This window comes from Nerophis ophidion, linkage group LG09 (genome assembly GCF_033978795.1).
Source record: "Nerophis ophidion isolate RoL-2023_Sa linkage group LG09, RoL_Noph_v1.0, whole genome shotgun sequence".
Lineage (NCBI taxonomy): Eukaryota > Metazoa > Chordata > Actinopteri > Syngnathiformes > Syngnathidae > Nerophis > Nerophis ophidion.
The window spans coordinates 3,751,325-3,875,869 of NC_084619.1; the positions used below are offsets into that span (position 1 = coordinate 3,751,325).

The 124,545-nt window shown below is 40.9% G+C and overlaps 2 protein-coding genes across 4 annotated transcripts in view; both read left to right on the forward strand.

The window, feature by feature from the left end:
* The first annotated feature begins 1,422 nt into the window (after positions 1 to 1,422).
* On the forward strand, positions 1,423 to 98,859 carry LOC133558913 (apoptosis-stimulating of p53 protein 2-like). Of its 3 annotated transcripts, XR_009808058.1 has the most exons (21): positions 1,423 to 1,532; positions 1,797 to 1,944; positions 33,403 to 33,550; positions 41,722 to 41,835; positions 47,163 to 47,233; positions 50,540 to 50,641; positions 52,762 to 52,936; positions 57,528 to 57,709; positions 57,776 to 57,940; positions 63,182 to 63,229; positions 68,420 to 68,609; positions 77,768 to 77,854; positions 77,952 to 78,073; positions 78,155 to 78,533; positions 82,923 to 83,752; positions 85,747 to 85,884; positions 91,119 to 91,252; positions 95,655 to 95,821; positions 95,909 to 96,108; positions 98,019 to 98,512; positions 98,628 to 98,859. XR_009808058.1 is itself a non-coding variant. In XM_061910074.1 (20 exons), exons 2-20 carry the CDS (start codon positions 1,915 to 1,917, stop codon positions 98,058 to 98,060), a joined length of 3,324 nt encoding a protein of 1,107 aa, XP_061766058.1. In that variant the 5' UTR covers positions 1,423 to 1,532; positions 1,797 to 1,914; the 3' UTR covers positions 98,061 to 98,859. The 3 variants fall into 3 exon arrangements, 2 of the variants coding, with proteins under 2 accessions (XP_061766058.1, XP_061766059.1); XM_061910074.1 differs by having other exon boundaries at positions 98,019 to 98,859; XM_061910075.1 differs by lacking the exon at positions 63,182 to 63,229 and having other exon boundaries at positions 98,019 to 98,859.
* Positions 98,860 to 103,791: 4,932 nt separating this feature from the next.
* LOC133558914 (semaphorin-4G-like) overlaps positions 103,792 to 124,545 on the forward strand; it is a 69,732-nt gene continuing 48,978 nt past the window's right edge. Inside the window, exons 1-2 of the mRNA XM_061910076.1 lie at positions 103,792 to 104,071; positions 119,739 to 119,975. Of these exons, the coding sequence (XP_061766060.1) occupies positions 119,846 to 119,975 (130 nt within the window). The 5' untranslated portion in view covers positions 103,792 to 104,071; positions 119,739 to 119,845. The remainder of the gene's footprint in view (positions 104,072 to 119,738; positions 119,976 to 124,545) is intronic.

Here is a 124,545-nt window from a genome sequence, read left to right on the forward strand (position 1 = left end):
TATTATTCTAATCCATCATTTTTTGTAACACAGTTAACGAATGTAGCGCACATTTCTAGTTGTTTCCCCACATTTCTGCACTATAACTCAGATATGGTAACACTAGCGAGCGGTATAGCTCGGTTGGTAGAGTGGCCGTGCCAGCAACTTGAGGGTTGCAGGTTCGATTCCCGCTTCCGCCATCCTAGTCACTGCCGTTGTGTCCTTGGGCAAGACACTTTACCCACCTGCTCCCAGTGCCACCCACACTGGTTTGAATGTTACTTAGATATTGGGTTTCACTATGTAAAGCGCTTTAAGTTGCTAGAGAAAAGCGCTATATAAATATATACTTCACTACTTCACAGCGCTACATGAGAAGCAAATAATCACTTTTTTAAAATAACATCATATGCATTTGTGCAAAGTAAAATCAGAGAGGTGAGCCTACTGTAGAGAATATAAAGTGATTTTTGGCCCAGGACGTATTTTGTTTTATTCATTATTGAAATATTTTTTGCCACCTTATGTTGTATGTATCGTGAGATCGACAGGCGGATCGGTGCGGCGTCTTCAGTAATGCGGACGTTGTACCGATCCGTTGTGGTGAAGAAGGAGCTGAGCCGGAAGGCAAAGCTCTCAATTTACCGGTCGATCTACGTTCCCATCCTCACCTATGGTCATGAGCTTTGGGTCATGACCGAAAGGATAAGATCACGGGTACAAGCGGCCCAAACTAGTTTCCAGGTCTCTCCCTTAGAGATAGGGTGAGAAGCTCTGCCATCCGGGAGGGACTCAAAGTAAAGCCGCTGCTCCTCCACATGGAGAGGAGCCAGATGAGGTGGTTCGGGCATCTGGTCAGGATGCCACCCGAACGCCTCCCTAGGGAGGCGTTTAAGGCACGTCCAACCGGTAGAAGACCCAGGACACGTTGGGAAGACTATGTCTCCCGGTTGGCCTGGGAACGCCTTGGGATCCCCCGGGAAGAGCTAGACGAAGTGGCTGGGGAGAGGGAAGTCTGGGTTTCCCTGCTTAGGCTGTTGCCCCCGCGACCCGACCTCGGATAAGCGGATGATGATGGATGGATGGATGGATGTTGTATGTTTTGTATATGATATTTCCAGTTCATTTTATCATCTATTAATACTCCCAAAAAATCTGGTTTCTTTTACCCTTTCGATATCTATTCCATCTATTTGTATTCGTGTCTGATGCTCTTTTCTGTTACCAAATAGCATTATTTTAGTTTTACTGAGATTCAAGGATAGCCTGTTTTTGAGTCACTTGAGGAAAAAGCGCTATATAAATATAAGTCACTTCACTAAGTCTGTATTTTTGTTACATATTATGTATGTTTTCAATATGTAGCAATACACATCACCAGTAGAGGGAGCTGTTACGGAGCTGAGAAGGGGGCGGAGCTAGAATTCCACAGTGGCCTCCTCCTCTTCCCGCCCTCCTTCCCTTTACGTCACTCTGGGATCGGCTGCGGGCTAACAAGCATCGCCATCCACCAGCGGAGTTTACGCCTCTTTACCTTCGCCTTCTTTCGGGTAAGCAAATTATAAAACATCCACGCTCTAACCACACATTTTTTTCAGTAACGTGTGGCGTGTTGCTGAATCGAACACACGTTGTTTTTAAAGCGTATTGTTGTTACGGTAACGAATGTGCGCAAACTTGTTAAGCGAGGCGACGTCAAAACTACAGCGGAAACTTTCACAGGCCTTGTTTAGTGTTTGCAACAGGTCCCGCCGCGATGAAGTGTTTTGAATATATTATCCATAACATTTGTTGTGTTTGTGTTTTCATGGTAGGACGAGGGATCGATCCAGCCAGCCAGGAGAAAGTCGCCTTCACGGGCTGTGGGATTAAAGTCGCTCCGCTTTCGTCGAAACTGCCAGTCGTGCGGATTCATGCCAGATTGTTAGCTAAATGCGGTACGAAGCTAAAAAAATGATGCCGGTGAGTTCAAGACTTTAAACTTCACATTTATTCGTAGTATTTGCCTTTTGGGTTATTTAAGCACACCTACAATGTTATTGAATGCATAAGACATGGCGAATCTGCTGACTGTAAACACAGGTTTGAGTTGCCGGCTACTATTGTGCCTATCTACTGTATGTGACGTCATCTATTTGTTTTGTGACGTACTTTTGACATTGCATGTAGGATATATGCACTTGACACAATTACGTAATAGCACACTAAGAGCTGTATCAGAATGTTCTTAGTGTCACTAAATAAGGCAATTTTCCTCTCCTGTATACTTGTCTACCTTATCTGACGTTATGTATTTGTTTTGGTTTTTTGAGCTTTACGGTGGAAGAGGGGTTAGTAGTCAGGGTTCAATCCCGGGCTTGGGATCTTTCTGCGTGGGTTCCCTCCGGGTACTCCGGCTTCCTCCCACTTCCAAAGACATGCACCTGGGGATAGGTTGATTGGCAACACTAAATTGGCCCTAGTGTGTGAATGTGAGTGTGATAGTCGTCTGTTTATCTGTGTTGGCCCTGCGATGAGGTAGCGACTTGTCCAGGGTGTACCCCGCCTTCCGCCCGATTGTAGCTGAGATAGGCGCCAGCGACCCCAAAAGGGAATAAGCGGTAGAAAATGGATGGATGGATGGACGGTGGAAGAGGGGTTAGTGCGTTTGCCTCACAATACGAAGATCCTGAGTAGTCAGGGTTCAATCCCGGGCTTGGGATCTTTCTGCGTGTGTTCCCTCCAGGTACTCCGGCTTCCTCCCACTTCCAAAGACATGCACCTGGGGATAGGCCCCTCCCACCTCCAAAGACATGCACCTGGGGATAGGTTGATTGGCAACACTAAATTGGCCCTAGTGTGTGAATGTGAGTGTGATAGTCGTCTGTCTATCTGTGTTGGCCCTGCGATGAGGTGGCGACTTGTCCAGGACATACCCCGCCTTCCGCTCGATTGTAGCTAAGATAGGCGCCAGCGCCCCCCGCGACCCCAAATGGAATAAGCGGTAAAAAATGGATGGGTGTATTTGTTTTCTGACGTAATGTTGACATTGTCTTCTTGCATGCAGGATATATGCGCCTGACAAAATTACGTAATAACACACCAAGAGCCGTGTCAGAATGTTTTGCCTTTTGTCGTTGCAAAATAAGGCAATTGTACTCCTCTGCAACACACTACCCTAAATCAAACCCCGTTTCCATATGAGTTGAGAAATTGTGTTAGATGTAAATATAAACGGAATACAATGATTTAAATGCACTACAAAGACAAGATATTTGATGTTCAAACTCATAAACGATATTTTTTTGCAAGTAATTAACTTAGAAGTTGATGGCTGCAACATGTGCCAAAGTAGTTGGATCACCTTTTCTTTTATCAACACTAAAACGTTTAGGAACTGAGGAAACTAATTGTTGAAGCTTTGAAAGTGGAATTCTTTCCCATTCTTGTTTTATGTAGAGCTTCAGTCGTTCAACAGTCCGGGGTCATTTTACGCTTCATAATGCGCCACACATTTTCGATGGGAGACAGGTCTGGACTGCAGGCGGGCCAGGAAAGTACCCGCACTCTTTTTTTTACAAAGCCACGCTGTTGTAACACGTGCTGAATGTGGCTAGGCATAGTCTTGCTGAAATAAGCAGGGGCGTCCATGAAAAAGACGGCGCTTCGATGGCAGCATATGTTGTTCCAAAACCTGTATGTACCTTTCAGCATTAATGGTGCTTTCACAGATGTGTAAGTTACCCATGCCTTGGGCACTAATGCACCCCCATACCATCACAGATGCTGGCTTTTGAACTTTGCGTCGATAACAGTCTGGATCGTTTGCTTCACCTTTGGTCCAGATGACACAATGTCCAATATTTCCAAAAATAATTTGAAATCTGGACTCGTCAGAACACTTTTCCACTTTGCATCAGTCCATCTTAGATGATCTCGGGCCCAGAGAAGCCGGCGAAATTTCTGGATGTTGTTAATAAATGGCTTTCGCTTTGCATAGTAGAGCTTTAACTTGCATTTACAGATGTAGCGACAAACTGTATTTAGTGGCAGTGGTTTTCTGAAGTGTTCCTGAGCCCCTGTGGTGATATCCTTCAGAGATTGATGTCAGTTTTTGATACAGTGCCTTCTGAGGGATCAAAGATCACGGTCATTCAATGTTGGTTTCCGGCCATGCTGCTTACGTGGAGTGATTTTTCCAAATTCTCTGAATATTTTGATGATATTATGGACCGTAGATGTTGAAAACCCCCAAAATTTCTTGCAATTGCACTTTGAGAAACATTGTTCTTAAACTGTTTGACTATTTGCTCACACAGTTGTAGACAAAGGGGTGTACCTCGCCCCATCCTTTCTTGTGAAAGACTGAACATTTTTTGGGAAGCTGTTTTTATAGCCAATCATGGCACCCACCTGTTCCCAATTAGCCTGCACACCTGTGGGATGTTCCAAATAAGTGTGTTTGATGAGCATTCTTCAACTTTATCAGTATTTATTGCCACCTTTCCCAACTTCTTTGTCACGTGCTGCTGGCATCAAATTCCGAAGTTTACTATTATTTGCAAAAACAAAAATGTTTATCAGTTTGAACATCAAATATGTTGTCTTTGTAGCATATTCAACTGAATATGGGTTGAAAAGGATTTGCAAATCATTGTATTCCGTTTATATTTACATGGAACACAATTTCCCAACTCATATGGAAACAGGGTTTGTAATAGGTTAGTACTTCTCTCAGAGTGTCAATCAAAACTTCTGTAAAATGTTAATGTTGTATTTAAGTGAATCTGTCAGTGTCTACAGCAGTGTTTTTCAACCTTTTCCGAGCCGAGGCACATTTTTTTTCATTGAAAAAATGTGCATGCACACCACCAGCCGAAAACATAAAAAAATCAAACTCAGCAGCTGATATTGACAGTAAAAAGTCGTTCTCGCAATTGTTGGATATGAATTCAAACCATAACCAACCGTGCATCAATATAGCTCTTGTCTTAAAGTAGGTGTACTGTCACCACCTGTCACATCACGCCATGACTTATTTTGAATTTTTTGCTGTTTTCCTGTGTAGTTTTTTAGTTCTAGTCTTGCACTCCTGTATTGGTGGCTTTTCCTCTTTTGTTGGTATTTTCCTGTAGCAGTTACCTGTCTTCCTTGAACGTTACTCCCCGCATTTGCTTTGTTTTCGCAATCCAAGACAATTTCCTCATTTGTGGGGTCATTGTTGACTGTCATGTAATGTGCGGATGTACTCTGTGGACGCCGTCTGCTCCACACGCTGTAAGTCTTTGCTGTCGTCCAGCATTCTGTTTTCGTTTACTTTGCAGCCAGCTCAGTTTTAGTTTTGTTTTGCATAGCCATCCCCAAGCTTCAATGTCTTTTGTTAGCGGCACTCGCCTTTTGTTTGTTTTTGGTTTAAATGTTAGATATCTTTTTTCCTGCACACTAGAGATGTGCGGTTTGCGGTCTCATCCGCGGAGTCCGCGGGTAAACAGCAGGTCGGGCGGTGGACATGATGAAAAAATAGATTTTAATTAGATTCGGGCGGGTGGCAGTTGAACCATCCAGAGATATTTGATACACATGGTTCTGGTATCGGTATCCTTTGCCATTCAAAGAGCCATTAAAGACCCGTGTCATAAAGCGAAGAAGTCAATAGGAGATGCTATTAATCTCTTGAATGACTGCCGACAGTCACCCAGATAATAAGTATTAGGGCGTGCTATGAAGCCGTTGACTTTGTCGCCTACTACAACATGTACGATCTGCTTGTCAGTCAAGCATCATGTTGTGTGTGGCTTCTGCGGCAACACGCACACGACTGCAAGGCATACTGGGTGACACAGAGTACACTAATGGTTGTGATATGAACAATTTTAACACTCTTAGTAATATGCGCCACGCTTTGAAGCCACACCAATTAAGAACGACAAACACATTTCGGGAGAACATCCTCGCAGTAACATAACATAAACGCAACACAACAAATACCCATAATCCTTTGTATTCATGACACTTCCTGACTATTTTATACACCCTGAACCCCCCCGTGCGTCGGTAAGGTGGGCGCGGGGGTGTAAAATATATTCAGGATGTGTCATGAATACAAAGGATTATGGGTATTAGTTGTGTTGTGTTCATGTTGTGTTACTGTGAGGATGTTCTCCCGAAATGTGTTTGTCAATCCTGTATTGTGTGGCTTGATAGCATGGCGCATATTAGTAAGTGTTAAAGTTGTTTATATCACAACCCTCAGTGTACTTTGTATCAACCAGTGAGCCTTTCAATCTCATACGTGTGATTGCGGAAGCTGCACACAACATGTTGCTGGTTCAACAGTCGGTTCGTACATGTTGTTGAAGGTGTCTAAGGCAATGGCTTCGCCCATATTCTTGTCATCAGGACGAACGCTATTGAAAAGTCGCGAGAACGTTAGCGGCTCCAATTCACTTCATTACTCTGTGAAACAGGTTTAAATAGCTCTGTGAGTGGTAAAGGTGACCAACCTCTAATGTAATTCAGCGGGCGGGTACGGTCCTGATAAAATGATGGTTCGGGTGGATGACGATTTTGATGACGCGGATGATATAATTGCCTATCCGCGCATCTCTACTACACACTGCCTCCCGCATATTGTGATCACAACAACCCATGTTCCCCACATCTACAAAGCAATTAGCTACCTGCTGCCTCCTAGTGATATGGAAGAGTATTACACGGTTACTCTGCCGAGCTCTTGACAGCACAGACACTCAACAACGGCACATTTGCGGATTATAATTACATTTTTCTACCGCCTGTCCCATGGATGGATGGATGGAATTACTGGTTTGCAAAAAATAATTTTAACCCAATTAGGTGAAATTACATAATTTCCCATGGCACACCAGACTGTATCTCACGGCACACTAGTGCACCGTGCCACAGTTGTTGAAAAACACTAGTCTCCAGTGCAATGTCATGCAAAATATAATCCGCTCTATCTTGTTCACAACCTTGCCAGCATTATCATAATCATGAAGGGTCCAGTGCGTTTTGCTGCAGTGTTGTCTTTGCTTTGCTGTTGAGTTCCTTAATATAAATGTCCGTGGGAGATTTGTTGTCAAGGGCTTCTTGCAAGCAAACGAGAGTGTGGATGTAAGGCTTCTTGTGGTTGTTGGATTGATAGTGCAGTAATTTACATTAAATATTCCATATTGATGTTTTGCACCAATGTCATTACACACTGCCTGTGAAAATGTCCTGGGTTTTTGCTCTTCTGTGTTAATGACACTGAATGAGAAGGCCGAAGTAGGCCAGGTAATTTTCCGGCCTCTGAGGTGGTAAGAGGCGAGCCTTCCCCTGTGTAAATTACTGTATTTTCCGGACTATAAGGCGCACTTAAAATCCCTTTTTTATTTTCTCAAAACTCGACAGTGCGCCTTATAATGTACGGAATAATTTTGGTTGTGCTTACCGACCTTGAAGCTTTTTTACTTGGTAGATGGTTAAATAAGTGTGACCAGTAGATGGCAGTCACACATAAGAGATACGTGTAGACTGCAATATAATGGCAATATTCAAGTAAACAACACCAAAATATTATATGTTCCATTGAAGATATACAATTAAATTTATATTTCTCCTTCTAAGATTATATTGCTCCTATGTGTTCTATTTGTGGAAAACATCTTTTTATGGACCTCTAAGATGTAGAAATAAAGTAAACAAAATGTATCAAAGATAATGCTGTGAGAAAAAGCTGAAATGTTGACTGAAATAATGAATGAAGACACAGATTTGTCTTTAAATGTATGGATAATGTTTCTTTAGCCCATGTTATTACACCACAGTGACATCAATGACTCTCACCTATTAGTTGTCTTTTGTAGTTTTTACCCAACAATCTAAATTGTAATCAGAAATGGAGTTATTTAGAAAAAAAAATCCAGAATCTATTTTTGGCCAAATTCGTTTGCAGTGTTTTATGCCTGGCACTTACGTCGTCACACATCTAATTATGTGATTGCAGGATGCCATTTTTGGGATTGGTCTGAAAAGCCGTGCACAGATAGAAACATGTGCATGCACACTGCCTAGTCGACTGCATTGCAATTGTTAGTCCGCTCCACAGATATATCTTACAAAAGCACTTGACTTGAAAGACTGCAAAATCCCCCCCCACAAAGTCAAAATATAATAATTTCACTAGTGCGATTGCCCTTCAGCACAAGGTACATGGAGCAGATGAAAAATACTAAAAATGCAGGTGTGTGTGTATATATATATATATATATATATATATATATATATATATATATATATATATATATATATATATATATATATATACAAACCCTGTTTCCATATGAGTTGGGAAATTGTGTTCGATGTAAATATAAACAGAATACAATGATTTGCAAGTCCTTTTCAACCTATATTCAATTGAATGCACTACAAAGAGAAGATATTTGATGTTCAAACTCATACACCTTATTTTTTTTGCAAATAATAATTAACTTAGAACTTCATGGCTGCAACAAATGCCAAAGTAGTTGGGAAAGGGCATGTTCACCACTGTGTTACATCACTTTTTCCTTTAACAACACTCAATAAACGTTTGGGAACTGACAAAACTAATTGTTGAAGCTTTGAAAGTGGAATTCTTGCCCATTCTTGTTTTATGTAGAGCTTCAGTCGCTCAACCATCCGGAGTCTCCGCTGTCGTATTTTACGCTTCATAATGCGCCACACATTTTCGATGGGAGACAGGTCTGAACTGCAGGCGGGCCAGGAAAGTACCCGCACTCTTTTTTTTACGAAGCCACGCTGTTGTAACACGTGCTGAATGTGGCTTGGCATTGTCTTGTTGAAATAAGCAGGGGCGTCCATGAAAAAGACGGCGCTCAGATGGCAGCATATGTTGTTCCAAAACCTGTATGTACCTTTCAGCATTAATGGTGCCTTCACAGATGTGTAAGTTACCCATGCCATGGGCACTATTACACCCCCATACCATCACACATGCTGCCTTTTACACATTGCGCCTACAACAATCCAGATGGTTCGGTTCCTCTTTAGTCCAGATGACACGATGTTGAATATTTCCAAAAACAGTTTGAAATGTGGACTTGTCGGAACACTTTTACGCTTTGCATCAGTCCATCTTAGATGATATCGGGCGCCGTTTCTGGATGTTGTTGATAAATGGCTTTCGCTTTGCATAGTAGAGCTTTAACTTGCACTTACAGATGTAGCGACAAACTGTATTTAGTGACAGTAGTTTTCTGAAAGGTTCCTGAGCCCACGTGGTGATATCCTTTAGAGATTGATGTCGGTTTTTGATACAGTGCCGTCTAAGGGATCGAAGGTCAATGTTGGTTTCCGGTTTCCAAAAAACAAAATTATGCAAATCCGCTGCTTGTTGAGAAGAGGGATGTTTGCTTTCATATTACCGCATTTTTCGGAGTATAAGTCGCTCCGGAGTATAAGTCGCACCTGCCAAAAATGCATAATAAAGAAGGAAAAAAAACATATAAGTCGCACTGGAGTATAAGTCACATTTTTTGTGGTAAATGTATTTGATAAAACCCAACACCAAGAATAGACATTTGAAAGGCAATTTAAAATGAATAAAGAATAGTGAACAACAGACTGAATAAGTGTACGTTATATGAGGCATAAATAACCAACTGAGAAGGTGCCTGCTATGATAACGTAACATATTTTGGTAAGAGTCATTCAAATAACTATAGAACTATAGAACATGCTATACGTTTACCAAACAATCTGTCACTCCTAATCGCTAAATCCGATTAAATCTTGTACGTCTAGTTGTTACGTGAATGAGCTAAATAATATTATTTGATATTTTACGGTAATGTGTTAATAATTTCACACATATGCCGCTCCTGAGTATAAGTCGCAAACTATGAAAAAAACTGCGACTTATAGTCCGAAAAATACAGTAGTTTCCAATAAAACCAGAGCCATATGTGTATTTTTTACATTAATTTATAGGAAACACTGGATTGTATAAGCAAAGTGTCTTTTAACTCAATTTAGAAAGATACCTGGTAGAAAACCTGAAGTAAACTCACATGCCGTGGATTTGTAAGGATTACATTTTCCACTCAAACTGGAGTTTCCGGCAAAACAGCTCAATCAGAGAAGGGGCAACAAGGTCGTGTTTGCTGGACGACTTCTGCTGGCAAATGACCTGGCCTCCGCTGCGCCTACACATCGTTTGTTATCGCCGAGCGTGCGGCACCGCGTGGACGGCAATAAAGATTGTCACCCTTTCAGAATTGGTTTCATTGCCCGGCATGTTTACCTTGATGCCGTCAGCGTGGAATTTATTTATGTGTGTTTAAATAAGATACAGCCTCTGGTTGCGAGCTGATAAAAAGCGAAATGGCATCTATATGGCCAAGACTGATGTCGTGTATTGTCTGGTAATGACAGCCGTATAACCCATGGTCCTGCTTGTGCAGGCCGAGGGACTGGAGGCTGAAGAGAATGCAGTGCTGTAATTGCTGGCCTGGGATGGCGGTAAATAGGGGGTTGGGGGGGGTTTGGTCGGGGCTGTTAGTGGACACAATGAGCTGCAAAGACTCTTCAGTAATATAGAGAGCAGATTGTATATGGTCTCTGATAAGTAACGTGCACTCTTTACTTTTTACAACAGCGGTTCTCAACCTTTTTTCAGTGATGTACCCCCTGTGAACATGTTTTTAATTCAAGTATCCCTTAATCAGAGCAAAGCATTTTTGGTTGACAAAAAGAGATAAAGAAGTAAAATACAGCACTATGTCATGAGTTTCTGATTTATTAAATTGTTTAACAGTGCAAAACATTGCTCATTTATAGTGGTCTTTCTTGAACTATTTGGAAATAACGGTATAAAAATAACTAAAAACTTGTTGAAAAATAAACAAGTGATTCAATTATAAATAAAGATTTCTACATCATAGAAGTAATCATCAACTTAAAGTGCCCTCTTTGGGGATTGTAATAGAGATCCATCTGGATTCATGAACTTAATTCTAAACATTTCTTCACAAAAAAAGAAATCTTTAACATCCCAAAAAATTTCCCAAAAAATCTAGCTGTCAACACTGAATATTGCATTGTTGTATCTTTCTTACATTTATATTTTCTTGAAGTATTATTCAATACATATATTTATGAAGAATTTTTGAATTTATGCTATTTTTAAGATATTTTTTAAAAATCCCACATACCCCTTGGCATACCTTAAAGTACCCCCAGTGGTACACGTACCCCCATTTGAGGACCACTGCTTTACAACATTACTCATGTGCCTCTGTTTTAATTTCTTGCTCCAATATAAATTGATGTAATAATAATGTAAATATAAATTATAGATAACAAGGTCTAATTGTCACCACCATAAAACCTGTTGTTATTCTTACAGGCCATGTTTTAATGTTCGTAATGGTTATACAAGCGTAAAACACTGACACTAGGGCTGGGGGATATGACCTTCTATTAATATCTCGATTAGGGATGCACCGATTAATCGGTAACCGAATATATTCGGCCGAATATGGCAAAAAAAGCCACATTCGGCCTTCGGTGGAATGAGTTAAAAACAAGGCCGAATAGTGGCGTGTGACGCAATTTTTTGACGCGGTGACGCAATCAACCAACGTGTGGTGACGTTGGGATATGTTGTGTACCTGTATAAGTGTATGAGGTTACAAGCACACACTTATTGAGATTTAGTGGGGCCTCTGTTTACATTATTAGCCTGTTGTGTAGGCTACCTGTATAAGTGTATGAGGTTACAAGCACACACTTAATTGAGATTTACTTAAGCCTTCTGTTTACATTATTAGCATATCTACTGTGGCTAAGCAGACTTTTGCCAAAAGGACAATAATTCATTTGTTGTGGGTTTATCCACTTTAATGCACTTCATTTTTTTTTTGGAATGCATGTTTTGTTTGAAGGCCTAATATAAATGAAAAACTGTGCTTTTTTTGAAAAGCAAAGATTACTGGAATATTAAAATATTCAATAAAAAATTACTTTATTTGAAAAACATGTCTAAATATTTATTCTAGGCTATTTATGCAATATTAAAAAAATTGTGAAAAACTGCATTCATTATTCGGTATTCGGCCTTCGGCCAAGCGTTTAAATTTTATTCGGCTTCGGCCACAAATTTGAATTTCGGTGCATCCCTAATCTCGATATTTTTAGGCCATGTCACGATACACAATACATATCTCGATATTTTGCCTTAGCCTTGAATTAACACTTGATGCATATAATCACAGCAGTATGATGATTCTTGGTGTGTACATTAAAAAAATCTTGTTCATACTGCATTAATATATGCTCATTTTAAACTTTCATGCAAAAAGCGACGTCACAACTAAGTCAATTTACCAAAAACTGGATTTATTAAACAGTTATTAAGCAGTGGCACAAACTAGGGCTGAGCGATATATTGATATACTCCATATATCGTGGGTTTGTCTCTGTGCGATATAGAAAATGACTATATCGTGATATCTCAATATACGTTCTCACGCAGTTGCTTTTAGCTGCTGGTATTACACTACAGGCTCTTCCCACTCCTTGTGTCTCCTTCTCACAGACGCTCCTTCTTACATACGTCACATACTGTCACGTCATACGTCACATACGTATACGCCCTAGCGGAGCAGAGAGGTGGCAGCATGGGTAACGTTAGCTGTGGTGCGAGCGGTAATACGACAGAAAGTAGGTGCCAATCTGGTAACAAATGAAGAATTAATTCCCAAGAAAAACAGCAGGAGATCCATCGTCTGGCGGTGACTTGGCTTCAAGTGGGAATATGTCGAACAGACAACCGTAATTTGTCAAGTGTGGGGCAAAAGCATTGCTACAAAAAGTAGCGTTACTGCTAATATGTAGCATCATTTGAAAAGTCACTTGCAAGAGAATGAAGAGTGCTTACTCCGCATGTCAACATCTCCGTTCGGTGCCACACGCCCACACCATCAAAATGCTGTGGCAAACATTTCCAGATCAACACCGTATGGAAAAAATAGTCAACAGCAAAAGGAGGTAATGTCCGCAGTAACCTACCACATAGCGAAGAACGAACACTATTTGATTTTCTATTATGCAGCTCATTTTCGTTTGACACTTATTGAAATATCTCTTGTGACATCATCCACAAAAGTGCACTTTATTTGTTTTGAACTATTATAGTGGCGTTCTGTACAAAAAGTACACTTTAATTTAGTGTTGTTTCGATACGTCATCTTAGTGACATCATGCACAAAAGTGCACTCATAGCTTGTTTTAAAATGTCTCTGACAATCTTGCACTTTCTGTTTTGAAATGACATGAATGTTTGTGCCACTGCTTAATAACTGTTTAATAAATACAGTTTTGGTCAATTGACTTAGTTGTTGTTTCCCTCTCTGCATGAAAGTTTGAAATGAGCATATATTAATGCAGTATGAACAAGAATGCTTTAATGAAGACACTTAGAATCATCATACTGCTGTGATTATATGCATTCAAGTGTTCATTGAAGGTTAAGGCAAATATCGAGATTAATATCGTGTATCGCGATATGGCCTAAAAATATCGAGATATTAAAAAAAGGCCATATCGCCCAGCCCTAACGGAACACCAAATTGTCTGCGATGTCTGTGTTGTGTGCCATCAGTCATGACAATAGTGCCTCTTTAAACCCTCTTCCGATCATATATTTTAAATTGTGATGAGTACATTTAAAATCAATAGACCATGCAGGTTTTTTTGTAAATTCACCAATCTTTTATCACTTCTTCGTTCCTTCGTCATGAAAACATTTGCTTATCGAGTAGATTCTAAAGTAGATATGCCTCCCTCTCCTTGCACATTTTTGTCCTTTTCTTTTTGCCGTGACACCACGACATATCTCCTCGACTTAGTGACCGTGCGTCATGTCGGTGAGAAAATGAGGCGACTGTGGGAAGCCTGAGTTTGCTATGATTGTGTCAACAGAAACCCGAGCAGGCTTTTTTCTTTGCAGTCTGTGTGGTGTTTGTTATGTCAGCAGGTAGTCATCTGTGTTAGTCAAGAACTCGACACAACCACTTTGTTCAATTTTTTAAAGACAACCACAAGTTGTTCTTCATCAGTCCATTAACATGTTGACTGAGTCAATAGCACCTCTGCTGGTCACTGCCAAGCAGCGCACCAGACCAAACATAAGCACAGCTAGATCTAAGATTGTTTATTTACCGGTCAACTTCTGTGAATGACTGGACTTTTTGGGTTGTGCTTAATGTAGCACTTTAAATAGTGGTATGTCACAGTAGGTGGATCCAGGTTGGAACATGTTCTTATGCAGCTTTACTGTCTCTTAGTCTAACTTTATCCACTCATCAGGGTGGGGTGTAAAATGACTGCATGCCTGTCGATTTTTTAGTGCTGCACGGGGTTCTGGGTATTTGCTCTGTTGTGTTTATGTTATGTCACGGTGCGGATGTGAAATGAAATGAAATGAAATTAATTATATTTAAATAGCGCTTTTCTCAAGTGACTCAAAGCGCTTTACATAGTGACACCCAATATCTAAGTTACATTTAAACCAGTGTGGGTGGCACTGGGAGCAGGTGGGTAAAGTGTCTTGCCCAAGGCCACAACGGCAGTAACTAGGATGGCACAAGCGGGAATCGAACCTGCAACCCTCAAGTTGCTGGCACGGCCACTCTACCAACCAAGCTATGCCGCCCCATGTTCTCCCGAAATGTGTTTGTCATTCTTGTTTGGTGTGAGTTCACAGTGTGGTGCATATTTGTAACAGCGTTAAAGTTGTTTATACGGCCACCCTCTGTGTGACCTGTATGGCTGTTGACCAAGTATGCGTTGCATTCACTTGTGTGTGTAAAAAGCGTAGATATTATGTGATTGGGCCGGAACGCAAAGTCAGTGCCTTTTAAGGTTTATTGGCGCTCTGTATTTCCCATATGTCCGTGTACACAGTGGCATTTTAAAAAGTCATACATTTTACTTTTTAAAACCGGTACTGATAATTTCTGATATTACATTTTGAAGCATTTATCGGCCGATGATATTGGCAGTCCGATATTATCGGATGTTTCTAAATTTTTCATATCATCACATGCCTATACCACACAGACAAGTGCTGTTTTATACAAATCAGGAGAGATAGTGCTAATGTGCAAAAGTTAAATGAAAACATTTCCCTTTTTGTCGCCCTTGACCTTTCTTCCGTTTTACCTTCATTTCTGAATGCTACGTTGTGCGACTCAAACAAGATTGGTGCAGACAAAAAGTACCATTTATGCTTTCCGGCTTTTTTGACGGACTCATGATGATGTGTTGGAACTGTGTCAATTCTTGAAGCAGTGACAGGGGCAGCTGCCATAGCCGCCCGGGGGAAATGATGCTGCAGAAGCATCTCACTGACGTGAAGTAATCACTTTCAGAGGTGACTTTCCTCAGCAAAGGGCCAACTTGATTAATTTGCCTACCTCAGCGAGATTTAGAAGGGAATACAGGCCCACGACTGCAACCTGAAGATTAGCCTCCCGAGGAACCGTCAAGGATGTGACTTTCTCATTGCCCCCTTGTTCCCCCCAGGCTATAGAATGAAGCATGTGTGCAGCAGTTAGCTCGACTTACTGACATTTTGATTTTGTCCGATTCTCTGTTGCTACCGCTTTTACAACAAAGAGCAACCGCCTAAACTACAAAAAAAAAAAAAAGAATAATAATTTAAAAAAATATATATATATTTTTTTTGTCCTGTCCCGCTTCTCAGGTAAATCATATAGTTGATGTAGATGTTCAGAAGTGTAATATACTTCTTTCGTTGCCTTATTTGTATTTGACTTTATTAAATATATTTCTATTATCATTTGGTGCTAAACTAAAGTCTGAACAAGCTGCTGCACTTCGTACTGCCTCTGCCCCTGTCAGTACGTCACTGCAGCACCCAGCATTGTCCCACCCACACAACCATCTGATTGTTTACACCAGAGCGGTAACAGCCAATCAGCCGTGCGTATTCGTATATCGTAAATTCCCATTCAGCATACGGAGCGGAGAAAGCATAAGCAAAAATTGTAGGTTTCTTCATGCGACGAAGCCGGCCTACTTCACCACAGTCTGTAGTCTATTACCCGACACCACCTTAACTAAGAAATATTCTGGGGGAAACACCGTGATAATACCGTAGGATGTAAACTCTACGTATGTAGGCAAAGATCAACTACCAAGGCATCTTATCTAACTTGGACCAGTTTTCAAATGTCAGTTGAAGACAATGAACACCTGACGTTGTTTTTTTTCCTACTACTAACAGTGGGTGACCTTTCGTTTGCTCGTTATCCGGTTTTTGCAGAGTAACTCAATTACAGAACAATCCTCTATGAGCTGTCTATTCCTGCAAATGGGGAAACTGCAGTGTCAGAGAGGTTTAATGACTCTTAACTCAATATGCCACCAATTGCGGACTTGAGAATGCTGAATACGGTGGAATTGACCCTGACGAGGAGAGTGTGGTCTTCAAGGCTTGACAATCGGATTGATGCTATTATTAGGATTGATGTCTGCTCCTTTACACCACCTTTTGGTAAAGCTAACCATTGTAATTGTCTTTCAAACTCCGCTGATTCCGTTACAAAAGTCATCTGCTCATTAATCATCAATCTGCTGCCTGCACTGTACATGTTCACTGCTCTTATGCTCCGCTGCACAATCTGAATAACTAAAGAGAACTACTGCAGTGGTACAGAACATTCTCTCCGGTGATCGGCAGCGGTTGCATTGTTTATATTTAAAACACAGATCATTTCACAGTCAAAACAAGTCAGGAATCCTTCCCTGAGGCGCACAATCGATGGCTTTAGAGCTGCAACTTAATACTATTTTGTTAGTCGACTAGTCATCGATTATGAATTAAAAGAGTGTATTTCGGTCATGTAATCAACCATTTTGTGTGATCAATTTAACAGCACACATTGGACATATTAACAATCATACACATACAAAAGTAAAAAGAATGACCGAACAAGGAATAGGCTGAAGCCAAGGCTTATATTTGCCTATTATATACATTCACAAAAAATTTGATTGTCTGGAACATCATTGTTCAAAAATATCAATGGGATGAAAGTAATTGTTGGCATATTTGATAATTTTCCATTATTTCACCTTTCAAGGCTTACTTAAACCTTAACAAATAACTACATGTCTTCAACTCATCACTGAGCTTGTTCCACCATTACATTTATATTTTGTATTCGTTCTTACTTTACATATTTGAAAAATCAATACCCTCCGTAAATTATAGTTTTCTCCTCATAATTTGAAAAACGAAGAATGCAAGCTGGAAGGCTGTTTTTCTTTACTCGAAATTAATAATAATAATAATAATCCATCCATCCATCCGTTGTCTTTAAAAACACAATATCTGAACATTTTAACACATTAGAAGTTATGAATAATGGGTTGGTAGGTTCATAGCAGGACACTTTGTGTATTATTCTAATTACCCTTTTTTGAAGTCTGTGTTTGTTTTTATAAACATTTCCCCAAACTTCAACACAATATGTTAGATATGGCAAAATGAAAGAATAACATATGCAGACATTTCTTATTCAGCATGTGTCTTACTTTATAAAGAATAGCAACAGATTTGGATATTTTTCCCTTTATATATTCAATCTGCAGTTTCCAACATAATTTATGATCAATTATTATTCCCAAGAACTTAGTTTCATATACTCAATCAATTTCCACTTAATTTCATTTTAATTGTGCATCACATTTTGTCCTTGTACCACTAAACATCATACATTATGTTTTCTTATCATTTAATTATAACTTATTGATATTGATAATTATCGTAATGATTAGTTGACTTATTGGGAGAAATTGGCCATGATACCCTGCCCTACTTAACAAAATGTTTTGAAAAGCCTTAAAAAAACCTAGGAATTGCCTGCCCATTATGCAGTACAGTGAGAGAGTTTGTGTACACTAAATTTAAATTGTTCTAATGTTATACATTTTCACAGGCTGTGATAAATAATCAGACAGTGTGTTTCCAGCAGAGCGTATCAAAAGCACCTTTTTAACCCTTGTGTAATGTTCATATTGTTGTTGCTCAGTGAGCGTTTGTGGGTCTGATGGACCCGTTGCATTTTGTGGCTTTTACTGCCTCACAATCAAACACTTCTATGTTAAAATACTGAACAGATGTTTACATTATTCCAATAAACATCAAAATGCAACCCACAAACGCTGGTTGAGTAACAACAATATGAATATTGCACCAAACATTTCTCTGCCAGTTTCCCACACAAGGTTGCGACATTGTTTGTCAATACCGTCTGCTCTCATTTTCTCGCACATTTGACCCTCTGATGTTTTGTGTACCTACATTCTGTCCTCCTCGTGTCTAGGCCTTCTGTGTGTGTGTGTGTGTGTGCCTGGGGGACAGAACATCAATTTCCACACTTCTATTAGAAAAGTGTAGGGAGGGTGTATGGTGTGTGGTCATTAAATATGTATTCTGAAATATGTTCTTCACAGAAAATGAGCCAAAGTCAGTGAGTCTCAGTTTGAAAAATTTATTAATTGTATCATTTTTCTTTTAATAAAAAAATGAAAATGGGTCCCACAGACCCAAACACCACACACGGGTTAAATGGTTTAAATTCCGGCATTTTGTCCAGCATACTTCCAATACACTGGCGTGGGACCTCTGAGACGTATTAAATATATATATATATATATATATATATATATATATATATATATATATATATATTGTCCAAATCGAATGAGAACTTTTAGTGTGTATATGGAAGGACACTCCTTTCCCATTTTCAGCTCCCTTTTCAACATGCCAAATCAAGTGAGTGCTGCCAGCTGCAGGTGTTTTTTCCCTCTTAGATGTGTTCTTCCAACAGGGTCTTATGGCCTGACGGTTTGATGTTTCAGCCTTTTATCTGGGAGAGACACTTTCCTGTTATTGTTGCGTCTAACAGGGCAATCAATGTACAAGTGAACCGAGTTCTCTCAAGCAAGATGTCGGCTCTCCTATCTATTGATCTTTTTTGGTTGTACATGGTCAATGTTGGTAATCGTTGAAACTACATTGGAATATACTCATGGCATCAGCTGTTGGCGAAGTGCTCATAGCACAATTTAAGCTTACTGTTGTAATACTGAGTCAGTGTCCCAGTGAACGGCTACGTTTTTATAGCTCAGATTAATTTAATCCCAGAGATGTGGTCCCAGTGCCTCAGCTTTATCGCGACCCTACTTTTGAGGATATCTACAGTGACTTTATGACCACATCCCTGCGGCGTAATTGCCAGTTTGTGATTTTTTCAAGCTCTCGAGCCCTGTGAGACACAACTCCACGCCACAGAAGCTCTGGACGAAGTACCACTCTGTCGCTACAGATGGTTACCTAAGGCTTTGGGTGTATTGTCGTAAGTGTTTTAGATAATACGTCCTGTTCGGATGAATGTTGCATAAACACTCAGGTTGTTTGTGCCAAGTCAAAGCTCAGAATGAGACGATTGTTTGCAAACCTTTCCCTCCTAATCAGATAGAAGAGACCGCGGTAGAGTGGGCAAAAACAAACCATGTATTATCAAAGTAAACTGGGGCAATATGGCCTATAAATTCAATCCCCGATGTGTAATGCTGTTATTTTTAGACTAGATATAAATTGTACCTTTTATGGAATCATTTTCAAAAAATGTGATTAAGAGATTCCTTTGGGAAGAAATACTTCTGCTTGAATGGAATACTTTTGTTTTAAAAAAATGTAGTAGAATTGCACATTGCATGCAAATTAACAATCTCAAACATTGAGATCAATAAAGGGCAAGCTTCAAACTTCTTTCTTGAATAACATACTTATGCAAATAAAAATGTTTACATTGTATCCAAATCTATAATTAAGTAAAACCTTGAGTTGATTATAGTTTCTTTAAGTCAGGGGTCACCAACCTTTTTGAAACCAAGAGCTACTTCTTGGGTACTGACTTTTGCGAAGAGCTACCAGTTTGATACACGCTTTAAAAAATTGCCAGAAATAGCCAGTTTGCTCAATTTCCCTTTAACTCTATGTTATTATTAATAATTAATGATATTTATCTTTGTGGAAACACTGATCATCTTAATGATTTCTCACAATAAATATATATTTTCGATGACATGTTTTAAATACGTTGAAATCCAATCTGCACTTTTGTTAGAATATATAACAAATTGGACCAAGCTATATTTCTAACAAAGACAAATCATTATTTCTTCTAGATTTTCCAGAACCAAAATTTTAAAGGAAATTCAAAAGACTTTGAAATAAGATTTCAATTTGATTTTACAGATTTTCTAGATTCGCCAGAATATTTTTTTTAAATTTTAATCATAATACATTTGAAGAAATATTTCACAAATATTCTTCGTCGAAAAAATAGAAGCTAAAATGAATAATTAAATAACAATGTATTTATTATTCTTTAGAATAAACAAAATAAATGTACTTGAACGTTGATTTAAATTGTCAGGAAAGAAGAGGAAGGAATTTAAAAGGTAAAAAGCTATATGTGTTTAAAAATCCTATAATCATTTTAAAGGTTGTATTTGTCTCTCTAAAATTGTCTTTCTAAAAGTTATGACGCAAAGTAAAAAAAATAAATGCTTTTTTTTAAACAAGTGAAGACCAAGTCTTTAAAATATTTTCATGGATTTTCAAATTCTATTTGAGTTTTTTCTCTCTTAGAATTAAAAATGTCGAGCAAAGCGAGACCAGCTTGCTAGTAAAATTAAATTTAAAAAATAGAGGCAGCTCACTGGTAAGTGCTGCTATTTGAGCTATTTTTAGAACAGGCCAGCGGACGACTCATCTGGTCCTTACGGGCTACCTGGTACCCGCGGGCACCACGTTGGTGACCCCTGCTCTAAGTAGATAAAGTAAACCCCAGCTTTTTTTTATTCACATGTCTTGGCGGTATGTAAAGCAACTGCTTTAGCGATCGGAATACGCATCGTGCTTCTTTCTCAACATACAGTACATACCTTGTGTAAATCATTCCACCATTCTAAGGTGATTTTTAACCTGTAGTGTGTTTCTTGTCGTGTCATGTTTGCATTTCCCACACTCGGCTGGTGGCTTCGGTTTCAGATGCTGGAACAAGTTTGTTGTGCTGATGCCTTTTTGAAACTAACTTTGCACCGTGCAGTATGACTTGTTCCACGCCGGTTGCCGCAAAACCAAAGTAATGACAACACTTTTCTTTTCTTTGGAACAAACGTCTGGCTCTCTTTAGCTTTAGCCATGTTTTGCTACGTGTGCTGCTAAGGAAGTAAGGGGACGGCGCAAGCTACAGAAGCTCCTGGGCAACCATTCTCCCGAATTTCTCCCGATTTTCACCCAGACAACAGTATTGGGGGCATGCCTTAAAGGCACCGCCTTTGCGTGCTGGCCCAATCACATAATATACACGGCTTTTCACACACACAAGTGAATGCAAGTCATACTTGGTCAACAGCCATACAGGTCACACTGAGGGTGGCCGCATAAACAACTTTAAAACTGTTAAAAATATGCGCCACTCTGTGAACCCACACCAAACAAGAATGACAAACACTTTTCGGGAGAACATCTGCACATTAACACAACATAAACACAACTGAACAAATACCCAGAACCTCTTGCACCACTACAATATACACCCCACTCTACCCCCCACCCCCCAACCTCCTCATGCTCACTCAGGGAGAGCATGTCCCAAATTCCAAGCTGCTGTTTTGAGGCATGTTAAAAAAAAAATGCACTTTGTGACTTCAATAATAAATATGGCAGTGCCATGTTGGCATGTTTTTCCATAACTTGAGTTGAGTCATTTTGGAAAACCTTGTTACATTGTTTAAAGGGGAACATCATCACCAAACCTATGCAAGCGTCAATATATACCTTGATGTTGCAGAAAAAAGACCATGTATTTTTTAACCCATTTCCGAACTCTAAATGGGTGAATTTTGGCAAATTAAACGCCTTTCTGTTTATCGGTCTTTTAGCGATGACGTCAGAACGTGACGTCACCGAGGTAACACACCCGCCATATTCATTTTCACATTTCAAACACCGGGTCTCAGCTCTGTTATTTTCCGTTTTTTTGACTATTTTTTGGAACCTTGGAGACATCATGCCTCGTGGGTGTGTTGTCGGAGGGTGTAACAACACTAACAGGGAGGGATTCAAGTTGCACCACTGGCAAGAAATCTGCCGCCAGACCCCCATTGAATGTGCCAGAGTGTCTGCCGACGATGCTAAGACAGACATGGCACAGAGATGTATGGATAACCTGCAGATGCATTTGCAAACATTAAGTCAACGAAATCACAAAGGTGAGTTTTGTTGATGTTGTTGACTTATGTGCTAATCAGACATATTTGGTCACGGCATGACTGCCAGCTAATCGATGCTAAAATGCTATTTACGCTAGCTGTATGTACATTTGAAACTAGATACCCACATTTAATGCGAAACAAACGACGGATTTAAGTTGCTCCAGTGTCTCAAGATGCGAAAGTCCTGATTGTTTGGTCCGCACATTTTACCGGCGATGCTAATAAGGCAGCCATGCTATGGGCCACTTCATTAAGTACACCCATGCTATGACCGAATAGCGTCAATAGCTATTCGCTCAATAGCTTCAATTTCTTCTTCAATTTCGTTTTCGCTATCTGCCTCCATACTCCGACCATCTGTTTCAATACATGCGTAATCTGTTGAATCGCTTAAGCCGCTGAAATCTGAGTCTGAATCCGAGCTAATGTCGCTATATCTTGCTGTGGTAACCGCCATGTTGTTTGTATCGGCAGCACTGTATGACGTCACAGGGAAATGGACGGGTGGATATAGCGATGGTGAAAATCAGGCACTTTGAAGCAGTTTTTCGGGATATTCCGGGAGGTGTAAAATTTTGAAAAAAACTTCAAAAAATAAAACAAGCCACTGGGAACTGATTTTTATTGTTTTTAACCCTTTTGAAATTGTGATAATGTTCCTCTTTAATGCATCCAGTGGGGCATCACAACAAAATTAGGGATAATAATGTGTTAATTCCACAACTGTATATATCGATATCGGTTGATATCGGAATCGGTAATTAAGAGTTGGATAATATCGGCAAAAAAATCGGACACCTTTAGTGCTTGTCGTGAAATATTTGCCACCCTAAATTGAGGCAAGTAGATCCGACTTAATACTGTTACGTGGGAAAAAGTCAATAATAGAGCACCAATATTGATATTACGCCTGTCCTTTTTTTTTTTTTTTTTGCATCTTGATTGTTCCCGAAAGCCATATATTTAAATGTGTGGAGGTGTTATTTGACTATGTACATAGTACATGTGCGTGCAATGTGCTAAAATTTTTTTACTTAAGTGGGTCAAACATTCACTCCTACATAACACCAGGAAATGTTTGTCCTTGAATGTTAAGAATTGTCTTTCCAGCAAAGCGCAGCCACCCTTTCCAACCTCTCACCCTTTCCTCCCCCCGCCCCCTCGCTATGTTGTCTGTCCTCCACTATCCAAATATTAACAAGGTTCATTTGAATGCCCTACATTGCTGGGAAGTTTGCATGATGTCAGCTGCTCTGCTGGTTCTGAGCACTGATTAACACGTAACACAGGAAGTCATTCATTGTTGTCAACTATTGGGATTTGCATGGTGTTCTTGTAGCATTCAGTGACACAAGGAGACAAAATGATACAATGAGAGCTGTTTATATTTTCCACCACTAGTTATATTACTCAAGGATGACTCACTGCTGGTTCACACTATCAATGGGGGGCTTTTATGTACAGCCTAAATGTAGCAGAGCAATTGAGTCAGGTTGTGTGTCATAGCCTTCTGTCTTGCATCACTCCATGTGTTGCTAAGAAGAGAAAACATGACGCCTTCCTTGCAGGAAAAAAAAAAAAGCACCTTTTTGAATTTGGTCTTGGCTCTGCATGTTAAACAATGCCAAACCGTAAAATCCTAAATAAGTCATATTGGGATTTTTTTGAAACACATTGTGGTCCACGTCAGTGTTTTTCAATCTTTTTTGAGCCAAGGCACATTTTTTTCATTGAAAAAATCCTGAGGCGCGCCACAAGCAGAAATCATTTAAAAAACGAAACTCTGGAGCCGATATTGACAATAAAAAGTCGTTCTCGCAATTGTTCATCATCATCATCATTTATTTTTATTCCTTTCATGAAAATGCATATTTACAAGCCACGTACAATTGACACTTTCATTGTTTTTTTTTTTGTTTTTTTTTCTTATACATTTCCATGATCAGAAAGGAGCAGATGGAAGAATTATATTCTTATATTTATCTGCCCCTTTTTTAACACAAATTACAGTATTTTAGATGACTTTATAACTGTTCCCTCCACCAACACCCAAACTCCAACATACTTTTCCATTTTCCTTTAAGTACTTTCACAATGACACGTCCATCCATCCATCCATCCATTTTCTACCGCTTATTCCCTTTCGGGGTCGCGGGGGGCGCTGGCGCCTATCTCAGCTACAATCGGGCGGAAGGCAGGGTACACCCTGGACAAGTCGCCACCTCATCGCAGGGCCAACACAGATAGACAGACAACATTCACGCACTAGGGCCCATTTAGTGTTGCCAATCAACCTATCCCCAGGTGCATGTCTTTGGAGGTGGGAGGAAGCCGGAGTACCCGGAGGGAACCCACGCATTCACGGGGAGAACATGCAAACTCCACACAGAAAGATCCTGACCCTGGATTTGAACCCAGGACTGCAGGTTCTATCTAAATCAAAACCCAGTTAATATAATTTCAGTTTTCTCTTTTTATAACTCTTTTTAAATACAAAGATATTCTTACACCTTTTTAGGTCTTTGTTTAGAGAATTCCATGCTTTCACACCAACAACAGACAAGCACATTTGTTCCAAGTTTGTTCGCGCTCTTGGATGTTTAAAATCATACGGCCTTCTGTGGTTCTCATCTTCAGATGTGAACACAAATAACTTTTGTATGTCCTTCGGAAGAACTTTATTTCTCGCTTTGAACATCATTAATAGAGTATTCAATTCTACAATGTCTTTTAGTTTTAGTAATCCTGACCTAATGAAGAGTGGATTTGTGTGGTCTCTATATCCTACTTTAACGATTCGAATTGCTCTTTTCTGTAAAAGAAATAAAGGCATTATGTTGCTATGATAAGTATTTCCCCATATTTCTGCACAATAATTGAAATAAAGTAGAATAATTGAGCAATATAACATTCTCATTGTGTTGTATGGAAAACTATATTTAACCTTGTTCAAAATAAATAAGCTTTGTTGGATATGAACTTAAACCAAAACCAAAACCAAGCATTCATCACTATAGCTCTAGTCTCAAAGAATCAATCAATCAATCAATCAATGTTTACTTATATAACCCTAAATCACGAGTGTCTCAAAGGGCTGCAGAAGCCACAGCGACATCTGTCCAGAGTCGGGACCCAGGATGGACCGCTCATCCAGAGTCGGGACCCAGGATGGACCGCTCGTCCAGAGTCGGGACCCAGGATGGACCGCTCGTCCAGAGTCGGGACCCAGGATGGTCCGCTCGTCCAGAGTCGGGACCCAGGATGGACCGCTCGTCCAGAGTCGGGACCCAGGATGGACCGCTCGTCCAGAGTCGGGACCCAGGATGGACCGCTCGTCCAGAGTCGGGACCCAGGATGGACCGCTCGTCCAGAGTCGGGACCCAGGATGGACCGCTCGTCCAGAGTCGGGACCCAGGATGGACCGCTCGTCCAGAGTCGGGACCCAGGATGGACCGCTCGTCCAGAGTCGGGACCCAGGATGGACCGCTCGTCCAGAGTCGGGACCCAGGATGGACCGCTCGCCTGTGTATCGGTTGGGGACATATCTGCGCTGCTGATCCGCCTCCGCTTGGGATGGTTTCCTGCTGCCTCTACTTTGGACAAGACTCTCGCTACTATATTGAATCCACTTTGGACTGGACTATCACCGTTATGTTAGATCCACTACGGATTGGACTTTCACAATATCATGTTAGACCCGCTCGACATCCATTGCCTTCGGTCCCCTGGGTTTTTTTTTGCCCACATATGCGGTCCTCTCCAAGGTTTTTCTCATAGTCATCATTGTCACTGTCACTGACGTCCCACCTGGGGTGAGTTTTTCTTTGCCCTTATGTGGGCTCTACCGAGGATGTCGTTGTGGTTTGTGCAGCCCTTTGAGACACTTGTGATTTAGGGCTATATAAATAAACATTGATTGATTGATTGATTGATCCTCTGCTCAGATCCCACATCAGGGCAAGGAAAAACTCAACCCAATGGGATAATGAGAAACCTTGGAGGGGACCACAGATTTGGGGACCCCCCATTGGGTGACCGGTGAAATGCACTTCGAGTGGATCTAGCATAATATTGTGAGAGTCCACTCCATAGTGGATCTAACATTATAGTGAGACTCCGGTCCATAGTGGATCTAACACAATCGTGAGACTCTGGTCCACAGTGGATCTAACATAATAGTGAGACTCCGGTCCATAGTGGATACAACACAATAGTGAGACTCTGGTCCATAGTGGATCTAACATAATAGTGAGACTCCGGTCCATAGTGGATCCAACATAATAGTGAGACTGGTCCATAGTGGATCTAACATAATAGTGAGACTCCGGTCCATAGTGGATCTAACATAATAGTGAGACTCTGGTCCATAGTGGATCTAACATAATAGTGAGAGTCCAGTCCATAGTGGAGCTAACATAATAGTGAGACTCTGGTCCATAGTGGATCTAACATAATAGTGAGACTCCGGTCCATAGTGGATCTAACGTATATCATGCAAAAGTGCAGATTCCAACCGTTGAAAGACTTAGTATAGTTTAAGACTTACGGTCATTAGAAAACATCACTGCACGTCATAATTTGCCCGGATCTGATCTAGACCACGTGGAGGAGTTTTAAATGTCGATTAAAATCATCAGAGGTCCCTTTTTAAACACAGTTTCTCTTTTCGACACTGTTTTAAAAGCCAGCCAAGTATGTCTATGAATGTTCTCATTCATCCAGGTCATGGTAATCTCAGCGCCTTCAATTGATCGCAACTGGACTGTTTGGTTTGTCTTGGATGATAATAGCCAGCCAATTACTTTTGTTTCTGGTTAATGGGCTGCTCTGCATACCCACTCCCACAAAGCCTTTGTATTTGTGACCTTGCCGACCTGATATTCCCACCATGGCCCCTCGCGGCAATACACCATGCCAGGAATAGAAACATGTAACACTCTGCGACCTGGTTGTAGAGATTTGAGAACATGAACTTTTCCACTTTTAATGATGTTACTTCTACTGCAACAATCTTGAGGTCACCATCGGTGTGGTGCGGTACAACGCTGCTTTTACTTGAGCCTTATCAAAGCTGTCGCTCCTACCGTGTGATCAGATTACACCCGAGAGCATTTTCCATCCAGTGTTGGCCCAAAAGCCTCTTAAGCATTTAGATTAGACTAGATTAGATTAGATTTGCTTTGTTGGCATTGCACGATACCATTAAAGCCAGTCTGGATGTCTAACCTAGAAATAAATGCACAACGCCATTTTAAAAGTGCACAAATGGTGATGTACATGTATAGTTGAGACAGCACAACAGTGAAGTCCTCGTGCAGTTTGTGTTGATAAATAAAAGCAATACAGTATATGGTAGGGCTGGGCGATATATATCAATAGACTCGATATATCGCAGGTTTGTCTCTGTGCGATATAGAAAATGACTATATCGTGATTTTAGAGTATAAGTTCTCACGCAGTTGCTTTTAGCTGCGGGCATTACACTCAGGGTTTCCCACACATTCATTTATTTGTGGCGGCCCGCCACGAAAGAATTACGGCCGCCACAAAAAAACATTTTTTTTCAGGCTTTTCATTCGCTCGACCGCTCATAAAAGCAATGGGACTCTGCCTGTGAATGGAGCCTGTAGTTATATACTATATAAATATGTAAATATTATATAAATATGTATATAAATATGTGCATAACGTGTTGTAATTATATTCCAACTCCGCTGCCTCTCCGCAAATAGATGCCTGACCTGTGGGAAACACTGACACTACAGGCTTTTCTCACTGTTTGTTGTCTCTCCTTCACACAGAGAGATAAAATACGTATAAGCCCTCGCGGAACAGAGAGGTAGCGGCATAGGTAACGTTAGTTGTGGTGCGAGTGGTAATACGAGAGAAAGAAGGTGCGAATCTGGTAATAAATGCAGGAAGAATACATTCCCAAGAAAAACAGCACAGGTTCCATCGTCTGGCGGTGGTTGGGCTTCAAGCGGGAATATGTCGAACATACAACCTTAATTTGTCAAGTGTAGGGCAAAAGCGTTGCTACAAAAAGTAGCATTACTGCTAATATGTAGCATCATTTGAAAAGTCACCGGCTAGAGCAGGGGTCGGGAACCTTTTTGGCTGAGAGAGCCATGAAAGCCAAATATTTTAAAATGTATTTCCTTGAGAGCCGTATAATATTTTTAACACTGAATGCAACTGTCAAGTTCAAACAATGATGACATCTATTAAACAGACAAGAAGCAAGGAATTAAACAGAGACTGGATTCAATTTAGCTCAATGAGGAGAAACGCGTAGACCTGTACCTTGTACAGTGTCGTCCCACGCTCTGACAAGAGAATTTTACGCTTCCTCTTTTTTTTGGACTTTCCCTAATTACAACAACTAAAGGCGTGCATCTCTTCTTCTTCTTAATAACATTGTAATTCTGAAGGTAACCAATAATAAATCAAATACTTTTTACCATTAATGTGACTTCTTGAACAGGTGGGATGGAAACGGACGGATGGATTAAAATGCATGAGAATGTTTTATATTTTGAACGTTATTTTTAACACTGATTACCAGCGGAATTATTAATTACTTATCGTGTTAAGCAACGTCAGCTAAGATTTATCTGAGAGCCAAATGTGGTCATCAAAAGAGCCACATCTGGCTCTAGAGCCATAGGTTCCCTACCCCTGGGCTAGAGAATAAATGTTTGAAACTCCGCATGTCAACATCTCTGTTCGGTGCCACACCAACAAAATGCCGAGGCAACCATTTCCACAACAACACCGTATGAAAACAATAGTCAACAACAGAAGGAGATAAAGTCTGCAGGAACCTACCACATAGCGAAGGACATACACTATTTGATTTCCTATTATGCAGCTCATTTTTATTTGACAGTTATTGAAATATCTTGTGTGACATCATGCACAAAGGTGCACTTTATTTGTTTTAAACTATTGTAGTTGCGTCCTGTACTTTTATGTTCAAATACTGAACAGATGTTTACCTTATCCCAATAAACATATATTCAGTATTTTAACATAAAAGTGTTTGATTGTGACGCATTAAAAGCCACAAAATGCAACGGGTCCATCAGACCCACAAACACTGGCTGAGTCACAACAATATGAACGTTGCACGGAAAATTTCTCTGCCAGTTTTTGCATCCCATAGGGATTCTTCTTTTGTGTTTCTGCACCTGCGGTTCCCACACAAGGTTGCAACATTGTTTGTCAACACTGTCTGCTCTCATTTTCTCGCACACTTGACCCACTGATGTTCTGTGTACCTACACTCTGTCCTCCTCCTGTCTAGGCCTGGTGTGTGTGTGCATGTGCGTGTGCGTGTGTGTGTGTGTGTGGTACGCAGAACATCAGTTCCCTCACTTCTATTAGCCTCGGGTCCACTGGACCCGCACATCTTATATGTAATAGAAACATGTAGGGGGGGTGTTTGGTGTGTGGTCATTAAATATGAATTCTGATATATGTTCTTCACAGAAAATGAGCCAAAGTCAGTAAGTGTCAATTTTGAAAAATCAATCAATTGTAAAATTTTTCTTTTAATGAAAATGGGTCCCACAGACCTGAACACCGCACAAGGGTTAAAAAAAATAATTAAAGGAGCCCATTAAGGCAGCAAATTAGACCTGAATGATGCATGATATCTGTATTGCCTCACTATACCATAGGGCTGAAACTATCTATTATTTTAGTAATCGAGTAATCCATCAATTAGTTTGTTGGGCTAATTTTGTAATTTTTTGAAACATACTTTATAACCCCATTGCGTATTTTTTGGGAAAATAGTAGCAAAATTGATTTTTCTGTTAACCATATATTGGATCTATTTTCCAATAAATGCTCAAAATCTACATTGACATTGTGCATTAATGAAAGTAATATCAAAATAATATTCCATTATATGCCATATTGTTCACATTGCTGCAGTGTTCCATTTTTTTTTGCTTACCTTCAGTCTCGGTATACCGGTATTAGTATAGTACAACGATACTAATGAATAATATTCGGTACTATACCGCCTCTGTACCGGTTCGCCATTTTCTTAAAAGTATCATCCCTGCGAGGAATAGCTAAACATGCTTCACTCCACACCGTAACTCACCGGCGTCAAAATGTAAACAAACGCCATGGGTGGATCTACACCTAACATCGACTGTAATGATACCAAGTACAGTAGCGTAGATAGTTGATAGCACTATGATTAAGTCAACATTTTTTGGCATCACAACATCTTCTTTCGTTTTTGAAAATGTATATTATGTTTATGAACTCAGGAAATGCGTCCCTGGACAAATGAGGACTTTGAATATGACTAATGTATGATCCTGTAACGACTTGGTATCGTATTGATACCCGAATTTGTGGTATCATCCAAAACTAATGTAAAGTATCGAACAAAAGAATAATAAGTGATTATTACACTTTAACTGTAGGGTAGATAGAACATGTTAAAAGAGAAAGTAAGCAGATGTTAACAGTAAACTAAGAAGTAGATTGATAAATATTTTTTTACTGCTTGTCCTTTATAATTTTGACAAAATAATAAAATGGAAAATGACTTATTTAAAAAAAAAAAAAAAAGATGAAAAAAATAGATTTTTTTTAAAAGAAAAATATAATTTTTTAATTCGTTATTGTTTTTAATCTGTCCTGTCCTGCCGCTATAGATGTTTAGAAGTGTGGGATGGCTCTTTTGTTGCCTTATTTTCATTTGACTTTATTAAATGTTTGGGGGGGCAGTGCGGTGCGCCAGGGGTTGGTGCGTGTGCCTCACAATACAAAGGTCCTGAGTAGTCCTGAGTTCAATCCCGGGCTAGGGATCTTTCTGTGTGGAGTTTGCATGTTCTCCCCGTGACTGCGTGGGTTCCCTCCGGGTATTTTGGCTACCTCCCACTTCCAAAGACATGCACCTGGGGATAGGTTGATTGGCAACACTAAATACATATATAACATATACATATATAACATATAAAATAAAAACTAAATAATTTAAGGCTCAGAATGGTTTCTTAACAAAACTTTTCTACATATAAAGTGCTTTTTTTGATTGATTTATTGAGACTTTTATTAATAGATTGCACAGTTCAGTACATATTCCGTACAATTGACCACTAAATGCTAACACCCCAATATGTTTTTCAACTTGTTTAAGTCGGGGTCCACGTTAATCAACACCGCCCGCCTTTTTTGTGGACATGTTCCATAAATATTGATGTTAAAATGTCTTTTTTTGTGAAGAAATGTTTAGAATGAAGTTGATGAATCCAGATGGATCTCTATTACAATCCCCAAAGAGGGCACTTTAAGTTGATGATTACTTCTATGTGTAGAAATCTTTATTTATAATTGAATCACTTGTTTATTTTTCAACAAGTTTTTAGTTATTTGTATATCTTTCTTTCCAAATAGTTCAAGAAAGACCACTACAAATGAGCAATATTTTGCACTTTTTTACAATTTAATGAATCAAAAACTGATGACATAGTGCTTTATTTTACTTCTTTATCTTTTTTTCAACCATAAATGCTTTGCTGTGATTGGGGGGTACTTGAATTAAAAACATGTTCATAGGGGGTACATCACTGAAAGAAGGTTGAGAACCACTGTGTTATGAGAGTAGCGTGTGTGTGTGTGTGTGTGTGTGTATGTGTGTGTGTGTGTGTGTGTGTGTGTGGCCCTTTATTATGTGACGCATGTGACGCCAGTCAGTGTGTGTGTGAGCGAGCGAGGTGAGGGAGCTTAGCACGAGTGCGGCTGGTGTTTTGTTGGATTGGGTTTGTGTAAGACTTCAATAAAGCCACGATTTGCAACTAATAGCTGGACTCTTCATTTACCCTGGAGTCCGGAGCTGTGGAGACCCACTGCCGGGTAGAGTGAAGGGTTGTGCGCGCAAGGGAGACACTATGGGAGCCGGAAGAAGGAAAAGTGCAACACATGTTTGACGTGTTGTCAGAAGCAGCTGCTGAACAATCTTGGCAAACCTCCGTCCTCCATTGTTGTATCGCCCAGCCAAAGTGTTCCCAAACGGGAGATCTTAACAAGGCAGGATGGTCTTGCAGCTCTGGCTTTTTAACATGTTGTCCTAGCCTGCTAGCTGCTAGCATGTACTTGTTCGGTACACCTCCGAACCGAACCGAAACCCCCGTACCGAAACGGTTCGATACAAATAGACGTACCGTTACACCCCTATAAATTTGTCTAATAACATTTGAATCGCTCCCACTGTATAGTCTTTTTTTTTTCTTGTCCTTCACTCTCACTTTCCTCATCCACAAATCTTTCATCCTCACTCAAATTAATGGGGAAATCGTCGCTTTCTCGGTCCAAATCGCTCTCACTGCTGGTGGCCATGATTGTAAACGATGTTCAGATGTGAGGAGCTCCACAACCCGTGACGTCACGCGCACATCGTCTGCTACTCTCGGTACAGGCCAGGCTTTTTTATTAGCGACCAAAAGTTGCGAACCTAATCGTGGATGTTCTCTACTAAATCCTTTTAGCAAAAATATAGCAATATCGCGAAGTGGTCAAGTATGACACATAGAATGGACCTGCTATCCCCGTTTAAATAAGAACATCTCATTTCAATAGGCCTTTAAAAGGGAGACATTTAGAGTGCAGAGTGGGGGGAAAAAAAACATAACTTGCCAGACGATAAGTTTATTTTGTCACATTCCATTTCTATCAGGGCTGTGGAGGGGAAACGTGGATCACTATCTTCAATTATATAGTTTGGTATACATAGTTTTGTATTTATTGTGTTGAGAAGATCTCAGGGGCGGGTGGATCCAACGCAAGTTAGCAGATACTGTACATGGCAATGGAATTCTGGGAGCTGGCCTCTGATTTCTGTGTTGACTCACAGGAATGCAAGCCCGGCCTACTGATACTATTATCAGTGAAACGCACACACAAGCGCTCGGAAACAGGATGGTAATTACAGGGAATTATCTTGTCCTCTCGGCTCTTCTACATCGAACATTTCTGTTGTTTTTATTATCATCGCTGAACTTGTTTATTGTACTTCCCCTGCAGATGTTCCTGACAGTTTACCTCAGTAACAACGACCAACACTTCACTGAGGTTCCCATCACCCAGGAAACGCTATGCCGAGACGTGGTGGACCTGTGCAAGGAGCCAGGAGAGGCCGACTGCCACCTGTCCGAGATGTGGCGTGGATCTGGTGAGCGCCTCTTGACGCGATCTCGTCCAAAGAAAATGGCTTTTAGAAGTTGATACTGGAGGAACATAGCTTCTCTGAAATGGAGCCCAAATGGAGATTAGCTGTTTTAACTTGCATGGCAATTTATTTTCGAAGGCCTCTTGACGGTCTCAAATGCAAATCGAGTCCGTAATCCCAGTGACAAACTCAAGCACCCAGACCCGTCTGGAAGCGTTCACATTGGGAACTCGAGGAGGGAACGGCGTCTGTTTCCACGGCGACGCTGCCTACTACAGTGAAGAAAAGTACCAATTATTATGTTTGAGTACTCTCACAAGTACCATGAAGGGGCGGTCCTGGGAAGCCTTTTTCACGTCGCAGACTCTCTTTTTAAAGATGTATGGCTCCTAGGACCACTTTTTATGATAATAATCCATTGACGTCTGCTTGACTGCGAACGTGTAAGTCCATTTATATGATGGAGCAGGTTGAATAAATTGTTTCCTGACTATATAAAGCAGGGGTCGGGAACCTTTTTGGCTGAGAGAGCCATGAAAGCCAAATATTTCACAAAGTATTTCCGTAAGAGCCATATAACATTTTTCAACACTGAATACAACTCAATTTGTGCATTTTTAAGTATGACCAACATTTGTAGAGTTTAATAAGTCTTATTCTTTTTAACAACATTGTTATTATAAAAGTGAAGTGAATTATATTTATATAGCGCTTTTCTCTAGTGACTCAAAGCGCTTTACATAGTGAAACCCAATATCTAAGTTACATTTTAAAACCAGTGTGGGTGGCACTGGGAGCTGGTGGGTAAAGTGTCTTGCCCAAGGACACAACGACAGTGACTAAGATGATGCAAGCGGGGATCGAACCTGCAACCCTCAAGTTGCTGGCACAGCCGCTGTACCAACCGAGCTATGCCGCCCCAAAGTTAACCAATAATACGTATAATACTTCTTACCATTAATGTGACATCTTGAACAGGTGCGGTAGAAAAAACGGATGGTTGGATTAAAATGCATGAGAATGTTTTATATTTTGAACCTTATTTTTGAAACTGTGATTACCAGCGGAATTATTCATTACTTATTGTGTTAAGCAATGTCAGCTAAGATTTATCTGAGAGCCAGATGCAGCCATAGGTTCCCTACCGCTGATTTAAGCATTAGACACCTTTTTACCTGCACCCTGCCTCCCGCTGTTTCCCACATCTACAAAGCAATTAGCTTCCGACTTTCACCTACTGATACGGAAGAGTATTACACGGTTACTCGGCAAAGCTCGGTTGGTAGAGTGTCCGTGCTAGCAACCTGAGGGTTCCAGGTTCGATTCCCGCTTCCGCCATCCTAGTCACTGCCGTTGTGTCCTTGGGCAAGACACTTTACACACCTGCCCCCAGTGCCACCCACACTGGTTTAAATGGAACTTAGATATTGGGTGTCACTTTGTAAAGCGCTTTGAGTCACTAGAGAAAAGCGCTATATAAATATAATTATCTGAGAGCCATATATAGTCATCAAAAGAGCCACAGGTTCCCTACCCCTGATATAAAGAGTAGTTTGGCTCTAAATCAGCAAGAATAAGGAGGTCATTCAGATGAAAGTGTACGCTGATTACAGTGTGAGAGAGGTTTACTGGGATCTTTCATCTCCGTAATATTGCTAAAATTCGTTCCATTTTGTCATTATTCATGCATTCGTTACCTCTCGTCTCGATTACTGTAACGTATTATATTCGGGTCTCCCTATGCAGAGGTGGGTAGAGTAGCCAGAAATTGTACTCAAGTAAGAGTACTGTTACTTTAGAGATGTATTACTCAAGTAAAAGTACGGAGTAGTCACCCAAATATTTACCTGAGTAAAAGTGAAAAGTATGTTGTGAAAAAACTACTGAGTAACTGATGAATAACCAGTTCGTTTAATGATGACGGCAACAAGTAATGCACAAAAACATAAAAATAGCAATGAACAAATTCAGAGCCAGGAATATCTCTTAAGCAACTAAAACAATAGTATAACGGTAAACAAAAATTTCGGTTCGGTACGTACCTCGGTTCAGAGGTCACGGTTCGGTTCATTTTCGGTATAGTAAGAAAACAAAAAAATTTGCAATTTTTGATTATTTATTTAAAAAATTTGCTATGTCTTCCACCAAAAATATTTTCTTAGTGGAATATTTGATGTGAAGTAATCGGAACCTTGGCTAGGTCAATAATTCATAATAACATTGATTTTGATTCAATATTATGTTTTGAGCAATGACAGTTTGAAAGAAAAAAAAAACAGCTTTGTTTTATTAGTCAACGTTGCAACTTTTTCTAAATTACATTTAGCCTTTAAGCTTTTTTACTTCACTTTTGTTTGTGTTTTTGTTTATTTAAATAGTATTTTTAGAATGTGCCGTGGGCCTTTAAAACATTAGCTGTGGGCCGCAAATGGCCTCCGGGACACACTTTTGACACTCCTGCTATAGATAATAAAAAATCAAATCTGATAAATCTATGGATAAAAAGCAGAGCCTGGCGACTCTCTCGCTCTCTCTGTCTCTGCCCCTCCCTCACGAATGTTGCTGCGTGCAGCACTTTTTTTTTTTTGTTTTTAACCCCTTCTTAACCCTGAAGGTACATTGAAAATACACGCAACCCTAACTTAAAATGCCGGACATTCGAGGCATTTAAGAAACTCCACCTGGACAGTTCCGCAAAGAGGACATATCCAGTGAAAAGAGGAGGTATGGTCAGTCTATCATAGCCCGGTCGTTGCTAGCACGCCTTGTTGTTTTTTTGATTGATTAAAACTTTTATTAGTAGATTGCACAGTACAGTACATATTCCGTACAATTGACCACTAAATGGTAACACTCTAATACATGTGTGTCAAACTCTGGCCCGCGGGCCAAATTTGGCCCGCCGTGTATTTTCATTTGGCCCTTGAGGCAATATCAAATTAACATTAGAGCTGGCCCGCCAATATTCTACAGTGGCGGTGTCGCTGTAACACCGCATTCACCGCTAATACTCATACTTGCTAACCCTCCCCCCGATTTTCCAAGGAGACTCCCAAATTTCAGTGCCCCACATGAAAATCGCAGGTCGCAAACATTCTCCCAAATTTCTCCCGATTCCCACTTGGACAACAATATTGGGGGCGTGCCTTAAAGGCACTGCCTCAAGCGTCCTCTAAAACCTTCCGTCACATCCGCTTTTCCTACGTAGAAACAGCATGCCGGCCTAGTCACATGATATATGTGGCTTTTACACACACACACACACACACACACACACACACACACACACACACGCTAATGCAATGCAAGCTTGGTCAACAGCCATACATGTCACACTGAGGGTGGCCGTATAAACAACTTTAAGACTGTTACAAATACGCGCCCCACTGTGAACCAACACTAAACGAGAATGACAAGAAAATTTTGGGAGAACATCCGCACTGTAACACAACATAAACACAACAGAACAAATACAGAGAACACTTTGCAGCACTACCTCTTCCTGGACGCTACAATATAAAAATGTATGGGAAAAGTTTATTTTGATATTTACCCGAGAAGGCTGCAAATAGAAAAGAAGCATTCAATTTCTATTTAAATTTGATTTGATATGCCATTGCTATTTTTAAATGATTAGTATTATTTGAAACTCCATTTTGCATGTCACTATAAAGTTATATAAGTCTCGCTTGTTCAATATTCAATGCAAAACTTGTTTGGGTCCCTATTAAAAGGTTCATTTGTTCAACCTTGGCCTGCGACTTTGTTCAGTTTAAAATTTTGGCCCACTCTGTATTTGAGTTTGACACCCCTGCTCTAATACGTTTTTCAACTTGTTTAAGTCGGGGTCCACGTAAATCAATTCATGGTGCCTCGGTGTGCATTGTTTACAAAACGTGCGGTGCGCTACTTAATATGTCCGTGTCGTTCGGTACACCTCCGAACCGAAACCCGCTTACCGAAACAGTTCAATACAAATACATGTACCGTTACACCCCTAATATTAGATAATATATATTTTGTTTTACACTGTATTGAAAAACATTTGAAAATTAATTATACCTTTGCAACCTCATTATACTATTGGCTAAGTTTTGTATTCATAAATGTAAGTTTCTCAATACCCGACATATTTTTTGTGCCTTTTAAAAAGATTTAGAACTCTACATTAAAACACTTTTCCTCTAACAACCAAAAGCTGTGAAATCAATGATGCTGTGTTCCAAATTTAAGTCATTTACTGAGATTGAGTGAGCCCATGGCTTTGCACTTTATTTTAGATATATATTTTTTTTGCATTTTATTTTAGTTACTTTGACTTAACAACCCCCTGGCGCTGTTTTGTACTGTTTTTGTACTTACTTTGATTATTGTTTTCAACTGTTTGTAAATGTTGAAATTTATAAATGAAGGTTTCTAAAAAAATTTTTTTTTTAAAGTGCAGTTAATATTGTCTCTGTTTGATTGGTGAAACAGAGTCAAACGTCACAAGTGACTGCATTTGATTGGTGAAACGCAGGCATGTGATAGATCCTACTTTGAAGGTCTGTGACAAATCAAAACAAACAAAGCGTGCATTAACAGATCGATAAAAGTCAGTAGCCAGCTGAATGTAGATAAATGGAGCGGAGTAAAAGTAGCGTTTCTTCTCTACAAATATACTCAAGTAAAAGTATGTTGCATTAAAACTACTCTTAGAAGTACAATTTATCCCAAAAGTTACTCAAGTAGATGTAAGGGACTAAATGTAGCGCGTTACTACCCACCTCTGTCCCCATGTCTAGCAGTAAAACAGGACAGTTGGTACAAAATGCGGCTGCTAGACTTTTGACAAGAACAAGAAAGTTTAATCATATTACGTCTATACTGGCTCACTTGCACTCACTTAAGATGTGACTTTAAGGTTTTATTGCTTACGTATAAAATACTACACGGTCTAGCTCCATCCTATCTTGCTGATTGTATTGTACCATATGTCCCGGCAAGAAATCTGCCTTCAAAGGACTCCGGCTTATTAGTGATTCCCAGAGCGGGCTATAGAGCGTTTTCTGTTCGGGCTCCAGTACTCTGGAATGCCCTCCCGGTAACAGTTAGAGATGCTACCTCAGTAGAAGCATTTAAAGGGGAACATTATCAGCTAACCTATGCAGGCGTCAATATATACCTTGATGTTGCAGAAAAAAGACCATGTATTTTTTTAACCGATTTCCGAACTCTAAATGGGTGAATTTTGGCAAATTAAACGCCTTTCTGTTTATCGGTCTTTTAGCGATGACGTCAGAACGTGACGTTACCGAGGTAACACACCCGCCATTTTCATTTTCACATTACAAACACCGGGTCTCAGCTCTGTTATTTTCCGTTTTTTTGACTATTTTTTGGAACCTTGGAGACATCATGCCTCGTCGGTGTGTTGTCGGAGGGTGTAACAACACTAACAGGGAGGGATTCAAGTTGCACCACTGGCAACAAATCTGCCGCTAGACCCCCATTGAGTGTCTTCACATTTGACCGGCGATGCTAAGACAGACATGGCACAGAGATGTATGGATAACCTGCAGATGCATTTGCAACCATTAAGTCAACAAAATCACAAAGGTGAGTTTTGTTGATGTTGTTGACTTATGTGCTAATCAGACATATTTGGTCACGGCATGACTGCCAGCTAATCGATGCTAACATGCTATTTACGCTAGCTGTATACACATTTGAAACTAGATACCCACATTTAATACAAAACAAACACTTACCAATCGACGGATTTAAGTTGCTCCAGTGTCACAAGATGCGAAAGTCCTGATCGTTTGGTCCGCACATTTTACCGGCGATGCTAATAAGGCAGCCATGCTATGGGCCACTTCATTAGGTACACCCACGCTATGGCCGAATAGCGTCAATAGCTATTCGCTCAATAGCTTCAATTTCTTCTTCAATTTCGTTTTAGCTATCTGCCTCCATACTCCGACCATCTGTTTCAATACATGCGTAATCTGTTGAATCGCTTAAGCCGCTGAAATCCGAGTCTGAATCCGAGCTAATGTCGCTATATCTTGCTGTGTTAACCGCCATGTTGTTTACATTGGCAGCACTGTATGACGTCACAGGGAAATGGATAGTGGTTTCGAAGATAGCAAAAATAAGGCAATTTAAAGCTTTATTTAGGGATATTCCGGGACCGGTAAAATTTTGAAAAAGACTTCAAAAAATACAACAAGCCACTGGGAACTGATTTTTATTGTTTTTAACCCTTTTGAAATTGTGATAATTTTTCCTCTTTAAGTCCCATCTTAAAACTCCTTTGTATACTCTAACCTGCTGGCCCCACTATGGACTGGACTCTCACTATTATGTTGGATCCACAATGGACTGAACTTTCACAATATTATGCTAGATCCACTCGACGTCCATTGCACCGGTCATCCTAGAGATCTGCAGTCCTCTCCAAGGTTTCTTATTGTCATCCCACTGGGTTGAGTTTTTTTTGCCCTGATGAGAGATCTGAACCGAGGATGTCGTTGTGGCTTGTGCAGCCTTTTGAGACACTTGTGATTTAGGGCTACATACTGTATTTTTCGGAGTATAAGTCGCACCTGCCGAAAATGCATAATAAAGAAGGAAAAAAAACATATAAATTGCACTGGAGTATAAGTCGCATTTTTGGGGGAAATTTATTAGATAAAACCCAACACCAAGAATAGACATTTGAAAGGCAATTTAAAATAAATAAAGAATAGTGAACAACAGGCTGAATAAGTGTAATTTTATATGAGGCATAAATAACCAACTGAGAAGGTGCCTGCTATGTTAACCTAACATATTATGGGAAGAGTCATTCAAATAACTATAACATATAGAACATGCTATAAGTTTACCAAACAATCTGTCACTCCTAATCGCTAAATCCCATGAAATCTTATACGTCTAGTCCAGGGGTGCCCATTACGTCAATCGCGAGCTACCAGTCGACCGGGGGGGGTGTGTCAGTCGATCTCCATCCAGGCTTTTAAAAAAAATAGACCTAAAAATGAGTGATCATCAATCTTCACCAAGACGTCACTTAAATGACGTTCACGGTACCGGAGGGTCTTGTGAGATGACGCTGGCTGCTGCAAGATCATTATTATGAAAATATGACCGAGAGGAAGGCCAGAAACACTTTTTATTTCAACAGACTCTCGCGCCGTACCTTCCGTCAAAACTCTAAAGGCCGACTGCACATTTCCTATCTTCACAATAAAAGCCCTGCTTCATGCTGCCTGCGCTAACTAAATACAGAGTCTCGGAAAACTGGCGTGCACAAGCGATCCCTCAGAAAGCTGGCGTGCACATCACTTGTGCACGCCAGCTTTCCCAGACTCTTATTTTGTTAGCGCAGGCAGCATGAAGCAGGGCTTTTATTGTGAAGATAGGAAATGTGCAGTCGGCCTTTAGAGTTTTGACGGAAGGGACGGCGCAAGTCTGTTGAAATAAAAAGTGTTTCTGGCCTTCCTCTCTGTCATTTTTTCATAATAATGAACTGGCAGCAGCCAGCGTCATCTCACAAGACCCTCGGGTGCCGTGAATGTCAATCAAGCAAGCTACGGAATTTGCCGCCAATGTTTTTCTTGTAAAGTGTATGGAAGCTGGATGGATTAGATGCCAAAAACCAACCACTTTCATGTGGTATTGTACAGAAAGGACAACTTTTTTTCTCCTCCATTTGAAAATGTGGGCGTTATCATCATTACTGTCTGATTCCAATCAATGCAAGTCATCAGAATCAGGTAATACACCAACTTATATTCTTGTCTTTGTGAAAGAAAGACATCTATATGTGTTACACATGCTTGTATTATCATTAAACACATTTAACTTGTTTACAAAAATGTCTCTTTCATAAATAAATAAATATAAATGATATATATAAATGAGGTAGATCCCCTCGAGTTGGTCAATTGAAAAGTAGCTCGCCTGCAGAAAAAGTGTGGGCACCCCTGGTCTAGTCTCTTACGTTAATAAGCTGAATAATATTATTTGATATTTTACGGTAATGTGTTAATAATTTCACACATAAGTCGCTCCTGAGTATAAGCCGCACCCTCGGCCAAACTATGAAAAAAACTGTGACTTATAGTCCGAAAAATACGTTAAAATAAACATCGTTTGATTGATTGAAGTCCACTTTGCTTCCACAGAGCGAGCTGTAGGGGACGGCGAGAGGATGCTGGATGTGCTCCAGCGATGGGGACAACACAGGCCTGAGGTGCGCTTCTTCCTGCGCCACAGCCGAGCCCCGAGCAGGGATTCAGGTGAGTGGGGGACGTGAAAGTCCCACAGCAACCGCCGCACGTCACCACGTAGCACAAAGTGTTCCAGTCAAGTCGCCATAAGCTTATTACTTTTCCCTTTTCTTAACAACGCGGAAAACGCAAGTATTTCTGGTTGTGTGCGATCCTCTCAGCGTCTCAGTTGCGTAACTAAGCCCCTTTTGCCCCTCACAGCTTGAGTCTGGCCTAGAGATTAGACGCTTGTTTTCCCTTCCTGTTATCTTACCCCTTCTCTTTTTTCCCACAGTAGGCTCACCTCTCTGATTTTACTTTGCACAAATGCATATTATGTTATTTAAAAAAAGTGATTATTTGCTTCTCATGTAGCGCTGTGAAGTAGTGAAGTATATATTTATATAGCGCTTTTCTCTAGCAACTTAAAGCGCTTTACATAGTGAAACCCAATACCTAAGTTGCGTTTAAACCAGTGTGGGTGGCACTGGGAGCAGGTGGGTAAAGTGTCTTGCCCAAGGACACAACGGCAGTGACTAGGATGGCGGAAGCGGGAATCGAACCTGCAACCCTCAAGTTGCTGGCACGGCCCCTCTACCAACTGAACTTTGGGGTGGCTTATATTTTTCTGTAAAGGTTGTGCACAAAAAGCTGTGGATGACATGGGAGAATACATGTAATATAGGTAACTTTTAGGGCTGCGAATCTTTGGGTGTCCCACGATTCGATTCAATATCGATTCTTGGGGTCAAAATCTATCTATTTTTTTTCAATTCAACACGATTCTCGATTCAAAAACGATTCTGTATTCATTCAATACACAGCAGGATCTACCCCAGTCTGCTGACATGCAAGCAGAGATTTAAAAAAAACAAGCTTTTATAATTGTAAAGGACAACGTTTTATCAACTGATTGCAATAATGTAAATTTGTTTTAATTATTAAACGAACCAAAAATATGACTTATTTTATCTTTGTGAAAACATTGGACACAGTGTGTTGTCCAGCTTATGAGATGCCATGCAAGTGTAAGCCACTGTGACACTATTGTTCTTTTTTATAATTTTTTATAAATGTCTAATGATAATGTCAATGAGGGATTTTTAATGCTGAAATTATAACTAATATTGATACTGTTGTTGATAATATTCATTTTTGTTTCACTACTTTTGGTTTGTTCTGTGTGGTGTTTGTGTCTCCTCTCAATTGCTCCGTTTATTGCAGTTCTGAGTGTTGCTGGGTCAGGTTTGGTTTTGGAATTGGATTGCATTGTTATGGTATTGCTGTGTATTGTTTTGTTGGATTGATTAGAAAAAAAAAACAATTAAAGAAAAAAAAAAAAGAGAATCGATTCTGAATCACACAACGTGAGAATCACGATTCAAATTCGAATTGATTTTTTTCCCCACACCCCTAATAACTTTACATATCACGAGACAAATAGTTGATGATTTATGGGCACACATGACTTGTTAGGCCCCTAAAAGTGTGTACCAGCTTTTGCGATGATCCGAATCAACACCATAAAGCTACAGTGGATGTACTGTATTGTAGAGTGCTGTAAGCTGTATGAGACATATCAAGTCAGTCCAAGTCAGTGCATCTCAATTACAAAACCCAAAACCAGTGAAGTTGGAATTAAAAACAGAATACAACGATTTGCAAATCCTTTTTAACCTATCCATCCATCCATTTTCTACCGCTTATTCCCTTTTGGGGTCGCAGGGGGCGCTGGCGCCTATCTCAGCTACAATCAGGCGGAAGGCGGGGTACACCCTGGACAAGTCGCCACCTCATCACAGGGCCAACACAGATAGACAGACAACATTCACACACTAGGGCCAATTTAGTGTTGCCAATCAACCTATCCCCAGGTGCATGTCTTTGGTGGTGGGAGGAAGCCGGAGTACCCGGAGGGAACCCACGCATTCACGGGGAGAACATGCAAACTCCACACAGAAAGATCCCGAGCCTGGATTTGAACCCAGGACTGCAGGGCCTTCGTATTGTGAGGCAGACGCACTAACCCCTCTGCCACCGTGAAGCCCTCAACCTATATTCAATTGAATAGACTTCAAAGACAAGATACTTAACATTCGAACTGGAAAACGTAGTTTTTTTTTGCAAATATTAGCTCATTTGGGATTTGATGCCTGCAACTTGTTTCAAAAAAGCTGGCACAAGTGGCAAAAAAGACTGAGAAAGTTGAGGAATGCTCATCAAACACTTATTTGGAACATCCCACAGGTGAACAGGCTAACTGGGAACAGGTGGGTGCCATGATTGGGTATAAAAGAAGCTCAGTCATTCACAAACAAGGATAAGGCGAGGGTCACCACTTTTGTGAACAAACACGTGAGCAAATTGCTTAAGAACAACATTTATCAACCAGCTATTGCAAGGAATTTAGGGATTTCACCATCTACGGTCTGTAATATCATCAAAAGGTTCAGAAAATCTGTAGAAATCACTGGACGGAAGCAGCAAGGCTGAACACCAACATTCAATGCCTGTGATCTTCGATCCCTCAGGCGGTACTGCATCAATAAACAACATCAGTCCACATTTCAAATTGTCTTTGGAAACTGTGGATGTCGTGTCCTTAGGAACAAAGAGGAAAGGAACCATCCGGATTGTTATAGGCGAAAGTTGAAAAGACATGCACCTGGGGATAGGTTGATTGGCAACACTAAATTGGCCCTAGTGTGTGAATGTTGTCTGTCTATCTGTGTTGGCCCTGCGATGAGGTGGCGACTTGTCCAGGATGTACCCCGCCTTCCGCCCGATTGTAGCTGAGATAGGCGCCAGCGCCCCCCGCGACCCCAAAAAGGGAATAAGCGGTAGAAAATGGATGGATGGATGAAAAACCGGAATCTGTGATGGCATGGGTAACTTACACATCTGTGAAGGCACCATTAATGCTGAAAGGTACATACAGCTTTTGGAGCAACATATGTTGTCATCCAAGCAATGTTATCGTGGACGCCCCTGCTTATTTCAGCAAGATAATGCCAAGCTACGCGTTACAACAGCGTGGCTTCATAGTAAAAGAGTGCAGGTACTAGACTGGCTTGCTTGTAGTTTAGAACTGTCTCCCATTGAAAATGTGTAATATCACTATACCATCCATCCATTTTCTACCGCTTATCCCTTTTGGTGTCGCAGGCAGCGCTGGAGCCTATCTCAGCTTCAATCGGGCGAAAAGCGGTGTACACCCTGGACAAGTCGCCACCTCATCGCAGGGCCAACACCGATAGACAACATTCACACTCACATTCACACACTAGGGCCAATTTAGTGTTGCCAATCAACCTATCCCCAGGTGCATGTTTTTGGAAGTGGGAGGAAGCCGGAGTACCCGGAGGGAACCCACGCAGTCACGGGGAGAACATGCAAACTCCACACAGAAAGATCCCAAGCCTGGATTTGAACCCAGGACTGCAGGACCTTCGTATTGTGAGGCAGACGCACTAACCCCTGGGCCACCGTGCTGCCCTTGCACTATACCATTGCATGTAATTATGTGCATTGCAGTTATTATTCACACAACATAAAATAAATAATAAAATATTAATAAAGAGGCATGGATGACACTTCATGACAGTAACACTTGCGTTTATACATACATAAGTAACATTTTATTTAATTATATATTAATACAATTATGAATTAATTTATTGTTAATAAAACCTTGTGCTTATTTATTATATACTGTTTTTATAATGGTATTTGATTGCTGTTCTGACAGTAACCCATGAAAATCTCAAAGAAATGTATACAATTTTATACATTAATTTTGTGAAATTAATTATACATATCGTATTTCCTTGAATTGCGGCCGGGGCGCTAATTAATTAAAACCTCTTCTCACTCCGGCGTTTACCAAAGGCATGCGGTAAATTTAAGCCTGCGCTTATAAATTTGAGTATGATGTAAGGATAACATCATAAAAATCACATTTAATTAAAAAAACGTTATTATGGTTTTACCTTTACTTATAAATGAAGTCCATGCACAGCTCCTTCTGATCAAAAACATCGATAACTTGTTTATAGAAGTCTTCCTAATCTTTCTTCAGTTTTAAAAGTCTCGATGGAGATCTTCCTTTATTACCTCCTGCTTCGATTGAAAGTCCAGTTTAGAAAACGGTTTTATTTTAGATATGTAAGCCTCCTTGTTAAAAGTGCAAGCGAGAGGAAAAAATAAACGATCGCTGCTTGTTGTCACTTCTTCTGCAGCCGAGTAGTCGCAAGAAGGATCACTAGCGCCCTCTATCACCAGAAGGCGGGAGTCATTTAATTACTCATGTTTGACACACACAGCTACGGTATATTAATAAAACATAGCTGCTTACTGTTCCTTTTAGCATACTCAATAGCTTGGACCTTAAATCCTACTGAATAGCTCTTAATCTTCTTCCCTTTATGCGATTTAAAATGATTGAAATCCGCCTCCTCCATTTTGAAAATGATGACCGGTGAAGTGTCACTCGTGACGTGACGAGTTTGACCCGGCGGAAATTCTAGGCATATGCTAATTATTTTTGCGAAACGAGTTTGACCCGGCAGAAATTTTGGACATGCACTAATAAAAAAAATACTTTGCGAAACGAGTTTGGCCCGGCGTTAATCCCGAGCCGGCGGTAATGCTTAGCATGCGCTAATTATTTTGCGAAACGAGTTTGACCCGACAGTAATTCTAGTCAGGCGCATACTATATATATACCCGGCGGCAATTCAAGGAAATACTGTACTAATCGTGGAACTGTGATTACCCAGACTACAATCTTACAGTCGAAACCTATAGTTGGGCTTTTATGTGCATACATACACATTGATGGAGTATCCTATTTTTGTGTCATTTTTCCAGATTAGTTCAAATCTCGTCTTTCACTGGTGCATTGTCTTCTGTTCAGCAATCTGCCTATTTAACACACATAATTGCAGGCCAAGGGTCGTCTAACCCCATTATACAAGCTAAAGGGCTTTGGTCACGGGGCAGGGCTTTATGGGCTCTGGACTGCAATAGTAGCCTGTTCAGTCACAGATTAATGTGGGCGGGCGTACGCTTGCGGGACCCCTCCCACACGGTGCTTGGTTATGTATGAAGCCAAACCCTGAGATTATTGTTGCAAGGAGGCACAAAGAATGGTGTTGTTTCCCAGAGGAGCCTTTGACTTCCATTACACTGATGTATATCTGCTGCCGCAGCACCTGAGAGAGAGAGCAGAAAGAGCCGTTACTTTGTTGCCATGTTTGATAGAGACTGTCATAGCTGGCACGTAAAGGGGAGCAGTTAAGATTGTTTGTTACTCCACGCCATGTCTGACCGGGTCTTGTACCGCCTTGCTCCCTTAGGTGTGTCCAGAGGCTCGGAGCCAAAGAGGAATGGAGTGAAGGGTCCACCAGACAGAAGAATGGAGAACGGGGTGAGTTCTTTAAAGCGTACCATATTTTCTAGACTAAAAGGCGCACTTAAAATCCTTTTTTTCCCTTAAAAATCGACATTGCGCCTTATAACCCGTTGCGCCTAATGTACGGAATAATTCTGGTTTTGCTTACCGACCTCGAAGCAATTTTATTTAGTACATGCTGTAATAAGTGTGACCAGTAGATGGCAGTCAAACATAAGAGACACATGTCGACTGGAATATGATGACAATATGACTCAAGTAAACAACACTAACATGTTATATGTTCCATTGAAATTATGGAACATTATACAAGGCGCTCAAAAATCTATCAAAATGTTTTAGTACGACTTTGGTAAGCTATGAATTGTACTTGATGAATTGTACTAGCCTTCAACATACAAGTGTTATAAAGGTGTGTGTATAAAGTAAGACGTATTATTTGGCGTTTTGTATGGCAATATTATACAAAATCAACTTTTCTTACCTTCTGGTACCTGCTGATCGTTATTTGGGATCTGCATAAATCCTGAAAAATTGTGCACGCCCGCCTTTGAAGTCTGTGCCGACACAGTAGTCAATGAGCTTCTTTTTTTTTGGTCTATCTTCTTGTTATGGGACATTCATCCTCCGCTGTTGCCATTATAATTATAAAGTAGTGTAAAGTTCTTACTTATATCTGTCAGTAAACTCACCATGAAAGCGCTAAACCATACCGGTGTAGTGAGTTTCCATTATTCACCCAAGGAACTTTAGTTATTAGAGAGTTGTTGTTGTTTCTGGATGAAAAGATGCTGCTCCGTTATTGACCTAAGTAAAGTTTGAATGCTATTAAAACAGGTAGCTCCATCTTTTGACACTTCTACGACTCCCGTCCTTGCATGCTACACTGCTACAGCAAATATAACGTAAATAAGACTGCCAACAAAACAGCGCATCCGGAAACGACTGTCAGAAAGCTGCTTAAAGATGATATGTTAAACATAATCTTGTCATGGTCCGGATCATGGTCTCATTTTGTTTTGTTAGTTTTAGACTCGGCATTGGTTCCTGTTTTTGTGCACCCATGTTTGTTTTAGTTACTATGGCGATGTATGATTTTCACCTGCCTCTGGTGTTCGGACCGCGTACCTGCTTCCAATATAGAGACATAATTTAAGCCTGTCTTTGCCAGTCAGTCTGGCTGGCGTCATTGCTCGTTTTAAGTCTGATTACATAGTTATGCTAGTTGTTCCATGCCATAGTTTGGTTAGTGATTCATGCCACAGTTTCATGTTTGTGTCTTGCTATGCCATAGTTTATGCTAGTTGTTTCAGGCCACAGTTTCATGCTTGTTTTATGCAATACCATAGTTCAAGCTGTTTGTTTCTTGCTACGCCATAGTTTATGCTAGTTTTTCGCTTTATGCCATGTCTCTGTAAGTTTTGTTTGTCTCTTGCCTTTGACTTTGTAAAATGTGTTTATTTCATGCCACAGTTTTATAAGTTCTCTATGTCCATAGTGTATGCTAAGTATTTACTTTAACTTAAAGTGCGATCAGCCTTGTTTTCCGTTTTTGTACTTTTTTTGAGTGAAGATTACTAAATATGTTTCTACCTGCAAGCCTTATCCGGAATAGTCCGTTTGCATCCCGGGAGAACAAACCCCGCAGCAAGCTGCGACCCCCCCTGCCGTGACAAATCTGTGCAACCAAATAACCACCATTACATGTTATGTAGACCACAAGGAACTGTTTTCAATTTAGAAAAAAAACAACAATAATATGACTCCTTTATTGCGCCTTATAAACCGGTGAGCCTTATATATGAAAAAAGCTCGAAAATAGACCATTCATCGGTTTTTCGCTTTATGCCTTGTCTCTGTAAGTTTTGTTTGTCTCCTGCCTTTGACTACGTAAGTCGTGTTTATTTCATGCAGTTTTATAAGTTCTCTATGTCCATAGTCTATGCTAAGTATTTACTTTAACTCCAAGTGCGATCAGCCTTGTTTTCCGTTTTTGTACCTTTTTTGAGTGAAGATTATTAAATATGTTCCTACCTGCAAACCTTGTCCGGAATAGTCCGTTTGCATCCCGGGAGAACAAACCTTGCAGCAAGCTGCGATCCAACCGTCCCCTCCCCGCCGTGACAAATCTGTGCAACCAAATAACCACCATTACATGTTATGTAGACCACAAGGAACTGTTTTCAATTTAGAAAAAAAACAACAATAATATTACTCCTTTATTGCGCCTTATAAACCGGTGAGCCTTATATATGAAAAAAGCTCGAAAATAGACCATTCATCGATTTTTCGCTTTAGGCCTTGTCTCTGTAAGTTTTGTTTGTCTCTTGCCTTTGACTATGTAAAACGTGTTTATTTCATGCCACAGTTTTATAAGTTCTCAAGGTCCATAGTCTATGCTAAGTATTTACTTTAACTCCAAGTGTTATCAGCCTTGTTGTCCGTTTTTGTACCTTTTTTGAGTGAAGATTATTAAACATGTTCCTACCTGCAAACCTTGTCCGGAATAGTCCGTTTGCATCCCGGGAGAACAAACCTTGCAGCAAGCTGCGATCCAACCGTCCCCTCCCCGCCGTGACAAATCTGTGCAACCAAATAACCACCTTTACATGTTATGTAGACCACAAGGAAGTGTTTTCAATTTATAAAAAAAATAAATAATAATATGACTCCTTTAATGCGCCTTATGAACCGTGCACCTTAAAAGCAGTGCGCCTTATAATCCGGTGCGCCCAATGGTCCGGAAAATACGGTACCTTAAATCTCCTGTGGCACTATTGTATTTCAATATGCTATTGTGAAAATAGGAATTGGAATTGAATGTTCTCACCTCCTATTTCCATGCCAGAGCATTATTGAACATGAAATCAAAAGGGCCTTTGCTGGTTACAGCCAAGTGCTGCGCCCCATTTCCTCAATTAACCAACAATCAATTCCACACAGTACACTAAATTCTTAAATCAATGAAGTGATATTTTTGGCCACCCTTAGAGAAGACCACTTGTGCTCTGTCCCTCATTAAAACCACATAAGCCCCACTGCCTAATTAGACCTTTGATGACTTTCCTGTTGTGCTGTTATGTTGACATAAAGTATGTGACCCATTATTTTGTTCCCCTATACTGCACAAGAAGGGAACCAATTAATTCAGTTCAGCTTCCTCTCCACGGTATAGAAATGCAAATTTTTTTTTTTTTTTTTACAGGCCATGCATTGTATACAAAGACTTTATTGTGCATTTACATAGTTGAGATTTAGTGAATGCATTTTTTTTTGTATGACTCTGTTATGACTCATTTTGCCCATGGCATACCCGTCCAGGTGGCAGCACCCAGAATGGACATGACTTTGGCGGAGCTACAGGAGATGGCTGCCAGACAGCAGCAGCAGATTGAAGCTCAACAACAACTCCTGGCTTCCAAGGTACAGAGAGAGAGAGAGAGAGTGAGACAGGAGGAAGATGAAAGTCCAGACAGGAGCTGGTAGAGATGATAGGATGTAGAGGATGAAGAGCTTAAGTGGTGGTGGTGATAAAAGTAACATCGAGTGGATGGAAAAATAATTAAAGGAGATTAAAGGAGGGAAGAGTTAAAAGAAAATGCCTCAAATTGTTAAGAGATAGAGGTGCAATAATGGTGGAATGGTGGCAGCAGGTGTAGTGTTTAAAATTTGAGAAGCCTGGGACATTTTAAGGACCTGATTTAGCCTGAGTCCTGTAGGGAAGATACCATTTACCGTATTTTTCGGAGTATAAGTCGCTCCGGAGTATAAGTTGAACCTGCCAAAAATGCATAATAAAGAAGGAAAAAACATATATAAGTCGCACTGGAGTATAAGTCGCATTTTTTGGGGGATTTTTTTTTGATAAAACCCAACACCAAGAATAGAAATTTGAAAGGCAATTTAAAATAAATAAAGAATAGTGAACAACAGACTGAATAAGTGTACGTTATATGAGGCATAAATAACCAACTGAGAAGGTGCCTGGTATGTTAACATAACATATTATGGTAAGAGTCATTCAAATAACTATAATATATAGAACATGCTATACGTTTACCAAACAATCTGTCACTCCTAATTGCTGAATCCATGGGTGCCCAAACTTTTTCTGCAGGCGAGCTACTTTACTTTATATAGACGTTTTTGTTAACAAGGGAAAGGTGTTTAATAATAATACAAGCATGTTTAACACATATAGATTCCTTTCTTTCATGAAGACAAGAATATTAGTTGGGGTATAACCTGATTCTGATGACTTGCATCGATTGGAACCAGACAGTAGTGCTGATAACGTCCACATTTTCAAATGGATGAGAAAAAAAGTGCTCCTTTCTTAGATTAGATTAGATTAGATAGTACTTTATTTATTCCGTCAGGAGAGTTCCTTCAGGAAAATTACAATTTTCAGCACAATCCCATTCAAGATCAAACAAACATTACAGGGAGACAGAACAGGATCGCTGACGGGTCTGCCGGCTTCCAGCGCCCCTTACAAAAAAGATGAGATACAGGTTAAAATAAAATAAAAAAATCGGTCTTAGCCTGGGCCCTGGAGAGGGGGTGCAGACTGAGGCCAAGGGAAAAACAACAACTCATAGCCATAGTACACATCCCTCTTACATGTGTGTAAGAGGGAAACATCAAACATTCAAGAACACAGAGGACATTAAAGACATTAAAGCAGCAGATACAACCAGACACTCCTACATACAGCTATGAATAAAAAGTAAAAGTAACATATCCACTGTGGTGGCCTCTGCGGTGTTCCACGCCATCGTCCGCTGGGGTGGAGGGACCATGGCCAGAGACAGGAGCAGACCCAACAAAGCAACCAAGACAGCCGACTCCACTCTCGGCCAGTGTCCAGTCCGCATGGATGAGTGGTGATACGTCCAAGGAGACTGAGGTGTCCGACACCTGCTCACCCAGTCAAGACACCGCGAAGCCTCTTATTCCCAGCGCTCAGTGCTAGCTCTGCATACCACATGAGAGTGGTTGGTTTTTGGCATCTTATTTGTCTAGCTTCCATACTCGTTTTTATAAACTTTACAAGAAATACAATGGCGGCAAACTCCATGCACGCCAGTTTTTTGAGACTTTTATTTTGTTAGCGCAGGCAGCATGAAGCAGCGCCTTTATTGTGAAGACAGAAACTGTGCAGTCGGTCTTTAGCGTTGTGACGGCAGGTACGATGCGAGAGTCTGGTTGGTGGTAGCGTGGTGTATAATGTAGCCTGGAAGAGTCAATGTTGCATGGGATTCTGGGTATTTGTTATGTTGTGTTTATGTTGTGTTACAGTGCGGATGTTTTCCCGAAATGTGTTTGTCATTCTTGTTTGGTGTGGGTTCACAGTGTATGGTTTTTTCAACATTTTGGGTTGCCTACCCCTGTTCTATACAAAAGGAGTTTTTAAGGACCTACTGCATAAAAGCTTAGTCAAATATCATCAATATGACAGTGCTCTAGTGTTTTTTTAGGAATCTTCTGCAAAAATGCACAATTTTTTCAGAATCTTTTTGGGTCTCTTCTTGTTCCACCAGGAGCAGCGACTGCGCTACCTGAAGCAGCAGGAGCAGCGGCAGCAGCATCAGGCGTCTGAGCAGGAGAAGCTCCAGCGTCTCCGCGACAACATCGACAACCAGGAGAGTCGGCTCAAAAAGGTCCGAGCCCTCAAAGGACAAGTGGAGCAGAAACGCCTCAGCAATGGCAAACTGGGTAAGATCCTCCCGTTGGGAAAATGTACTGCTAAAAGGAGTTACAATTAGGGAAGGGAAATGAAAACTCCCAGGGTTTTGATTCCTTGGAATCATTTTACAGTTTTTTAAACAAATTTGTTATTTATACACGCTTGATGCCTGCAGCACAGATGTTGGAATTATTCACGGGAAAGAAAGGCAACAGGGCAACTTGCATCAAATTGGGAAAATACTACTAGAAACATTAGCAGACACCACATGTGATATAAAGTTTAATGAATGACACGTTTTCAATCCTGTCTTTGATGGAAACTAATCACCACCACCAGTCAACTTGTCGTCTAATGTTAATACTGCGAGTAACGAACAAACTAACTCTGCCAAGAATCTTAAAACATGCTATTATTAACTGTAAACGAGAAATTAATGTTTTTCTTGTAGTATATGACTTGACGTCTGAGCAGCTGTCTGCAAGCCTCTTTTCTATAGAAGATGTGTTTTCCACTGCTGGAGACACCTTGATTAGTCGGATAAAAAAATCATAATATGACCCCTTTAATGCGCCTATAATCCGGTGCACCGTTTGTACGAAATTAGACTTCAATAGACCCAGTCGTCGCCAGTGCGCCTTATAATCCGGTGCACCCTATTTTCTGAAAAATACGATATTGGAGGGAATTAGCTGGCGGTGCCTTTACTTGTGCAATGCTGGGCACCCATTTAAAATCTAAATGTCCTCCAATAAGCAGAAATGATTTTGATCTTTATTTGTATTGTAGTCGAGTCATTTACAAAAGGTAAATTTGGTAGGCTATATGCTACATAACAGCTAAGCACACAATAGCGCACAAGCCAAACATATGTAATACGTAAATGGTTTAACTTGTATAGCGCTTTTCTACCTTTTGTACGTGTCCTTAATCGAACACTATAGCAGTATAAAACCGCACATTTGTCAATGTAAACAAGTACCAAATAATTATAGTTGCATAATACTCACACATACAAAGCCTCCAAGGCAAACCGGTATTAGAAAGTATCCAGTAACCAACGTCTCTGGATCATTCAATTTACAGCATAGGGCCGGGCGATATGGGCTTTTTTAATATCTCGATATTTTTAGATACATGATATATGTCTCGATATTTTCATGTAGATATATTCATGCAGAGAGGGAAATCACAAATAAGACAATTGACCATAAGTGTTTTTATTAAACAGTTATTAAGCAGTGGCACAAACATTCATGTTATTTCCAAAACATAAAGTGCAAGATTGTCAGAGACATTCTAAAATAAGCTATGAGTGCACTTTTGTGCATGATGTCACTAAGATGAGGTATCAAAACAACAATAAATTAAAGTTGACTTTTTGTATAGAATGCCACTACAATAGTTTAAAACAAATAAAGTGCACTTTTGTGCATGATGTCACACAAGATATTTGAATAACTATCAAATAAAAATGAGCTGCATAGTAAGAAATCAAATCGCTATGTGGTAGGTTACTGCGGACGTTATCTCCTTATGTTGTTGACTATTTATTTCATACGGTGTTAATGTGGAAATGGTTGCCTCGGCATTTTGTTGGTGTGGCACCGAACGGAGATGTTGACATGCGGAGTAAGCACTCTACAGTCTCTAGCAGGTGACTTTCCAAATGATGCTACATATTAGCAGTAATGCTACTTTTGTAGCAACACTTTTGGCCCACGCTTGACAAATTACGGTTGTCTGTTCGACATATTCCCACTTGAAGCCAAACCACCGCCAGACGATACTGTAGACTCCCTGCTGTTTTTCTTGGAAATTAATTCTTCCTTCATTTTTTACCAGATTCGCACCTTCTTTCTCTCGTATTACCACTCGCACCACAGCTAACGTTACCCATGCTGCTACCTCTCTGCTCCTCGAGGGCGTATACGTATGTGACGTGTGTAAGAAGGTGAGCTTGCTGTCTGTGAGAATGAGAGAGAAGTAAAATACAGCACTATGTCATCAGTTTCTGATTTATTAAATTGTATAACAGGGCAAAATATTTCTCATTTGCAGTGGTCTTTCTTGAACTATTTGGAAAAAAAGATATAAAAATAACAAAAAAAGTTGTTGAAAAATAAACAAGTGAAGAAGTGATTCAATTATAAATAAAGATTTCTACACATAGAAGTAATCATCAACTTAAAGTGCCCTCTTTGGGGATTGTAATAGAGATCCATCTGGGTTCATGAACTTAATTGTAAACACTTCTTCACAAAAAAAGAAATCTTTAACATCAATATTTATGGAACATGTCCATAAAAAGTCAAGCTGTCAACACTGAATGTTGGATTGTTGTATTATTTTTTCACAGTTTATGAATTTACATTCATATTTCAATAAGGTATTATTCAATAAACATATCTTTACCGAATTAATGAATTGCTGCTACTTATAAAAATGTTTTTAATTAATCTCACTTGTCATACCTTCAAGTACTTCCAGGGGTTAGCGCACCCCCTTATAGAGGACTACTGCTCCACTACGTGTCATCGCGCACGCTTTTGCATCACACAATCAATGTGCCGGCTCTGTAACATGTTGTATGAGATTTGTGCAGAACAACGTATGTGGCTGCAAGACGTACTTACTCAACAGCCATACAGGTCACACTGAGGGTGGCCGTATAAACAACTTTAACACTGTTACAAATGTGCTCCACACTTTGAACCCAAACAAGAATGACGAACATATTTTGGGAGAATTTCCGCACCCTAACACAACTTAAACACAAGAGAACAACTACCCAGAACACCTTGCAGCACCATCTCTCCCGGGCTACATACACCACCTCAACCGACGCAAGTAGGGAGGGTCGGTGGTAGCGTGGGTGTGTGTATTGTACCCCGGAAGAGTCAGGGCTGCATGGAATTGTGGGTATTTGTTCTGTTGAGTTTATGTTCTATTACAGTGCGGCTGTTCTCCTGAAATGTGTTTGTCATTCTTGTTTGGTGTGGGTTAACGGTCTGGCACATATTTGAAACAGTGTTAAAGTTTTTTTTTACGGCCACCCTCAGTGTGACTTGTGTAGCTGTTGACCAAATATGTCTTGCAACGTCACAAATGTGAACTGATTAGCCAAAGGTGACAAACATTTTGGCTTGTACATTGCCTGCACAGAATTCAGTGGGTATTAAAGGGGAACATTATCACAATTTCAAAAGGGTTAAAAACAATAAAAATCAGTTCCCAGTGGCTTGTTGTATTTTTTGAAGTTTTTTTCAAAATTTTAGCGGTCTCGGAATATCCCTAAATAAAGCTTTAAAGTGCCTTATTTTCGCTCTCTGCGAAGACACTGGCCATTTCCCTGTGACGTCACACAGTGCTACCAATGTAAACAAACAATGGGAATACCACAGCAAGATATAGTGACATTAGCTCGGATTCAAACTCGGATTTCAGCGACTTAAGCGATTCAACAGATTACGCATGTATTGAAACAGATGGTTGGAGTATGAAAGTATTGAAGAAGAAACTGAAGCTATTGAGCGAATAGCTATTGACGCTATTCATAGCCATAGCATAGCCGAATAGCTGCGTTAGCATCGCCGGTAAAATGTGCGGACCAAACGATCAGGACTTTTGCATCTTTTGACACTGGAGCAACTTAAATCCTTCGATTGGTAAGTGTTTGTTTCGCATTAAATGTGGGTGGAAGGAAACGTAATATAGTTGCAAATGCATCTACAGGTTATCCATACATCTCTGTACCATGTCTGCTTTAGCACCGCCGGTAAATAGCATGTTAGCATTGATTAGCGTAGCATGTTAGCATCAAATAACTGGCAGTCAAAATCAGCAAAACTGACCTTTGTGATTTCGTTGACTATCGTTGCAAATGCATCTGCAGGTTATCCATACATCTCTGTGCCATGTCTGTCTTAGCATCGCCGGTCAAATGGGGAGACACTCTGGCACATTCAATGGGGGTCCGGCAGCAGACACTTTGGCATCTTGGGGCCAGTGGTGCAACTTGAATCCCTCCCTGTTAGTGTTGTTACACCCTCCGACAACACACCGTCGAGGCATGATGTCTCCAAGGTTCCAAAAAATAGTCAAAAAAACGGAAAATAACAGAGCTGAGACCCGGTGTTTGTAATGTGTTGAAAATGAAAATGGCGGGTGTGTTACCTCGGCGACGTCACATTCTGACGTCATCGCCTCCAGCGCGATAAACAGAAAGGCGTTTAATTCGCCAAAATTCACCCATTTAGAGTTCGGAAACCGGTTAAAAAAATACATGGTCTTTTTTCTTCACCATCAAGGTATATATTGACGCTTACATAGGTCTGCTGATAATGTTCCCCTTTAAGAAGAGGGCCGTTATAGCACACCATGAACAGCGTGATATTGTAAAGATCGGACAAAATCGAGACTAATGGGTAGTGTGACGCTGTCAAGTTCTGTTCACATTAGATTTTCGGGCCGCACATACAATAAATTGTCATAACTAAGCGCGGGCCGCATGTTTGAGACTCCTGCTCTAACCACTAGGCCACCAAGTCGGTGTATAATATATATTATTTCCCAACATTCTAATGTTGCCATCTTTCCCACCCTTCTCTTCACCTACAGTGGAGGAGATTGAGCAGATGAACAACCTCTTCCAGCAGAAGCAGCGAGAGCTGGTGATGGCTGCCACCAAGGTGGAAGATCTTAACCGGCAGCTGGAATTGTTGAAAAATGGCAAAATGGAGAACTTCCACGACAACCAGGGCTCTGTGGCTGAACTCGACCGCCTCTACAAGGAGTTGCAGGTGTGCCATTTGGCCTATAAAGCATCTTATTTCCAGTGGGAGTCATCTTTCTGTTTTCCTTGGCAGATGCGGAACAAGCTGAACCAGGACCAAAATTCCAAACTGCAGCAGCAGAGAGAGAGCCTGAACAAGCGCAACATGGAAGTGGCTTCCATGGATAAGAGGATCGGCGAGCTGCGCGATCGGCTGTGGAAGAAGAAGGCAGCGCTGCAGCAGAAGGAGAACGTGCCTGTAAGTATTACACATATGTTCTAGACACATGAAGCTGTTGCAGACCATAGATAGGAAAATGTTGTATAAAGAGTATGGCCAATTCGGTTTCAGGCGATCTCCTAAACCAGGGTTCGGCAGCCCAAATTGTTGAAAGAGCCATATTGGACCAAAAATACAAAAAAATAAATCTGTCTGGAGCCGCAAAATATTAAAAGTCTTATACAAGTGTTATGATGAAGGCAACACATGATGTAGGTTACTATAGCATAAGCATGTGAAATATACATTTTGGTATTGTGCAAATCAAGTAAATAGTCCCACTTGGCTGAATAAACATAAAGTACCTGAAGATTACTACGATCAAAGTATTGGACAGGAGGTCGGAAATGTGTAAATAAAGTTGTATTTTATATGAGAAAAAAATGGGCATACAAAATGGTAGAAAACTTATCTTCTTATCTGTTGTTCATTCATTCACCCCTGGGCTCGTAATGCTCAATCTCCACAACCACAATGCACCTGCTCCCAGTCTTTTTTAACATCTGATTTGGACAAATAAATTGTTGAACATGCAGTATCTGAGTTAACCCTTTGTTAGGCTATGAAGTAGAAACAACTCAATTCAGTGTCAGTGTTTCTCAAATAATCAATATCAAATACATGTATAAATCAAATCAATTCCCTTTTAACTCTTTTTAACTATAAATAATAATATATTAATGTATCAGCAACAAAGTATGCAAATTACAAATGATCATCACACATAAACTACATAACCCATAAGTTTCAACAGTACCTTCTAAAAATGTGTAAATGTACTTAAACAGCATTTAGGCTCCTACAAGAGGGTTTGCCCAAAATAGATTATCTTTGAATCTCAGTAAAAACTGAAACTATGCAAGGAAAACAAATATTGGATCTATAATTAGATGAGAAAATGAACTGGAAATCTCATTACAATATACAACATAATGTGGCAAGAAATATGTCAATAATGAGTAAAGCAAAATATGTTCTGGACCAAAAAAATCACTCCATATTCTCTACTGTTTGCAAGTGTTACGATATCGGAGTTACTGTGCAGAAATATGGGGGAAAAACTGCAAAAGTACACTTATTCACTTACCATGTAACAAAAAAGAAAGATCAGTTATAATTAGAGATGTCCGATAATATCGGACTGCCAATATTATCGGCCGATAGCTTTAAAATGTAATATCGGAAATTATCGGTATCGATTTCAAAAAGTTATATTTACGAGTTTTTAAAACGCCGCTGTACGGAGTAGTACACGGACGTAGGGATAAGTACAGAGCACCAATTAACCTTAAAGGCACTGCCTTTGCATGCTGGCCCAATCACATAATACCGACGGCTTTTCACGCACAAAAGTGACGGCAAGGCATACTTGGTCAACAGCCATACAGGTCACACAGAGGGTAGCCGTATAAACAACTCTAACACTGTTACAAATATGCGCCACACTGTGAACCCACACCAAAAAAGAATGAAAAACACATTTCGGGAGAACATCCACACCGTAGCACAACATAAACACAACAGAACAAATACCCAGAACCTGTTGCAGCACTAACTCTTCCGGGACGCTACAATATACACCCCCGCTACCCCTTACTACCCCCACCTTATGTCCCAAATTCCAAGCTGCTGTTTTGAGACATGTTTAAAAAAAAAAATAATGCACTTTATGACTTCAATAATAAATATGGCAGTGCCATGTTGGCATTTTTTTTCCATAAATTGAGTTGGTTTATTTTGGAAAACCTTGTTACATTTTTTTAATGCATCTAGCGGGGCATCGCAACAAAATTAGCCATAATAATGTGTTCATTCCACGACTGTATACATCGGTATTGGTTGATATCAGAAACGGTAATTAAGAGTTGGACAATATCGGAAATCGGCAAAAAAGCCATCGGACATCTGTAGTTATAATAATACATAATAAGTGCAACATTACAAATACATTGGAGGCAAGCACCACAGTTGACATACTTCACACAAAAGTCACAATTTGTGATTGTTGTTCCAAAATAAATGAAGATTTTGGCAAAATGAGCGTCATACATTTTTATTCGGTCGTTCTGTGTATTTCTTTAGGCTTCTGGTGCGTGTTAGAGTGCCTGCTGGTCAGGAAATCCTGCAGGAATGTTACCAGCATATTGTGTCAAATGGGGTCGCAACATTCTACTTTCACAAAATGAAAGCATGTTTTATGGTCATTTATAAGCTAGAGTATGTTTAGAACTATATGTAGACGTATTAAATTTGTTTACCTTATCAGAAAAACTGTTAAAACGACAGCAATTGTGTGCATCTGGGCTCAGCCGCACACGTCCTTGGTAGCAGTCATGGCGTCTGTTTTTTTAGTTGGCCATACTCTTTTTACACTACTTTGTAATAGGTTAGAATGTAGCTCCCTCTAGTGGGTGAAAAGCTGGAGTGTCGTGCCTGACATAGGCCCAAGGCCTCAGATGCCCTCAAGAGGTGACCAGTGCCAATACAAGACTCCGTGCACTTTCTGCTTTACTCTGCAGGGGAAACATCGAGAGCTCCTTTTGCAATTATAGTCTTGGATCTCAGTTTGCTGAGTTGTGCGATTTTTTTTTTTTTTTTTTTAAGTCCCATTTGGCAGAATCCGCTCCTGTAACATGTGAGAGGACTTAGAAGTGCAGGCTGACGAAGCAGACAAGGGAGATGTTATCTCCTCAGGCAAGGCAGCACACTTGAAAGAAACAGGAAATGAGCGAGAGCGCCTGTTTTTCTCAAAAGTTCACCAACTCTAAAAACAGGCCTAATAACGTCGCAAAAAATTCCATTCACAAAAAAAAACGTTTTTTTAAAGAATCAATTTTTCTAAATATATACAGTACAAGCCAAAAGTTTGGACACACCTTCTCCTCATTCAATGCGTTTTCTTTATTTTCATGACTATTTACATTGTAGATTGTCACTGATGGCATCAAAACTATTAATGAACACATGTGGAGTTATGTACTTAACAAAAAAAGGTGAAATAACTGAAAACATGTTTTCTATGTCCCAAGTGGAGGAGTTCAAGTAGTCTCGAGTCTTGTTCACGAGTGAGGGAAGAGTGGATGGTGAGATCGACAGGCGGATCGGTACGGCGTCTTCAGTAATGCGGACGTTGTACCGATCCGTTGTGGTGAAGAAGGAGCTGAGCCGGAAGGCGAAGCTCTCAATTTACCGGTCGATCTACGTTCCCATCCTCACCTATGGTCATGAGCTTTGGGTCATGACCGAAAGGATAAGATCACGGGTACAAGCGGCCGAAATTAGTTTCCTCAATGATCTCCCTTGGAGATAGGGTGAGAAGCTCTGCCATCCGGAAGGAGCTCAAAGTAAAGCCACATAGAGAGGAGCCAGATGAGGTGGTTCGGGCATCTGGTCAGAATGCCACCTGAATGCCTCCCTAGGGAGGTGTTTAGGGCACGTCTGAGCGATAGGAGGCCACGGGGAAGACCCAGGACACGTTGGAAAGACTATGTCTCCCGGCTGGCCTGAGAACGCCTCGGGATCCCCCATGTTTTTTCACAATAGCCACCCTTTGCTCTGATAACTGCTTTGAACACTCTTGGCCTTCTCTCGATGAACTTCAATAGGTAGTCACCTGAAATGGTTTTCACTTCACAGGTGTCATAGTTTCGATGCCTTCAGTGTCAATCTACAATTTACATAGTCATGAAAATAAAGAAGACGCATTGAAATGAATAGGTGTGTCCTAACTTTTGGCCTGTACTGTACGTGTACGTCAACAGACAAACGAAGCTTTTGTAACTTGTATCCTGTTTTGAAAAGGTTTTATAATATTTTTTAAACCAAATAATTAGGGGCGTAACGGTACGTGTATTTGTATTGAACCATTTCGGTACGGGGGTTTAGGTCCGGTCCGGAGGTGTATCGAACGAGTTTGTAAGCTAAAATCTTAACAAGCTGCTCTGCTTTCTGCCTCTGTCTGAGCACCAAGCATTGTTCCACCCACACAACCATCTGATTGGTTACATACAAAGCCAATCAGCAGTGCGTATTCAGAGCGCATGGAGTCAATGCTTCAGCGTCGAGCAGATATGGGTTTAGCAGGGGGTGCAGCGGACAGCGTACTCTCCCCAAATTATAAAAAACACCTCCCAGTCACAACTACTACTAACATCACTATGAGCCCGTTGACCTTCTAGAAACTTAAACTTAAACTGCAGCTCAGCTCGCTCGCAGTTCTGGCTTGAGGTGAAGGCTAATTATCTTTTAGCGTAACGTTAGCTCATTTAGTGTGCTTGTGTGTGTGTTAAGGGCAGCAAAGCCCTGTCAGTCTGTTATTTCAATTGAACTCCATGGTGTTCAGGGATGAATAGTCTCTCCTATTGCTATTGTACTATTTTTTTTCAGCTATAGTTACAGTAATCATTACTAATGTAGCAGCCTAGTTTTGAATGGCAGGGTCCCTGCTATCACATGTTGACAAAAATATAACATTTACATAATAAAAATCAACTACAGGCTTCCCAAATGCTGTAATAAATTAAGCATGATGAGTTGACTTGTCCAGGGTGTACCCCGCCTTCCGCTCGATTGTAGCTGAGATAGGCGCCAGCGCCCCCCGCGACCCCGAAAGGGAATAAGCGGTAGAAAATGGATGGATGGATGGAGTTGAGTTGAAACGGTTTAATGTTGCACTTTTTATATGTAGAAGAAAGGTTTTGTCATTTTATTGAATCAAAGCAGCTGATCGGCCGAAATGATCATAGAATTATAACGCAATGCTAAGCTTTTAAAATGCAGAAAGAAGGGGCTTTATATGATAATAGTTATTAACCACAAAGCAAGTACTATTTCTTTGGAAAAGCATGTTATTATTTTTGAAAGCCTGTCATTTTTTCCGTCATTTTCTAAAGTGCACAAAAAGTAGGAATTAGGAGTGTGACACATTCAAAAGGGGAGGGCCTGAAAAGACTCTTGTGAAGAAGTGATTCACACACCCTGCCTGGAATCATAATGAGCAAAGCTTTTAAACAGCCGCACAAAGACGTCCTCCATCGAATCTGCGACCAACCAACAAGTGCACGGCTCACATACATCCCACACACTTCCGTCTTAAAGAAAAGCTCGTCTTTTTTCCTCTCTGAGTCAGAGAAGGGGCTAATATTTTACTTGATAGGAAGGTCAGGGAGTTATTTGCTATTTTGAACTGCTGTTGCATGTTTGTGCTTTTGTTTTCCCAAGAATGGCTATCCCGGTAAAGAGAGTGCTTCAAAAGACACACATCCTCAGGTAACCAAAACTAGCGTCGGCGCGGAACATCTGTTCCTTACTCCCTCTTAGGTCTGATGTCTTCTGTGGTCACTCTGCTAAATTTCTGTTGACCGTTACAGCCATTGTGAGTCACATTTTATTTAAGGACATTGCATGTTGTAATTCATCACGGTTGTAAAATGCAAGGTGTTCCGGGGCCATATTTTCAGGTTGATGATGTAATATTACACTCCAATTTAAAGTGAATGTTTTTTGGGAGAAAAGATGCACCATACTTCCTTTCTGTTGTGTTTATTTACTCAACTGCAGAACATACAAGGTGTCTGTCTATTAGGGGCCTGTAATTGTACAGTACAGTTTTATAGTAATAATAAGTTGCTTTCTTCTATCCTGTTAGAAACCCTGTTTCCATATGAGTTGGGAAATTGTGTTGGATGTAAATATAAACTGAATACAATGATTTGCAAATTTTTTTCAACCCAAATTTAACCTTGGGCACTAATGCACCCCCATACCATCACAGATGCTGGCTTTTGAACTTTGCATCGATACCAGTCTGGATGGTTCGCTTCCCCTTCGGTCCGGATGACACGATGTCGAATATTTCCAAAAACAATTTGAAATGTGGACTTGTCAGACCACAGAACACTTTTCCACTTTGCATCAGTCCATCTTAGATGATCTCGGGCCCAGAAAAGCCAGCGGCGTTTGTGGATGTTGTTGATAAATTGCTTTCGTTCTGCATAGTAGAGCTTTAACTTGCACTTAAAGATGTAGCGACGAACTATATTTAGTGACAGTGGTTTTCTGAAGTGTTCCTGAGCCCATGTGGTGATATCCTTTAGAGATTGATGTCGGTTTTTGATCCAGTGCCGTATGAGGGATGGAAGGTCACGGTCATTCAGTGTTGGTTTCCGGCCATGCCGCTTACGTGGAGTGATTTCTCCAAATTCTCTGAATATTTTGATGATATTATGGAGCGTAGATGTTGAAATCCCTAAATTTCTTGCAATTGCACTTTGAGAAAGGTTGTTCTTAAACTGTTTGACTATTTGCTCACACAGTTGTGGACAAAGGGGTGTACCTCGCCCCATCCTTTCTTGTGACAGACTGAGCATTTTTTGGGAAGCTGTTTTTATATCCAATCATGGCACCCACCTGTTCCCAATTAGCCTGCACACCTGTGGGATGTTCCAAATAAATGTTTGATGAGCATTCCTCAACTTTATCTGTATTTATTGCCAACTTCTTTGTCACGTGTTGCTGGCATCAAATTCCAAACTTAATGATTATTTGCAAAAAAAAAAGTTCATCAGTTTGAACATCAAATATGTTGTCTTTGTATCATATTCAACTGAATATGGCTTGAAAAGGATTTGCAAATCATTGTATTCCGTTTATATTTACATCAAACACAATTTCCCAACTCATATGGAAACGGAGTTTGCAGTACAAACCTGGGCAAATTAGGGCCGGGGGGGCTGCATGCAGCCCGTGGAGCTTTTCAATCTTGCCCAGGTTTATTGTTTTAGATGTTTAAGATGGACAGTGTAGCTGCCATTATGATGTGCAGTCATGTTTTCTACTGACCGTAAGTCTTCAACTATACTAAGTCTTTCAATGCTTGGAATCTGCATGATATACTGGTTACTATGGCCATCTAATTAGTTAACCATGGTCATCTAATTAGTTACTTTGGTCACTATGAGATACCTCAGATATTAGGTGTTGTTTTTTTTGTTTTTTCTTACCCTTTGCGTTCATATTTCACTATGTTGCATTTTGATTGTGTTTCTCTTGATTGTAAAATATGTTGTCAATATTCAGTGTTTTACCCTTCATAATTAATATTGTAAATCTCACATTCTTTATTTTCATGTACATTCTGGGTGTCTCCATCCATCCATTTTCTACCGCTTATTCCCTTTCGGGGTCGCGGGGGGCGCTGGCGCCTATCTCAGCTACAATCGGGCGGAAGGCGGGGTACACCCTGGACAAGTCGCCACCTCATCGCAGGGCCAACACAGATAGACAGACAACATTCACACTCACATTCACACACTAGGGCCAATTTAGTGTTGCCAATCAACCTATCCCCAGGTGCATGTCTTTGGAGGTGGGAGGAAGCCGGAGTACCCGGAGGGAACCCACGCAGTCACGGGGAGAACATGCAAACTCCACACAGAAAGATCTCGAGCCTGGATTTGAACCCAGGACTGCAGGAACTTCGTATTGTGCGGCAGACGCACTAACCCCTCTGCCACCGTGCTGGGTGTCTCATTCAGTAAAAAAAAAAAAAAGTCAAATTCCATTCCGTGTTTTAAGGCGGTCTGTCCTAACGTTTTTAGCTTTCAATCATTATCGTGGGGTTTTGTATTAGTGTTTCTAAAAATAGACATACCGGCCCCCAGACACACTTTTTTATCTAAATCTGTATAATAATTGACCAGCCCTGTGTTAGTACATACAAATGGCACTTGCAGTGAAAACTTCACAGTATGCAGCTTTACAGATGTCATGTCTACCACAACACACCTCCTATTAATGGACAGTATTTGAGTGGAGTTTATTTGTGTAAATGTAGCCTTAATGCGACTGTAAGGCCCTCTACCATCAGAAGCTTGTTTAAAGGCCTACTGAAAGCCACTACTAGCGACCACGCAGTCTGATAGTTTATATATCAATGATGAAATATTAACATTGCAACACATCCCAATACGGCCTTTTTAGTTTACTAAATTGCAATTTTTAATTTCCCGCGAAGTATCCTGTTGAAAACGTTGCGGAATGATGACGCGTATGATAACACGTGCGCGTGACGTCACCGGTTGGAGCGAACATGTTCTTCCAGCACCGTTCACGGCTAAAAGTCGTCTCTTTTCATCGCATAATTACACAGTATTCTGGACATCTGCGTTGCTGAATCTTTGGCAATTTGTTCAATTAATAATGGAGACGTCAAAGAAGAAAGATGTAGGTGAGAAGCTTTATATTGCAGCTGCCTTTAGCAACACAAACACAGCCGGTGTTTCCTTATTTACATTCCCGAAGGTGAAGCTTTACTATGGAACAGAGCGGTCAAGTGAACATGGTTCCCGACGACATTCTGTGAGATAAATTGTGGTAATAAGTTGGCTCTTACCGTAGACATGAGCGGAGTTTGCGTCGTTCTTCCTGCAGCTGTCAAAGAGGCAGCTGCATGGCTTCCTTTAGAGACACTAGCGGTCACCACACCCGAGGCCACACCCCTCAGACTTTCAGGTACCATATAATCTCACTAAAACACTAGTAACACAATAAGCAGATAAGGGATTTTCCAGAATTAACCTAGTAAATGTGTCTAATAACATCTGAATCGCTCCCACTGCCCTCGCCTTTTTTTTTTTTCTTTCTAGTCCTTCACTCTCACTATCCTCATCCCTGAGTTTTCCATCCTCGCTCAAATTAATGGGGAAATCATCGCTTTCTCGGTCCGAATCGCTCTCATTGCTGGTGGCTACGATTGTAAACAATGTTCAGATGTGAGGAGCTCCACAACCCGTGACGTCACGCGCACATCGTCCGCTACTCTCGGTACAGGCAAGGCTTTTTTAGTAGCGACCAAAATTTGTGAACTTTATCGTCGATGTTCTCTACAAAATCTTTTCAGCAAAAATATGGCAATATCGCAAAATGATCAAGTATGACACATAGAATGGACCTGCTATCCCCGTTTAAATAAGAAAATCTAATTTCAGTAGGCCAGGGGTGCCCATTACGTCGATCGCGAGCTACCAGTCGACCGCGGGGGGTGTGTCAGTCGATCTCCAGCCAGGCTTTTAAAAAAAATAGACCTAAAAACGAGTGATCATCAATCTTCACCAAGACGTCACTTAAATGACATTCACGGTACCGGAGGGTCTTGTGAGATGACGCTGGCTGCTGCCAGTTCATTATTATGAAAATATGACCGAGAGGAAGGCGAGAAACACTTTTTATTTCAACAGACTCTCGCGCCGTACCTTCCGTCAAAACTCTAAAGGCCGACTGCACATTTCCTATCTTCACAATAAAAGCCCAGCTTCATGCTGCCTGCGCTAACTAAATACAGAGTCTCGGAAAACTCGCGTGCACAAGCGATCCCTCAGAAAGCTGGCGTGCACATCACTTGCTTTCCGAGACTCTTATTTTGTTAGCGCAGGCAGCATGAAGCAGGGCTTTTATTGTGAAGATAGGAAATGTGCAGTCGGCCTTTAGAGTTTTGACGGAAGGGACGGCGCGAAAGTCTGTTGAAATAAAAAGTGTTTCTCGCCTTCCTCTCTGTCATTTTTTCATAATAATGAACTGGCAGCAGCCAGCGTCATCTCACAAGACCCTCGGATGCCGTGAATGTCAATCAAGCAAGCTACGGAATTTGCCGCCAATGTTTTTCTTGTAAAGTGTATGGAAGCTGGATGAATTAGATGCCAAAAACCGGCGTTATCATCATTACTGTCTGATTCCAATCAATGCAAGTCATCAGAATCAGGTAATACACCAACTTATATTCTTATCTTTGTGAAAGAAAGACATCTATATGTGTTACACATGCTTGTATTATCATTAAACACATTTAACTTGTTTACAAAAATGTCTCTTTCATAAATAAATAAATATAAATGATATATATAAATGAGGTAGATCCCCTCGAGTTGGTCAATTGAAAAGTAGCTCGCCTGCAGAAAAAGTGTGGGCACCCCTGCAGTAGGCCTTTAAGTGTGCTCCCAAACGGCATGTGAGCTCATGTCAAGTGGGTTCAAAGGTCACAATGATTGTGCAAAAAACATACATTCTAATGACTCCCCTGACCTTTTACACACTTTCTTCTCCATCATTCTGCTCTTCATATCTTCTTTTGAAAGATTCAAAACTAACTTTCACAATTCAGCACTCACCAGGATACTTTGTTTTCATGGGGATGCAACCTGCAGGCCATATAATATGTTATTTTTTATCATTGTCTCCTAATTTTCTGTTTCCTGGTTCATAATGCTTTTTGTACTCATCCCTTTGTGCTGACTCAGGGCTCCACACTTTTTCTACTTTTCCCAAAACAACTAAAATAGCTGGTGTCATTGTGTTTGTTCATGTTCAAGCAATGTTTTCTATTTGCTCTACTCCAATAATAATGAAACATAACAAAAATACTTCACTTTTGAACTCTACATTCCTCTTTTTTTTTGTCTCTAGGCGCCCCCTGATGGCCCAACCAGTCAACAACAGTCAGGTCCATCACGCGTGGCGGCGGTCGGCCCGTACATCCAGTCGTCCACCATGCCCCGCGGCGGCACTGGCAGACACGAGCTGCTTGTAAAACCAGCCTACCCAGACGGCACTGCCACCCTGCCCACACACGATCTGCAGAACAAGGCCAGAACAGGTGAGAACCCAGGACCTGGATCCAATATGTCCTCTTTCTTTCCATCCAACTTAGGGCATTTTCTTAGTGGAAACAAAGTATTTATTAAAGTTTGTCAAGCAGGAGCGAAGAGGTCCAATGCATTGACTGGTTGTGGCGTCACTCTGAGCTCAGAAGGTAGCAAAGTGGACTCCTGGGTGCTGTGTTGTGCCTGAATATCATCATATCATTTTTGCACTTTTGCTACGGAGTGTTTTTTTTTGTGCCTTGTTTTGAAGTGGCTCATTCTTTTTTCGGTACCAGGGTGAAAATTAAGCTGTCCCTTTTTCCTTTTTTTTAATAAATGGTTGATTTATATAGCTAGTAAGGTGTGAAGGCTGCAGAAGCAAGGTAGCCGACAACACTCTACCTTACTAGCCTATATAAATCAACCATTTATAAATACACGTCAGTAGGCTAAATGAACCTCTTCAACATGTCCCATGTATTGACTCGGTTTTAGTTTTAGTTTAGTCTTTATTTGAAGGGACAATGCACACAAACATTAAGCTCAAAGACAGATAGGTTTTTTACCAGATTATAGCTTTCTAGCTCACTTCCATCTGCAGTCACTGGCTACCTAAAATAAAGGGATACAAAAATCATGCAATAAAGTTATGACAATGAAATCATACCATATCATATAATCAAATTAAGAAAAGTCATAAAATGCCTTAATATACAATACAACCACATCTCATTTACATCATCACACAAAGACAATACATGCTCTTGTTCACATCTGTCATCATTTGTAAAAACAACCATGATTTTAACAGACACACCTCACAATTCACAACAAAAATGCTGTCATGGATGAATATAATACACATTAACTTGATCTATCAAACATAGTGTCCACCTTATTGACCGTGTGAGCAGCTTTGATTGCTCCGAAGCCACTTTTTAATTTCAATTGTAATTGAAGAGTAATCTGTTAAACTTTTCAAGTTTGTTGTGAGGTCGTTCCATTCCTTTATGGCTTTATATGAAAAGGCTGATTGTGCAAAATATGTTTTACATCTGGGTACGCTACACTGCCCCCTGGTGGACGCTCGTGTGTTCCTAGTAGTCACAGCAGATGTAAATTGGACAAAGTGCTTAAAGGAGAACATTATCACCAAACCTATGTAAGCGTCAATATATACCTCGATGTTGCAGAAAAAAGACCATGTATTTTTCTAACCGATTTCCGAACTCTAAATGGGTGAATTTTGGCGGATTAAACGCCTTTCTGTTTATCGCTCTTTTGGCGATGACGTCAGAACGTGACGTCACCGACGTAACACACCCGCCATTTTCATTTTCACATTACAAACAGCGGGTCTCAGCTCTGTTATTTTCCGTTTTTTCGACCTTTTTTTGGAACCTTGGAGACATCATGCCTCGTGGGTGTGTTGTCGGAGGGTGTAACAACACTAACAGGGAGGGATTCAAGTTGCACCACCGGCAATAAAATCTGCCGCCAGACCCCCATTGAATGTACCAAAGTGTCTTCATATTTGACCGGCGATGCTAAGACAGACATGGCACAGAGATGTATGGATAACCTGCAGATGCATTTGCAACCATTAAGTCAACAAAATCACAAAGGTGAGTTTTGTTGATGTTGTTGACTTATGTGCTAATCAGACATATTTGGTCACGGCATGACTGCCAGCTAATCGATGCTAACATGCTATTAACGCTAGCTGTATGTACATTTGAAACTAAATACCCACATTTAATGCGAAACAAACACCTACCAATCGACGGATTTAAGTTGCTCTAGTGTCACAAGATGCGAAAGTCCTGATCGTTTAGTCTGCACATTTTCGCTATTCGGCCATAGCTATTGACGCTATGGCCGAATAGCGTCAATAGCTATTCGCTCAATCGCTTCAATTTCTTCTTCAATTTTATTTTCGCTATCTGCCTCCATACTCCGACCATCTGTTTCAATACATGCGTAATCTGTTGAATCGCTAAGCCGCTGAAATCCGAGTCTGAATCCGAGCTAATGTCGCTATATCTTGCTGTGGTAACCGCCATGTTGTTTGTATTGGCAGCACTGTATGACGTCACAGGGAAATGGATAAAGGTTTCGAAAATAGCGAAAATAAGGCACTTTAAAGCTTTATTTAGGGATATTCCGGGACCGGTAAAATTTTGAAAAAAAATTCCAAAAATGCAACAAGCCACTGGGAACTGATTTTTATTGATTATAACCCTTTTGAAATTGTGATAATGTTCCCCTTTAAGCTTTTCTTTTAGTGAGATTCGGTTTTCCTCTAAAGGTTTTGCATGTTTTTTGTATACTCGCCCGGAAAATGTTGGCGTGCCATCTCCGGGTTGGGGAGGAGACCCTGCCCCAAGTGGAGGAGTTCAAGTACCTAGGAGTCTTGTTCACGAGTGAGGGAAGAGTGGATGGTGAGATCGACAGGCGGATCGGTGCGGCGTCTTCAGTAATGCGGACGTTGTATTGATCCGTTGCGGTGAAGAAGGAGCTGAGCCGGAAGGCAAAGCTCTCAATTTACCGGTCGATCTACGTTCCCATCCTCATCTATGGTCATGAGCTTTGGGTCATGACCGAAAGGATAAGATCACGGGTACAAGCGGCCAAAATGAGTTTCCTCCGCCGGGTGGCCTGGCTCTCCTTTAGAGATAGGGTGAGAAGCTCTGCCATCCGGGAGGAACTCAAAGTAAAGCCACTGCTCCTCCACATCAAGAGAAGCCAGATGAGGTGCTTCGGGCATCTGGTCAGGATGCCACCTGAACTGCATTCCTAGGGAGGTGTTTAGGGCACGTCCAACCGGTAGGAGGCCCCGGGGAAGACCCAGGACATGTTGGGAAGACTATGTCTCCTGGCTGGCCTGGGAACGCCTCGGGATCCCCCGGGAAGAGCTAGACGAAGTGGCTGGGGAGAGGGAAGTCTGGGTTTCCCTCCTTAGGCTGTTGCCCCCGTGACCCGACCTCGGATAAGCGGAAGATGATGGATGGATGGATGGATGGATGGAGCAGTGCAAAAAGAGGAAACAAAAAAGTTCAGACTAGACAAAGAAGCAAGCAGGAGCGATAAGGGAGAGGAAAGGGAAGCGTCCGCCCTCGATGAGTGTCAGTGAGAAAGAAACTTATGATTTTTGTTGTTGTTGTTTTTAATAAATTGGTAAAATAGAATAACTTAATTGTCATTTTTAATTATTTTTATTATTATTATTTGTCTGTAGAATTTTTAAGGACGATTTTTTTGGTCCATTTTAGAATAAGGCTGCAAGATAACAAAATGAGTATAAAAGTAAAGCGCTGTGAAATCTTCCCAGATGCAATGTAAATAAACACGTTCAGGTGCTGACTTGGCGATGAAGAGAGTGAGATGTCTTTCATACCTGTTTGAAACAAAAGCGAGGCTCAAAAATGTTGACCGCCAAACATGTCTGTCACTCAAATGCCTCTTGCAGTTATTTATTGCACTAATTAAAACTTTGGTGTCGATGAACCGTGTTGCCCGACCGTAAACACTGCAGCATATGTAAGGTCACAAAGATTTTTTTGTAATGTAAAACCACGATGCAAAAAATAGGATTTGACCCAAAAAATCTGAATTGAACATCCTACCCTGCAGTGTGAACTTAGCCACGGAGATGATCTTTGACTATCTTTTTTGCAGGAGGTGCTTAAAAACAGCAGAGTGCTCCTATAACTCTGACAAAACAAAAATATTCCAAAATGAAATGTAGACTGTAGAGGACACTGGTTAGAATATCCCAAACATTGTGTCGAGGGACCAGCGGAATTTAGTGCCCAACAAAAAAATATACGACTCTCTGCCTTTTTTTTAATTTACTGTGACTGCTCCACCATGGAGCTTTAGAAAGTTGGAAGTACTTTAATAGAAAATGGTGATGAACACGAATACGGTATTTCCTTGAATTGCAACCTCTTCTCATTCCGGCGTTTACCGAAGGCATGTGGTAAAGGCAAGTATGCGCTAATTATTTTAAAACCTCTTTTTACTCCGGCGCTTACCAAAGGCATGCGGTAAATTTAGGCCTGCGCTTACAAGTTTGAGTGTGATGTAAGGATAGCATCATGAAAAGCACATTTAGTAAAAAAAACGTTATTATGGTCTTACTTATAAATGAAGTCCATGCACAGTTCCTTCTGATCAAAAGCATCGATAACTTGTTTATAGAAGTCTTCCTTATCTTTCTTCAGTTTTAAAAGTCTCTCCGTCTCGATGGAGATCTTCCTTTATTACCTCCTGCTTCGATTGAAAGTCCAGTTTAGAAAACTGTTTTATTTTAGATATGTAATCCTCCATGTTAAAAGTGCAAGTGAGGGGAAAAAATAAACGATCGCTGCGGGGCAGCAAAGCTATGGTTGGTAGAGCGGCCGTGCCAGCAACTTGAGGGTTGCAGGTTCGATTCCCGCTTCCGCCATCCTAGTCACTGCCGTTGTGTCCTTGGGCAAGACACTTTACCCACCTGCTCCCAGTGCCACCCACACTGGTTTAAATGTGACTTAGATATTGGGTTTCACTATGTAAAGCGCTTTGAGTCACTAGAGAAAAGCGCTATATAAATATAATGCACTTCACTTCACTCACTCTTGCTGCTTTTTGTCACTTCTTCTGCAGCCTGTTAGTCGCAAAAAGGATCACTAGCGCCCTCTACCACCAGGAGGCAGGAGTCATTTAATGAGTCATATCTCAGCCCTTTGAGACACTAGTGATTTAGGGCTATATAAGTAAACATTGATTGATTGATTGATTGATATTTGACACACGCAGCTATGGTATATTAATAAAACATAGCTGCTTACTGTTCTTTTTAGCATATTCAATAGCTTGGACCTTAAATCCTACTGAATAGCTCTTAATCTTCTTCCCTTTATGCGATTTCAAATTATTTAAATCATCCTCCTCCATTTTGAAAATTTTGACAGGTGAAGTTTCACTCGTGACTTGATGAGTTGGACCCGGCGGAAATTCTAGACCTGCGCTAATAAAAATATTATTTTGCGAAACGAGTTAGACCCAGCGTTAATCCTGAGCCGGCGGTAATACTAAGCATGCTCTAATTATTTTGCAAAACGAAAGGAGTTTGACCCGGCAGTAATTGAAGGCAGGCGCATACCATATACCTGGCGGCAATTCAAGGAAATACGGTACATTCTGAGAAAGCTGTCATAGCGAAGTACGGATGTGTGATGCTCATCGTCGTTTTTGTCAACAAGAGTTGGCAAAGGGTAAAAGTGACGTTAAATGTTCATTTATCGGTTGTCATTCTCGGCATTTGTGTTATTTTGGAACAAATATGGCCTTTTGGAACAGGTTACTACCAAAAAATTGAAGAATCACCATATATTTTATCAAGGGGTTTGCAACATTAAAAGAAATAAAAATAAAAACCTCGAAAAAGTAGATGACGAGCCAGGGAAACAATAAGAATGATTTATGTTTTTAATTTAATGTACTACTTTCCTTTATAGCCACATTGTTCTTTTTCTTTTTCTCTAAAGCAGCCAGTTTGTTGTGTGCATTTTCATTCTTGGATGTTCTATTTGTAAAAGTATTTAACAGGGGACCTGCACTTTCTGTGGACCCCTTTTAACCTCTCAGGCTATCTTGTTTTATTTCTTTAATAAATGCATCGTCCACAGAGGCCATGTTCTTGCTCGAGCCTCTGAAAGAGCTTCGGGCCAAGAGAAAAGGTAGAAACAATACGTGATTGATGTGTATCTGTGCTTTCTTCTTTTTATTTGACTTTGTTGTCCTGCTTTTGTGACACTTTTCCTAGTTTCCCCTTTTAAGTGGGTTTTGAATTGCATTATCAGCGCTAAGTGTGAAGATGCAATGTGCGTGTGTTTTGTTTTTCTGAAAGTCTGCAGACATTTTATGTCAGGGGTGTCCAAACTTGTTCCACTGAGAGTTGCAAAAAGTAATCATGCGGGTGCCATTTTGCTATTTTTAAAGGTTTTTGATTTATAGATATTTTTTTTTACCTTTAGGGCTTACCTGACGTTTGGTTCTGGGAAACCTGTAGGGCAGGGGTGCCCACCCTTTTTCTGCAGGCGAGCTACTTTTCAATTGACCAACTCAAGGGGATCTACCTCATTTATATATATCATTTATATTTATTTATTTATGAAAGAGACATTTTTGTAGACAAGTTAAATGTGTTTAATGATAATACAAGCATGTGTAACACATATAGATGTCTTTCTTTCACAAAGACAAGAATATAAGTTGGTGTATTACCTGATTCTGATGACTTGCATTGATTGGAATCAGACAGTAATGATGATAACGCCCACATTTTCAAATGGAGGAGAAAAAAAGTTGTCCTTTCTGTACAATACCACATGAAAGTGGTTGGTTTTTGGCATCTAATTCATCCAGCTTCCATACACTTTACAAGAAAAACATTGGCGGCAAATTCCGTAGCTTGCTTGATTGACATTCACGGCACCCGAGGGTCTTGTGAGATGACGCTGGCTGCTGCCAGTTCATTATTATGAAAAAATGACAGAGAGGAAGGCGAGAAACACTTTTTATTTCAACAGACTTTCGCGCCGTCCCTTCCGTCAAAACTCTAAAGGCCGACTGCACATTTCCTATCTTCACAATAAAAGCCCTGCTTCATGCTGCCTGCGCTAACAAAATAAGAGTCTCAGAAAGCTGGCGTGCACAAGTGATGTGCACGCCAGCTTTCTGAGGGATCGCTTGTGCACGCCAGTTTTCCGAGACTCTGTATTTAGTTAGCGCAGGCAGCATGAAGCAGGGCTTTTATTGTGAAGGTAGGAAATGTGCAGTCGGCCTTTAGAGTTTTGACGGAAGGTACGGCGCGAGAGTCTGTTGAAATAAAAAGTGTTTCTCGCCTTCCTCTCGGTCATATTTTCATAATAATGATCTTGCAGCAGCCAGCGTCATCTCACAAGACCCTCCGGTACCGTGAATGTCATTTAAGTGACGTCTTGGTGAAGATTGATGATCACTCATTTTTAGGTCTATTTTTTTTAAAAGCCTGGCTGGAGATCGACTGACACACCCCCCGCGGTCGACTGGTAGCTCGCGATCGACGTAATGGGCACCCTTGCTGTAGGGTCTCAGTCATAAATTTTTTAAAAACAATTCATATATTATTATTATATTATTTTAGATCAACTTCAGATCTTTTCATATAAAGCTGAAAACATGTTTTTTAAGTTGTATGCCCTTTCTGTCAAAACCTTGTTTTTTATGGCAAAAACAAAAAAAAATAAGCCATATTTTACCTTCAAAATATTTCCATGGGGAATATTTGGTGCAAAGTAATTGGAGCCCTAAATAGGTCAATAATTTATAGAAATATTGATTTGAATTTTTTTTTTGAGCAATGACAGTTTGATAAAAAAACACTAAAATTCTTAATGATCCAAAAGGGCCTACTCATAAAAGTGTTTAATTTTCTTTTTTTTACTTTCAATGCTTGAGTAAGTTTCTAGATGATCTTCATTTATTTGTCGATTATAAGTTTTTGTTCATTTGTAATGTTTTTTTTGGTTTGTTTTATGCCTTTTTTGTTAAAAAAAAAATAAATTGTGCTTTTTTAACCCTTGTGTAATGTTCATATTGTTGTTAGTCAGCCAACGTGTGTGGGTCTGATGGACCCATTGCATTTTGTGGCTTTTAATGCCTCACAATCAAACACTTTTATGTTAAAATACTGAACAGATGTTTATTCTGACAAGGTAAACATCTGTTCAGTATTTTAACTTAAAAGTGTTTGATTGTGAGGCATTAAATGCCACAAAATGCAACAGGTCCATCAGACCCACAAGCGCTAACATTATGAACGTTGCACGGAAAATTCCTCTGCCAGTTTCTGCATCTCACCGGGATTCTTCTTTTGTGTTTCTGCACCTGTGGTTCCCACACAAGGTTGCAACATTGTTTGTCAACACTGTCTGCTCTCATTTTCTCGCACATTTGACTCTGATGTTCTGTGTACCAGCACTCTGTCCTCCTGTCTAGGCCTGCTTAAGTCTCGTCTTAAGACCCACTTTTATTCTTTGGCTTTTAACACTACGTGAGTTGTGTGGTCCTCTGTTCTCTGTTGTCCTCTGTGTTTTTTATACACTTTGATTTCTATTTTACTGTTTTAATTGATTTTACCCTTTAAAATTGTTTTTAATCATATTTGTTTTTATATTGTTTTTATAGGTTTTATATTCATTTATTTTTTGTTTTTATTCAGTCATTGGTGGAGCATAATATACATATATATATATATACTTTTTTTAAATTTTATTTTATTTATTTATTTATTTATTTTTTACAATTGTTTTTAACATGGCTGTGCAGCACTTTGGAAACGTTATTGTTGTTTAAATGTGCTATATAAATAAAGTGGATTGGATTGGTGTGTGTGTGTGTGTGTGTGTGTGTGTGTGTGTGTGTGTGTGTGTGTGTGTGTGTGTGTGTGTGTGTGTGTGTGTGTGTGTGTGTGTGTGTGTGTGTGTGTGTGTGTGTGTGTGTGTGTGTGTGTGTGTGTGTGTGCGTGCGTGCGTGCGTGCGTGTGTGTGTGTGTGTGTGTGTGTGGTAGACAGAACATCAATTTCCACACTCCTATTATCCCTGGGTCCAGTGGACCCGGACATCTTATATGTAATATGTATGGTGTGTGGTCATTTAATATATATTCTGATATATGTTCTTCACAGAAAATAAGCCAAAGTCAAGTGAGTCTGTTTGAAAAATGAATTAATTGTATCATTTTTATTTTAATAAAAAATGAAAACGGGTCCCACAGACCCCAACACCACACTAGGGTGGAATTTTAAATTTGAAGTAATCGGAGCCTTGATTAGGTAAATAATTCAGAACATTATTGATTTTGATGAATTCTTTTTTCAGAAATAACAGCTTAAAAAAAACAGCCTGCATTCGTCTTATCATAGTCAACATTGCAATTTTTTTTGGTTCAAATTGTCCGTGTTCACTCTTCTACTTTTTCATGTTATTTAAAAAAAAAATAGTATTTAAAATGTGTTGCTCCCGGTCCACAATTTGGACACCCCTGTTATACGTCAATGCTGAGGCCTCTGTCAAGCAACCAGGACAAAAACAAAAAGATAATTACAGAGTTTTATTCATCCCCTCGTCTCTTGTGTCTCTTTAGGGAACCAGTCATCAAAACCAGAGTCCAATACCAACGGCCATGGTCCAGCTTCAACACTTCCACGAATGACCTCTCACAAAGTCCAAGGTAAGAAATATGCACATTTAGCAAGGACGTGCTTGTCTATAAGAGAAAACTAGGTCACGCTGAAACTTTGTTGTCTTTTAATGTGGTCTGTGATTAGATGACACGGAGCCCAAGAGGGACAAGAAGGTTCGTCCATTTTCTATGTTTGAACCAACAGAGGTTCCCGCCGCTTCACTCCGCAAAAACCAGAGCAGCGACGACCTGGTCAGGGACGCCCAGGTAAGAAGCAACCCTTTTTCACTTATCCCTGCAACAAATAAACATGCATATTTAAAAATATTCACTCTCCTGTCCTCTCAGTCGGCTCCCAAAGCTCCAGTCAAGATCCCGCCGCCTGTCCCCACCAAACCGAAAGGCCCAAATGTTGTCCCGTACGGCAAAGCGGGTCTGAACACGGGCACCTTTCCTAAAGCCAAGCCTCACAACAATCACCCCCAGGCCGCCCACAGCCCTCTCCCACCCTCTCAGAGCCAGACGCTCCCTTTACCCTCCAAGCAGGACACTCCGCCCGCTGCCGCCGTGCGACCCTTCACCCCAGAGCTGCCCTCCTCCAAAGACAACAACATGAGCAAGCCGCAGACCGTCGCCGCCAGCTCCATTTACTCCATGTACACGCAGCAGGCCGGCATCCAGGGGGCCCTGAGCCGGTGTCAGAGCCGTACCAACGGCTTCGTCAGCGGTGAGACTCTCCTTTGCTCGTTCATCGCCGTACGTTGTTATTAAAAGTACTGTTTCTTCATCTAATGCTTAAAGGCCTACTGAAATGAGATTTTCTTATTTAAACGGGAATAGCAGGTCCATTCTATGTGTCATACTTAATCATTTCGCCATATTTTTGCTGAAAGGATTTAGTACAGAACATCGACAATAAAGTTCGCAACTTTAAGTCGCTAATAGAAAAGCCCTGCCTTTACCAGAAGTATGTGCGCGTGACATCACGAGTTGCAGGGCTCCTCACATCCTCACATTGTTTGTAATGGGAGCCACCAGCAGTAAGAGCAATTCGGACCGAGAAGCGACAATTTCCCCATTAATTTGAGCGAGGATGAACGATTCGTGGATGAGGATATTCTAGTGAAGGACTAGAAAGGGAAAAAAAGCGGCGGGAGTGTGAGCGTTTCAGATGTAATTAGACACATTTACTAAAATAATTCTGGAAGATCCTTTATCTGCTTATTGTTTTAATAGTGTTTTAGTGAGATTTTAAAGATTGTAAAGACATACCTTGAGGTCAGATGGCTGCGATGAACACGCAGTGTCTCAGAGAGAAGCCGAGGAGCCAAGCTCACAGCTGCTGCAGGACGATGAATAATCCACTGATGTCTCCGGTAAGATATATATCACAATTTCCCCTTCCAAAAACATGCTGGTTGACGTAGAGAAAATATGTTCGCTTGACCGCTCTGTGTTAAAGCTTCACAACAAACTAAGAAACACCGGCCGTGTCTCGGTGCTAAAGGCAGCCGCAATCCACCGCTTTCCACCAACAGCATTCTTCTTTATAGTCTCCATTATTAAATGAACAAATTGCAAAAGATTCAGCAACACAGATGTCCAGAATACTGTGTAATTATGCGATTAAAGCAGACGACTTTTAGCCGCGAGTTGTGCAGCGCTAATATTTCCCGACAGTCCGTGACGTCACGGGTACGCGTCATCATTCCGCGACGTTTTCAACAAGAAACTCGTGGGAAATTAAAAATTGCAATTTATTAAACTAAAGCGGCCGTATTGTCATGTGTTGCGATATTAATATTTCATCATTGATATATAAACTATCAGACTGCGTGGTCGCTAGTAGTGGCTTTCAGTAGGCCTTTAAATGTCTTCTTCAGCAATTATGCATGGATTTTCCAGCTGCGTTAACATGCAGAAATAGCCTATAAAAGCGGGTATTTACATGCATGTTCTGTATCAAGGGCATTGACAATGAAAAGGGGCGAAAAACGTGCCAAATACTACCTCGTATCAAAGACAGGACGGTGCTTGTGTGTAAGGGAATGCTTTCTTTTTGCCGTGTTTTGTTGGGTGTCACACCAAATATGGGTGCTCACTTTATCACACATTTAATAATTGAGTTGTGGCGTGCTGTGTGAACGCTAACACACTTGCAGCAATATATTATGTGTAAAAGGCAAAGACGGAAAAACAGGACGGATGCGGCAATTTTGTAATATCTATGAGTGAAAGTTCAACTTGCCGCGTTTTGCTAAAAAAAAACGGTGCCAATTTAGGGCCTTTTTATCCACCCGACATGCAGTAATGACTTGTTTTTGCTTTTAGAATACAGAACAACAAAAAGAAGAGCGAAAGAAGGGAGCAAGGATGTAAAAAGATTATAACATCGGAGAGAGAGGCATTGTAGTGCTTGAAAAGATTTGCACATTTTGGGTGACAGTTTATGAAGTATACTGAGTAGAGAACATTGTTTTTGAAAGTCTTTTATTGACGTCCTGTGTGTGTCTGTGTGTGTGTGTCTGTGCGTGTGTGTATACCCATATGCGTTTATTTATGAGTATATACATACGTGTGCATATATATATATATATATATATATATATATATGTATATATACATACATGTGTGTGTGTGTGTGTATATATGTATGTGTACAGTGTATATATATATATGTACATATATATATATATTTATGTATACGCGTGTGTGTTTGTATATATATATGTGTATATATGTATGTATATATATATGTATATTATTGACGTCCTGTGTGTCTGTGCGTGTGTGTATACCCATATGCGTTTATTTATGAATATATACATACGTGTGCATATATATATATATATATATATATATATATATATATACATGTGTGTGTGTGTGTATATATATGTATGTGTACAGTATATATATGTGTATATATATATATTTATTTATACGCGTGTGTGTGTGTGTATATATATGTGTATATGTGTATATATGTATGTATATATATATGTATATTATTGACGTCCTGTGTGTGTGTGTGTGTGTGTGTGTGTGTGTGTGTGTGTGTGTGTGTGTGTGTCTGTGCGTGTGTGTATACCCATATGCGTTTATTTATGAGTATATACATACGTGTGCATATATATGTATATATATACATGTGTGTGTGTATATATGTATGTGTACAGTATATATGTATATATATATTTATGTATACGCGTGTGTGTATATGTATGTGTGTATATATATATATATATATATATATATATATATATATACATATATATATATATATATACTTATGTATATGCGTGTGTGTGTGTGTATGTATGTGTACAGTGTATATATATACAGTATATATATATATACATATATATATGTATATATATATATATATACACACACACACGTATCTGCATATATGTGTATTTACAGTATATGCATGTATGTATGTTATGTACATATGTGTATGTATGTATAGATGTATGTATGTATATGTGTTTAAATGTATATGTGTGTGTATATATATTTATATGTATATATAAATACACACATTATATTTTTATAATATGCAAAATTGTCGGAATTTCATGTTTTACTTGAATGCATGTCATTTATTTGCGCAAAACTTGGTAATCTAAAGTACCCACAATTGAGGTCCTCTCCAAGGTTTCTCATAGTCAGCATTGTCACTGGCGTCCCACTGGATGTGAATTCTCCCTGCCCACTGGGTGTGAGTTTTCCTTGCCCTTTTGTGGGTTCTTCCGAGGATGTTGTAATCGTAATGATTTGTGCAGTCCTTTGAGACATTTGTGATTTGGGGCTATATAAATAAACATTGATTGATTGTAATGTCTACCATGAATTGATTAACGTGCACCCCGACTTACACAAGTTGAAAAACTTATACGGGTGTTACTATTTAGTAGGGGTGTGGGAAAAAATCGTTTTTGAATACGATTCGCGATTCTCACGTTGTGCGATTCAGAATCGATTCTCTTTTTTTTTTTAAATCGATTTAAAAAATAAAAATACAAAATTTTGAATTCTGAATTTTGAATTTTTTTTATCAATCCAACAAAACAATACACAGCAATACCAAAACAATGCAATCCCAAAACCAAACCTGAGCCAGCAACACTCAGAACTGCAATAAACAGAGCAATTGAGAGGAGACACAAACACCACACAGAACAAACCAAAAGTAGTGAAACAAAAATGAATATTTTTAACAACAATATCAATATTAGTTATAATTTCAGCATAGCAGTGATTAAAAATCCCTCATTGACATTATCATTAGACATTTATAAAAATAAAAGAACAATAGTGTCACAGTGGCTTACACTTGCATGGCATCTCATAAGCTGGACAACACACTGTGTCCAATGTTTTCACAAAGATAAAATAAGTCATATTTTTGGTTCCTTTAATAGTTAAAACAAATTTACATTATTGCAATCAGTTGATAAAACATTGTCCTTTACAATTATAAAAGCTTTTAAAGCTTTGGTGGGGCGGCATAGCTCGGTTGGTAGAGTGGCCGTGCCAGCAACTTGAGAGTTGCAGGTTTGATTCCCGCTTCCGCCATCCTAGTCACTGCCGTTGTGTCCTTGGGCAAGACACTTTACCCACCTGCTCCCAGTGCCACCCACACTGGTTTAAATGTAGCTTAGATATTGGGTGTCACTATTTAAAGCGCTTTGAGTCACTTGAGAAAAGCGCTATATAAATATAATTCACAATAATTCACAAAAAAAAATCTACTATTCTGCTAGCATGTCAGCAGACTGGGGTAGATCCTGCTGAAATCTATGTATTGAATGAATACAGAATCCTTTTGAATCGGAAAAATATAGTTTTTGAATCGAGAATCGCGTTGAATCGAAAAAAATCTATTTATAATCGAATCGTGACCCCAAGTATCGATATTGAATCGAATCGTAGGACACCCAAAGGTTCGCAGCCCTACTATTTAGTGTTCAATTGTAAGGAATATGTACTGTACTGTGCAATCTACTAATCAAAGTTTCAATCAATCAATCAATCAATCCCAGTACAAGGAGACAGGGACAGTCTCAGAAGATATGTATGATGGCCTAACATGTGGATTTTGTCTTTGTAGTGTATGGAAAGCCAGTGATCCCCAGCGGAGGATCTCAACACCCAGAGAACCCCTACATGGAACGCCGCTCCCCTGCCCTGGACTCTGAGGTGGACCACACTGGAACCAACTACACAGGTCCCAGTCCACCTGAGGGCTCTCAACCAGAGACGGAGCGCATCCCCCGACCCCTCAGCCCCACCAAGCTGCTCCCCTTCATTTCCAACCCCTACCGGCACCAGAGTGATGGAGATCTTGAAGCTCTGAGGAAGAAGCTCTACAATGCCCCGAGGCCCCTGAAGAAGCGCAGCTCCATTACGGAGCCTGAGGGACCTGCTGGGCCAAACATCCAGAAGCTTCTCTACCAGAAAACCACCCTGGCAGCTATGGAGACCACAGTCAACACACCGGGAACTCCCATCTTTCCCGGTGAGGCGGAGAAGGAGGGAGAGATATCTGTGGGGCCTCACGTTCCAGGACCTCTGAGTGATGTGGAGGACCACCAGTCAGATGTTCTGGGGGAGGGACAACATGTCCACATTCCAACCCCAGCCGAACAACCCAGACCACCAGTAACAATCATTGCTTTTGACAATGAAGACATCATACCCCCTCCTCCACCGTCACACCCTGCTCCCAGGCCAGAGGACGCGCTCTTCCCACCGCTGCCATCTGCTGGTCTGGAGGACACCATCCCCAACATACCCCCTCCACCTCCGGAGGGCTTTCTGGAAGAGTTCCCCCCTTACCCACCGCCTCCGTACCCCAGCGGAGGAGAGCAGGACACCTTAGGAGAGGACACCTTTAATATGAAAGCGCCAGAGGTCACCGGTCAAGTCGTTTTGCCCCCGGTAAGAATCCCTCTGCCCGTTCTAATACAGTCAAAAGTTTGATTGGGAGGGCTGGATGATTATTTGATCATCACGATCATTTACACAATTATTTGTTAATTTGTAAACATGAACATTTATTGCACCGCCAATAACGCAGGTTTGAATACAATTTTGAAGAACAAGGGATATGCCCCTGAGACCCGACCTCTGATAAGCGGTAGAAGATGGATGGATGTTTATACAGCACTAATGCACCCCCATACCATCACAGATGCTGGCTTTTCAACTTTGCGTCGATTGATTGATTGATTGATTGATACTTTTATTAGTAGATTGCACAGTACAGTACATATTCCGTACAATTGACCACTAAATAGTAACACCCGAATAAGTTTTTCAACTTGTTTAAGTCGGGGTCCACGTTAATCAATTCATGATAACAGTCTGGATTGTTTGTTTCCCCTTTTGGTCCGGATGACACAATGTCAAATATTTCCAAAAACAATTAGATATGTGGACTCGTCAGACCACAGAACACTTTTCCACATTGCATCAGTCCATCCTAGATGATCTCAGGCCCAGAGAAGCCGGCGGCGTTTTTGGATGTTGTTGACAAATGGCTTTCCCTTCGCATAGTAGAGCTTTAACTTGCACTTACAGATGTAGTGACCAACTGTATTTAGTGACAGTGGTTTTTCTAAAGTGTTCCTGAGCCCATGTGGTGATATCCTTTAGAGATTGATGTCGGTTTTTGATACAGTGCCGTCTGAGGGATCGAAGGTCACGGTCATTCAGTGTTGGTTTCTGGCCATGCCGCTTACCTGGAGTGATTTCTCCAGATTCTCTGAACCTTTTGATGATATTATGGAGCGTAGATGTTGAAATCTTTAAATTTCTTGCAATGTCACTTTGAGAAAGGTTGTTCTTAAACTGTTTGACTATTTGCTCACACAGTTGTGGACAAAGGGGTGTACCTCGCCCCATCCTTTCTTGTGAAAGACTGAGCATTTTTGGGAAGCTGTTTTTATAGCCAATCATGGCACCCACCTGTTCCCAATTAGCCTGCACACTTGTGGGATGTTCCAAATAAGTGTTTGATGAGCATTCCTCAACTTTATCAGTATTTGTTGCCACCTTTCCTAACTTGTTTGTCACGTGTTGCTGGCATCAAATTCTAAAGTTAATGATTATTTGCAAAAAAAAAAAGGTTTATCAGTTTGAACATCAAATATGTTGTTTTTGTAGCATATTCAACTGAATATGGCTTGAAAAGGATTTGCTAATCATTGTATTCTGTTTATATTTACATCTAACACAATTTCCCAACTCACATGGAAACAGGGTTTTTATGATCGTGAGAAGCCATGAATCAAAATCAAAATGTGATTGATTGTTCAGCCGTAGGACTTTACAACTTATGGATGTGCAGAAAACCAATGAAGTGGCACTAATGGGAAAAACATTGTGTTTTTGAATCCTTTCACATGTCGGTTCTCATGTTGGTTCCACAGGGACAGGCCATGAATTGTCAAACCCACAATAGTGACCTGGGTCCACGTTATATAATTGGATAAGCCCCATCAAACACTGCTATTGTTGTTTTGCGGAAAATGGGCCTAATTCTACTTAGACTAAGTACATGTTCACCCCACTTTCCACACTCCGTCTTATTCACTAAGGCGGACTTTGTGTTTAAAAATAAACACCAGTAGTTAACACCGTCACCTAATCCGACCGTCAGAGGATTTGCAATAAGGCTTGCAGGTTTTACCCCAAAAAGGCGACCAATTAGAAATCAATGTTATGGCCCGTTTGTCTCGGCAAACACCTGGAGCTCTGTGCCTAATCGGGTTGTGTAATCGAGAGGTGAAATTGTTTCCTAAAGCTTTGGATTAACAATGCGAAGAAAAAAAAAATCACATCCCCCCTCCTCACAGTCGAGAGGGAACGCGAGGCGGCGTGGACGCTTTCTTTCTCGCTGCAGTACTCATGTTTTATGGTTGTGTCTTCAGGGGAAGAGGACAAACCTGCGCAAGCTCGGCTCGGAACGCATCAGCCACAGCATGAGAGTGAAGTTCAACCCCCTGGCTCTGCTGCTGGACTCCTCTCTGGAGGGAGAGTTTGACCTGGTCCAGAGAATCATCTACGAGGTGAACATTTCTCCACCCTTTTTCTCACTTTGGGGGGGAAAACTGCAACCTCTGTTTGGATTTATACTTTTTAATATGATTGTTTTTGGTGCTTATATTTTTTATGAACGTCTTTCGGGCAGTGTTAATTTTGACAGCAGTTTTTAAATACATTTTAGTAATGGTGGTTGAAGAAAATGTTTTTTAGTCAAACTTTGTGGATTAGTGAATTATATTTATAAAGCGCTTTTCTCGAGTGACCAATCCAATATCGAAGTTACATTTTGACTACACTGCAAAAACTGAAATCTAAGTAAGATGAAATATCTCAAATAAGGTGATAATTCTTCTCACTAAGCAGATTTTATGTTAGTCTTTTACTTGTTTTAAGGGTTTTGCTCCTAAATGATCTCAGTAAGATACTACAGCTTGTTTCCGACATTTTATGACCTATTTTAAGTAAAATATGCTTGAAACTGTTTTTGTCCAAGTGTCCAAAACACACCCAGAAATGGTGCACAGGAAGGCGGGGAAGAAGAGGGGGAAAAGGCGGCCAAAATGTTCATAAGTCCCAATTGTGTCCAAAATACCTCCCCGGGTTCCAGTCCCGCCGGACACACAAATCCCGGGATACAAAAAATTTCCAAAACGCACCCAGCAAAGTCCCACGGGAAGTAGGGGGGGAAATTTTTTTTAAAAAGTCGGCAAAAGTCCCCCAAAATTTTCTAAATACCTACCAAGGTTCGAGTCCCAACCGGGTTCGAGTTTGAGTTTGAGTACACACTCGAACCCGGGTGGGACTTTTGAACGTTTCACCGACTTTTCTCACTTTTTTCCCCACCTCTCCGTGGGACTTTGCTGGGTGCGTTTTGGACATTTTGGGCGGAACCTGTGGGACTCGAACCTGTGTAGGTATTTTGAACATTTTTGGGACTTGTGCTGACTTTTCCAACTTTCATCCCCCCTCTCCATGGGACTCGGCTGGGTGTGTTATGGACATTTTGGGCATCCCGGGACTTGCGCGGCCATACATAAGATTTTATACTTGTTTTAAGTGTTTAGGTCCTAAATAATCTCAGTAAGATATTACAGCTTGTAGCTGAGATTTGATGACCTATATTGAGTAAAACATGCTTGAAACTAGAATATCAAATGTTGCAAAGCTGGGTCATCAACACTCACAAGTATAAAACTACTTTTTAAAGTAAGAATTTCTTATTTTAAGAACGTAAAACAAAATCATGACTTTGACACAATTGTTTCTCATATTAAAACAGATGACAGCCAAATAGACTGCCGTTTTATTTTCAATGAAACAATAGAAAATACGTACTCGTATAGTAGTACACTTGTTATTAGTGAGAATATACTTATTTTAAGGTATTTTTGGGTTCATTGAAGTGAGCTAATTTTACTTGTTTTGAAAGGTCTTGACAAGCCAAATGTTCTTGTTCTATTGGCAGATAATTTTGCTTAGTTTAAGTAAAATACCCCTCATTTTTGTATTTTTTTTTCTTGTTTTTGAACACGGACTTTTTGAAGTGTAGTGTAGATGGCACTGGGAGCAGGTGAGTAAAGTGTCTTGCCCAAGGACACAACGCCAGATTACTCTTAAGTCAAAATTGTAGTTTAAAAGTGTTTCTGGAGGAATCAAAGCTGCTCACACGGTCACTAAGGTGGCCACTATGTTTGACAGATCAACTTAATGTGTGTTATATGTTTTCCATGACAGCATTTTTGTAGTCAATTGTGAGGTGTGTCTGTTAAAATCATGGTTGTTTTTACAAATGATGAAGGGAATAAGCGGTAGAAAATGGATGGATGGATGGACAGATGTGAACAAGAGCATGTGTTGTCTTTGTGTGATGATGTAAGTGAGGTGTTCTTGTATTGTATATGAAAGGGCATTTTATGACTTTTCTTAATTTGACTACATGCTATGGTATGATTTTATTGTCATCATTTTATTGCATGATTTTTGTATCCCTTTAATTTAGGTAGCCAGGGACTGCAGATGGAAATTAGCATTTTAGCTATAATCAACTTAAAGTGCCCTCTTTGGGGATTGCAATAGAGATTTATCTGCATTCATAAACTTAATTCTAAGCATTCCTTCACAAAAAAAGAAATCTTTAACATCAATATTTATGGAACATATCCACAAAAAATTTAGCTGTCAACACTGAATATTGCATTGTTGCATTTCTTTTCACAGTTTATGAACTTACATTCATATTTTGTTGAAGTATTATTCAATAAATATATTTATAAAGGATTTTTGAACTGTTGCAATTTTCAGAATATTTTTTTAAAATCTCACGTACCCCTTGGCATACCTTCAAGTACCCCCAGGGGTACGCTTACCCCCATTTGAGAACCACTGCCATAGTCGATAAGCTTCTTCTTTTTGTCTATCTTCTTGTTATGGGACATTCATCCTCCGCTGTTGCCATTTGTAATATAAAGTAGCGTATAGTTCTTACTCATATCTGTCAGTAAACTTGTCATGAAAGCTCTAAAACATACCGGTGTAGTGAGTTTACGTTATTCACCCAAGGAACTTTAGTTATTAGAGAGTTCCGGTCGGTTTTTCACGGGAATTTCGGATGAGGAGATGCTGCTCCGTTATTGATTTAGGTAAAGCCTCAATGTCATTAGAACAGTTAGCTCCATCTTTTGACACTTCTTTAATTCCCGTCCTTGCACGCTACACGACTACCACAAAGATGACGGGGAGAAGACGCTGTCGAAAGTGAGCCACGTAAATAAGACCGCCCACAAAACGGCGCATCCTGAAGCGACTTGAAGATGATCTGTAAAACATAATCCATGCAACATTTTGACCAAAGAACCACCATTACATGTTATGTGGACCACAAGGAAGTATTTTATGTTTAGAAGAAAAATAAATAATAATATGAGTCATGAAAAGCTCTAAAACATACCGGTGTAGTGAGTTTACGTTATTCACCCAAGGAACTTTAGTTATTAGAGAGTTCCGGTCGGTTTTTCACGGGAATTTCGGATGAGGAGATGCTGCTCCGTTATTGATTTAGGTAAAGTCTGTCAATCAATCAATCAATCAATCAATGTTTATTTATATAGCCCCAAATCACAAATGTCTCAAAGGACTGCACAAATCATTACGACTACAACATCCTCGGAAGAACCCACAAAAGGGCAAGGAAAACTCACACCCAGTGGGCAGGGAGAATTCACATCCAGTGGGACGCCAGTGACAATGCTGACTATGAGAAACCTTGGAGAGGACCTCAGATGTGGGCAACCCCCCACCTCTAGGGGACCGAAAGCAATGGATGTCGAGCGGGTCTAACATGATACTGTGAAAGTTCAATCCATAGTGGCTCCAACACAGCCGTGAGAGTTCAGTTCAAGCGGATCCAAGACAGCAGCGAGAGTCCCGTCCACAGGGGACCATCTCAAGCGGAGGCGGATCAGCAGCGTAGAGATGTCCCCAATCGATACAGGCGAGCGGTCCATCCTGGGTCCCGACGAGCGGTCCATCCTGGGTCTCGACTCTGGACAGCCAGTACTTCATCCATGGTCATCGGACCGGACCCCCTCCACAAGGGAGGGGGGGACATAGGAGAAAGAAAAGAAGCGGCAGATCAACTGGTCTAAAAAGGAGGTCTATTTAAAGGCTAGAGTATACAGATGAGTTTTAAGGTGAGACTTAAATGCTTCTACTGAGGTAGCATCTCGAACTGTCTGAATGTCATTAGAACAGTTAGCTCCATCTTTTGACACTTCTTTAATTCCCGTCCTTGCACGCTACACGACTACCACAAAGATGACGGGGAGAAGACGCTGTCGAAAGTGAGCCACGTAAATAAGACCGCCCACAAAACGGCGCATCCTGAAGCGACTTGAAGATGATCTGTAAAACATAATCCATGCAACATTTTGACCAAAGAACCACCATTACATGTTATGTGGACCACAAGGAAGTATTTTATGTTTAGAAGAAAAATAAATAATAATATGAGTCATGAAAAGCTCTAAAACATACCGGTGTAGTGAGTTTACGTTATTCACCCAAGGAACTTTAGTTATTAGAGAGTTCCGGTCGGTTTTTCACGGGAATTTCGGATGAGGAGATGCTGCTCCGTTATTGATTTAGGTAAAGTCTGTCAATCAATCAATCAATCAATCAATGTTTATTTATATAGCCCCAAATCACAAATGTCTCAAAGGACTGCACAAATCATTACGACTACAACATCCTCGGAAGAACCCACAAAAGGGCAAGGAAAACTCACACCCAGTGGGCAGGGAGAATTCACATCCAGTGGGACGCCAGTGACAATGCTGACTATGAGAAACCTTGGAGAGGACCTCAGATGTGGGCAACCCCCCACCTCTAGGGGACCGAAAGCAATGGATGTCGAGCGGGTCTAACATGATACTGTGAAAGTTCAATCCATAGTGGCTCCAACACAGCCGTGAGAGTTCAGTTCAAGCGGATCCAAGACAGCAGCGAGAGTCCCGTCCACAGGGGACCATCTCAAGCGGAGGCGGATCAGCAGCGTAGAGATGTCCCCAATCGATACAGGCGAGCGGTCCATCCTGGGTCCCGACGAGCGGTCCATCCTGGGTCTCGACTCTGGACAGCCAGTACTTCATCCATGGTCATCGGACCGGACCCCCTCCACAAGGGAGGGGGGGACATAGGAGAAAGAAAAGAAGCGGCAGATCAACTGGTCTAAAAAGGAGGTCTATTTAAAGGCTAGAGTATACAGATGAGTTTTAAGGTGAGACTTAAATGCTTCTACTGAGGTAGCATCTCGAACTGTCTGAATGTCATTAGAACAGTTAGCTCCATCTTTTGACACTTCTTTAATTCCCGTCCTTGCACGCTACACGGCTACCACAAAGATGACGGGGAGAAGACGCTGTCGAAAGTGAGCCACGTAAATAAGACCGGCCACAAAACGGCGCATCCTGAAGCGACTTGAAGATGATCTGTAAAACATAATCTATGCAACATTTTGACCAAAGAACCACCATTACATGTTATGTGGACCACAAGGAAGTCTTTTATGTTTAGAAGAAAAATAAATAATAATATGACTCCCTTAATGCGCCTTATGTAATCCGGTTCGCCTTATATATGAAAAAAAAGATCGAAAATAGACCATTCATCGGCAGTGCGCCTTATGGTCCGGGAAATACGGTGTTTTATTTGTTTTCTAATTTAATGTGTTATTCAATTTAATTTGATTCCCTATACCCAGGTGGAGGACCCCAGCCTGCCCAACGATGAAGGCATCACTGCACTACACAACGCGGTCTGCGCCGGACACACCGAGATCGTCAAGTTTCTGGTTCAGTTCGGCGTCAACGTCAACGCGGCAGACAGCGACGGATGGTGAGTCGAGCTTTCTTGTCATCCTGCATAGCAACGGTAATCAAAAAGTACAAAAAATAACTAAGACAACTAAAACAAAACAAATACTTAGACATGGATGTAGTATTTAAAAACATTAATAATCAATGTACTTTTCTAATTGTGTCAAATTGCATGCATTATAGCCAGTAGTAGTAAATATTGGGATAGCATACTAATTGTACAAACCCTGTTTCCATATGAGTTGGGAAATTGTGTTAGATGTAAATATAAACAGAATACAATGATTTGCAAATCCTTTTCAAGCCATATTCAGTTGAATATGCTACAAAGACAACATATTTGATGTTCAAACTCATAAACTTTATTTTTTTTTCAAACAATAATTAACTTAGAATTTCATGGCTGCAACACGTGCCAAAGTAGTTGGGAAAGGGCATGTTCACCACTGTGTTACATCACCTTTTCTTTTAACAACACTCAATAAACGTTTGGGAACTTAGGAAACTAATTGTTGCTAATTCTTATTTTTAGACTTTTTTTTCCCAAATTCCATTGTATGTTATACTCTTCTGACACCACCAGATGGCAGTATAAGTGTCCACATAAGCGGCCATAAGACCCCAATTCAGTCGTGTATACAATTTTGAAAATAAGAGCTAAAAGGTGCTGTCCACGCATGTGGCCACTAAACCTTTAGAGGTCCATTTTACAGAGTGTCCTTTACAATGTTGACAAAATAATGGAATAATAAATGACACAATAAGTTACTGCATATTTCAGCAAACTAATTAGGAGCCTTTGTTGTCCTATATGTTTACTATTTTATTCAAGGACAAAATTGTTCTTGGAACGCAATAAGAAACATGTGTTTAATGTACCGTCAGTTTTTTTAGTTTGTTGTTAAAATAAAGCCAATAATGCCATTTTCTGTGGTCACCTTTATTTATAAAAAGTATAAAAATACATTTTAGCATCGGTAGCAAAATATTGGTATTGGGACCACCCTAATTTTGCATAGTAACACCAATTCAATGCATCAGTATATTCTAAGTTATTTGAAAAAAAAAAAAAAAAACATTGCTTTTGTGTTACAGGTGACAAAGAAATAGTCTAATATACCTCAATAATGAATTTATATCAGAGTTAATTTTGTTGACAAAAAATTTTCGTCATAGTTATCGTCAACGACCTTTTTTTTACTGACTAAAACGAGACAATAACTGAATAAAAAATAATTGACGTGGGGCGGCATAGCTCGGTTGGTAGAGTGGCCGTGCCAGCAACTTGAGGGTTGCAGGTTCGATTCCCGCGTGTGCCATCCTAGTCACTGCCGTTGTGTCCTTGGGCAAGACACTTTACCCACCTGCTCCCAGTGCCACCCACACTGGTTTAAATGTAGCTTAGATATTGGGTTTCACTATGTAAAGCGCTTTGAGTCACTTGAGAAAAAGCGCTATATAAATATCATTCAATTCACTTCACTAAGACGATGACGAGGTGTTTCGACATATTCGTCAACGAATAAAAACGAGACGAATATGTCTGCCAGAGACGAGATCCAATCGGAACTCATTTCATTAGGAAAAGGCGGGAGGAGTCGGGAAGAGAACCAATCAGAGCGACGTGGTGAGGAAGTTACGTAAACGTAGTTTGCGTTTGAGACTGAAGAAGACAACATGTCAACGGCGGGGAGGAAGAGGAGAGAGGACATATGGGGACATTTTATATTTGACCTCAAAGATAACAAGACGCAGTGTAAGAAATGCAGCGCCAGGATTACGGGGAAAAACACAACAAACTTGAAGCGACATTTCCAGTCCAATCAGCCCCAAATCCACACCCAGGTCAGCATTTTCCACAACATACAACTCACTCCACGTTATCCCGTTTATTACACGGCTTACTCAGGAAATACTACATTTGAGACATGATTTTCATCAAAACACGACTTGTATCGGTGATTTTTCCGCTGTTTTGCTTTGACTCTCAGAAATTGAAGGGAAAGTTTACATATTACTCTTTAGTCGACTAAATCTACTGTAGTTTTCGTCGACTATAATCTTATGATATTTCGTCAACTAAAACAATTTAAATAACTAAATTATGACTAAAACTAAATTACATTTTAGTCAAAAGACTATGACTAAAACTAAATCAAATTTTGCTGTCAAAATTAACACTGATTTATATCATTAGGGGGCGCTATAGTTTGGTTAGTAGAGTGGCCGTGCCAGCCACTGCAGGGATCCAGGTTTGATCCCCGCTTCCGCCATCCTAGTTAAAATGAAGCCAATATTGCCATTTTTTGTGGTCCCCTTCATTTAGAAAAAGTATCAAAATCAATTTTGGTACCGGTACCAAAATATTGGTACCGGGACCACCCTAATTTTGCATAGTAACACCAATTCAATGCATCAGTGTATTCTAAATTATTGGAAAAAAAACAAAAAAAATTGCTTTTGTATTACAAGTGACAAAGAAATAGTAATTTTGCATGGGGCAGTATAGTTCGGTTGGTAGAGCGGCCGTGCCAGCAACTTGAGGGTTGCAGGTTCGATTCCCGCTTCTGCCATCCTAGTCACTGCCGTTGTGTCCTTGGGCAAGACACTTTACCCACCTGCTCCCAGTGCCACCCACACTGGTTTAAATGTAACTTAGATATGGGGTTTCACTATGTAAAGCGCTTTGAGTCACTAGAGAAAAGCGCTATATAAACATAATTCACTTCACTTCACAATTCAATGCATCAGTATATTATAAGTTATTTGAAAAAAAAAAAAACATTGCTTTTGTGTTACAAGTGACAAAGAAATGATCTAATATACCTCAATAATGAATTTATATCATTAGGGGGCGCTATAGTTTGGTTAGTAGAGTGGGCTTGCCAGCAACTTGAGGGATCCAGGTTTGATCCCCGCTTCCGCCATCCTAGTTAAAATAAAGCCAATAATGCCATTTTTTGTGGCCCCCTTTATTTAGAAAACGTATCAAAATACATTTTGGTACCGGTACCAAAATATTGGTACCGGGACTAGCCTAATTTTGCATAGTAACACCAATTCAATGCATCAGTATATTCTAAGTTATTTGAAAAAAAACAAAAAACATTGCTTTTGTGTTACAGGTGACAAAGAAATTATCTAATATACCTCAATAATGAATTTATATCATTAGGGGGCGCTATAGTTTGGTTAGTAGAGTGGGCTTGCCAGCAACTTGAGGGATCCAGGTTTGATCCCCGCTTCCGCCATCCTAGTTAAAATAAAGCCAATAATGCCATTTTTTGTGGCCCCCTTTATTTAGAAAACGTATCAAAATACATTTTGGTACCGGTACCAAAATATTGGTACCGGGACTAGCCTAATTTTGCATAGTAACACCAATTCAATGCATCAGTATATTCTAAGTTATTTGAAAAAAAACAAAAAACATTGCTTTTGTGTTACAGGTGACAAAGAAATTATCTAATATACCTCAATAATGAATTTATATCATTAGGGGGCGCTATAGTTTGGTTAGTAGAGTGGGCTTGCCAGCAACTTGAGGGATCCAGGTTTGATCCCCGCTTCCGCCATCCTAGTTAAAATAAAGCCAATAATGCCATTTTTTGTGGTCCCCTTCATTTAGAAAAAGTATAAAAATACATTTTGGTACCGGTACCAGAATATTGGTATCAGGGACTAGCCTAATTTTGCATAGTAACACCAATTCAATGCATCAGTATATTCTAAGTTATTTGAAAAAAAAAACAAACATTGCTTTTGTATTACAGGTGACAAAGAAATAGTCTAGTATACCTCCGTAATTAATTTATATCATTAGGGGGCGCTATAGCTCGGTTGGTGGAGTGGCCGTGCCAGCAACTTGAGGGTTCCAGGTTCGATCCCCGCTTCCGCCATCCTAGTTAAAATAAAGCCAATAATGCCATTTTTTGTGGTCCCCTTCATTTAGAAAAAGTATCAAAATCCATTTTGGTACCGGTACCAGAATATTGGTATCAGGACCACCCTAATATTGCATAGTAACACCAATTCAATGCATCAGTATATTCTAAGTTATTTGAGAAAAAAAACAAAAAACATTGCTTTTGTGTTACAGGTGACAAACAAATAGTCTAATACAGTGGTCCCCAACCACGATTGGTACCGGGCCGCAGAAGAATTTTTTATTAAAAAAAAAATAAATAAAAAAATAAAAGTTTTTTTTTTTTTTTAATTAAATCAACATAAAAAACACAATATACACTTACAATTAGTGCACCAACCACAAAAACCTCCCTTTTTCATGACAAAGAAGAAAAAGAAAAAAAAAAATTCAACCTCTAAGTTTAAGTGCTACTTAGGAAACATTTTTTTAAGGATTTTTCCAAATGTATTTTCTGTCCCGCTCACCTTTTTAATCCTTTTTTTGGACTCATCAGGACGCCTCTGCACTGCGCCGCCTCCTGCAACAACGTGCAAGTCTGCAAGTTCCTGGTGGAGTCGGCCGCCGCCGTCTTCAACACGACATACAGCGACATGCAGACGGCGGCCGACAAATGCGAGGAGATGGAGGAAGGCTACACCCAGTGCTCCCAGTTCCTCTACGGTCAGTGGGAAGGTTCCATTCCCACTCATTATTCCGCACGGGCGTGTCCACTGAAGCGTGTTTTTTTTTGTGTGTGTCCGCGGCTAGGCGTTCAAGAGAAGATGGGCATCATGAACAGGGGGGTGGTCTACGCCCTGTGGGACTTCGCGGGGGAAAACCCAGACGAGCTGTCGTTCCGCGAGGGCGACTGCATGACGGTCATCCGCAGGGAGGACGAGGATGAGATTGAGTGGTGGTGGGCGCGCCTCGGAGACAACGAGGGCTACATTCCTCGCAACCTTCTCGGGGTAAGCATGCTGTTATTATCTCTAGGGACAGTTTTGCAGAAGTATACCAATGTACAGGGAGGTATAGCTCGGTTGGTAGCAACTTGAGGGTTCCAGGTTTGATCCCCGCTTCTGCCAGCTTAGTCACTGCTGTTCTGTCCTTGGGCATACTTGCTGACCTTGAGACCTCCGAATTCGGGAGATGGGGAGTACATATTTTCGAGTATTTCTTATATACATGCACAGTAAGTTGGGAGAGTGGCTGTGTGCAACCTGAGGGTCCCTGGTTCAATCCCCACCTAGTAACAACCTCGTCACGTCCGTTGTGTCCTGGGCAAGACACTTCACCCTTGCTCCTGATGGGTGCTGGTTAGCGCCTTGCATGGCAGCTCCCTCCATCAGTGTGTGAATGTGTGTGTGAATGTGGAAGTAGTGTCAAAGCGCTTTGAGTACCTTAAAGGTAGAAACGCGCTATACGAGTACAACCCATTTACCATTTATATATAAATATATATACATAAATAATCCGTTCATGAATGAGTATATCCGTTTGTCCACCGTGTTCAAACCCCTTCAAGCTGTCCTGGATGAACTGAAATTATTTTTTCCAATCATTTCGGAACTTAAGCGTACTTCGTCCTACTTGTCGTCGCCATGTCTCTTCTTCGTTCTGCTGCTTCGTCCCTGTTATGTTTTTGGACATTACTACTTGCCGTAGTTTTGAAGCAATGCATGATCCGGATGTTGTGTGTCAGTGTATTAACGTGCCGGCTGGAATGAACACACGCTGAGAAATAGCTCCGTGCCTGCCTACTTTATGTCAGGCTTCCCCCTGACAGTTTGTCTATGTTTTAGTTTTTTCCTCTGCATTTGTCTGTTTTCTGTGTTTAGTATTTCCTGTCTTTTAGTTCCTGTTAAGTGCTCTTAATTTGTCAGCTTCCTGTCTTGTTCCCTGAGTGCTGTTTAGTATTTCCTGTCTAGTGCTCTTATTTTGGTTCAGCTTCCTGTTTGTCTCCCTGTGTCCTGTTTTCACTCAGCTGCGGCTGATTGGCACCTGGCCACACCTGTTGCCAATCAGCCCGCTCCTATTTGTACCTCCTTTGTCTTCCAGTCAGTTGCTGGATCATTGTAATGTTTTGTATTGTCGTGTCAATGTCGTTTTCTACTCGTCAGTCCTACTGCTCGTGTGAATGCAGCGTAGCGGTAAGCTATATTTGATAGATGTTTTGTAGCTTACTGTTTTTTGTTCCCTGCTTCCAATTAGTTCGTTCATAGCCCTTAGTTTGTTATATCAGCCCGTGTGCGTGCTTTTTGTTTGTACCCTTTTGGTTTTGTTTTTGTCTCAGTATCTTTATTAAATCATGTTTACTTACCCAAGGCCTGCCTCCTTCTCTGCATCTTGGGGGTCGTCACCAAATAACTGTGACACTTTATGGGTTATAGATAAACCTACGGATAACGGAGACATATATAATAGTCTCCTTTTCAGGTGAGAGAGGATGCTAAAGGCAGTGCCTTTAAGGCACGCCCCCATTGTTCATTCCGGGTGGAAATCGGGCAGAATGGTTGCCCCTGGAGATTTTCAGGGAAGGGCACTGAAATCGTTGTCCGTCTATCTGCGATGAGGTGGCAACTTGTCAAGGGTGTACCCCGCCTTCCACCGAAATGCAGCTGAGATTGGCTTCAGCGACCCCAAAAGGGACAAGCGGTAGAAAATGAATGGTTTCATCCTATTTAAATTAGTAATAAATAACTATTTACTCTTATGTCCAATTTTTATGAGTATGATGTAGTCCCTTGAAAAGATATATTTATTGTTGTAAAAAAAAAAAAAGAAGTTATAAACTCGTGACAAATGTGCTGACTTTTGTGAGACACTGTAACTCTTTTATTTTGATAGTCTGCTTTACAAGTGGTCTTGTGTCTTGCAGCTGTACCCGAGGATAAAGCCCAGACAGAGAAGCCTCGCGTAGAAGAACGCTGCACACTTCATAATGCGCATTAACACACACACACACACACACACACACACACACACACACACACACACACACACACACACACACACACACACAGAGACATGCTTTAACAATCCGGAAAAAGAAGGAAACTGCTGCAATAACGAGACACTATGAAGGATCAACGACGAACTTTGGGGCCCAACTGGCACTTTCCTCCATCAACAGAGGGACTCCCTCCTTATTCGACACTATTTTGTCCCTCCCTTTTGTTTTTTCTTTTTTTGTTTCCTAAAGTGATGGAAACTGTGGATATAAACGGAACAAGCAGTATTGTAATGTTGAGTAACTGAGTCAACAATTCTGACTTACAGTGACAATCTCTCTCTTTCTCGCTCTCTGTTTATGAACACTGGAGGTGTAATGTCTCCAAGCGCGTCACTAATGGATCTTTGGGTGCAAAAATGGTGAGTTTGAGCCATTGTTGTTTTCAGTCTGTGGCCCATGACGTCTAAGACTTAACCACCGGGCTGAGACGCCACAGGTTGTACTTGTACTAACATGAAACTGATCCCAGGGCAGTTTGACTTCCAGGTTGACGACCATGAGAGATGTATTACTCTCTACTTCACCCACTGACTGTTTCTCAGTCACATCTAACATCGTTTTCTTTCCAGTTCCCCCAAAACACATCTCACCGTGCAGATATATTTATTTTTGTTACCGTTTGTTTTCTTTTACGCCCTCTGTATGAACTATAACCTCAAATGTACTGTAGCATTTTAAACATTTATAATAAATACTTTGTACCAAGCATTTTTCTGTCATGGACGGTCATTTTTTTGTTATTATGACGCCCCCTATCATATCAATTCCTAAATATAATACAGCGATCCTCAAAAGTGTGAGTAACTTTACACCACGGGCATACTTGCCAACCCTCCCGGATTTTCCGTGAGACTCCCGAAATTCAGCGCATCTCCCGAAAACCTCCCTGAAGAAATTTTCTTCCGAAATTCAGCCGGAGCTGGAGGCCACGCCCCCTCCTGCTCCATGAGTGGGGACAGCCTGTTTTCACGTCCGCTTTCCTGTTATATAAACAGCTTGCCTGCCCGATCACGTTACAACATCTACGGATTTTAATAAAAAACTGCACACACAAGAAGACGAAGCAGAAGAACGAGGAAGTTACAGCCATGGCGACACCGTCTGTAATAGAGTGATCTATGTTGTCATCTCCTGGTGAATGTTGGCTATAGCGCTATGGGGTTGCTTTTTGATTGGCTAACGATTTTTGTGGTGTTTCGCACCTGACGGCAAGTGACTCGCCAGTACGCAAATGGCAGAACAAATGTTACTCAAATAGTGAAAGATAAGTGTTTTTTTTTTTTTTTTAAGTAACCAGCAAGCACAGTACAGTTAGTAGAACTGTTTTTTTATTAGTGAAGTGAAGTGAATTATATTTATAAATAAATGATAAATGGGTTGTACTTGTATAGCGCTTTTCTACCTTCAAGGTACTCAAAGCACTTTGACACTACTTCCACATTAATCCATTCACACACATTCACACACTGATGGAGGGAGCTGCCATGCAAGGCGCCAACCAGCACCCATCAGGAGCAAGGGTGAAGTGTCTTGCTCAGGACACAACGGACGTGACGAGGTTGGTACTAGGTGGGATTTGAACCAGGGACTCTCGGGTTGCGCACTGCGCCACGCCGTTATAAAGCGCTTTTGTCTAGTGACTCAAAGCGCTTTACATAGTGAAACCGAAAATCTAAGTTACATTACTGTGTATTTGATAGGTGCCGTCTGAAATTCAACTATTGTTTTTATTTACATACATAATAAAATAAATATTTGGCTAAAATTCACTGAAAGTCAAGTATTTCATATATATATATATATATATATATATATATATATTTAAGGAATGTAACTGTCGTAAGAAACCTGATTGCCCTCTCAACGGAAGGTGCTTACAAACAGTCGTTTACCAAGCAAAGGTAACACGCAAGGATATTAACACATCCGACACGTACGTAGGATTAACCGAAGGAGTGTTCGAAACCAGATGGAATAATCACAAGGCCTCTTTTAAAAACCAGACTTTGCGGAATTCTACAGAACTCAGCAAACACATTTGGAACCTCAAAGACAATAATGTTGAATATTCAATAACATGGCAAATTCTTGCATCCAGCACACCTTACAACAGTGGTAATAAAAGATGCAACCTATGCTTAAAAGAGAAACTGTTTCTTATATATCCTCCAGATCTGTCATCCCTCAACAAGCGCAGTGAAATCATTTCAACATGCCGCCACAGACGGTCCAAGCTTACATCACACTCAGATTTTTACCGCATACCTTTGGTAAGTGCCGGAGTGAGAAGAGGTTTTAAAATAATTAGCGCACGCTTACTTTTACCGCATGCCTTTGGTAAGCGCAGGAGTGAGAAGAGGTTTTAAATTCATTAGCGCCCCGGCGGCAATTCAAGGAAATACGGTAAGTTATATATATTTATCGGTCAAGCATGGTGGTGGTAGTATCATGCACTGGGCCTGTTTTGCTGCCAATGGAACAGGTGCTATACAGAGAGTAAATGGGACGATGTCCTAATTCTTCAGGACAAGCTAAAATCATCAGCCCGGAAGTTGGATCTTGGGTGCAGTTGGGTGTTCCAACAGCACAATGACCCCAAACACACATCAAAAGTGGTAAAGGAATGGCTAAATCAGTCTAGAATGAATGTTTTAGAATGACCTTCCCAAAGTCCTGACTTAAACATGTGGACAATGCTGAAGAAATAAGTCCATGTCAGAAAACCAATACATTTAGCTTAACTGCACCAATTTTGTCAAGAGGAGTGGTCAAAAACTCAACCAGAAGCTTGTGGATGTCTTACAAAAGCACCTTATTGCAGTGAAACTTGCCAAGGGACATGTAAGCAAATATAAACATTGCTGTATGTATACTTTTGACCCAGTAGATTTACTCACTTTTTCAGTAGACCCTCAACAAATTCATAAAAGAACCAAACTTCATGAATGTTTTTTTGTGACCAACAAATATCTGCTCCAATCACTACATCACAAACAAATAAGAGTTGAAGAAATATTTGGAATCCCAAGACAGCCATGAGTTTATGTTCTTTACATGTATGTAAACTTTTGACCACGACTGTATAGGCCAGGGGTAGGGAACCTATGGCTCTAGAGCCAGATGTGGCTCTTTTGATGACTGCATCTGGCTCTCAGATAAATCTCACCTGACGTTGCTTAACCCTTCTATTATGTTGAGGGTCAATTTGACCCATTTCAGTTTTTGTGTTGATCAAAGTACTGGTTATCCTTTCTTTTTCTTGCTGAAATCTGGTGACTTTTCCTCATCTAGGGTCATGAACTGGTGTGTAAATCTGGACACTTTGTTGTGTAGTGGAATGTCTTGCAGAGTTTGTATACAAAGATGATGTTGCGGGTCATTTTGACCCAGACGCTTTAATGTGGGTAAATAGCCAAAATAAACAAGTCTCTTTGATGTACTTTTTACTTTGATGTACAATTGTTTGTATTTTGATTGTCTCTGAGACCCAGAGCCAGGTGTGTGAAGAGAGGGAACTTTCTCACATTTGTCCTTGTCACTGTTCGCATGTCATCTCTTTGACAAACTCACCAAAAATGAGCTCCAGAAGGACGACATCTGAGGAGACAAGGACAAGTGTGAGAAAGTTCCCTCTCTTCACACACCTGGCTCTGGGTCTCAGAGACAATCAAAATACAAACATTTGTACATCAAAGTAAAAAGTACATCAAGGAGACATGTTTATTTTTGGATCTGAACAGCAGCTATTTACCTACATTAAAGCGCCTGGGTCAAAATGACTCGCAACGTCATCTTTTTATACAAACTCTGCACAAACATTCCACTACACAACAAAGTGTCCAGATTTACACACCAGTTCATGTCCCTAGATGAGGAAAAGTCACCAGATTTCAGCAAGAAAAAGAAAGGATAACCAGTACTTTGATCAACACAAAAACTGAAATGGGTCAAATTGACCCTTAACATAATACAATTGGAATAAAAATGTATTGTATGCCACTTTTCTAAATGTTTATATAACCTAAAATAAAATTGTTATTGGTTTAACCTGTTTTCTTGACTATTTTGAGTGCATTTACACAGTACGGGTCAAAACGACCCGCAACATAATCAATGTAATTTTTTCCCAACGTAATACACACCAGTTCATGTCCCTAGATGAGGAAAAGTCACCAGATTTCAGCAAGAAAAAGAAAGGATAACCAGTACTTTGATCAACACAAAAACTGAAATGGGTCAAATTGACCCTTAACATAATACAATTGGAATAAAAAATGTATTGTATGCCACTTTTCTAAATGTTTATATAACCTAAAATAAGATTGTTATTGGTTGAACCTATTTTATTGACTGTTTTGAGTGCTTTTTCAAAGTATGGGTCAAAACGACCCGCAACATAATCAATGTCATTTTTTCCCAACATAATACACACCAGTTCATGTCCCTAGATGAGGAAAAGTCACCAGATTTCAGCAAGAAAAAGAAAGGATAACCAGTACTTTGATCAACACAAAAACTGAAATGGGTCAAATTGACCCTTAACATAATACAATTGGAATAAAAAATGTGTTTTATGCCACTTTTCTAAATGTTTATACAACCTAAAATAAAATTGTTATTGGTTTAACCTGTTTTCTTGACTGTTTTGAGTGCATTCACACAGTACGGGTCAAAACGACCCGCAACATAATCAATGTCATTTTTCCCCAACATAATACAAGGGTTAACACGATAAGTAATGAATAATTCCACTTGTAATCACAGTGTTAAAAATAATGTTAAAATCACAAAACATTCTCATGCATTTTTAATCCATCCATCCGTTTCCTACCGCGCCTGTTCAAGAAGTTGCGTTAATGGGAAGAAGTTATTTTTTAAATTATTGGTTAGTGTGGGGCTTGGCCTCCTGGGGGTTTTTCAGACCCCCCAAGCACCGACATGAGAGCCTGTTTCAGGGTTACAATATATATTTTATTATTATTAAATAAGTCTCTTAGTTGCTTTCCAGAAATAGTATTTCCAGCCCAAACCCAGTCTCTCCTCCTGGCTGCTGCTTATAACAGAGCGACAGGTGATTAGATAACAAGGCCCAGGTGGGCCTTCTACGCACCTGTCGCTGCAGGCCCGCAGGCCACGCCCCCTCCACAGTTAGCTTCAGAATAACAATGTTGTGACAAAGAATAAGAGACCTGTTATACTCTAGAAATGTTGGTCTTACTTAAAAATGCACGAGATGGCGGTTTAGCTCAGTTGGTAGAGCGGCCGTGCCAGCAACTTGAGGGTTGCAGGTTCGATTCCCGCTCCCGCCATCCTAGTCAATGCCGTTGTGTCCTTGGGCAAGACACTTTACCCACCTGCTCCCAGTGCCACCCACACTGGTTTAAATGTAACTTAGATATTGGGTTTCACTATGTAAAGCGCTTTGAGTCACTAGAGAAAAGCGCTATATAAATATAATTCACAAATATAATTCACGTGTTTAGTTGTGTTCAGTGTTAAAAAAAAAATGATATGGCTCTTACGGAAATATATTTTCAAATATTTGGCGAGAGAGCCAAAAAGGTTCCCGACCCCTGGTATATAGAAATACCCCTGCAGTTCCATTAGTGTCCTACAGATGTCACTGTTTCACCGAGGATTATTTTAAAGGAGACAGTTGACTCACGTGCATATTTCACCAGCTCGACACTCTGCCGGCGAGCGGCGACCCGCCAACGGCATCTTTCCCTCGGATTCAAACCATCCAAAAGGCAGTTTTTACGGGGCTGAACAAAGTGAGAAGAAGCGGAGGAAGGAGGTTGAAAGGTGGAATGTAAAACCGTGGCGGCAGAGTGTTTGTTTTAGTGGCGTGGACGCTTTGCGACCAAAGTCCATGTTTGGATTAAGGAAGCACATTTCCTGCTTTTTCGACGATTCAGGTAAGACTTTGAAAAAAAAGACACCACACATTTTGAAATAGTAACATTTCAAAAAGACTTATTCAGTCATAATTCATAGCAGCTGCTACCAGTATAAAGCCTACAGGTGTCCTTTAAGCCATTATACTAACCCCAGAATGTTGGATAAACTGTCACTGAAATATCATTTGGAGAACTAAGAAGCTTGATAAAACCCCCCTTTTTTAAGCGTTGGACCGTCAACTGATAAACATAAATGTTTTGTACCTGCGATTTAACCAGTTGAAAGTATTTATTATACTGACTCGAATATAAGACAATACCGTATTTTTCGCTCCGGAGTATAAGTCGCACCGGCCGAAAATGATTGATTGATTGATTGATTGGTTGATTGATACTTTTATTAGTATATTGCACAGTACAGTACATATTCCGTACAATTGACCACTAAATGGTAACACCCCAATAAGTTTTTCAACTTGTTTAAGTCGGGCTCCACGTTAATCAATTCATGGTTCGTAATATACGATCAGCATACAAACCCCGTTTGCATATGAGTTGGGATATTGTGTTAGATGTAAATATAAATGGAATACTAACACCGGGTACTCCGGCTTCCTCCCACCTCCAAAGACATGCACCTGGGCATAGGTTGATCGGCAACACTAAATGGTCCCTAGTGTGTGAATGTTGTCTGTCTATCTGTGTTGGCCCTGCGATGAGGTGGCGACTTGTCCAGGGTGTACCCCGCCTTCCGCCCCATTGTAGCTGAGATAGGCGCCAGCGCCCCCCGCGACCCCAAAAGGGAATAAACGGTAGAAAATGGATGATTTGCAAATTGAATGCACTACAAACACAATATATTTGATGTTCAAACTAGGGCTTGGCGATATTGGCTTTTTTTTAATATCGCAATATTTTTTAGGCCATATGGCGATATACGATATATATTACGATATTTTGCCTTGGCCTTGAATGAACGCTTGATGCATATAATCACAGCAGTATGATGATTCCAGGTGTATACATTAAAAGATTCTTCTTTATACTGCATTTATATATGCTACTTTTAAATTTTCATGCAGAAAGGGAAATCCCAACTAAGTCAATTGATCAAAAGTGTATTTATTAAAGTTATTAAGCAATGGAAAAGGGTGGAGTGCCATCTCCGGGTTGGGGAGGAGACCCTGCCCCAAGTGGAGGAGTTCAAGTACCTAGGAGTCTTGTTCACGAGTGAGGGAAGAGTGGATCGTGAGATCGACAGGCGGATCGGTGCGGCGTCTTCAGTAATGCGGACGTTGTACCGATCCGTTGTGGTGAAGAAGGAGCTGAGCCGGAAGGCAAAGCTCTCAATTTACCGGTCGATCTACGTTCCCATCCTCACCTATGGTCATGAGCTTTGGGTCATGACCGAAAGGATAAGATCACGGGTACAAGCGGCCCAAATGAGTTTTGGCTCTCCCTTAGAGATAGGGTGAGAAGCTCTGCCATCCGGGAGGAACTCAAAGTAAAGCCGCTGCTCCTCCACATGGAGAGGAGCCAGATGAGGTGGTTCGGGCATCTGGTCAGGATGCCACCCGAACGCCTCCCTAGGGAGGTGTTTAGGGCACGTCCAACCGGTAGGAGGCCACGGGGAAGACCCAGGACACGTTGGGAAGACTATGTCTCCCGGCTGGCCTGGGAACGCCTCGGGATCCCCCGGGAAGAGCTAGACGAAGTGGCTGGGGAGAGGGAAGTCTGGGCTTCCCTGCTTAGGCTGTTGCCCCCGCGACCCGACCTCGGATAAGCGGAAGATGATGGATGGATGGATGGATGGATGGATGGATTAAGCAATGGCACAAACATTCAAGTAATTTCCAAAACATAAATTGCAAGATTGTCAGAGACATTTCCATCCATCCATCCATTTCCCACCGCTTATTCCCTTTCGGGGTCGCTGGCGCCTATCTCAGCTACAATCGGGCGGAAGGCAGGGTACACCCTGGACAAGTCGCCACCTCATCACAGGGCCAACACAGATAGACGGACAACATTCACACACTAGGGCCAATTTAGTGTTGCCAATCAACCTATCCCCAGGTGCATGTCTTTGGAAGTGGGAGGAAGCCGGAGTACCCGGAGGGAACCCACGCATTTACGGGGAGAACATGCAAACTCCACACAGAAAGATCCCGAGCCTGGATTTGAACCCAGGACTGCAGGAACTTCGTATTGTGAGGCAGACGCACTAACCCCTCTGCCACCGTGAAGCCCAGAGACATTTTAAGTGTCAAATAAAAATGAGCTGCATAATAGGAAATCAAATAGTATTCGTCCTTCACTTGGTGGTATTTTACTAAGGTTATGAAATTATTTTCATTCTCTAGCGAGTGACTTTACAAATGATGCTACATATTAGCAGTAATGCTACTTTTTATAGCAACGCTTTCCCCCCCCACACTTGACAAATTACGATTGTCTGTTTGACATATTCCCACTTGAAGCCGAACCACCGCCAGACGATGGACCCCCTGCTGTTTTTATTGGGGATTAAGTCTTCCTTCATTTGTTACCAGATCCGCGCCATCTTTCTCTCGTACGGCTACGTTAGCAGCTAACGTTAGCCACGGCGCTACCTCTCTGCTGGGCGAGGGCGTGTATGTGACGTATGACGTGACAGTTTGTGACGTATGTAAGAATGTGCGCCTGCTTGTCTGTGAGAAGGAGACACGGGAAAGAGCGAAGAGAGCCTGAAGTGTACGCCTGAAGCTAAAAGTCCTGCGTGAGAACGTATACTCGAATATTACAATATAGTCATTTTCTATATCGCACAAAGAGAAACCCGCGATATATCGTATTGTATATATCGATATATCCCCCAGCCCTAGTTCAAACTCATAAACTTTTTTTTTTTTTGCAAATAATAATGAACTTAGAATTTCATGGCTGCAACACGTGCCAAAGTAGTTGGGAAAGGGCATGTTCGCCACTGTGTTACATCACCTTTTCTTTTAACAACACTCAATAAACGTTTGGGAACTGAGGAAACTAATTGTTGAAGCTTTGAAAGAGGAATTTTTTCCCATTCTTGTTTTATGTAGAGCTTCAATAGTTCAACGGTCCGGGGTCTCCGCTGTCGTATTTTACGCTTCATAATGCGCCACACATTTTCCATGGGAGACAGGTCTGGACTGCAGGCGGGCCAGGAAAGTACCCGCACTCTTTTACTATGAAGCCACGCTGTCCTAACATGTGGCTTGGCATTTTTTTTGCTGAAATAAGCAGGGGCGTCCATGATAACGTTGCTCCAAAACCTGTATGGACCTTTCAGCATTAATGGTGCCTTCACAGATGTGTAAGTTACCCATGCCTTGGGCACTAATGCACCCCCATACCATCACACATGCTGGCTTTTGAACACAAAAAACAGGTTGGGTATTGAGAAACTTACATTTATGAATATATGAGGTAATAATAATAATAATAACAATGAGGTTGCAAAGGTAAAATTCATTTTCAAATTGTTTTTCAATACAGTGTAAAACCAAATATATATATTATTGTTTTAGTTGCTTAAGAGATATTCCTGGCTCTGAATTTGTTCATTGCTATTTTTGTTTTTGTGCATTACTTGTTGCCGTCATCATTAAACGAACAGGTTACTCATCAGTTACTCAGTACTCGAGTAGTTTTTTCACAACATTTTACTTTTACTCAAGTAAATATTTGGATGGCTATTCCCTACTTTTACTTGAGTAATACATCTCTAAAGTAACTGTACTCTTACTTGAGTACAATTTCTGGCTACTCTACCCACCTCTGTTGATGACTGATTGATTCATCTTATAATTAGCATACTAGTATGTTGTTTACTAGATTGTGGCAACACCCCATTTACTGTAAGACACCATGGCAGCTTTCACAATAAAACTCAAATATCGTATTTCAAAACAAAAGGTTGTCTGAATGTTTGGAAATATTATGTTGATAGTATATATTTGTACCATGAATTGATTAACGTGGACCCCGACTTAAACAAGTTGAAAAACTTATTGGGGTGTTACCATTTAGTGGTCAATTGTACGGAATATGTACTGAACTGTGCAATCTACTAATAAAAGTATCAATCAATCAATCAATGGTTATTTTTACAATCCGCTATTTTTATGAGCTTAAATTTCACAAAAAGCTTCTGAAAAATAAAGAGAAGCTACTTTGATGGCTCTCTCCCAAGTCACTGTAATGTGTAACATACATACATCTTCAATCAATCAATCAATCAATGTTTACTTATATAGCCCTAAATCACTAGTGTCTCAAAGGGCTGCACAAACCACCACGACATCCTCGGGCAAGGAAAACTCACACCCAGTGGGACATCGGTGACAATAATGACTATGAGAACGTGATACTGATGACTATGAGAACATATGAGAACATATGAGAACATGATACTGTGAAAGATCAATCCATAATGGATCCAACACAGTCGCGAGAGTCCAGTCCAAAGCGGATCCAACACAGCAGCGAGAGTCCCGTTCACAGCGGAGCCAGCAGGAAACCATCCCAAGCGGAGGCTGATCAGCAGCGCAGAGATGTCTCCAGCCGATACACAGGCTTTAAAAGTTTTCTTCTAATTTTAGGTACGTGTGCATGGTTAAAGTAAATGTCCTGCTTTAAACCTATTTAATGAATTTTAACATCGTAAACTCTGCCATAATAAAGCTAGTTTGTATATTCTGATCGCTGAACATTTAACTAAACAAGCTAACCAATATGATACAAAACACTTCTGTCATACTGAAATCTAAGTATTTTTGTGTTTTGTGAAGGCTTTTGGTACAAATCTCAAATACTAGTACTGGTACTGTATTTACATGTTACCCAACAAGGTGGTTAAAGTTTATTGCCCTCAGGTAAACCACCTTTAACAGCAAATATCACCTCAATCAAACAATACTTCCTGTCATAAACAAAACTGCAAATTTTTTTATTACCATTGGTCTATAAAATAATTGGATTAGTGTGAAAGGTTCAAGTTAAAGAACCCAGTGTTACAAAGTGCACAGCTACAATAGAACCAGTAGAACAAAAACTACGGCAACTTTGACTTTGTAAAACAAGAAGGCTTATTAAAAGCGTTCTGTGTCCCACCGCTCAATGCCTTCGACTGTCATCTTTTGTACTGTTTGACTCTCATAGAGTCCCAGTATAATGTATCCAAACCTAAAAGCAAAGAGTGCCGGGTTCCTTTTGGTACGGCTGTTTTGTGTGTTGCTAGTACTATCTCGGCTCTTCTTTTATCCAGGCTGATTTGTAGTAGTAGGAGACACACTAGCACTCTTTATTCTAGGGTTGTCACGCTACCAGACTTTCAGTTGGTAATACTAAAACCTATTGTACAAACCATATGAGTTGGGAAATTGTGTTAGATGTAAATATAAACGGAATACAATGATTGGCAAATCATTTTCAACCCATATTCAGTTGAATGTACTACAAAGACAAGATATTTGATGGTTAAACTCATAAACTTATTTTTGGGGAAATAATAATTAACTTACAATTTCATGGCTGCAACATGTACCAAAGTAGTTGGGAAAGGGCATGTTAGGGACGGCGTGGCACAGTGGAAGAGTGGCCGTGTGCAACCCGAGGGTCACTGGTTCAAATCCCACCTAGTACCAACCTCGTCACGTCCGTTGTGTCCTGAGCAAGACACTTCACCCTTGCTCCTGATGGGTGCTGGTTAGCGCCTTGCATGGCAACTCCCTCCATCAGTGTGTGAATGTGTGTGTGAATGGGTAAATGTGGAAGTAGTGTCAAAGCGCTTTGAGTACCTTGAAGGTAGAAAAGCGCTATACAAGTACAACCCATTTATCATTTATTTATTTATCATGTTCACCACTGTGTTACATCACCTTTTCTTTTAACACTCAAACGTTTGGGAACTGAGGAATCTAATTGTTGAAGCTTTGAAAGTGGAATTCTTTCCCATTCTTGTTTTATGTTTAGCTTCAGTCGTATTTTACGCTTCATAATGCGCCGCACATTTTCGATGGGAGACAGGTCTGGACTGCAGGCGGGCCAGGAAAATACCCGCACTCTTTTTTTTTACGAAGGCACGCTGTGGAAACACTTGCTGAATGTGGCTTGGAATTGTCTTGCTGAAATAAGCAGGGGCGTCCATGAAAAAGACGGCGCTTGGATGGCAGCATATGTTGTTTCAAAACTTGTATGTACCTTTCAGCCTTAATGGTGCCTTCACAGATGTGTAAGTTACCCATGCCTTGAGCACTAATGCACCCCCATACCATCACAGATGCTGGCTTTTCAACTTTGCGTCGATATCAGTCTGGATGGTTTGCTTCTCCTTTGGTCCGGATGACATGATGTCGAATATTTCCGAAAACAATTTGAAATGTGGGGCTTCACGATGGAAGAGGGGTTAGTGCGTCTGCCTCACAATACGAAGGTCCTGCAGTCCTGGGTTCAATCCCAGGCTCAGGATCTTTCTGTGTGGAGTTTGCATGTTCTCCCCGTGAATGCGTGGGTTCCCTCCGGGTACTCCGGCTTCCTCCCACCTCCAAAGACATGCACCTGGGGATAGGTTGATTGGCAACACTAAATTGGCCCTAGTGTGTGAATGTTGTCTGTCTATCTGTGTTGGCCCTGCGATGAGGTGGCGACTTGTCCAGGGTGTACCCCGCCTTCCACCCAATTGTAGCTAAAATAGGCGCCAGCGACCCCAAAAGGGAATAAGCGGTAGAAAATGGATGGATGGAATTTGAAATGTGGACTCGTCAGACCACAGAACACTTTCCCACCTTCCATCAGTCCATCTTGGATGATCTCGGGCCCAGAGAAGCCGGCGGTGTTTCTGGATGTTGTTGATAAAAGCCTTTCGCTTTGCATAGTAGAGCTTTAACTTAGTGGATCTAACATAATAGTGTGAGAGTTCAGTCCATAGTGGATCTAACATAATAGTGTGAGAGTCCAGTCCATAGTGGATCTAACATAATAGTGAAAGTCTGGTCCATAGTGGATCTATAACATAATAGTGAGAGAGTCCAGTCCATAGTGGATCTAACATAATAGTGTGAGAGTTCAGTCCATAGTGGATCTAACATAATAGTGTGAGAGTCCAGTCCATAGTGGATCTAACATAATAGTGTGAGAGTCCAGTCCATAGTGGATCTAACATAATAGTGTGAGAGTTCAGTCCATAGTGGATCTAACATAATAGTGTGAGAGTCCAGTACATAGTGGATCTAACATAATAGTGAGAGTCCAGTCCATAGTGGATCTAACATAATAGTGTGAGAGTCCAGTACATAGTGGATCTAACATAATAGTGTGAGGTCCAGTCCATAGTGGATCTAACTTAATATTGTGAGAGTCCAGTCCATAGTGGATCTACGATAATATCGTGAGAGTCCAGTCCATAGTGGATCTAACATAATAGTGTGAGAGTCCAGTCCATAGTGGATCTAACATAATATTGTGAGAGTCCAATCCATAGTAGATCTAACATAATATTGTGAGAGTCCAGTCCATAGTGGATCAAACATAATATTGTGAGAGTCCAGTCCATAGTCGATCTAACATATTATTGTGAGGTCCAGTCCATAGTGGATCTAACATAATAGTGTGAGAGTCCAGTCCATAGTGGATCTAACATAATAGTGTGAGAGTCCAGTCCATAGTCGATCTAACATATTATTGTGAGAGTCCAGTCCATAGTGGATCTAACGTAATATTGTGAGAGTCCAGTCGATAGCGGATCTAACATATTATTGTAAGAGTCCAGTCCATAGTGGATCTAACATAATAGTGAGAGTCCAGTCCATAGTGGATCTAACATAATAGTGAGAGTCCAGTCCATAGTGGATCTAACATGATAGTGTGAGAGTCCAGTCCATAGTGGATCTAACATAATAGTGTGAGAGTCCAGTCCATAGTGGATCTAACATAATAGTGTGAGAGTCCAGTCCATAGTAGATCTAACATAATATTGTGAGAGTCCAGTCCATAGTGGATCCAACATAATGTGAAACCTTTGCCTAAATGCCTTTGTGCCTTATTTGTCATTTAGAAATAATTTGTCTCAGAAAAGTGTGGCTTGAGAATGTCACAATTGGAGTATCAACTCACAGCTTCCGCTTTCTCTTTGTCATTCTGTCAACCAAGTTCCCTTTGAAAGACCACATCAGGAGGTCTTTGGCAGGTTGACAGACTGGCCGGTTGAAAGCCTCTTGGCCTTGACAGCCCATTTAGAGTGTGCACGAGTCGGATAAATGACTCCTGAAGTGCTCCTTAGTGCGCCTCCTACACAACCTGTATATTTAAAAAAAAAAAGGCCTGCAAAAGCAACTGGCAGCTTTTTTTTTTATTGTATTTGACAGCTCTCAGAGTAGGAGCTCGTCATGAGGGTGAGTGTACTAGTGCAGTAATGGGCGCTAACCCCGAAAAATATAATTGCCACACAGCAGGCAACACAAAGCGATAAAAGGACAAAATAGAACAGTTGTTATAATGGCTGCGAAATGTGGTAGTTGCTGTAAACTCCAGTGTTGTCCATCTTTTGACAGTCCTATTTCTATGCAAGCTAATGGCTATTATTGTTGGGTTATTGTTGGGTCCGTGGGTGGAACTGTCAAAAACCCCACTCGCTAGGAGATCAGTTGAAAAATGCCCAAGAAAGTTGTGTGAAAAATGTATTTGCGATGCAATTTAAAAGAAAATATAAAAGTGGAACTTCAAAATTACAGCACAGTCTTGTGATTCTGCTTGAACTCGTTCCACAGTAGTTTCACAACACATTTACACAAAACACAGTAGTTGGCAATTTGTACCACCTCAGAAAACACTAGTCTCTCCAAGTATCAGCATACCGAACAACATTATAATACAGTAGCATAGTAATCAATCAATCAATCAATCAATCAATGTTTACTTATATAGCCCTAAATCACTAGTGTCTCAAAGGGCTGCACAAACCACTACGACATCCTCGGTAGGCCCACATAAGGGCAAGGAAAACTCACACCCAGTGGGACGTCGGTGACAATGATGACTATGAGAAACCTTGGAGAGGAGGAAAGCAATGGATGTCGAGCGGGTCTAACATGATACTGTGAAAGTTCAATCCATAATGGATCCAACACAGTCGCGAGAGTCCAGTCCAAAGCGGATCCAACACAGCAGCGAGAGTCCCGTTCACAGCGGAGCCAGCAGGAAACCATCCCAAGTGGAGGCGGATCAGCAGCGCAGAGATGTCCCCAGCCGATACACAGGCGAGCAGTACATGGCCACCGGATCGGCCCGGACCCCCTCCACAAGGGAGAGTGGGACATAGAAGAAAAAGAAAATAAACGGCAGATCAACTGGTCTAAAAAGGGAGTCTATTTAAAGGCTAGAGTATACAAATGAGTTTTAAGGTGAGACTTAAATGCTTCTACTGAGGTGGCATCTCAAACTGTTACCGGGAGGGCATTCCAGAGTACTGGAGCCCGAAATGAAAACGCTCTATAGCCCGCAGACTTTTTTTGGGCTTTGGGAATCACTAATAAGCCGGAGTCTTTTGAACGCAGATTTCTTGCCGGGACATATGGTACAATACAATCGGCAAGATAGGATGGAGCTAGACCGTGTAGTATTTTATACGTAAGTAGTAAAACCTTAAAGTCACATCTTAAGTGCACAGGAAGCCAGTGCAGGTGAGCCAGTATAGGTATATATGTATGTATATATGTATATAAAGGTATATACAGTATAGGTATATATGTATGTATATATGTATATAAAGGTATATACAGTATAGGTATATATGTATGTATATATGTATATAAAGGTATATACAGTACAGGTATATATGTATGTATATATGTATATAAAGGTATATACAGTATAGGTATATATGTATGTATATATGTATATAAAGGTATATACAGTATAGGTATATATGTATGTATATATGTATATAAAGGTATATACAGTACAGGTATATATGTATGTATATATGTATATAAAGGTATATACAGTATAGGTATATATGTATGTATATATGTATATAAAGGTATATACAGTATAGGTATATATGTATGTATATATGTATATAAAGGTATATACAGTATAGGTATATATGTATGTATATATGTATATAAAGGTATATACAGTACAGGCGTAATGTGATCAAACTTTCTTGTTCTTGTCAAAAGTCTAGCAGCCGTATTTTGTACCAACTGTAATCTTTTAATGCTAGACATGGGGAGACCCGAAAATAATACGTTACAGTATTCGAGGCGTAACAAACGCATGGATAATGATCTCAGCGTCTTTAGTGGACAAAATGGAGCGAATTTTAGCGATATTACGGAGATGAAAGAAGGCCGTTTTAGTAACGCTTTTAATGTGTGCCTCAAAGGAGAGAGTTGGGTCGAAGATAATACCCAGATTTTTGTCGCCTTGTTTAATTGTTTGGTCAATCAATGTTTATTTATGTAGCTCTAAATCAATAGTAACAAGTCAGATGTTTTATTTCACAACTTTATTTCATATTTTTGGCCACCGCAACATTCCACACAGTTTAAATAAATGATAAATGGGTTGTACTTGTATAGCGCTTTTCTACCTTCAAGGTACTCAAAGCGCTTTGACACTACTTCCACATTTACCCATTCACACACACATTCACACACTGATGGAGGGAGCTGCCATGCAAGGCGCCAACCAGCACCCATCAGGAGCAAGGGTGAAGTGTCTTGCTCAGGACACAACGGACGTGACAAGGTTGGTACTAGGTGGGATTTGAACCAGGGACCCTCGGGTTGCGCACGGCCACTCTCCCACTGCGCCACGCCGTCCCAAAATATGGTACATATATTTAAGCATTGAAAGTAACGAACATGTTAAAATATTTTTTGGGGACAGACTGAAAACCTTTTGGGTTCTTGGTACTTTTTACATTTACCAAAGTTGAGGGAAGCCCTAAAATTTACAATATACATTGTATTGGTTTTGGAAAAAGTTTGGACACCCCTGAGTCAGACAAAAGACAGTCAGAGGGGACAGAAGTAGCAGTTTGAAAAGACAAACAGGTCGTCCACTTGAGACGTGTGCGGTCACAGTCAGTTTGAACAGTAACACTGTTTGAATATAGGAAAATAAAACACTGTACTTTAAACAAGGGATTATTTGTGATACTCAAGTGATTCTTCAGTGTTTTTGCACTGAAAAGCTACAAGTGCCCAAAGCATACCAGACTTAACATCGCATGATGACTATTATCTAAGGAGGTGTCTCTTCCCAACAATAGTGATGTCATCAAGTATTGAAGTTTGACACGCAAACTTTTAACAGAAGCAACTTTTAACGGAAGCAACTTGTAGACCGCAGTGACATGGGTTTGTACGCCACTGTGCTTATTGAAATGTCAAACGAGCACAGTCAATATTTACACACACACCACCTGCGTACCTGCCTATGACATTATGCAACATGCAAGCTTGTTGTTGTCATGGTGTCAAGACTGAAGGACCTTGAATAATTTGTGCAACAAGCGTTTAGCTGCAGATTTTTGTCCTTTACACACACGTGTGATTCAGGGCCGAACGATGCCATTCTTGCTATTATTATTATTATTATTATTATTATTATTATACAAGGGATCAAAAAGATGGGGGGAAATACATTTTTCAAGGGTGTCCAAACTACAGCCCGCGGGCCAAGTGCGGCCCACCGACGTCTTCAATTTGGCCCGCGAGACAACATGAGTTTAATAAGGATTCTAACCCACAAGGAGATTGCATTCATTTGAATTGTCTGACAATTCTGATGTTGCCGTAATGTTACCATCTGGTGGACACCGTGAATAATACAAATGAATTAGCTTTATTTATGCTCTGTATGACTGTAAGTGCAGCATATACTTGTATGACCCAATGCAAACAACCTTCCTTAGTCATGGTGGGAAAAAATCCAACCAACGCAAAAATGTCAACATACAACAGACATAAATGATAAATGGGTTGTACTTGTATAGCGCTTTTCTACCTTCAAGGTACTCAAAGCGCTTTGACACTACTTCCACATTTACCCATTCACACACACATTCACACACTGATGGAGGGAGCTGCCATGCAAGGCGCCAACTAGCACCCATCAGGAGCAAGGGTGAAGTGTCTTGCTCAGGACACAACGGACGTGACGAGGTTGGTACTTGGTGGGATTTGAACCAGGGCCCCTCGGGTTGCGCACGGCCACTCTCCCACTGCGCCACGCCGTCCCTATAACACAACTTGTTTCACTAAACCAGTGAAGTTGGCACGTAGTGTAAATTGTAAATAAAAACCGAATACAATAATTTGAAAATCCTTTTCAACCTATATTCAACAGATGTATTGCAAAGACAAGATACTTAACGTGTGAACTGGAAAACCATCAGTGACGATCTGCAAGGTAAATGATCATGAAAATAAAGAAAACACATTGATATGAAAAGGTGTGTCCAAACTTTTGGCCTGTATTGTATATCGAAGTTTAAAACATGAAATTTCATGTCATCTTTTTAAGTGAAAATGGAAACAATGAAAACATTTAGTAAAAACGATGAAGTCTCCACATTATTCCCAGGCTTTCGCGAGCCACAATAAATTACATGTCGGGCCCCCGGGCCTTGAGATTGACACATATGATATCGACCCTGAAACTAGGGATTTAACGGTACGTATATTTGTATTGAACCGTTTCGGTACGGGGGTTTCGGTTCGGGACGCGGGCGTGCCGAACCAGTTTGGAAGCAGAAGTCTTCACAAGCTGCTCTGCTTTCTGCCTCTGTCTGAGCAGTGAGCACCCAGCATTGTCCCGCCCACACAACCATCTGATTGGTCACATACAAAGCCAATCAGCAGTGCGTATTCAGAGCGATGTAGTCCATGCTTTAGCGTCGAGCAGATATTCGTTTAGCAGGGGAGCAGCGAGCTCTACCCAAATTATACTAAACACTTCCCAGTCACAACTATTATAAACATCACTATGAGCCCTGACCTTCTAGTCCAGGGGTGCCCATTACGTCAATCGCGAGCTACCAGTCAACCGCGGGGGTGTGTCAGTCGATCTCCAGCCAGGCTTTTAAAAAAAATAGACCTAAAAATGAGTGATCATCAATCTTCACCAAGACGTCACTTAAATGACATTCACGGTACCGGAGGGTCTTGTGAGATGACGCTGGCTGCTGCAAGATCATTATTATGAAAATATGACCGAGAGGAGGGCGAGAAACACTTTTTATTTCAACAGACTCTCGCGCCGTACCTTCCGTCAAAACTCTAAAGGCCGACTGTACATTTCCTATCTTCACAATAAAAGCCCTGCTTCATGCTGCCTGCGCTAACTAAATACAGAGTCTCGGAAAACTGGCGTGCACAAGCGATCCCTCAGAAAGCTGGCGTGCACATCACTTGTGCACGCCAGCTTTCCGAGACTCTTATTTTGTTAGCGCAGGCAGCATGAAGCAGGGCTTTTATTGTGAAGATAGGAAATGTGCAGTCGGCCTTTTAGAGTTTTGATGGAAGGGACGGCGCAAAAGTCTGTTGAAATAAAAAGTGTTTCTGGCCTTCCTCTCTGTCATTTTTTCATAATAATGAACTGGCAGCAGCCAGCGTCATCTCACAAGACCCTCGGGTGCCGTGAATGTCAATCAAGCAAGCTACGGAATTTGCCGCCAATGTTTTTCTTGTAAAGTGTATGGAAGCTGGATGAATTAGATGCCAAAAACCAACCACTTTCATGTGGTATTGTACAGAAAGGACCACTTTTTTTCTCCTCCATTTGAAAATGTGGGCGTTATCATCATTACTGTCTGATTCCAATCAATGCAAGTCATCAGAATCAGGTAATACACCAACTTATATTCTTGTCTTTGTGAAAGAAAGACATCTATATGTGTTACACATGCTTGTATTATCATTAAACACATTTAACTTGTTTACAAAAATGTCTCTTTCATAAATAAATAAATATAAATGATATATATAAATGAGGTAGATCCCCTCGAGTTGGTCAATTGAAAAGTAGCTCGCCTGCAGAAAAAGTGTGGGCACCCCTGTTCTAGAGACTTAAACTGCAGCTCAGCTAGCTCACAGTTTAGGCTTGAGGTGAAGGCTAATTAGCTTTTAGCGTAACGTTAGCTCATTTTGCTGTGTGTGTGTGTGTGTGTGTTAGAGGCAGCAAAGCACTATGTCTATTTCATTGAACTGCATTGTGTTTAGGGATGAATAGTCTCCCCTATTTCTATTGTACTATTTTTCAGCTATAGTTACATGAATCATTAGTAATGTAGCAGCCTAGTTTTGAATAGCAGGGTCCCTGCTATCACATGTTGATAAAAATACAACATTTACATAATAAAAGTCAACTACAGGCTTCCCAAATGCTGTAATAAATTAAGCATGATGAGTTGACATGAAACAGTTTCAATGGAAACTGTTTAATGTTGCACTTTTTATATGTAGAAGAACGTTTTTTTTCATTTTATTTACTAAACAACTTGAGGCAGTTTAATGGTGATTAACGTGGGCAGAATTATTATAGTGTTCCCATTGTTAAAAGGATAAAACCATTGTTTACAAATTTGGTAAATAAATAACCAAAAAATGTATATTTTGTTGTTTTCTTACCGTACCGAAAATGAACCGAACCGTGACCTCTAAACCGAGGTACGTACCGAACCGAAATTTTTTGTGTACCGTTACACCCCTACCTGGAACAGATGTTAAAAGTTCAGTTGTATCATGTTTTGTTGGAATGTTTTTCTCCTGAATGATGACAACCTTCTGAGGTAAAGAGTGAGTCAATCAATCAATCAATCAATCAATGTTTATTTATATAGCCCCAAATCACAAATGTCTCAAAGGACTGCACAAATCATTACGACTACAACATCCTCGGAAGAACCCACAAAAGGGCAAGGAAAACTCACACCCAGTGGGCAGGGAGAATTCACATCCAGTGGGACGCCAGTGACAATGCTGACTATGAGAAACCTTGGAGAGGACCTCAGATGTGGGCAACCCCCCCCTCTAGGGGACCGAAAGCAATGGATGTCGAGCAGGTCTAACATGATACTGTGAAAGTTCAATCCATAGTGGCTCCAAGACAGCAGTGAGAGTCCCGTCCACAGGAAACCATCTCAAGCGGATCAGCAGCGTAGAGATGTCCCCAACCGATACAGGCGAGCGGTCCATCCTGGGTCCCGACGAGCGGTCCATCCTGGGTCTCGACTCTGGACAGTCAGTACTTCATCCATGGTCATCGGACCGGACCCCCTCCACAAGGGAGGGGGGGACATAGGAGAAAGAAAAGAAGCGGCAGATCAACTGGTCTAAAAAGGAGGTCTATTTAAAGGCTAGAGTATACAGATGAGTTTTAAGATGAGACTTAAATGCTTCTACTGAGGTAGCATCTCGAACTGTTACCGGGAGGGCATTCCAGAGTGGTTCACATTTGTCACCGGTTTATAATCATGCCTTATAAAATGTCTGCACGACCGAGTTCTTACCAGTGAATCCGACATTGCTGTGCTTCAACCGGGGTCAAGTGTCACAGTTGATCTGCCATAACTCTAGTGACCGAAGCACTTTACGGAGCATCCTTGTCTGAAAAGAGACCTGCGACTGTTGACTAAATTAGTTTTTTTTCTTTTTTCCAGGTCTCTGCGGTGCTTGGGTTGCACAAGCCCACTGTTTGTGTGCGACCATGTTTGTGTGAGCCCCCCCCCCCCCGGTGCATGGTCAGGAGGAGAGCGTGTCGGCGGAGATGAAGGCGGGCCGCTCCTCATCGCTGCGGCTCCTGCTGCTCGCCTGCTGTGCGTGCGGAGCCGCCGGCTACCCGTTCAGACCACCGCCGGACCTCGACGTGACACCGCGCGTCACCGTGTTGAGCAGCAGTAAGCAGATTTTTGTTCCGTCACTATGCATGGCGCACGGGTGGTACTCTGGCGGACACAACATTAGGTACACCTGCACTGTCTAATGGCATCCAATAATCAACACTTGGGCCCTCACTGAATAATAATGCTCAGTTTCATGCTTTATTTCAGATTTCTTTAGTTTATTTGTTAATTAGAGCAGTGCTTTTCAACCACTTTTCCACGAGATACAGTCTGGTGTGACCAGGGGCGCTGCTAGGGATTTTGGGCCCCATGAAAAGAATCTTTACAGGGCCTCTGTGTCTTTACAGGACCCCTCTGTATTATAATTTCATCATCATTAGGGGCCTCTCTGGGCCCTCCTCCATCATGGGTCCCTAGAATCCATCTCCTTTACCCCCCCCCCCCCCCCCCCCCTTTTCGGCGCCCCTGGGTGTGCCGTGGGAGATGATCTAATTTCACTTATTTGGGGTAAAAAATGGTTCTCGCCCGGAAAAGGGTGGAGTGCCATCTCCGGGTTGGGGAGGAGACCCTGCCCCAAGTGGAGGAGTTCAAGTACCTAGGAGTCTTGTTCACGAGTGAGGGAAGAGTGGATCGTGAGATCGACAGGCGGATCGGTGCGGCGTCTTCAGTAATGCGGACGTTGTATCGATCCGTTGTGGTGAAGAAGGAGCTGAGCCGGAAGGCAAAGCTCTCAATTTACCGGTCGATCTACGTTCCCATCCTCACCTATGGTCATGAGCTTTGGGTCATGACCGAAAGGATAAGATCACGGGTACAAGCGGCCCAAATGAGTTTCCTCCGCCGGGTGGCGGGGCTCTCCCTTAGAGATAGGGTGAGAAGCTCTGCCATCCGGGAGGAGCTCAACGTAAAGCCGCTGCTCCTCCACATCGAGAGGAGCCAGATGAGGTGGTTCGGGCATCTGGTCAGGATGCCACCCGAACGCCTCCCTAGGGAGGTGTTTAGGGCACGTCCAGCTGGTAGGAGGCCACGGGGAAGACCCAGGACACGTTGGAAAGACTATGTCTCCCGGCTGGCCTGGGAACGCCTCGGGATCCCCCGGGAAGAGCTAGACGAAGTGGCTGGAGATAGGGAAGTCTGGGCTTCCCTGCTTAGGCTGCTGCCCCCGCGACCCGACCTCGGATAAGCGGAAGATGATGGATGGATGGATGGATGGGGTAAAAAATATTTTTTTCAAAACAGTAATTATAGTCGGCAAATGTGTTGTTGTTGAGTGTTGGTGCTGTTTAGAGTTCGGCAGAGTAACCGTGTAATAGTGAATTATATTTATATAGCGCTTTTTCTCTAGTGACTCAAAGCGCTTTACATAGTGAAACCCAATATCGAAGTTACATTCAAACCAGTGTGGGTGGCACTGGGAGCAGGTGGGTAAAGTGTCTTGCCCAAGGACACAACGGCAGTGACTAGGTTGGCAGAAGCAGGAATCGAACCTGCAACCCTCAAGTTGCTGTCATGGCCACTCTACCAACCGACGTGGCGCAGTGGAAGAGTGGCCGTGTGCATCCCGAGGGTCCCTGGTTCAATCCTCACCTAGAACCAACCTCGTCACGTCCGTTGTGTCCTGAGCAAGACACTTCACCCTTGCTCCTGATGGGTGCTGGTTAGCACCTTGCATGGCAGCTCCCTCCATCAGTGTGTGAATGTGTGTGAAAGGGTAAATGTGGAAGTAGTGTTAAAACGCTTTGAGTACCTTGAAGGTAGAAAAGCGCTATACAAGTACAACCCATTTATCATTTATTCAATATCAGTAGGTAGCAGCGGGTAGCTAATTGCTTTGTGGATGTCGGATACAGTGGGAGGCAGCGTGCAGGTAAAAAGGTATTTAATGCTTAAAAAAAAAATAAAAGGTAAGTGCGCCTAAGAAAAGGCATTGAAGCTTAGGGAAGGCTCTGCTGAACGTAAGTAAAACTGAACTGGCTGCAAAGTAAACGAAAACAGAATCCTGGACGACAGCAAAGACTTACTGTGGAGCAAAGATGGCGTCCATATGTACATTCAAACATGACATGACAATCGACAATGTCCCCATGATGAAGGATAAAAACAAAGTCGATGCGGGAAATATCGCTCAAAGGAAGACATGAAACTGCTACAGGAAAATACCAAAAAAAGCCACCAAAATAGGAGCGCAAGACAAGAAGTAAAACACTACACACAGGAAAACAGCAAAAAACTCAAAATAAGTCAGGGCGTGATGTGACAGGTGGTGACAGTACACCTACTTTAAGACAAGAGCTATATAGATGCATGCTTGGTTATGGTTTGAAGTCGTATCCAACAATTGCGATTTTTTTTGTTGTGATCCGCTTCCCGGATCACATCCTTAGTCTGGTTTTTGAGTCCTTTTCGGTTTTTTGATTGTTTTGGACTCTTCCGGTGCTGAGTTTGTGTATGCACTTCCTTGTTAGTTGTTGTTACTTTATTTGTTCACCTGTTACTTATTTCCTTACCCACACCTGTTGGTAATTGTTACTTTAGTATTTAAGTCTGCCTTCGACCTCAGTTCGCTCTTGGTTCGTTGTTTGCTGCACGCAACTTTCACGTTGGTATCTCTTCTTTTGTATATTCTAGTGCTAAGTTTCGTCTTCGCTTCTCGTGCGCTCGGCACGTGATTTTTGGACTCTGTTCCCGTTGCTAAGTGTTAGCCTAGCTCCCTGTGCGTTCGGCACGCCTTTTCTTTGTCGTTTTTGTACCAGTGTTTTCATTTGTTTACTAAACCAAGCTCCTACCTGCAATCTTTGTCCATTTGCATCTTGGGGTGACTCAACGCGCATCACAATGCGTTCCAAACGTGACATTTTTACTGTCAACTGAGTTTTGTTTTTTTTAATGATTTCTGCTGGGGCGGCATAGCTCAGTTGGTAGAGTGGCCGTGCCAGCAACTTAAGGGTTGCAGGTTCGATTCCCGCTTCCGCCATCCTAGTCACTGCCGTTGTGTCCTTGGGCAAGACACTTTACCCACCAGCTCCCAGTGCCACCCACACCGGTTTAAATGTAACTTAGATATTGGGTTTCACTATGTAAAGCGCTTTGAGTCACTTGAGAAAAGCGCTATATAAATATAATTCACTTCACTTCACTTCTGCTGGTGGTGTGCCTCCGCATTTTTTCAACGCCAAAAATGTGCCTTGGCTCAAAAAAGGTTGAAAAATACTGACTTGGAGCGTTTTTAATATCAAAAGAAGGGTATTGGCTCTCCTTATGCTGCAGAACATTTGTGCACTGCTGCAAACTAAGGACTGAGTTTGTTATGCAGCTCTTGTATTGGACATCATTCAAAGCAGGCACGGGTCTACAAGTGTAGATGTAGTTTTAAATGCAGTATTGAAGCCATTTCCCCTGTGGTGCCGCATCTTCTTCATATTATCAGTTTTGTTTATCTCCTTGAACTCACCGCCCTCGTTCATTGTGTTTTTTTTTCCGTATTTTTAGTGTTGTTGTGATGCAGCTTTTCTGCTTGTCAATCTTTCCACTGCTATCGACGTCGCTCCACTGACTTGCACATACACACCTTCTCCGTCTTGTCTGCGGTGCTTTTCGTCTTCCTAAAAGTCCTCCCTGCAGAGCCTCCGTGGAGACTGCTACTGCCTCTACTAGTTGAGGGAGGCACCGTAACCATGACAACTGTCCTATTACAGCGCTCGGTGGCCACAACTAGGCACGTCCAATACGGTTTTGTTGTGTTAATTCGTTCCAAAACCAAACCGAATGAAAACTGAAACAATGTAATAGTGATGAAACAATATTAAAATTTGATAGCAAGGTTTTTGTAAAAAAAATAAATAAAAAAATAATAAAAAAATCACAGTTATGGTGAAAACGTGGACTACTTATACCCTAACTGAAATCTTTTAACCCTGCTTTATTTACAAAACCCAAACCCAGTGGATTTGGCACAGTTTAAATCGTAAATAAAAACAGAATACAACGATTTGCAAATCTTTTCAACTTATATTCGATTGAATGGACGGCAAAGACAAGATATTTAATGTTCGAACTGAGAAACCACATTTTTTTTTTGCAAATAATCATTAACTTAGAATATAATGGCAGCAACACATTGCAAAAAAGTTGGCACAGGGGCATTTTTACCACTGTGTTACATGGCCTTTCCTTTTAACAACACTCAGTAAACCTTTGGGAACTGAGGAGACCAATTTTTGAAACTTTTCAGATGGAATTCTTTCCCATTTTTGCTTGATTTACAGCTTAAGTTCTTCAACAGTCCGGGATCTCCATTGTGGTATTTTACGCTTCATATTGCGCCACACATATTGAATGGGAGACAGGTCTGGACTACAGGCAGGCCAGTCTAGTAACCGCACTCTTTTACTACGAAGCTACGCTGTTATAATAAGCAGGGGCGTCCATAATAACGTTGCTTGGATGGCAACATATGTTGCTCCGAAACCTACGTGTACCTTTCAGAATTAATGGTGCCTTCACAGATGTGTAAGTTACCCATGCCTTAAGGACTAATACACCCTCATACCATCACAGATGCTAGCTTTTGAACTTTGCGCCTAAAACAATCCGGATGGTTCTTTTCCTCTTTGTTCCGGAGGAC

What these genes read in the sequence shown, in the direction of transcription:
- LOC133558913 (XM_061910074.1), top strand. Translation starts at nt 1,915, where the DNA reads ATGCGGTACGAAGCTAAAAAAATGATGCCG. An exon ending in CGAGATGTGGCGTGGATCTG is followed by an intron (nt 33,551 to 41,721) that starts GTGAGCGCCTCT and finishes TTGCTTCCACAG; the next exon opens with AGCGAGCTGTAGGGGACGGC. An exon ending in ACAGAAGAATGGAGAACGGG is followed by an intron (nt 47,234 to 50,539) that starts GTGAGTTCTTTA and finishes ATACCCGTCCAG; the next exon opens with GTGGCAGCACCCAGAATGGA.